Below are 138,997 nucleotides of genomic sequence, written 5' to 3'. Positions count from 1 at the left end.
AACATTTTATTGTTTGGTAATGCTCATGCCGTATCCGAATAATGAGTTTCTTTCTTTAAAAACCTAACTTTCTTTCAGCACTTTAGGTAATTTCTGTGCCATAATCACTTACCTGGGAATTAACTTTCTTTTTAAATTATCATAGTTTTCTATCAAACAAAGAAGAAACAGTAAAAAATACCAAAACAAAGTACTCCCTTCTAAATAAAACCACTCTTTTGGCATTATCAGAATATAGAATCACTTTGACCAATAACTCTATTTGCAAAAATTATACTTTTGACCTGAACCATCTTTAAAATTAAAACTTGAGGGTTTTTTTTTGTCTCATATTAATTTTAGTGGTTTTACTGCATCAGAATCTTTTTACTTTAAATGACTGTTAGAATCATGCAAAATACATTATTTTATACATCACATTCTTTTGGGTAATATTTTTCATATAAATCTCACCGACACCATTGACGCTTCAGATTTTTAAATGTTAGAACCACTCGCCTGCCGTCGTGCAGGATATGTCAAGTACACGTATGCAACTGAAACTCACCTTTCACTGCTAAAACCGCCGCTGTCCTTCTTGCCGTCGGCAGCTTAGCCCTGCGTCCGGGCAAGGGGACCCGGACGCCGCGGGGCCCGTCAGCGGAGCCGACGTAGTGCGGATTAAAGAGGAGGGCGGCGAGGACGACACGTGGAAGAGCGACCTGGAGGAGAAGCTGGGTGAGGAACAGCGTGCACACCCTCTCCAGCTACACAAGCTTATAGACAGGGTGCAATATCACTATTTATGAAATCCATGAAGATCCAGAGGGGGGGGTGACTCAGTGAGGGATGAAGAAGGTTGAGAAGTTTAAGTACCGAGTCGAGAGGGTGGAGGAACCTGGGGAAGCAAGGTTGGAACGGTTGGAGAAAAGAGGATCAGCCAGAATGAAAGGCAGAGGTAGACATGTGGAGTCCATCGGACGGACAGCGCATGTTAGATGTTCTGGAGATAAAAGTGAGATGGTTTAGACATGGAGGACGAGAGGAGGTTAATGGATGGAGGGTAGGACAGGCAGCAGCCCGGACCACAATGGAAATACTTTTGTGATTTCTTCTAGTGTTTGGATCTGAGCCGCCGCACCTGGACGCCTCTGCTGAGAGCTTCTCGGGGGTGTTCTCCTCGGAGGGGCCCCCGACCGACCCCGGCTGTCCCGGTTACAAGCCGTTCGCGGAGCGGCGGGCGGATCGGGGCGAGGCGGAGCTCGTGGTGAAAACCGAAGCGGAAGACAAAGACGCCGGGCGGATCCAACCGGGCTTCGGGTTCGAGGACGGCGCCGGCCAGGCGTGGTCTCCTGGAGCCGGGTGCTTCCTTTACGAGCAGACCGCCCCCACGCTTGTGACACCGGGCGGCAAGCACGCGGGAGACGCGGAGCCGCCGCCGCCGCCGCCACCCGGCAGATCCCATCTCGCCGTCGTGAGCGCGGCTCGGGTGAAACGACGAGCGAGGACCTTCGGATTCAGGAGGCCTCACCCGGACGAAGGACACGACCCTTCGCCTTCAAACTCTGCTCAAACCTCAGAGGACCCGACCGACCAGCACCAGGGCCGCGGCGCCTTCGGCCTCGCCCGCGGGATGAGGACGCCGTGGAGATCCGGCGTCGGGGAGAAGAGGTTCAAATGCACCTACTGCGACAAGAGCTTCATTAGGTTCAGCCAGTTGAAGGAGCACCTGAGGAGCCACACGGGGGAGAAACCCTTCAGCTGCATGCAGTGCGGCCGCAGCTTCACCAAACAGTGCAACCTGATCCGCCACGCCGTGGTGCACAGCGGCGAGAAGCCCCACCATTGCTCGCTGTGCGGGAAGTGCTTCACCCAGAGGTCCAGCCTCAAGTCGCACCAGAAGACGGCCCACTGACGCCTCGCCCCGCTCCCAACCAGATCCGGGAGATGAAGACTTTTTCTTCGGACGCGCGATTCCTTCTTTTCTAGAGTGGCTGGTTATCTCCGCCTCGGACAGAACCGGACAACCATTCCTACCGGAGCCTCCATTGTGGTTTTTTTTTACCTCCTTGTTGTCGTCACTCTTTCCCCTTTGTGTCGCGAGAACAAATAAAATCTACACTTTTTAATCCGTTTAAAAGGCGACTTTGTTTAACAACCCCGATTCTTTGGACGTGAGGCGAGCGCGAACCGTCAGGCAAGGATGGCAAGGTCACAATTTTAAATTTTAGGAGCGGCGTGTCTGAATGAATCAATGAACCACAGCGTTCTTGCGCCCCCTTGTGGCCTAAAATAGCATTACAACAACAACAACAACAACAACGCCTCAAGACCTAAAATCACGTCCCCGTTGATTTACATACCGGATCATCTTTACAAATACAGGGGGTTTTATTACGCCGCCACCGCCGGCGGCGAGAAGCTCAAGAAAGGGGCGGAGCCAAGTCCAGTGGGAGGAAGTTTTGTTATTCAGTCGGAGGGAAAAAAAAAAACGTCCTTTTCCGTGTTCATCAAAGCAGGTAACAAACACTGTACACAAAATGTACAAAGGTAAGACATCATTCATAAATATGAAATTAGATCCATGAATCCTGCAGAACAGTAGCACTAAAGATGCACTTGCTTTTACTGGATTTGGATTTTTTTTTTTTTTTTGCATAGAAAAGTCATTAAGAGGAGAATATCCACGGCTCCCGAATCACCCATTCTTCTCCCGTCACACACTCACACACACACACACACACACACACACACACACACACACACACACACACACACACACACACACACACACACACATACAGAAAGAGTGCTTACATTAAGATTCATGTTTTCATGTCAGGGAATATCACACTACCTCGTAACTATTAGGGAATTATTGCAGATTTTCTTTCTTACTTGATTTCAGGTTGTCGTTCTTATTGCCTTTAAGATAAGATTAAAAAAAAAAAAAAACGAAAAGATGGGAGTCGCCGAGGCAAAAGCTAAATAACTGAATTAAGAACAATTGGACAGAAACACATAGATGGAAATGATTCAGCTCAGCGTGCTCGATGTGGATGCAGATAAATAATGAATCCAGGATTTCAGTCAGATTATATCATGTGATATATGTTGATAGATTACGTTGCCCTTGGATTGAATGTGAAATGGAACATACCATCTTCACACGGGGGTGCGGGTGAGTCCATCTGGTTTCACAGGTTAAGACTAAACAGAAAACCGTTTAAAAGTCAAAAAGTCCACGCCTGCCGTTTTATTAGGTGCGCCTGCTACCGTGTGTGTGTGTGTGTGTGAGTGTGTGTGTGTCAGTGTGTGTGTGTGCTTCAGGCACAGAACAGCTTCTTCCTGGGTGTGAGTTAACAAAGTGGACGGGGAAAAGTGTCAAGTTTCGATTAAAACAGAAAATAAAGGAATAAAACACACACACGGACATCTAAGGTATGAAATCTTAGAAAGGGAGGAGGGAAAAAAAAACATTAAAATTATCCAACATAATTAAATATAAACAACCTTTTCCAAAAAAAAAAAAAAAAATAATCTCTGGTTCGGGCACGTGTTGCCTAGGTAACCGTAGAAGTTACATTCACTTGAAAGATAAAAACATCAAGTGCCTTTTCGCTCCGCTGCCGTTTCGTTATTCGCCAAAACCCCTCGACATGTGGGGTCAGAGTCAGGGGTCAGGGGTCAAGGGTCACACCCACCAGGCCTCCCGTCCACGTTTCAGTATGTGTGAGGATTTACAAGCCCGTTACACGTGCGGGGTTGTGTGTGTGTGGTGGTCTTCCTCCAGGCTGCTGGAGCAGTCCATGGCCTCACCTCCTTCCCTCTCCCTCGTGGGACGGCAGCTCTCACCGAAAACATCTTCGTCCTCGTCCTCCTCCTCCTCTCCTCTGTGCTGCCGGGAGAACGGCGGGATCTCCGCCACCACGTACTTCTTGGCCCAGCCGCTCAACGCCGCCCTCGGCCGGGGGTCGTTTCCCGTCTCGGACCAGGGGTTTGCTGCTTCACACACACACACACACACACATACAGATGTCAGGATTCTGCAACAACGTGCCTGGTTTCAACGTGAAGGTTGTTAAAGTGACAATAACTAGGGTGCGGTTCTATAAAGGCCATAAAAGTAAATGAATGCATGGATAAAATAAATGAATAATAAAATAACGAAAGTCACTTCAGATATTTTACATGATTCACACAGAACCCCAGAACCAATTTCCCCGCAAGGGATTAATAAAGGATACATTATTATCATTATTGTCATTGACACCATTATTATTATTATTATTATTATTATTACTATAATGTGCACTATTATTACTATTAATGTTATTATCATTACTATTGTTATTACTCTTCTTATTATTATTATTATCATTATCATTACTATAACTGTTTGTATTACTATTATTATTATTGTTTATTGTTATCATTATTATTACTACAACTATTATAATTATTATTACTATTGTTATCACCATTATTATTATTATCATTATTGCTATTGTTTTTATCACCATTATTATTATTATTATTATTACAATTATTGTCGATATGATCATTATTATTACTATAACTATTCTTAATACTATTATCATTATCACCATTATTATTATTATAGTTACTATTATAATCATTATTATCATTATTATTATTACTATTGTTACAACTATTATCATTGTTATTATTATTATCATTACTATAACTATTATTATAATTATTGTTACTATTATTATCGTTATCATTAATAATTACTATAACTACTTTTTATTACCATTATATCACCATTTTATTACCACATTTATTACAATTACAATTATAAACGTGATTATCATCATTGTTATTATTACTATTTTTATTATTATTACTATTGTAATAATAATAATTATTATTATTGTTAGTATAACTACTACGATTACTATTACTATTATTATTACTATTATTACATCTGGCTGAGCCGCAGCCATTATTATCATTATTTCTATTATAATTACTATTATAAATGTTATTTTCGTTATTGTTATTATTATCATTATTATTATTATTACTTTCGTTATTATAATACTGATTATTATTATTATTGTTATTATTACTACCACTATTACTATTACAATTACGATTACTATTACTATTGTTATTATGAAATAACACCGGCTTCTCTCCGTTCTCAGCGGGCCAGAAAACCGTCGAAACCTCGAACGCTTTGAGGTCAAACAAAAGATGGAAAATCGTACTCTGACTGTTCGTATCTGTAAATTCAGCGCCGTCATAAAACCTACAGACGTTGGCGTCCGACCTGTCAACCAAACGCGACGCGGATTGCTCACGCTAACATCGCGGATCCGGTACATTCAACCCGAATAATCCCTAAAATAAAGAAACGGACGTTGTTGTTTTGAGTGTGTGTGTGTGTGTGTGTGTGTGCGGTTCTGACCGGTGGCGGCGGGGGCCGGCTGGCCCGGGCTGCCGCTGTTGTTGTTGTTGTTGTGGTGGTGGTGGTGGTTTTGGAGGAAGCGCGGTCGGGGGAGCCGCGGGGACACGGGCAGGGAGTGACACTGTCGCCCCGGCAACCGCTGCCAGGAGAAAGACGCCTCCCTCTGGGAGCTGAAGACGCTCCCCGGCGGCGAGTGCAGGTCGAACACCAGCGAGAACACCGACTTGCTGGGGACGTCGTAGAACTTGATCTTGCCGCCGCACAGGTCCTCCCGAGCCGTGAAGGGGTTGACCTTGCGGACTTTTGGCGCCCGCTGGAAGGCGGGCGGGGTGTAGTACGGGTCCTGGACGTTGATCTTCCTCCCCGGCTTGCAGGAGAAGATGTCCGACTGGCTGCGGCTCAGCCAGATGTTCCGCCGCGGACGGGGGGATTTCGGCGGGATCTTCTCGTCCTGGAATCCGAGGGGGTTCAGCCTTTTGAACCCCTGGACTTTCTCACCTTGAAAAGAGGAGACTTAGCTTAGCTTTTAAACGCCGCCGGTCAAATCTAGTAGATGCCACTAGAGGGCAGCATTAAGCCTCTGCACTCCCGACGTGCTATTTGTAAGCACTTTTACAGCTTTTTGGGCGCTGGCGAGGAAATATCTTTGGTAGGATCGCTTTTAAAATCGCTAAACAAGCAAAACAAAAACCCTGGCGTCTCTCCTGGCTGGAGGTCGCTCTGCACGCCGGACGGGATCTAAAAAAAGAAACACGACCAAAACAAATATTTTGTCGTTACGCAACGCCCCGGCTCCGTCCAGCTACGAGGGCGGCGGCGCTCCCGGTGGGCGTCATGGCGACGGACGGGAGAGCACGGGATAGTTAGGTAGAAGAACGTGGACGTGCGGAACATTTCAGGCCTCCCGTCCTTCTCACACACTTCACCAAACAGCGGTGACCCTCCTTACCTTTGGGCGCCGCCTTCTTCTCGCCGTCGCCGGCGGCGGGGGCGCCGCCTTGCTCCGCGCCTTCGGCCTTCAGCCTGGCCAGGATGTCCTCCAGGTGATGGACGATGTCTGGGAAGGACGGGCGGAGCGACGGGTCCATCTGGAGAAGGAGAGCACAGGTGAAGGCCGCCTCTTCTCCAGCTCCTTCAGACCCTCTGAAGATTCACAAACTCGTCTGCCGCCGGCCTTCGGGAAGGCCACGGAGCGGCGAAGGGGATGTGAACGTCGTGGACTCACGTTGCAGCAGTTGAAGGCCAGCTGGAGGAAGTCGGGAGGACAATCTCCCACCATGTGCTGGAACAGGTGATAGTCCAGGCCGAAGTTCTGTGCAAAGCCAAAGACACGCGTGTGTCAAACATCTATGTCATTTGTTTCACAGCGATCTATCAGGTGAAGGTCAAAGGTGGGAGTAGAACACACACACACACACACACACACACACACACACACACACTGCGAGCATGCTGTGAGCTTTATAAATATGGGATGGTGCGGGAGGATTAAGGTGTGTGTATTAAAAACAAATCACACGTGCTGAGGGGGCTGATGTGCGAACACGTTAAGGCCGCGCAGATCACACACACACACACACACACACACACACACACACACACACACGCACAAACACACACACACACACATTGTATTACAAATAAATCAGGTTGATGTGCGAACAAGGGTGCGCACACACACACACACGCACACACTAACCATAACTACACCATTAGCCATAGCTAGTAAATGCCAGCTATGCTAATTAGCACACCGTGAGTCCAGTTATGCGTCATTTAGCGCATCGACATCAACATGTCGGGAAGTTGCGCTATGGTTAGCATTAGCATCTTTCGCTACATTAGTCTGCGAAGCAACAACTCGTCCATGAAGATGCCTAATTGGACGTTACGATGTAAAAACACATTTATATCGCAAAAACACGTTTTTCATTTTCCTAAATGATGGCTGCGTCATCACATTTATTTTATTGACATCGGCGCGCATTGATCACATGATCAGGACCGGTGCGGCGGCCCTCACCTCCGTGCGGGGGAGAAAGTCGGGGTCGGCCTGGATCCGCGCGATGATTTCACACAGGATTATCCCATAGGAGAACACATCGGCCTGAAAGACGGGAAGCGGTTAGCGGTTAGCGGTTAGCGGTTAGCATACGCGCAGAGGTGCAGCCTGATCTGATGGTAAACAAAAGCGTCCCGTCTCACCTTTTCATTGTAAGGCTCATCTCTTAGAACCTCCGGGGCCATCCAGAAGGGGGAACCCACCACCGACAACTTCTCCCTCTCAGCACTGTGACACACACACACACACACACACACACACACACACAGAGGAAGAAATGCCTAAACAGAAGCTACATCTCTCGGCAACGGTCATGGAAGACATGTCTCACTGAATGAACATCAGCGCTAAGCTAATTCCAGCTAACTGCGGGGGCAAACCCAACGCTGCGCCATCTGGTATCGCGGTCATTGACAGAAAATGACGACTCCTTACATCGTGGTGGGGATCTTCTCTGCCAAGCCAAAGTCTCCCACCACAGCAGTGTAGCAGTTGTCGTCACATTTGATCAGGCAGTTCTGCGGAAAAACGGGGGAGAAAGACATAAATCGTCCTCGCTCACGCGTGTTCGGCTCAGGAAGTCGCCACACCGAGGGATTACGGGCGAAAAAGAAAACAACTGGCGCTGCCGGGGACGGACGCGGGAGAATCCTCGAGTGTCAGCAAGCATTTGTTTTGCTTTTAGACCCACAAACACACACATGTATGCAAGCATATTGACTTCTGACAGCTGAGCATTAACACCTCGAGACCTTATGTAACTGCGGGAGCAAAACCAGCATTTTTCTTCTCCAACAACTGAAAGTCTTGTGCCAGTAGGAGGAGGTATGGAGCCGCCGTCCCGGTCTGAGGAACCGTTGCACCTTGCTGTTTGGGCTGTATGCTCCGTCAACATTCACACGCCGCCGCAAACTGCGGGTGTGCTAGCTAATTGCTGCTAGCAAGTGGTTTTCCCGGAACTCGGAACTCACCGTTGGATAGTCTTAACTTAAAGTCCATATCAACTATCTGGATTTTTGGCAGATTAAAACTGTCACCCATGACTTTGGTGCCTTTCAGTGACGGGTCGAGCTGGGACTTACCCCGATGTGTATTTCACCATCTGGGTCTAGCTTGGTTTGTCGGCGTTAGCGTGCGTTGTCTAGCTTGCGAGCATTGGCGTTTATTCTGGCAAATATTTTAACTATCGTGTTTCCCTTCAACTTTGTTAAGAAGGACTTTTGAACCCCGGACCGTCCAGCCGCTCAAACCCGTCACCTGATGGATCTGATGGAGGTAAGTATACTGCTCAAAAAAGATAAAGGGAACACTTGAACAACACAATGTAACTCCAAGTCAATCACACTTGTGTGAAATCATAGTGTCCACTCAGGAAGCAACACAGATTCATTTTGACTTGTTTTAAGGACATTACATCAAAGTTGGATCAGCCTGGAGTTTGTTTTTACACTTTAATTTTGAGTGTGATTCCTAATCCAGACCTCCATGGGTTGATACAATTGATTTCCATTGATCATTTTTGTGTGATTTTGTTGTCAGCACATTCAACTGTGTAAAGAGCAAAGTATTTTATAAGAATATTTCATTCATTTAGATCTAGGATGTGTTTTTTAAGTGTTCCCTTTATTTTTTTGAGCAGTGTATGTTGACCAGACACAATGGGCGCATTCACATTTTTCGCAGTTCCCCGAGCCTTTAACGTCAGAACCAGAGCCCTCCGTTCCTCGAACCGGGCTCTTTTTCCGGTTCCGCAGGAACTCGTGCGACGAAGGTGCTTAGTGACTGGTGGAACTGTGACGAGCTTGCGAAGGTACAGCAACGTTTTGAACCAAAAACAAGTCTGGTGTTAGCTAACGGCGGCGCAGGGTGAAGATGAAGACGCTTCAACACGGCTACGGCGGGACCAACCTTGGAGGTGAGGTCCCGGTGGAAGATGCCTTTGGAGTGCAGGTAAGCCAGACCGCCGGCGATCTCGCAGGCCAGCTTCACCCGGGCGGACCAGCTCAGGTGTTTGTCGCTATCGAGAAGCTGCTCCAGGTTTCCGCCGTTGATGTACTGCGGGGAGAGAAACCGACCATCAGCCGGCGAAGGGAGCTCGTTTCGGAAACTGGACGCGCGACGTGGCCTTGACATGTCAACGCCGATGCCGCAACACGTGGGATAATAAGTAATAACTTGCCGGATGGCTGCAGAGCAAATGGTTTAGCTTGTCTAATTTAGCCTGAGACCTTGTACAAGCTAACGCGCGCGCCTCGGTGCAACGCGCGGTGCAGACGTCAGCGTTTCCGCCCCAAAGTCAAAAAGCTCCAGGTTGGATTCCCACAGGAGGGCTTTTTGTGAGGTTCATCGGAGCCTCGGCCGCACCGACGTGTGAATGAGAGGGTGAATCGGTCGAAAAGCGACGGGCCGGCGAACCCCCGCCTCTCGCCCGATGCGCCCGAGCGACCCTGACCCCGAAGCGGGACAGATTATGAATGAATGGATGGATTTAGTTCCTTTCCTCGAGTCGTTTCTACCAGATTGCGTCCCGGCGCTGTCTTCTGACCGAGGCGTAACTGAAGGAGCCAAATCAGCTCAGCGGACCGTGTCAGCTCTGATCCGGGAAAACCTCGTCTGATCCGGCCGCTCGCATGCAAACACGCTAATCCCGCGTCACGTATCACGGACGCCATGAGTTAACTGGAAGAAGCGGCGATGAGATGAATGGTTGGTCCGGTTTAGCCGCGGTTATCGTGCCGAGTGACAGAATCAGGGCGTACGCGGTGGAGGGGAGGCGCGCTCTTCATCTTCACACGGGGGAATAAACCGCGCTCCGCGTATACGATAGCGCTGTTTCTACTTTTTCACCATTACTGGTGAATAAGTCATCAAAATTCAACTTAAAAATCACGCGGCATTGTGAATAAATGAGCGGCGGTGAGCCGGGTGAGGCGGTGTCGGGATCCGTCTGGCCAGGCATTTCAGTCATTTCGGCTATTAGCATAGCACTGTTAGCGCTACTGTCCTTATTAGCATGAGATTAGCATGAAACTGCCTGATTTGGTGCCAAGTATGAATGCACTTGTGGCTGCCACTTTGAAGAACGATAAAAAGAAGTGGTCGCCCGGGCAACCGGAGGGTGCAGAAGCGCCAGGCTAGTCCATCCCCAGCCAGGTCTGAGATTTGTGCGGTCTTATGCGCACGTGAGCGCGCACCCGCCGACACGCACGCAGCAAGATGCCAGGGGATTACAGCATTTGTCCTGCAAAGTCCTTCGTAGACGCAGAGCTCAACATCTGCTGTTAAAACTCCAAACTAATCCAACGTCCTCCCTCTATTTTCCGATTTGACATTTTTTTTTTTTTTCTATTTGCCAGGAAGAGCCGTAAAGTGTGTCGTTGAAAACAAAAAAAAACATTTTAGCACGCAGTGTTTGCTGATATCAACGCCAAGTCACAAACAAACCTTAGTACAATAGAAGCGGCGGTGTTGGAGGGGGTGACACCTGCCGCCGGCGCTAAAAGTAAAGTAAAATTCCGAAAATCCTCTTACGTGGGGCCGTGGAATTTATGTCCGCTCCGACAAACGGTCGTAATCTCTACCACAATCGAGACGTCCGGATCGCGAGCGCGAGGAAACGAGAAACATACGGCTTGGTCAGACAGGGACCGCCACAAACGCATGTGTTTCAGAGTTTATAAGAAAATATATATTAAAAAAAAAAAAAAACAGAAAAGACTAGAACAAAGAATCCTTGTTTTCTCCGGGGATCGGCTTCAAACGGAGGTATAATCCTGCCATGGGTCCTGACTTAACCATTAGCCTAGATTATGATTGCGGTAGCATTTCCTCTGAGGCTTTTGCGTTCTAGATCATTCTGGATTCCGGGAGGAGGAGGGGGAGTTGCTTTCCTAGGAAAACGAGTCCATGTGTGATGCACTAGGGTTGTGTCATAGACGTCCTGTTATTACAATTAAAGTGACTGACTATGACTATGACTGTGACGATGACTTTTGTTGTATTCAGAGGATAATCCATTGAGGGAATACGTCTCCTTCAGCGGTATTCGACAACACACACACACACACACACACACACACACACACACACAGGTGGCACCCATGAAAGTAGCGACTTCACATTGCAACTTCAACACTCGACTCCCTCTGGATATTCTTTAGTGAAAATGCAAAAAAAATACCCCCCCAACACACACACACACACACACACACACACACACACACACACACACACACACACACACACACACACACACACACACACACCTGGCTGCAGATTTCACATCCATGCAAGCAGGTTCACACCTTGTACTCAAACTTGGCCTCGGCTCCACACCTGGATGTAAATCCCCAAGAAGTGTGTGTGTGTGTGTGTGTGTCACAGTTCCTTAGAGGTGGGCGGGGGTCAGGCGGTGACTTCATTCTCCCTTTCCAGAGAATGTGGCCTTGCGTTGGGGGATGGGAGGTGGTGGTGGTGGTGGTGGGGGTCGGATAACAAGCACGGCGAGTCGTTCTGTTTGCGGATCTGTTTACCCGGCGGCGGGAAAGCGGGACCCACCGCGGCGCGACCGTACGCACGTTCATATCGGCGTCCAACAATACGCGCATTCTCCGTGGAGCTTCTCTGTTCGGATGTGCTCCCAATTACAGGGCGCTGGGGTCTGTCTTTGCCGGTGTGTGTGTGTGTGTTGGGGGGGGGGAGGTTACAATAAGCGCATTCATGTTAGCGGCGTAATCGCGCACACATGTGTCCCTGCAGCGTCTTCAACAAAGCGGGGTTTATTCAAAGTGCGGCTGCGCCTCGTACCATCGGCTCACATTTACATGGATTTGCCTGGTGCAAGCATTTTTACATATATATATATATATATATATATATATACTGCTCAAAAAAAATAAAGGGAACACTTGAACAACACAATGTAACTCCAAGTCAATCACACTTGTGTGAAATCATAGTGTCCACTCAGGAAGCAACACAGATTCATTTTGACTTGTTTTAAGGACATTACATCAAAGTTGGATCAGCCTGGAGTTTGTTTTTACACTTTAATTTTGAGTGTGATTCCTAATCCAGACCTCCATGGGTTGATACATTTGATTTCCATTGATCATTTTTGTGTGATTTTGTTGTCAGCACATTCAACTGTGTAAAGAGCAAAGTATTTCATAAGAATATTTCATTCATTTAGATCTAGGATGTGTTTTTTAAGTGTTCCCTTTATTTTTTTTTAGCAGTGTATATATGTGTGTGTGGATGGCGCAGCATAACGGGGAGTGCTTCTACCTCACGAATATTGGAAGTCCAGGGCTCTGAGGGTTGCCGGCGTGCACGTTCCCCGAGTTCGAAATCGTGCAAGGTTAACTTCTCCGGAAGTCTGGTGGTTTATTAGATTAGCGTCGGCCCGCCTGAACGGACTGACGTTCATTGATTGACGTCCACGCCGTGGCCAGAGTCGCTTATGAAGTGTCTGCCGAGACTAATTGGCCTCCATCACAACAAGTCTCAGATTCGCAGGTTAAATATAGGATGTGTGCAGCCGGGGAATATGGCACGCTGTCGCTTAAACCACGCCTGGAAAATGTCATTAGCCGCCAGTGTCCGGCCGCCTCGCGCACAAACACGCGGCGTTCGGTCATCTGCGACGCCGCGTTCTTTCGTTTATCCACAGTTGGGAGGCTACCGTGCGGCCGGGTGACGTCGCGCTCACCTGGGGGACAGCGGAAAGCGAGAGCGATGGCGTTCTTACCTCTGTCAAGGCGTGAAGCTGGCCTTCGTGAACACAAACTCCTTTGAACCTGCAAAACACCGCAAGCGGGAGACGTTCAGGGCCATACGGTTAGCGTGTTAGCGGCGAAGTTGAGAATAAACAGACGCTAAAAGTTGCTCCTTCAGGAGATTCCTTGTATTCAACAGCTTTTAAGCTAATGCTAATTTCTTTTTTTCAATTGCCCTCCTCAAGTGGAGGAGTTGAAGTATCTCAGCGGGTCTCGTTAGATGATAAGGTGGCTCCTACTGGTCAGGACGCCTCCTGGAGGCCTCCCTGGTGAGATCTTCCAGGGGACGTCCGAGCAGGAGAAGAGCCAGGACAGGCTGGAGGTGCGAAGTCCCTCGGCTCAGGATTGCTCAGAAAAAAAAAACATCTCGCGGGCTTTTCGGACCAAAGCGGTTTGCGGATCACAATATCTAAACCGAAGAAGACGTGTCTGACCGGGACACGCAAAAATATGGAGATTCCAGGAGGCAAGACAGGACAAGTGAGCGAGAGCGAAGAAGATGCTCCGCTTGCATTCCTTCCATTTTCCCTCAGCCTTTATCTCCGACGTCCAAAACAAACAAAACCCATCTTCTTCCCCCCTCGCGGTGCGCTTAGAGGCGCTGGGGAACGGCTTCGACCCCCGGAGGTGGAGGTGCGGCCTCGGAACTCCAGGGGGAAGGAGGAAGGTCAACTGCCAGGGTCCTTGGTGGGAGCTGCAGCTAACAAAGACCCCTTCAGTGTGGCCCTGCTAACACACACACCAGCTAACGAACGAGCTCAACAAAGATGTCATTGTAAAAGACACCGCATGTACACAAACACACTCCGTCGTGCATGTATGGGCACCCCAAGATTGTAGAACAGCGTTCTCCTGGAGACGCCCCGGGATTCTTTGTTGTTTTTTTTTTTTCGAGCACACAAATGTGCAGGTGTTTCATGTCTCATATCGCATCTTTCTGTGTGGAGGCTCCATATTTGCTCATGTCCGGAAACATGCGGGAGGTTTTGAACGGAAGGGGTTCAATGGCTGCATCTCTCCATACGTTGTGGTGAAGTGTAAAATTTGTCCATATGTGGCCCCGCGACCGTAACGAATAAATCAATTTCCAATCCGGCCAGAGCCCACTGCGGTTCGCCAGGTTGTTCGGCGCATAAAAGGGACATTTTTAATGGGGTGGGTGTGGCGTGAGCGCTAATGCGATACTCCGGGTCACTTGCAGGTGAGATATAAACAACAGGCACGTGAAAAGCACAGTTTCCTCTTCTTTTAACCATGCGGCCCCTGGAAAACAATCTGTGGTAAATGGGCTCCGCGGCTGACGCGCTTCCGACGCCGGCCCGCCGGAAACGGGGTCACGACGACCGAGCGACGTCGATATTTCGCCACGGACGGTAGCGTACCTGAGTATGTTGGGATGGCAGAGCCGGTTCATGAGCTGCACCTCCCGCAGCATGTTTGCTCTGTTGCTGCTCAGCTTGTTCATCTTCAGGGCCATCACTTGGTCCGACGCCCGGTGGCACACCTGCAAAACAATCAGACGGCTGTTTAATAATAACAACAATAATAATAATGAACTCTTTTCACTCTGTTCGGTTCTTGGTTGAGTCCCGTCTGTTAGCCTTAGCTTGTATCCGTTAGCTTGTGTGTGTGACACAGGTGGCGTGACCCCGTTCCACCCTGATGGCAAACAATCAATACATGTATTTATTTATTTTCTAAAGCGCTATCTACTTCCTGTCCGTCCTTCACACTTCAGCGCCCGCCCGTTTGTTGATCAGATAACGTCCGCATTATGAGTTGTGACCCAGAGGCTAAAAAGTAGCAGAGTCGGTTTAGCGGCCAGAAATATCCAGACGATAACGACACTATGGAGCCGTACGTGATGTCATTTATTCCTTATAAACACCCGAAATTGTCATTTTTCAAAGAAAAATGAGACGTGCAATTATTTGTTTTTACATTAACACCAGGCGCCGGGGAAAAAGAAAAAAAAAAAAAAACAGGCGTGATGAAGTCGACCTGCAGGGCGTCGACGCGCGGCTGCACAATCGATGCCCAGCGCGGCGTTTTCCATCCGGCGGGAGCGCGTGAGGCCCGCATAGGAGCCTGAGCCGGCACGCCTCGGGTAAACAGCCCCAGACAGGCCCGGGCGTGAAAACACACAAAACCGCCATGATGGCGTCTGATACTGACAATGTGGGGAATCGCCGCAGAATGTGTGTGCAGGTCTACAACCAGCTGGGATTTCTCTTCTCTTTTTCGTGGGTCTTACAGTAACGCTATTTCAATGCTCCGTATGTGTGAACGTATGGCGGTATTGACAATAAAGTTGACTTTTTTTTGATAATCATCACTGAAATTTACCAATCCAAATACAAACCTTGAAGATGAATATATGAATATTGTAATGACTAAAATGCTGACTTGCAGCATGGCGGGGGGTCATGGATGCTCAATAACAATAAGTAGCTATCAACAATTACTTGATTACTTTTGACATTTTTTATCGACCTCCTTCTGGTGGCACCTTTAACTTCCTGCAATAGCGTGATATTACATGAGTCCATATCCATCCATCCATTCATATCAGTGAAAACATGTTATGTTCATTTTATACATATACACACACACATGCACACGTTTACATACATACATACAAATACATACACACATATACACATGTCTATACATATATACACATACATGTATATATGCACACATATATGTATGCACACACATATATACATGTCTATACATATATACAGGACTGTCTCAGAAAATTAGAATATTGTGATAAAGTTCTTCTGTAATGCAATTAAAAAAACAAAAATGACTTTTTCATGATATTCTAATATTTTGAGATCGTATTTTTGAGTTTTCTTAAGATGTAAGCCATAATCAGCAATACTAAAATAATAAAAGTCTTGCAATATTTCAGTTGATTTGCACTGAATCCAGAATGTACGACATATTTGTTTTTGTAATTGCATTACAGAAGATAAAGAACTTTATCACAATATTCTAATTTTCTGAGACAGTCCTGTACACACAAATATACATGCACACATATATGTATGCACACAAATATATATAGACATATATATACACACATATATATACACACATACATACATATATACACACACATATATTTATACACATATGTACATACATATATACACTATCATATTACCGTAATTTCCGGGCGATAAGCCGTGACTTTTTTCACATAAACAATGATGCGGCTAATATATGGACTTTTTTGGGAGGGGGACGCTAACAAGCTTCACACCGCTAAAACGTTTATCCTCGTCACATCCGACCGATAAAATGACCGGGAAATTCTGAGTCCGTTCAACTCCGACACCGGAGAAGACGACTTGGACGGTTTTAGCGCGCAGGAGGAAGCCCGAGATAGCGACCGGCTAGCAGGTGCGGCTCACAGTGAGGTGCGCTCAATAGTCCGGAAATTACGGTATTTATTAATCATATCTGTATTATCTCTATCTATACATTAATACATATATTGTTTGAGGTGCAACGCTCGCCAGCTAGCCTGATGGATGGATGGATGGATGAATAGGGAGCTCTGATTAATAAAGGAAAGGTGTAATTGTCAGGAATGTATTAAAGGAGGAAACCTCAGGCAGAATACCGCGGGGCTGCAGTGTGTTCAAGTCCGGAAAGCTCTAGAAGCCTCCGGTTGCAGGACACCAGAAACAACAGATGGCCACTCCTCTGTGGGACTCCTCCCCCCCCCCTTCCTCTCCACAGTGGCCTCCAGAAAATCCTCAGCTCCCCCCCCCGGCACTCGAACACATCATTATGTCTTTGCACGCCGCCTTCCTGGCACGCAGACCAGTCCGCTCACGTCTTAGCCATTCATTTTATTTTTTATCTTTTTGCCGGAAAGAATCCCTGCACCCCCCCCCCCCCCCCCCCCAGCTTAAGGTCAAACATATAAATCACCTTCATTTAAACCTCACACGCAAAAACAAAACACAACCAAAGTCCCTTCAGCCAAAAAGTATCTGGCATGTCCTTATACTGTGTGCATCATTAGATCAATATTAATAATAATAAAACATTTTATTGAAGGCGCCTTTATCAACTCCAGACAGAATCTGAATTAAAAGAAACAATGAAACAGTAAAATAAAGTGAGTGCTAAAAAAAAAAAAAAAAAAATACGAAGACTCCGCACCGTCTCCTCTCACACCAACTGACTCCAGACAACCTTAAACTCCAGTTTGACGGCAGCGCCGTCCACGAAGATGCTGTCGCCCCGTTCCGAAACACCCGGCCGATGAGAAGCGATCGCTCACCTTGTAGACGTCGGAGAAGAACCCGGAGCCGATCCACTCGCAGGTGAAGTCGTCGAGGCGGGTCAGGCAGGAGAAGGCGCTGATGAGGGCCCTGTAGGAGGACGGCCACAGCGGACCCGCCTGGAAGGGAGAAGGGAAAACATGGCTGCGGAGACTCGGACTAAGACTTGCTAAGGCGATGGCGTTCCGCGCACGCGTGTCAGAAATAAACGCACTCAAATAAGAAATGAACCCGAGTTCAGCCCGTTCTAATCTTAATTTAGCACGCAAAGATTACTTTTGAGAATGTTTTCAAAACAGTGTTTGAGTCATGTTAAGACTAGCACTGCAGGTACTACAAACAGCACAGGGAGCATGGGAGTTGTAGTTTTTCCACAAACCACCAGTTGTAGTTCATATCCCTTCTTGCGCGACCGAGACAAAGAGCTTTTGCACCTCACGGTGATGTTGACATTTGACCCTCTGCGTCGCTAATGGTCACCTTTTTAGCCTATTAGCTTAGCGTTTACCGCCCCCGGTAGCATCGGATGCTAGCATAAAGCCTGACCTGCGAGGGCGGGCCCATGCCGTTGTCGCCGACCCCTACACCCCCGACACCCTCTCGGTCCTGGTCGAGGCGGTCGGGTCTTGTGGGGAACCCGGCGATGGAGTTCCGTTTGTTGCGGTCCATGTCGACGTGACGGGTGGTGATACCAGGGAGGCTGACGCGGGTCTTCTCCTGTGACGTACCCACATGACAAGAGCACTAGATCCGTGTGACGGCGCCCAGGTTTTCTTCGGCAGCGGGGCGGAGGGGACGACCACTCAGTCGCGTTCCTCGCCGATCATATCCGCTTTCACATGTTGGACTGATGTAAGGAGCCCTGAAGACCTGCAGAGGGAAAAAGGATTTAAAAAAAAAAAGTACATTAGGGGGATTTCAGCCTCACATTTTATTTGGGAATCTTATTTTCCCCGAAGGCTGCGAAGGGCGTTTTGTCCCATTTTGATCATGCCAGCCTTTTAGGGAGAAGCGCAAAGCGTAGGTTGCCATCGGGAAAGCTGAAACCAGCCACCGGTGCTCGACGGGCCCAAATATAATGGCTGTAATTGGGGCCGACCGTCGAATTAAGGGAGATTAGCCAAAAAGCAGCTCAGGTCCAGAGCCTCCCCGCCATCCAAAAAAATTATCAGGGTATCAAGACCACACGGGGGGAGGAATTCAGCCTTTTTTTTTTTCGTTGTTTTTTCTTTTGATCATCAACTTCATCGTCCTCCCGCGGTCCTTAACTAGCCTCACGCCAAGACAGGACCGGCAAATGTCAACATGTCGACTCGAACGTCTCCACAGCTCCCCTTGCTGTCTGCTAGCTAGCTGTTTCTGTTAGCGATGCAACAACCTGGCTTTATTCAACATCTCGAAATTCACACAAACTCGCTCGAAAGCTGCACCAACCACGTACAAGATCCTATGGAACTGTAAAACGAACCCGGACGAAGACGGCTGTCGGTCCTGAAGGTTTCTCTGATGCACCGACGCACAACCCGAAGGGTTCCAGGACGGTGCTAATAACTACCGAACGTACGAACAGGCGACCGTTGACTTCTACTGATTGAAGAGCGATGACTTTTGGCCGAGCGGAACTGTGGCGTCTTGGCCATCAAGCTGGAATGTGCTGTGTAATTATCCCACGGGTAAAGTGCTTCCTCAGTGATCTAGCACAGAGACGTGGAGATACGTAGATGATTCACACGCTCTTCCTGACTCACATGGAACTTGTGTCCAAAAGGTAATAAACCCCTGGATGCCAGGCTCTCCATCCGCGGTCGATATTCGTTTCAGGAAGTAGACCCAACCCCTTCCATTTGGATATTGATCCCAGCCCGTGTCAATATATTATTTTCCAGCGACGTCTGATCTGCCGTCGGACAGAATTTACCGTCTGATTTCCGACCTCCAGCCGACCGCCGGTGACCTTCGTAGCTGGTTGCTACGGACGACACAGAACGGCCATTTTGACATTAGCTCAGGCGTGACCAAAAACGTTAGCGGATCTATCCATTAAATGATACATCCAAACAACTTGGGGTCTCTTCTTTTGTAAATAAAGGGATGAAAACCAGAGGAAATTGTTGTTGTTGTTTTTTTTTTTTTTTTTTTTTTACACGCCGCGATTAACTATTCCTTGTTATCACCGGTTACATCTTCAAACGAGGTGTTTCGCAGCCGTACTTTGTTCCCGATGCATCGTCGCCTGGACTATTTCTCACCGGCGGTAGGAACCAGAAGTTGAAGAGCTTGAAAAAAAAAAAATAAAGCAGACATAAAGCTGACGTGAGCGGAGATTCGTCCGTGGCCCGGATGAAGCCCTAAGATCAGGGCCTAAAAACAGCAACGGGATGACACAAGTCTCCGTTTCGGTCCGTTGACATTACGTCACGGACTCTCCGAGAGTTTCCGCGGGATCGCTGGGCAAACTCTGAGCTCATCCAACCCCCCCGTCCCAGGCCACATCCTTAAAAGGCTTTTTGTCCTCCTCTTTCTCTTTCCCTCTCCGTGACACTTCATTTTATGCCATGTTGAAATAGTACCGCGGAGACAAAACATCCCGGCCAACACACATAAAAAAACCACGAGTCCCCGCGGACGCTTCTCGCGTCACTTCGGCAGCTGTCGGATTCCGAGGGAACGGCCAAAAGATCGTCTCCAACCCCAAAAAAATCAAACAAATACGGAGTTCAAGTTATGACTTTCCAAACGCTAATAAATACCAAACTCATTAATTTCTATGTCACTCATACAAATACATATTTCATTGTTTGTTTGACTGTTTTATGATTAAAACTCAACCACTCGCAAGTAAAGATCCACAAAGCATTTATGAGGCTCAGTAAAGAGTTTAATGAGCTCGACGGGATGCTAAGCAAATAAAATGTCGCTCTCCGCGCAGCGTTTGATTGACACGCCGACGACAGCTGATGTCGGTATCGAGTTGTTTCCGTCGCGATCCGGCGCCCTCACAGTTTTCTACGTTGCGCTTCAAGCAGATTTAATGTCTGTATTTTTTTAAATAAAGAGCTCGATTTCACCTGCTGCTGCAATTCAGACATCAAGTCGGCCTTTTTTTTCCTGACGCAATGTAACGTTTTAATAACACGTCGAAATGTTTACGGGCAGCGAGTCCACTCACGTCCCGAAAAAGGACACGCTGGTGTCGCAAACGGACGATCGTTTTCCCAACTGTTAACCTCGTGTTCATTTTTTACGCCATCGAAATGCAAATGTTGCGAGAGAAAGAACGGGCAAGACGCTCTGGGGCCCGCTGCTATATTTGTGCCTCCAAACTACACCCTGGAGACGCGTCCAAAGATCACGCAGGAGAACACCGCAGCAAAGGGACTATTTGAAGAAAAGAGGGGTTGGCATTTCAAAAGGCGGGCTGTCTTTGGTCTGAGTTGTGTGGCCTGTTGTTACTCCGAAACAGATGGGGACATCCTCGCAGCGGCCTCGGGCCCAGCGTCTCCACGGTAGCTCCGGGCCTCGAATACTACCGCCGCGCGTCTCGCCGGATTACAGACTAGCAGGAACTGTCGACGATAAATCACAAGATAATTGATGTCGTGGCACGGGTTTACTGGCTGTTCAACTGAAGCGTGGAGCTCCAGCAGAGCTTCATCTGAGCTTAATTTGTGTAGCCCCTGCAAGCAATGCAATTGCAAATTGCCGCAAGACCGGTTTGAGCTTCTCCAAAACAAATGTCTGCATTTCAGTCGACCTGCAGCCCAGGGTGTCATCTCCTATGAGGAAGTGGGAAACTCCTCTTCTAACTTTGGTTTTGTTCATTTTCAGGTGTTTTTTTTTTTTACGAGGAAGGGCACAGGTCACATTGTTATTCCCAGCTGAGTCAGGAGGCTGGGAGAAAATATAACTTTATCCGGATCCCGGGGAAGGTTAATGAATGTGTAAAATATAATAACACCACCTCGTGTGGAGCAGATTTGGGGAATAAACACTGGTCGGAGGATCATCCGGACGGGGGGGGACGTCAACAAACCGACCCCCTGTGACGTACCTGCTTCGATCGGACGCGGTGGAGAACCGTTCCCGGAGGGCTTCCATGTCCTTCCCGGGAACCGTGGGTCGGTAAAAAAGGAGGAAAAGGCAGGAGGAGCGGGGGAGACCCCCGGTTGCTGCGGACTGGCTAGCGGTGGCTCTTGGCTAGTTTGTCAACAAAACTCTCGCGGAGCGGGAAGCTAACAGACGTTAGCCCGGGACCAGACACACGCCGAGGGGGAAGTTTTCCACCGCCGCCACCGAGTACGTCCTTGTTCCCCGGGGTGAGAATGTCCGGTGAGGACTCCACGTCCACTCCCGAAGTTGTCTTCGACACAAACGTAGGATTCGCGGTGTGTTTCACCGGCCGAGGTGACTCTTCGGGCGACTGTTGCTGTTTGACAGCTCCGTCATTTCTTCTCCGCTCTCTCCAGTTACTCCCACCGCTTCCGCCCACTTTTTGATTGACGGCGGGTTCTGGCCAATCAAACGGGCGGACAGCGAAGCGCGCCTGTGGATCTGGCCAATGGGAGCCAGTTGCGCCCCCTCCCCCTCAAGGGAGGGAGGGGGAGGGCCGGGCCGTGTCTTTAAGCGGTCGTCGTGACGTCACAAAGGGGAAACTTTATTATCACAATAAATGTGTGCGTGCGTGTGTGTGTGTGTGTGTGGTGATGACATAAAGGTGAAAAGCTGTAAAGTCATGTAATTCATCCCTTCAACCATCCATCTTTTGCCCTCAGGGTCGCGGGGGATGCTGGAGGACATCCCAGCTGTCATGGTCACCCTGGACCGGTCGCCGGTCGAAAACAAGGCCACATGTAGAAAAAAAATTCACCCTCTTATTCACATGTCACATAGAGACCCAAAACCATTCACTTATTTGTTCATATGTCATACAAAGATACGGGCCCATTACATGTATCTTTTCCACAGTCACACGTGCCACTTTAGATTACGACTTGAGGACATTTGCACAGTTCTATTATTGTGTAACATATCTTTCTGGACTTGTTCCTGTTGTAAAGACCTGGAGCTCTTATCTGCTTTCCTTAACAAAAAGCAGAAGTGTGAGGGTTGCTGGGAAGTGACGGTGTGGTAACGGAAAAAAATTAAGATGGGAACGTTACCCGTGAGAAACTGGAGTGTCTGCATTTGTTATTTTTCTGTATAACTCGGTATAAGCCACTTTCACAAACCCTCGATTACAATTGTATGACGTGCGCGTGAACAAACGTGGCCAATCAAGCTGAAAAGCAATTATACTCCAAGAGGTGCACAAGGACGAACTCTATAAAGTTATTTACATATCACATAAGACGCATTTATTGTCCTCTGACATAAAGCAACACCAGTGTTTACCGACTCTTACATGTCATGTGGCTGCTTTGAAAATGTCTATTTTTTTCACTGGTCTGGTGCAAACCTTCTCTCCAAAGGAGTCCGAGCCATAAAACATGGCCACGAACACCACATTTGTAGGGCCCGCCGTCGTCACTGGCTCTCACAGCGCCTTGATGTGCATCAAATTGGAAACAAGAGATGACAAGGAAAACTCGACAAGCATTGTCTCTTTTATCATCGCCCATTATGTCTGTGCAAGAAAATGACATTAACAGATGGTAGCCGATTAAAAGAAAACCTGCAACATTTATGAGGAACTACAAAGACCCAGGGATTAAATGGATCAAGTAGGCTTTCCCCTGCCAGGGGAGTTTACTTGCAATCATAAACTTAGAGCCTCATCTAGTGGATAAATATAGAAAATACTGCAAGACTCAAAGATTTCTTCCCACAGGGCAGAAATAATAAGGGCAAAATCTATATTTAAATTGCAATGACTTATTGAATCAAAAAAAAAAAACACTTCCAGTATTTCTGTGAGCTAATTGTGCTTATTATTTCAATTAGTTGTCATTAAATTTCAAAAGAAAGCTTATTTTATGTGCAAATATACATTTTCTAGTCATTTCATAGTCTTTTTAAATCTGCTCTTGATATAAAAAATCTTTTCCAACACTTAAACAGCTGATTCTTACTCATGTAAAGTCTTCTGCCACTTAAATTGCACTCATCCTTGCACCCGCACTTAAACTGCCACTGTTCTATTGCAATGTTCTCATTCATATTAATAATCATATTTTTAATAATGTTTACACTCTTTCTATCAGCACATATCCAAATGCACTGCGGACAGCAAAGTATGAATTTCACTGTAAAGGGAAAATCTTGAACCTCCTGAAAATCTTGACCAAGCAAAATTATTTTGCACTTTCAAATTAGTAAATAAAAACAAAGCAGCATCCATGAATAGATAACGTGCATACAAATGACCAAAATATGGCTAAAAAAACAACTTCTCAGTGGACTTGAATACACTAAAGCACGCAGCCTAAAATGCTTGTTTTGTTTTGGTTGTGAGGGGGAAAATAAAGATGTTTCCACACCTTTTTTTCTCTAAGAACAATCAGTTATTTGATTCAAAATAAGTCACATTTCAGCACCTTTTTCATCATCCGGTGGAAAACGCGTTGCGTTTTTGATGAATTTTGTCCCAACGCGGATGCCGTAGTTTAATCACGTGACACAGTGTATTTCCTGTTGCTATTGTGTCCGTCCATGTTTTTCTGGGACAAACTGCCACTGTTATGTGAAGCTCTCCGGGGAAATTACACGTCCTGCTCTGCCAGCTCCGCGTTTAAAGTCCTCAACTTGGTTGTGTTTATCATTGCTTTCGTTGTTGGCTTTTTTTTTTAAGACGCTAAGCGTGCGGGCGACATGGCTAACTGCGTCGCTTTCCAGAGCAAACTAGCATCCATCATGGAGATGCTAGCTAAAGCAGCCGTGTTGGAAATCAGCAAGCTGTGGGAGGACGGTTTCACTCTGGTCCAGTGTGAGCTTCGGCGGAGGGAGAAAGAAATCGAAGCCCTCAACAGGAAGGTGTTGCTGCTGGAAAGCGAACGGTTGGCGGCCCTGAATCTACCCTCGTCCTCCAGGAAGGAGCGACCCGAAAACCCGTCGCCGCCCGATGGCGAAGGTAAACACCGGGAGTGTAAAAGTGAACGATTGGATTTTCGAGCCGGTGATTCAGTTCGGGATTCGAAACCAAAGCGTTAACGATTGCTCGAGGTTTCTTGTCCTCTTAACAACTTGTCAAATCCCCATCAGGGGAGATTCAAATGGGATTCTTCTTTTCCGATCACAGAATGCGTTTTGCTTAAAAGGATCTCCTTCGGGCTGCTCCCATCAGGGCTCTCCACAGCCATCAAACCCTCTTCTCTAACACCAACTAACTTCTTTTTCTTACCGCTCTCCATAAACCCTCTCCTGCATGGCAACTCCAACCTTGGCATCCTTCTACCCAGATCCTCACCGTCCCTCCTCTGTCCACATCCAAACCCTCTCAATCCGGCTTATATCCCCAGAACACGCACCGCCCTTCCTGATGGACTCGCTGCTCCTCAGACCCCCAACATCTCCATTTTCTCCTCCGGATGTCCAGATTCCTGTGATTTTTGAGTTAACGTCCGCTTCTTCACATTGCAGGTCCAGTTATCGACTCGGTGCAGACGTTGGCGACCGAGCACAGCGCCGGGGAAAGGGTGGACTCCGCCGTCGGCCGCAGAACGCCAACTCCTCCGATGGAAGAGAGAGTGTCGGACCACTGCGACAGCGACAGCAGGTGCGGCGAAGACCTGATTGTCAAACTGGAGGACGAGGACGACGTTCAGATCGTGGAGCAGATAATGGACACGGAATACGTCGGGAATGACGGAGCGGCTCGTCACGGCGTGGCTCTGCGCCGCGACGCCGCAGAGGAAACGGGGAGCCACCGCTGGTCGTCCGTCTCCCTGGGCGACAGCGACACCGACGACGACGAGTGCACGTTCGAGCCGAAGCGGCTGTCGCAGACCCTGGACTCGGAAATCCTCCTCATCCAAAACGCCCTAGACATTCTGGATCATTCCGCCGAGCCGGCGTTCCCAGACGGGTTCGCGAGGAGCAACGGGCAAGGGACGCCGGGCCAAGCGAGGGCGCCCGTGTCTTTCGGGGAAGCTCACCCGACTCCGCCGCCCCGGGCGACAAACGACGTCTCTGAGAGAGGAGTCTCCATCAGGATCCTCTCGGACAAACGGCTGCAGACCAAGAGCGCGTCGCCGTTCGACCCGGACAACGGGATCTTCCTCCTGAACGACCCCGAGCTGCACAAAGCCATCGCCGGCCGCCGCATCAGGGAGAAGTGGTACATCTGCCCGTTCTGCGGCAAGAGCTTCGACCGCATCAGCCACCTGGAGATACACCAGCGGATCCACACCGGCGAGAAGCCGTACACCTGCGAGACGTGCGGCAAGTGCTTCTCGCAGCGCAGCAACCTCCGCACCCACCAGCGGACTCACAGGGAGGGCTTGGCGCAGAGCTCCGGCTGACCGCCGTGTCCGTCTCCTCGGGCGAGCCGAGGGGGAAGATTCCGCTACCACGGTCAAACCACGGCTGTTTGTGCTGAAATGTAGCTGACTGATTGTACTGTGCTTTTCTTGTTGTTTTCTCCTAAAGCGTCCGGCGTAGACGGCGGGATCGGCGATCACCGTCACACCCAGACATCGGAAGAATTTTCCAAAACCGCGACGCGTCCGACTTAACGGGGCTTATCGTCGGGAGCGCGGTAACTGTCGGGACCCGAACGTCGGGAGAAAAGACCTTTTTTTTGTCTCTTCTCGCAAATCCTGCCGGTTCGAGGAGAACGTTCGTGAACACGGAAACACAAAAAGAAGATGAAAATTGGCAAGCGGGGAACCTAGAAGGCCCGAGCCAACGCCTTAACCCAGGAGGAGACCCGAGACGATCTTGCTGCACCCCAAACCCCGGGGACGGAGACGTTGAAGGATGGACATATAAAGCTATGCAACATCCGTCTGTAAGCTCCTCGCCGCCATCCATATTCGGATCTGTTTTTTTTTTTTTGTTTTTTTTTTGCATCATTCAACTCTACTTTTCCGAGAAACCCTAACTGTTTTGTCTTCTAGACGCGTCTCCATCCATTACTTTGAACGAAAAGGCGCACAGGAAATGTATGTGTTTTTAAAAAAAAAAAAAAACAAGAATAATCAATACGTATTGATCGATCGGTCTCCGGGTCTGTGAGTCACGGTTGCGGAGATGGATTTTCCTCTCAGATTTGCGATGAGGTTTCACGTCATGCCGATTCCCAGCTACCTTCCACCAGTGGAAATCGTGGTTTTTCCACATGTTGTCGTCAGGACAGAACGTCCCTAAAAGTGATAGCAGAAACGCGAAGGGAAAAGTAAAACATTTCCCAGTTTTTCTTTTTTTTTTTTTCCCACCCTGAACTCATCCGGGGCATTTCCATCAAGAGAACGCTGAACGGGCCGGGGGGACGCAGGAAGTAACTTTTTTTTTTTTTTTTTTTTTTTTTTACATGTAACTGAATATGTTCTTTTATGTAATAAAAACAAAACTTTAAAATGCGTTTGAACGGTTTCATTGATAAAACCGAAGAGACACACACAAACAGGTGTGTGCGGTGGCGGCGCCATCACGCCCGCCTTCCGCTCGAGTCACCGCGGCGACCGTTTTCACGAAAAGCCCCGCCTCTTCCTGACTCTGGCGCCCCCTGGTGGCCGAGACGACAGGAAATAGCGGGAATATCTGGTCCTCCAGGGAAGCGGCATGTCCGGCTTCCCCTTTTGTTTATCGTCCCGCCAGACAATCGGCAGCCCGAGGAAGGTTTTTGTGACGAACACGTCCGCGCCGGGGCTCCGTGGTCTAGACGATTTGTCCCTGGGGGTGCAGCAGGATGGCGTTGGAGTGCGGCCGGGGCCTCAGGAGCCCGTTGCTGTAGTAGAAGTGGTTGGTCAGGGCCTCCGAGAGCCGGTACGAACTGTTGTCGTCGTCTTCTTCGCCTTCAGGCGGCGGCGGCGGCGGCGGCTCTCGTCCCGCTCGGATCTCTAACGCGCCGTCCGACTCCGGCGCTTCGGGTCCGTCCCGCTCGTCCGGCTGGACCTTCAGGGGAACCAGGGATGAAGGGAGACCTGAGTCCTGATGGACGGCGAGAAATCAGTCCACCTCCCATCAGAAAAGATTACTAAGACAAGAACGGCGAGCTTCACCCTTCATCATCAGACATGCGACCATTCACTCGTTTCCGCGCCACATAGAGACGCACGGTCGGCCTCCTTGCACTGATGGCCTCTTACTCCTACGCCGTCTCCCGCGGCAACGCTCACCATTGACATGCTGCTGCTCTCCAGGTAGGATTCCACTTTCCTCCTGGCGTCCTCCTTGTGGGCGCCGTCCGCGACGTGGGTCCAGATGACGGGGCGCCCCAGCTCGTCCAGCTCCGTCCCCGCTAGCTGACCCCATTTCTCGCACAGCGTGGACTGGCTGCCCCTGAACGCCGGCCGCTCCTGCCGGCCAAAGTGGGGGCGCAACCGTCACACCCTTCCGACCAACAAGGAAGGGGTTCGAATCCCGCCTCTTTCGGGGGAACGCGGGAAACAGCGCGCGGAAGCTCCGTTGCCGTCTAGTTTAAGCGCTATATAACTCAACTTTGACTTACGAGCGCGGCGTCTTTAGAAGGCGGGACATATTTGGGGGATTCGGTGCAGCCGGCGGCGGGAACGTGGACGGGCGAGAGGTCGGAAGATTTGTGGAAAGCCGGTTTTAAAAAGTCGCTAAATTAAGCCGCGAAGTAGCAAGTAGTGGACGCTACATTTAGCAACACATTGTAGCATTGAGTGTGTAGCCGTTAGCTAGTGAGTGCAGTTTGTTTCCTCCCCCGCCATTTTTGTTGTTGTCTGACCCTGAACTTTGACCCCTGATGGACGCCGTCATCGAGGAGCTCACCAGCGACACCTGGCTGTTCTTCATGCGGCTGTCCAGCCTCAGCAGGGACGAGTTCTCCGTCTGCAACGGGAAAGGGGAAATACACAAATACTGTGTGTATTTGAGGTGAGTGTGTGTGTCTGTGTGTGTGTGTGTGTGTGCAGGTGCGTGTCCGTGTGTATCTGTGTGTACACGTGGGTGGGGGTGTGTGTGTGTGTGTGTGTGTGTGTGTGTGTGTGTGTGTGTCCATGTGCGTGCGTGTGTGCACGCGCGTATGTGTATGTGAATTTGTGTCTGTGTGTGCATGTGTGTGTAGGTGTGTGTATGTGTGCTTGTCTGTCTGAGTGTGTATGCGTTACATTACATTGCATTTGGCAGACACTTTTATCCAAAGCGACTCACAATAGAGAAATTGCATGAGTGTGTGTGTGCGCGTGTGTGAGCATGTGTGTGTTTGTGTGTCTTTGTGCAGACGTGTGTGTGTGTGCGCACGCATGTGTGTGTATGTGTGCAGTTGTGTGTGTGTGTGCATGTGAGCGTGCCCACAAATGTGTATGCCTGTGTGTGTTCGTGTCTGTGTGTGCACGTGTGTCCATGCGCACATGTGTGCATGTCTGTGTGTGCGCTTACATGTGCGTGTGTGTGTTCATGTGCGCATATGTGTGTGTGTGTGTGTGCTTCTGTGTATGCGTGTGTGTGTTTGTGTCTGTGTGCATGTGTGTGTACGTGTGTGTGTGCATGTGTGGGTGTCTGTGTGTGCGTACACGTCCATGTGTGTGTGCACATGCATGTGTTTGTGCACCTGTGTGTCCATGTGTGCGTGTGTGTGCATGCATACATGTGCGCACATGTGTGTGTGTGTGTATGCGTGTGTGTGCTTATGTGTTTGCATGTGTGTGTTTGTGTGTGTGTATGTGCATGTGTGCGTGTTTGTATGCATGTGTGTGCACACGAGTGTGTGTGCATACACGCATGTGTATGTGTGTGTGTGCATGCATATGTGTGTGTGTGTGTGTGTGTGTGTGTCTGCATGTGTGCGTGTGTGTGCATGCATACATGTGCCACATGTGACTGTGTGCTTGTGTGTATGCATGTGTGTGTTTATGTGCATGCCTGTTTGTGTGTGTGTGTGTGCATGTGTGCGTGTGTGTGCATGCTTACATGTGCGCACATGTTTGTGCATGCATGTGTGTGTGTGTGTGTGTGTGCGTGTGTGTGTCTGCATGTGTGTGCATGCATACATGTGCCACATGTGTGTGTGTATGTGTGTGTGTGCTTGTGTGTATGCATGTGTGTGTTTATGTGCATGCCTGTTTGTGTGTGTGTGTGCATGTGTGTGTGCGTGTGTGTGCGTGTGTGTGCATGCATACATGTGCACACATGTGTGTGTGTGCTTGTGTGTATGCATGTGTGTGTTTATGTGCATGCCTGTTTGTGTGTGTGTGTGTTTGCATGTCTGCGTGTGTGTGCATGCTTACATGTGCGCACATGTTTGTGTGTGTGTGTGTGTGTGTGTGTGTGTGTGTGTGTGTGTGTGTGTGTGTGTGCTTACCGGTCCTCTGGGGTCTGTGCTGACCGAGTTGAGCCTCCTAAAGGAAGCCTGTCTGGACAAGGTGTCGATCTCCTCCCTTCCAGAGGAAAGCGCGGGTGTGAAACTGTGAAACCCCGATCGTTTCCCGGGCAACGAACCCCCCCCCCTTCCGCGCAACTCCGCTCCGCTCACCTCTTCTCGCTGAGCTGCATCTCCAGCTTCCTGTTCTTCCGCCGGTGGTGGCGGTTGACCAGCAGGATGATGACGACCAGGATCAGGACGGCGGCGGCGGCGGCGGACGCGCAGATGATGATCAGCAGGCGGTCGTTCAACTGGATGTTTTGCGTGGACCTCTCTACGTGGATCACACACACACACACACACACACAGTTATCCTAGCTGCTCGCCCACAGGGGGGCAGCACCGCCCAGAAGTATTTCTGACATTCCTGAACTTCCTCTATAAAATACTTGCACGCTGACGTCGCTTCAGATAAAATAATCCCTTTCTCCACCTGCGATGTTGAGCTGGTAATCCGTCCTGGCCGCTCCCACGCCGTTGCGCGCCAGGCATTGGTAGACGCCGCTGTCGTTGGAGTTGAGGGCCCGCCCGAAGGTGAGCTTCCCGCCGGCGGCCCGGGCGCCATCCGGCAGAGCCCCGCCCCTCCTGGGAGGGAAGATTCCAGAAAAAAAAGGGGGTCTGGTGAGACGTGTGTGTGTGTGTGTGTTACCCTCCACGCCCCTGGTTTCTTGCTTGGCATGAATAGATGTTTCTAATGAGCTCCGCTGAGAGGGGTCATGTTCCCCCTCCGCCCCCCCCCGCCCTCGGTTTCACTCGGGGGGGTCGGCTCAGATTTCACCCCCCCCCCCCCCAAAAAAAAAAAAAAAAAAAAAAATCCTCTCAGCCTCTCAGGAACAGGACAAAGTGAAGAATAAAACTACAAACATGGCGGATTGTAGTTTTTTTTTTTTTTTAGCTTAACCTTCCCTAAAAGACAGGGGTCAAGTTGTCACTTGTTCTGCGGTTTAGATCAAATTAGAGGGTGGAATTAATAAGCACGTGTGTGTGTTTGTGTGTGTGTGTGTGGAAGTAGTCCATTCCCCTCCGACGACGGCACTGATCTTCTGATCATATCTGATAATCTCAGCGTGCCGTCGCTCCTCTTGTCCCGTTTTACTGAGTAAACACTATGATTGATACAATAATAATAATATTAAAAATCAGCTCCTGAATATAAAATCGGGTTTTGAAAAACACTTGTATCAATTTCGTTTGCTCCGAGAATTAGCCGGTTCGGCGCCTCTCGGCCGGTGTTTTTTTTTTCGTCCACGAGGCGTCTCTAATTATCGCACACACACCCTGTGTTTTAGCGGGCGCTGCGCCGCCATTAAGAGCTTAGCATGAGTCTCCTGCTCTTCCTCCTCCTTCCCTCCCTCGTGTGAAAAGGCTTCGCTTCTCCCTCGTGTGGAAGTCGACACCGGGACACCAGGCACATCTTTGTGTGTGTGTGTGTGTGTGTGTGTGTGTGTGTGTGTGTGTGTGTGTGTGTGTGTGTGTGTCAGGCAGTGGTGGTGGCTGTACCACATCCAGGTGATGTTCTGAGGCTTGGGGTTTCCTCCACGTGTGTGTATGTGGATGTGCATGCATGTGTGTGAGTGTGTGTGTGCATATTTGTGCATGTGTATGCGCATCTGTGTGCGCGGATTCTTATCTGCGTGTGTGTGTGTGCATGTGGGCATGCATGTGTGTGTACAGGTCTGTGTGTGTGTGTATCTGCATAAGTGTGCACTTTTGTGCATGTGTGTGTGTGTGCAAGCATGTGTATCTCATGGATGTGTATGTGCAAGTGTGTGCCTGTGCTTGGGTTTGTGTGTGTGTGCTTGTGTGTGAATGTGCGTGTGTGTGCATGCATGTGTGTGTGTGTGTGCGTATATGTGCGTTGTGTGTGTGTGTGTGTTGCCTTACCACGTCCAGGTGATGTTCTGAGGCTTGGGGTTTCCTCCACCGTCACACATCATCTCAGCCCCCTCCAGGCCCACGAACCACTCCTTGGCAGAGGTGGAGATGGTGGCATCTGGGGGGTCTGACACACACACACACACACACACACACACACACACACACACACACACACACACACACACTTAAATCCAGTCTAATGCAGAACTCCATTGAGAAACTGCACAATTTAAGGACATTCTCATCATCTGCTAGGCATGAAACCCATATGGGCTGAGGGTTGCCATGGCGATAAGAGCCATTCCCTTCTGTTTTGTCGACACCCTGGACCTGTGTGTATGTGTGTGTGTGTGTGTGTGTGTGAGATCCTCCAGATAACACCATCTCCACCTCTGAAGGTCAATGGAGAGGATAGAGAAGAGGTGGAGAAAATTGTCAGGTGCCATGAAAGAGTGTGAACGTGAAGGTGTGGAGGACCAAGCAGGGAGCAGCCATGGTGGAGATGGAACCTTGAAAACCAGCTAGAAGGTTTATGGACGGAGGGACAGAAGATAAGGGGTTAGACGAAGGCAGATGATTGGCTGCGAGCCCGTCGCCGTCCTCCACTGAATGGACAAAAGCTGTATGTTGACCCGATTACTCACACCTGACAGGAACCTGCCGATAGCGGCTAATGTTTAGCTTCGTTCCCGTCACTTCACCCAAGAGAGCGATAAGCCGTGTTGATGATGAATGGATGAAATATATATGTGTGTGTGTGTGTGTGTGTGTGTGCTTGCGCAGTGATCCCTAACTATAACGCGGTTTACTTTTCACGGTTTCGCTACTTTACGGATTTGCATGGTGCGTTGTGTTCTGCATTCTGATTGGCTAAAAAGTCACTCCGCTTCTTCTCTACCTGTGCGTCAATAACATGGCAGTTTAATATGTACACGTACGTAAAATGGCTTGACAAATTTACATGACGTACGTGCAAATGCTCTTGCGATTTCGAGTTTCTCTAAAACCCATAATGTTGACAAAACGCTCTGGAGCGACAAAAGGGCCCAAAAGTTAGCGGAAGATGCTATCTATGGCAGATAAAGTTAAACTTCTGGACATGCTAAGGGAAGCTAAAAGCTATGCGGCTGTAGGTCGGCATTACGGAATGAATGAATCTTCCGTTCGTTCCATAAAGAAGGAAGAAAAAAACATAAGGACGACAGCAGCGATAAGTTTTAATAAGGATGCAAAAAGGGTTGCAACTGTCCGCAATTTTTTTCATGATCATTTTTAATTTTCTCACGTTTAATCCAATTAATCGGTTCGCGGTGGGCGGTGCTAATCTCCGCAATTTGAAGCCTTCTGTTCACATTGATGATTAAAATTATTATTTGACAGTCCAGTACAGAAGTTATTTGTCAAAAAAACGTTTTTAAAGTACAGTACTTTTATTTCTGAAACAAATGATTGAGCCCGTCAAATGGTTTGTTCTTTCTTTTCAATGTAAAATAGAGTATTTAATCGTATGATAACTGTAAATAACAAAATAAAGGTTTCTACTTCACGGATTTTGCCTATCACGGGTTCTTTTCGGAACGTAACCCCCGCGAAAAACAAGGGTTATACTGTATTTTTAACACAAAACCCGACGGGTTAGCCGACCTCCGATTATCGGCGCTCTTATTGGACGAAAACACAATAACCGGAAACGTTCACAAGACGGTGGTATTTCACGTCATTCCTGCCTTGAACAAGCGGATTAGCTTATGGGAATGTGATTTAACCGCCACCCAAAATGACATCGTGCAAACAAATTACAATGTATAATAGAGTATTGAATCGTATGATGATTGTAAAACAAAAAGAAAGGTTTCTACTTCACGGATTTTGCCTATCACGGGTTCTTTTTGGAACGTAACCCCCCTGAAAAAAACAAGTGTATACCGTACTCACAGTGCACCTCCAGCAGGTTCCGGATCCTCCTCGGCTGGTCCAGTCCAGGGTGCCACACCAGGCAGTCCAGACGCTTCCCGTCCATGCTGCGCAGCGGGTGCAGGGAGAAGGAGCTGGACACCGAGCCGCCTTCGCCGGAGCGGTTGCGGCTTTGGCCCGGGAGGTCGGTGTCCCAGGAGAGGCGGGGGGGCGGCCGGCCCACGGCGCGGCAGGTGGCGGCCACCCGGAAGGACTGCCCCTCCGCCAGGACCTCGGGGTCCAGGGAGGAAATGGGCAAACCTGGAAAAAAAAAAAAAAAAAAAAAAGAACAGGATCACAGGGAAGTCACGGAAACTTCCAGGACGATCGGCAACCTTGGCTCCTCTTCAGTGAATCGTTGAGTTTTATATTCTTAAACTGTCACTATTCCGTTTTAAATATGCGACGTTATGAACCCGCCAGCTTTAAACACGGTCTTTGTGACGTTCCCAGAAGAAGCGCAACCTTTTGCCCCGATCTCAACCTTTGACCGAATCTCTGAACGAATCACTTTGTGATTCACTAAACAGGAAGGAGTTAGAAAATAAAAACACACACGCACATCCGCTGCCCAGTTAGCGATGGGAGATATTTGTTAACAAATATGTTATTTTTAAAGAGAAGAGAATGATCATGTGATTGATTCCACCTCTTGTTGGATATATAATGTTCTTTCAACATTTTAACATTCTTTTCACTACTCTTCATAAACCGACACGAACATTCTCGAAAAGCAGCCAAGAGAATGTTATTATGTTGACATGTTGAAAGGATATCATATATCCAACAAGAGGTGCAAGAAAAAAAATATCTTTTTTGACTCCTTCCTCTTCAGTGAATCACAAAGTGATTCGTTCGGAGATTCGTATCAATAGGCAATAGGTTGAGCTTCTGCTGGGTACGTTACAATGAACGAGTTTAAATCTGGCGGGTTGATAACGTGGCATATTTAAAATATAACAATGGCAGTTTAGTAATATGATATTATAGATACGTGTAAAACGCTGAAATACTGCAAGCGCGACAACGAACAGACATTTCGGCGGGCGAACGGAGCCGTTAATTCCCAGCGCACGCAGAGATAGAAAAGCCCTCGGGGCTTAGCGGTGGAAGACGCGCTTTCTAATTCTGGGTTATTATCGCAATTATCACGCAAACTAGTGCTTTGGGCTGAAAACACGCCCGTCTCCACCACGTGGCGCGAATCGAGCGGCGAGCAGCCTTGCTCGCCATTAACCCGGCATTAAGTTAAAAAAAAACCCAAACAAGGGTTGTCTTTGGGAAGCCCCGATTTACGATTGCAAGCGAAAGCGTCACCCCCAAAAATGCTCAACCGCTCCTCGGGGTCAAATATGCTTAAAAAGCATGTAATAAGCATGTAATAAGCATGTAATAAGCATATATCACTCAGGAGGATAAACACGTCGGATTTTGGCTGCGACATCAAAAGGCGAGTCCGTGTTTGCAGAAGTGCTTTACATGTAAATTTCAAGGGAAAACGGCGCTTTCGGTTTCTTGATTTCATTTTATCAGCAAATGGAGTCTCACAAATAGGTGAAAAAAAAGCAAGCCGATACCCGGATCAATCAACATATCAATACTTTCCGACGCTGACAGCTCTCACTGACCAAGTCGTCATGTATATTGGCGGATCGGAGAAGGTGTTTTTCCACATTGGACTGAAACGCCGCCCGATTACGGCGTTATTACACTGTTATTACAGCGTTATTACACTGTTATTACAGCGTTATTACATATGAATTACACCTTCACAAGCAAAAACAGAGTTGATAATAAAAAAATAAAATAAAAATGGGAGGATGAAGAAGAGCCTCACTCCAGACGGTGAGAGCGATTTTCCGCTCGAAGACGCCGTTGGGGAAGGTGGAGATGCGGCAGAGGTAGGCGCCCTCGTCCCGCAGCTCGGTGCTGGAGATGACCAGCGCCGAGTTCTCCGTCGGACGGCCGCTTTCGAAGGCCATCCGCCCCGAATAACGCCCGAACTCTGCGGGGAGGAAAGGACAACGTTCGCAAAGATGCGGTTCACCTTCAACATCTGGACACGAGACAGGTGAGGAATAACGGCCAATCGCAGCTGACATTGGGGAGGGAGGCGGAGTCTAACGTCCGTCACCTGTTTGTCCGCTCTCGAAGTGGGCGGTGATGATCTGATCTTTCCCGCCGTCCTGCAACATCTTGAACCAGGTGACCTGCACCACCTTCTCGCCGTCCTCCTCCTGGTAGTGGCACGGCAGCCGCGTGAGGCGCTCGGCCAGCGAGCGAACGGCGGCGCCGGGCTGCCGGGGCTCGATGAAGATGGAGCGCGCCGACGCTGTGGAGACGGAACAACACACTGAGAAGATGGAGGAACCTTCTTCTACCAGATGTGACCTCATGGGGACGACGCGAGGGTTCAGACAGTGATCGTGGGACCGCAGTGAAGAATTCACTGCTCAAACAGGAAAAAAACAAACATTTGTTTGCTGATATTGGACACACACACACACACACACACACACACACACTGCTGTTACTGATTAATGAGCTCCATTAATGATTAGACCCATCGGGATCGGGAGGAACTGATTGGAGGAGATTCCGGATGGATTTTTTTTTTTTTTTTTTTTTTTTTTACAAAAAACAAAAAAATAGATATTTTTCAGTATTTACTTTAAATAATAGTTATAATGATAATAAAAGTTATTATCATTATTATTATTATTAAGAATAAGAACAACTTTATTTATCCCGAAGGAAATTGTTGTGTCAGAGTTTCAAGTAAAACATAACAATATTAGATAATAGTAGGGAGGAGGGAGAATAAGAAATACAAATAAAACCATCAAGTGTCAAAAGTCAAGGCTATAAAGTGTTTTAAGGTCTTAAACAGCACAAAGATTTGAATATTCCCTTCAGCTGAAGGAAGAGGAATTAAAAAGTCTAATAGCCTCAGGTAGGAAAGAGCTCCTTGGTGGTATCAATCTACGACTGAATATTATTATTATTATTATTATTATTTCTATCATTATTATTGTTATTGTCATTATTATTATTATAATTTATTTTGTGTTTTTATTGCACACAAATAGCACAAACAAATATACATATGTTCAGATAAATATGGCAAGATAGAACTGAATGTCAATGAAACAACTGTGGATAAGGAAGAAAAGGACATAAAGACAGTCTTTCTGTATGTAATCAAAAGTTAACAGTGTTGAAGGTCTGTGAGAAATGTTTAATGCTAGATGAAAAAGAAAGTAAAAGAATATAATTAAATGAATAGATAGATAAATAAAATTAAAAAGAAAGAGAGACAAAAAAAAAACTTGGAAGGGGAATATGACATGTATTTAACTTGGTGCTTCACAAGGAATCTCAGACATCAAACTGTATATTTTTTGTTTTTCGGATTTTTCCATAAGTTTTAAGGATTTTTTTATCTAATTCTAAATCATTTATAACGAACATAAAATTTGGGGAACATTTTTGCATTCTGTTTTTGCGAATGAAGAACTTGGCCAGGCCTAAAATAAGGAGATCCGGGCTGGAACACAAAGGAAATTTGAACAAAATGGATTTTAGCGTCAAGAGACGAGGCGTTCACTTACACGTCTGTCCGCACGTTCATTCATTCATTCATTCATTCATTCATTCATTCATTCATTCTCAGGGTCAGCGGAGCCTATCTGCGCTGTGATTGGACGAGAGGAGCCTATCTGCGCTGTGATTGGACGATTCGCCCTTCCGTTACGGACATTGATCCGATGCCCCTGATATCCAAACAGAGTAAAGCCTCGCTTCCATGAATGGATGAATGCTTGCGGGCTGACGGGGGAAGCCTCAGCAGGAAGCAGCGGGTTGGGAAATCAGCCGTGATTCATTGGTTCTCGGGGTGGGAATGCGACCGGGCCGCATTCTGCTCCGCCTCTCTCTCCTCACACCAGCGTGCCAACATATTTGGACGCCGCCGTCGCCGCCGCCGTGACGCACCCGGACCGGACGGCGGCCATCGATCCCCAATTCAAGTTTCTCTGGTGAGGCCTTCCCCCTGCCCAGATGTGCAGCGGGATTCTGTGGTTTCACTTCCAGTGCAGAAAAGGCGACCTCTGACACCCCACACACACACACACACACACACAGATGGTGCTAGTAATCAGATTACAGGGAAGTAACCCTGAGTTTCTCAACTAAGGGAAGCTATTTTTAATTTGATCCCCATGACTATGTGGTTGATGGTTTCGATTGCGGAACGTGTGTCACTGTTGCGTTCGACCAGTTTAAATCTGGCTCCATGCCGAGAAGGTGTGTGTGTGTGTGTGTGTGTTTGTTCACCAGAAAAGCATGCATGTGTGACTAGCTTAGCATTGGGTTTCGATGCGAACAACAACAACATGTCAATCCAAGGCTTGACATTGGGCGTTGTCATGGCAACGCACCCCCCCCCCCACCTCCTCCTTTGTGCATAAACATTTTACCTCCATTTTCAAAAAAAAAAGCCCCAAAACTGCGCATTTACGTTCATCAGTTACACAAGTACTCTTGTGTGTAATCTGATTACTTGCAAATCGCAGGGTATAGTGAGGTGCCCGCTTTTTAAAAAAAAGAAAAAAAAAAAAACAATCACAACCGGATATACTGCATGCCATTGAGGAGGTGCACCTCACTTCCGGTTTAGAAAAAAAAAGGTTTTGCAATGTCACATTTTAAAAAGAATTAAAAAAAAAAAAATTACTTTTACTAGAGTAACTTATTACTTGAAACCTCTGATTCGTACTTAGTGAAAGTAGATGTTTATTTCAAAACAACCTGTACTTCGATCAGTGAAGGTACCACGACACACACACACACGCACACGCACATGCACACACACACACACACACTCACCGGCGAGGCAGAGTAGAGCCAGAGTCTCCGTCACCTTCATCCTCGCTGGAGAAATAACGAAATAAAAAATAAAAAAAGGAAAATAAAACAACAATAATCCCGCTTAGACGTACATTTCCGGGAAACTCGAACCGGAAACAGGCGACAGGTGCTCGCGCCTCGGGTCGGGTAAAAGTAAAAAAAAAAAAAAAAAAAACAATTAAATCAAATACAATAAAAAAACAGGAAATGGCGTTAAGGTGTGGAAACGTATCCACGTAGAAAAGAAAGAGTGAAATAAAAACAACCCATATCCCACGGACGGGAGAGACGGTTCACGTCCGTGGAGTCCCCGCGAGGGTCCGTGAACCACTCACGGCCGCGCACCGGCCTTGCCCACGCCCCCTCCACGGAAGGACACGCCCACCGAAAGAGGTGGTCACGTGTTCTTTCGTAAAACAAAAAGCCCTGCGTTATAATGATAATAATAATAATTATATATATAAAAAAATCCTTAAAACTTATTCAAAAAACAAATATACACAGTTTGATGTCTGGAATTTCTTGTTAACCACCAAGTTAAATATATGTTATATTCCCCTTGCAAGTTTTTTTTTTTTAAATTTATTTATTCATTTTTTATTTTATTTATCTATCTGTTTATCTATTTATTTTCTTTTACTGTCTTTTTCATCAAGCATTAAACATTTATCACAAACCTTTAATTTAACACTGTTAACTTCTGATTACATACAGAACGAATGTCCTTATGTCCTTATTCTCCCTCATCCCCGATTGTTTCATTGACATTTGATTCAACCTTGCTATGTTGATTTGTACAAATGTATGTTTGTTTATACTGTTTATTTTCAATAAAAATACAAAATAAATAATAATAATAATAATAATAATAATGAATAAATAAATAAAAATAAAAATAAAAATAAAAATAAAAATAAAAATAAAAATAAAAATAAAAATAAAAATAAAAATTACTTTTATTATCATTATGCCTATTATTTAATGTAAAAACTCAATAATATCTATTTTTTTTCTCATTTGGTGTACTTACTTACTGGAAATATGTGTTTTACAAATATGATATTATGGAGCCATTTTTAAAGAGAAGAAATACCTTTTTTAACATTTCTGTTGTAGAAATGTAAAAAAAATTAATTAACATCTCAGTACTTTTCTACTTGTGCTGTTTGTACTTATATGTAGAAATGTAAAAAAGTATCAATGTGTCAGGTCGGTTCCCGAAAAGAAGTGAAGATAATGTTATGATATAATAAAATGTTAAAAGGACATCATATATCCAAAAAAAAAAAAGCAATTATTAATCACATGATCGTTCTGTTTCTCTCCTTCGCCATTATTAAAGGTGCCATTCTAAATTGTATTATTATTACATTGTCTGAAATATGTTATACACATATATCTGGTATTTTTTTGCTCGAAACGTCATGCATGCGAGAATGTGTTTGGTGTTATATGTAAAATAAATCATATATTTTCATTATGTCTAATCCCAGTTGGGGTGAATGAATGTTGGTTAAATGAACACTGGATATTTATTCATGAAGTCTTTCCCGGGAAAAAGATGCTTTTTGTTTGTTTTTCAAAATCAACGATTTAAATGTTTGCATCGGACGGGAAGCTAAGGGTGTTAGCACACCTGCTAACAGTCGGAGACACTGACAGGATCTCCTCCTGGTGCGATGATTTAACCTTTCCAAGAAAATCCCCTGGATTTTAATTTGTTATCGCTTTTAAATATATGAACACAAGTTAGAAATAATCTTATTTAGCTACTCATTGTCTGAATTTTTTTTTTCACCCCAATAATGAGACCTTCCTGGTCCAGTGATTGGTTGCCATTGATCCCGGAAGCGCCAGGATCTCTGCACCTTAAGTGACGCCGTCAAATGTTTTGAACACAACGCCGCTCCTGTTTGCGTGTAAACACTCAGACTGGAGGCGGGGCTTCCTTCGCCCAACACGCGTGACAATCCGTGTTCTCGCCTCAGGTCCCTGACCTTCATTGCAGAACGATTGCTCAAATGATCAGGTGGTTTGTAAAATGACCCGACCGTAAACTTTCAGACCGGACTACTTCTGCAACCTCATTTTTATGCAACATTATAGAAAAGGAAGTTCGAACATAGCGTCCTCGCCGCCCGCCATGTTGGATCGGTTACAACCTGTCCCACGCCGACGACGACAACAGTGTTATCACACAATCCTCTGAGTAACAGAGCAAGGCAGTTGCGCGGTAAAAACGCTGAAAATCTTCCGACTTGACCTTCACGCGGGGCCCGTGTTACAATCAGGTAATTTCCGTATTTTTCGGATCATAAGTTTCACCAGACAAAAATGCATAATATAGAACGGAAAAAACATATATAAGTCGCACTGGGGTATAAGTTGCATTTTTGGGGGGAAATTTATTTGATAAAATCCAACTCCAAGAACAGACATTTCATCTTGAAAGGAAATAAAAAATAAAAATAGAATAGAGAACAACATGCTGAACAAGTATAGCCTATATGACGTATAAACAACGAACTGAGAACGTGCTTGCTAGGCTATGCTAACGTAACATATTACGGTAAGAGTCATTCAAATAACGATAGCATATAGCACATGCTACAACCAAACAATCGGTGTCACTCTTAATCACTAATTCCAACGAAATCTTCCTCTTCGGTGTCACTTTTGAGCAACTCTGCCAACTCAGAAGGTAGATAATAAGCCGCTTCCTCTTCAACCAGTACATCAATTACGTCAGAGTCGTCACTCGCAGTTCCAATTATTCAAGCCTTTCTGGATCCCGACAGGACGGCGTCCTCGCTCTGATAGAGAGGCGATTGCGTTGCATGAAGCGCTAACACCAGGAAGGTTTTCCCGCAAACTCATTTATATTCATCGTTGTTCAAGCACCCAAGTGAACTCGTTCCTTTAGCCGTGGCCAGCTAGCTTTTAGCCCGCAATTAGCTTTTTTAGCTTTCTTTTCAGTAAGAGTAACCTCCGCTTTTCGCCAGTCCCTTACAAGTTTCTCACTCACTTCAAACTTTCTTTCTGCTGCTCGATCGCCGTTTTCGGCTGCATATTTCGCTACTTCCGGCTTGTAACCTGCAGAATAGGATTTTCTTCTCAGTTGTTTTTATAAGTTAGCGCTAATGTTGAAATGATCAATTTTCATAAGTACAGAAGTAGCATGTAGCATCTTTCTTCCACAACGCACTTCTGCCATGACCCGCCCCCGCTGAATTTTGATTGGTTGGCGCGTGTGTGTGTGTGTGTGTGTGTGTGATGATCGCTGATATATTAACGACACACACATAAGAGCAAGAGAGCTCAATAATTTCACACATAAGTCGCCCCAGAGTAAAAGTCGCACCGCCGGCCAAACTATAAAAGAAAATGTGACTTATAATCCGAAAAAAACGGCACTACAGGATGACGCGCCTCCCCAAGAAAGAGCTGGTACGCCTCATTTTACAGGTTGTTTATTACATCTGGAGGAGGTAGAGGAGAAAGAGGCCTGGAGTTGGGTTCCTCTTCACTCACACAATGGGACCCTTGATGGTCTCGTAGGTCTCTGTGTGCGGAAACTGGAGACCCTGCACACACACACACACACACACACACATTTTGTTATCACCTGGAGTTACGAGGCCGGGCTTCCTGTGATTTCTAGCCATTTCTGAAGGTAAGTTTTTAAAACGTAATCCTAGAAATCGGTTGATTTGTCCTCGCTGAAGGGCAGCCTGGTGTCGAGTGGAGGTGAAAAGAATTTCAGATAGACTTACGAGTCTGAAACTAGAAATTGAAGGTTTGATGCTTCATGTTGTTAGGAGTTATACCCCGCAGGTGGGATGTGAGTTTGAGGAGAAGTTCTGGAATGAGCTACATGAAGCGACGCAGAATATCCCCAGAGATGACAGAGTGGTCACTGGTGCAGACCTCGATGGACATGTAGGCGCAGGAAATACAAGGGATGAAGAAGAGATGGTGTACAGGATGGAAATGCAAAGGCACAGATGGTGGTAGACTTTTCAAAAATGGCTGTAGTGAACACCTTTTTCCAGAAAAGACAGGAACATAGGGGAACTTATAAGAGCGGAGGTAGGAGCACGCAGGTAGACTACATCTTGTATAGATGAGGTAACCTGAGAGAGATCGGTGAAGGCAAAGTAGATGTAGGCGAGAGTGTAGCCAGACAGCATCGCTGGTCTCCCCACTGTCTTGTACACCTTTCATTCTATCTCTTTGTACCCCTGACATTTTTCTCCACCCGTTCCAACCCGTCTCTTCACTTCTTTTCCTCACTCTCTGTTGGTCTGGACTGTTGACCCCGAGTACCTTCTTGATCTCCACTCCCTGTAGCCTCACCGTACCAACCCGGCTCCTCTCATTCACACACATATACTCTGTCTTGCCCAAATAAAAGCACAGTCAAGAAAAAAATGGTGTAAAAAATGCACCAAAACCAGATACGTGAATTGAATCTCATACCGGAATCGGTCAGGGCCCAAGTTAGCAACGACCGCCATCAGTGCCGATAGCCTACAGGGTACCAGTGGATGTTAGGCTACCTTGGGTTGAAGATGGAGAGGAGGAAGGCGTGGAAATGAAGAAAATAAAATAGGGAAGGGTAGAAGAGGTGACTATTCTGGACCGCAAAGTAACAGAGTAGTAAAGGTGATGTGAGGAGGGCATTGAAGAGGATGAAGAGTGGAAAGGTAGTTGGTCCTGATGATATACCTGTGGAGGTGTGGAAGTGTCTAGGAGAGGCAGTGGTGGAGTTTCTGGCTCGATTATTCAACAGGATCTTGGAGAGTGAGAAGGTGCCTGAAGAATGGACAAGTGTGATGGTGCCCATCTTCAAGAATAAGGGGGATGTGCATAATTAAAGTTGATGAGCCATACACCAGAGTTATGGGAAAGAGTAGTGGAAAGTAGCAGAAGTCAGCATTTGTGAACAGCAGTATGGCTTCATGCCTAGAAAGAGTACTCCAGATGCAGTATTTGCTTTGAGATTGCTAATAGAGAAGTACAGAGAAGGCAAGAGGGAGTGCCACTGGGCCTTTGTAGACCTAGAAAAAGCCCATGACAGGGTGCCAAGAGAGGAACTCTGGTATGTAAGAGGAAATCTGGAGTGGCAGAGAGGTATGTTGACTGGTGCAGGACATGTATGCTAGCTGTGAGACAGTGGCGAGATGTGCTGTAGGGGTAACAGAGAAGTTCAAGATGGAGGTGGGACTCCATCAGGGATCATCTAAGTCCCTTCTTGTTTACAGAGTCAGGGGTACTATGAGACAGAAGGCTATCAGCCAGAATGAAAGTAAAGGTGGAGGAGAGAGAGGTGAGACCAGTGACAATGACCAAAATACAGGAGGCTGAGCTGGAGGTCGCGGAGATGAAGATGTTGAGGTTCTCAGAGAAGGTCAGAGAAGCCAGACTGAGAATGTTTGGTCAAATGATGCTGGAGTTGGAGCTGCCAGACAGGAGACCAAAGGAAGACCAAAGTGAAGATTTAGGAATGCAGTAAAAGACGACATGACGTTGGTGTGAGGATACAGAGAACAGGGTTAGAAGGAGGGGGCTGATCGGCAGTAGCGCCCCCTGAAGGGAAAAGCCCACAAGAAAAGGAGATTTATTCCCACTCACCGTGTAGACGCTCTTCTCGGGGAGCTGCTTCTGCGGGGAAAAGACGAACCATGAGCGAGTCGGGAAGCCACCGCTCGCAGGAAATGTCAGAGAGCAGAAGTGCGGGGTGTAATAACACTGTAATAATGCAGTAATAACACAGTAATAGACAGAAGGGGTCATTTTTTTCAACCTTTTCATCCATGGAAGGCGGTTTGGCAACTGGATTCATCTGTGGGGAGCAAATGAAGAACATTCAAAACTCTAGGAGCGGGAAAAAAAGGACCTCCATCCAGAATTCAGGCAGTACATTTACGCGTTTGCCGCACAAACACAATTACACATAAAACATCCATGTATGAGTCTATATTTTTTACTCATGGAGTCGCTCACCTTTGGCTTCCTCGTCCTGACGCTCACATTCAGCCTCACGAACAAGATGGTCAGGATCACGGAGTAGAGGAGGACCAGCCCGTCCAGGACGTAGCAAACGATCATGGCTCTAAAAGCAGAAGGTCTACAGCTGGTCGGGTTCTGAAGACGTCGCTGCCGCAGGCGGTAAACAAGAAGTCCAACTGCCAGCATGAGAAAACACACTGTCATCCACTGTGCAACACACTTCTGCTTTTGGTGACGGTCACCATGCTTGCGCAACACGCACATACAGGGAAAAATGGCGATTTTAAAAAAAAAAAAGCAAAGAAGCGTGTAAAACCCCTTCCACATGGCGACGGTTCGAACGAGTTGCACGTGGAAGCCAAGGTGGGCGCTTTCACATTAAGACGAGGTCGCCGAAATCTCGTGTTGTTGTTATTGCCAGGTAATTACTATGTAATGATGCCCAGGGAAGTGTTATTACACAACATAGTGGATAACTGTCTTCAAAAGTTCGTCCAGCCTTCCAAAGAATGCGACCACGAGCGGAAATAGTTGAATAATGGTTTAATAGTGGAAAAAAAGACGCCTAACACTCTATACAAGCTACGGTTTGCAAAAAAAGAAGGAAAATACAAGACGAAATCTACATTAATTCCTTTTTTTTTTCTTTTCTTTTTTTTTTTTTTTACAAGTCACTTGTTTTTTTTTCTTTCTTTTTTTTTTTCAAAAGTAAAAACATTCAGAAAAATTTGCATCGTCATAACTTAGGCACCGTTAAAAAAAAAAAAAGATAGAAAAGGAGTTTGTTATAAAAAAAAAAAAAAAAAAAAAAAAGATGCTTTGGAGCCCAAAATAACTCTAGCATGCATTCAAAAAAAATCTGCATTGATCACTGGGAGGAGATGTCTTCTTCTGTACTTTAAAAAAAATTTTTTTTTTTTTTATTTAAGAAAGCGGCTCCAGATCCTGACATCCTGCAGGGTCGTGTGAGAAGTCCGTAAGGCCGCTTCAGTCCCATCATCCCACCGTGACGACCACAATACAATCTGAGACATGTCGATCCCACCTGGAGAGTGTAAAAAAAAAAAAAAACAAGAAGCCGCAACATCCAAACCACCGTCGTTGATTTCTGACCCTTCCGGCGATAAGACCCTTTCCCGGACTCGTACCTTTGACGCCTGATCAGCTCGGGGTTTAGCGTTAGCTTTAGCGTTAGCGTCGATCAGTCTGGGGTGGCGGGTGTGTTTGCTCACAACAACAAAACAAAACAAAAAAAACAAAACAACGGCATATTTGGAGGAGTGCCGAGTGGGAATGTTCCCCTCTTCTTTTAACAGTCAGTTAAAAAAAAAACGTGTTAAAATCGACGCGCATGATGCTACATTCTGTGAGTTAAGAGAATAAAAAACAAAACAGTCACAGCCTCTAACATATATAATATATATACACGCATATATTTATATGCATATATATAAAATTTTAAAAAAAATCAGTCAGTGACCAGGACTGGACTTTTTTTTTTTTTTTCTTTTTTTTTTTTTTAAGACAAAGAGGAAGTGGCGGTTGTGACGCGGGGCGCCTCCTCTGGTGTTCGTGTGCATCCGCGCGGTAAAGTAGTCCAGTGGTTACGGCGAGAGAAAAAGGCCTCCAGGAAAAAAAAAAAAAAAAAAAAAAATTGGAAAAAAAAAGGTTAATCGTCCCCCTTAAAAAAAAAAAAAAAAATTTTTTTACAGCGCACTGTTAGGACTTAACAACGCGAGGAGGAACGAAGAGAGAAGATCAAGGCATCCGCTTGTACTGGACAATCATGGAGCTGTTGGTTGTCGGAGCTTCTGCGGGTCCTCGCCCAGGAGGCGGAGGAGGTGGAAGAAGAAGGGAGGAGGAGGAGGAGGTGGAAGCGTCACACCGACGTCTCCGACTGCAGCCTCATGACGAATTTGTGGCTCTTGGGGTCGATGAACTCCTCGCCGAGGCGCAGGAAGGGCAGCGGCGTCACGGTGACCACCAGGGAGAAGTCCAGGCGGCGCAGCGAGAAGACCAGACCCTGGCGCAGCGCCGAGGTCACCGGCTCCTCGCTCACCAGGGTCCACTGGCGCCCCCTCCCGTTCTGCTGCTGGTACTGCATGGTGGGACCGGGGCTGAGGTACCGCTCCAGGAAAGCCTGGCAGGGAGGAAGTACCCGCTTAGTACTTGAGTACCTCTACTGCAAGTCTGACTTTACCTCCAGAACATCTAACATGCACCCTCCCCCTGATGGACACCTGATCCTCTCCATCCCCCTGAATTCTCCACGTATTTATCCCTCTTGTCTCCAGGAGCATACTTCCACCTGCTTCAAGCTCTCTCCACAGTCCATGGAGATACCTGTCTGACCTCATGTACGCGGCAAACAAGAAGGTGCTCGGAGCCGATCCCTGATGCACTCCCACCTCCATCGCACCTGAGGTACAAGTCCTGCGCCACTCTACCGTCACTCGGCGGGTCCAGACGTCGACACCCACCTTGGGCGTCATGTTGTGCGTGATGCAGAACTGCAGGTGTGTGAGGATGCTCTCCATGCTGTGGAAGGCCTGCTGCCGGGTGGTCCTGAGGTACTTCTGCATGGCGCGGGCCATCGGGGCGAAGATGGCCTGGGCGGCCTCGCGGGGGTCCATCACCTCCCGTGGGTGCTTGGGGGACGAGGCGGCCTCGTCCTCGTGGAGACGCTTGATGTGTGTGAAGGCCTCCTCCACCGCCACCACCAGCCTGCAGGGGGAGGAAGGAGAGCTTCTGAACAGGGGAGCTGGTTCTGCGGTGGGTTCCAAAGGGGATGCCGGGGCTCTGGTCGGGAGCGGGGAGATGAAGCAACAACCAGGAGTTGCTCTATGGGTTGCATAAATGCTGGCTAAGATCCAGACTTCTTCTTCTTCTAGAGAAACCTGAAGGAACCAATCACAACGTAAGGAAAGGAAAGGGAGGCATGTTCAGCACCTCCTCTGGAGAAGGGAACAGCTGACACTGGAGCAAGAGGCTCCAAAGACTTGTTAATGGACTGTGGGGGGAATATGGAGAACCTGATGAGAACCAGGCAGGAGAACATGAAGACAACCCAGGTAGGAGAACCTGTGGAGAACCCAAGGAGGATAGCATGGGGAGAAACCAGTCAGGAGAACATGGAGTGAACCAAGTGAAGGGAACTTGGTGATAACCAATGCAGGAGAACACGGAGAGAATCCAGGCAGGAGAACCTGGAGGTAACCCAGGGAGGAGACCATAGGGAGAACCATGGGAGTGGAGCATGGAGACAACCCAAGGAGAAGAACACGGAGAACCCACAGGGAGAACGACCACTTCAGAACCCGTCGGTCTCGAAGCGCACATTTTTCAGAACAATATTTGTTTTATATAAGAGATGTTGGCGAGCCTCTACCTGGCCTTGCGCTTGCGGACGCGGCGGTCCATCTCCGCCTCCTCGTAGTAGTACTCATTGTGGGAGTTGTCCCTCCTCCGGGCGGCGGCGGCGATCATGGCGCGGGACTGGCCCGTGGAGTTATTGGTGGTGTTTTCTGGGGTCGGGGGAAAGGGGAGTGTTAGCATTTCTGCTGTTGGTGCACAAGGTGGCGCTCCAGAGGTCTGTGGAGGTCTTTACCATCCAGGGAGTACACCTTGAAGCCCGTCATCTTCTTGGACAGAATAGACTTTGGCAGGTTGAGCAGCGCCGGGTTGTAGACTGGGAAGTCGTTGTAGTAGCGGTCAAGCACCCACACAGCCGCCCGCTGGATGCTAACACACACATTTCAAGTCACCAGTGTGACACACACTGTGATTAAGGTGTGTGTGTGTGTGAGCAGACCCACCTGAGGTGACCCACGTTGTAGAACCTGCTGGCGCCGTCGGTGCTTCGGACTACCTTGAGGCAGAAGGCGGGCTGCAGGTGTCGGACCTCCAGCAGCACCAGGGCAAGGTACTGGATGAAGAGCAGGGCGTCCACCAGGGAGGCGGCGTACTCCACGATGCCCCGGTAGTCGCGCTCGCGGGGCTCCAGCACCCGCACGCCGTAGAAGAGCCAGTAGGACGCCACGAATAGGAACACCAACACCATCAGAAGACAGCGGAAGACGAAGAAGCGCGGCAGGGTGGCGCGAGGCGGGCGCAGGAACAGCGCCCAGGAGGAGATGAGCAGCACCAGAAGCTTGAAGGCCAGCGAGACGTAGAGGCCCTCGCACGGCGTGCCGCAAGGCTCGAGGGCGTCCCGCCAGAGTACCTGCGGGAGGATCAGGAAGGCCAGCGGCGTCAGCAGGGCGAAGAAGCTCAGGCAGCCTCCTAGCGCCGGGCCCACAAAGCGCTTGCACTCCAGGGGCGTGGACTCCTCCAAGTCTTTGGTGACACGGGTGAGGTCCTCATTGGAGATGCTGTGTTCGGACGTGCCGGTGACCACGGTGGTCGTCTCGCCCCAGTTGTCATCCTGTTCAAAAACGGAGCGACTAGTGAGTGGCCAAAGTACAGATGTTCTTGCTGGTGGTGGACACTGACCGACTTCATGGTTCTCAAAGCTATCTGTGGCGAGTCCTTTCTAAAACCGATGTTAATATCGCTCATCCTGCCAGGAAGGGTAGTGGACGGGTGCCGGAGCAAATACAAGCCCACGCTGGCGCAAGAGGAGGAGCTTAACCTGGGCGCATCGTCCGCCAATCACGATGTCGACAGCATCGACTTGATATCGTCGACAACCAGTACTGAAATGATCCATATGATCCACTGACCCGGTCGTCTCCGCGGGTGGACTCCGCGTCCAGAAGAGGCTCTCCGGGCGTCTGGATGGTGACCGACTTGTCTCCGCGGCTGCTGCTGTCCCTGCTCTTGGAACGATGGCGGTCCCTCCGCTCCCTGGGAGATCGGAAACATCGAAAATAAGCCGTGAGCGTTTCCCGGATCGTACCCGGCGACTCTCTTTTACGCCTCGTAAAATCGTGCGGCCCACCTGTGCTTGCGCGAGCTCCGGGAGTGGGAGGACTTGTACGAGTAGCCCGAGTACTGGGACTCGTTGTCCATGTCTCGGGTCGGCGGTGAGCGGGCTTTATAAGCCCCGCCTCCTCCCCCCGCGCCGCACGGCTTGCCCACTCCCCCCAGCTGGCTCTTGCGCTCCGATATGGACTTGGCGGAGAGGGTCAGGGGCAGCTTGAGAAGGTCAACTTTGCTCCTGAGGGAATCTATCTTGGAGGCCGACGGGCGGGGGGGCCGGAGAAGGGGGTCCGGGGAACGGGGGGGGCTGCGGAGAGGAGGAGGGACGGGAGAGGACGGCGGGCGGGACGGTCAACCAGGACGTGATCTGAAAGAGACGGGAGAAGCTGCTCAGCGAACGCCTCTCTGGTCCAGAACCCCCAAAATGATGGCATGAGACCCGAGGACCCAGATAATTCACCCTATGCTAAGCCACGCCCTTCGGTAAGTCCGACATAACCTCAGATCAGGGTTGGATCCTGAGCGACACTTTGAGATCCTCTTCAGCTTCCTGGTCTAGAAGCTAACTGCTAGCGTAGACGTGGTCAAATGATCCTTGCAATAGTTACACCCGCTACAACTTTTCCAGAATCAAAAACCAACCCTCTGCTGCGGCTTCGGATGAAGCTACGTGGACGTCCTCACGCCTGACTGGACCCTCGGAAGATCCACAAGCACGACCGTGTTTTCTCCGAGGCAACTTAGGACCACAAAGTTACCCGACGCTGTTGTTAGCACGTTAGCCGCTTAGCCCGGACTATCATTTGGCTCTATGGCCGTTAATGTTAGTAGCTGTGCACGGTGGTAGGAAGCTAACCTGCTAAGCTAACATGGCTAGGGGTCTGGATAAACAATTCTAGGCAACATTAGTATCCTTGAAAGGCTCATGTAAACCAGGGGTGGGCGATTATTTTAGCAGGAATGGCACATTTCTTGCACGAGCCAACTAGGTATCATGTAAATTTGACAAAATGAAAATGGCAACTTCCATTTTTGAGCATTTTATTTCAACTTCAAAATCATAAATGATCATATACGTGCACCGACATTATTTTGTATGTAATCATCCGTACAAAATGAAACGAAAGGAAAAATTAAGGAGTTTCGAAATTAAATATTAATTGAATAATATTCAAAGAAAATAATTTGGCGGGACAGATAAAAAGCAAAACGGGCCGCATGATATAAACCTGAAAACATTTTTTGTGTTCCTAAATATATATTTCTCCGAGGGCTTCCACGGCAGCCAGAGCGCCATGCTAGCCCCGATAGCTTAGCAGCAATAACTAAGGCAAGGGAGGGGCAACAGGAAGTTCAGCCGAAAGGTGAGCTTCGGAGATGCTAGCTGCTAACCTTAGCTGCTCTTCAGCTAAATTGGGGAGGGGGAGGCGTTCAACCCATTCCTGAGACAATCGCCGCAGCGGAAGGGTCGGAGGGTGGAACCCGACAATTTACCGGCTTTTGTGTGGTTGTAACATTTACACAGAGGCCGCGACAAAAGACCGCGAACCGCAGTCACGCCTCGTTTCCACAGCGCCGCGGCGGCCGACGGACGCATTTATTCACTAGCCGCTCGCGAGCGGTTCTTAATGTTGGGAGTGAAATGGAAGAGGCCGTTCAAGGTGGATTCAAACAACCTGGCGTGTCTAATTACCCCCCTCCCCACAAAAAAAACAAAACAATTCAACCTCCCCTTGACTTGGATCGATGCTAACGCGGTCAATACCGTGGAGCCGCTCTTGTGGATTTGTTTTCAAACGGCATATTAATAACACGTGGAATCCATTACGTGGGTTTGAGTCATACATGCGATTGTCGGACTCCCGCTTTCTGGCTTACTGCCGCTTCAGGAAGCGTTCTCTGTCCAGAACAAATCCAGAACAGAACTGCCGAGTGAAGTGAACTCTAATGCGCCGGTCAGTTGCCTAAAAGTCAAGCTTACGCAAGGCACAATAAGTTTTGTGACGTCACAAATACCACCCCGAGGCCTCCTCGGATTGACCGTTGTAAAACGAAACTACCCGTCCGAGGGACAGCAGATGTTAGATGGTCTGGAGATAATGCCAGACCGTGATTGGTTCGGACATGTACAGAGGAGGGTTAGGATGCTGACGTTGGAAGTGGCGATTGGATGGGGGGGGGTGACCGGTTGCGGTGACCCCAGAAAGGAGTGGCCCGAAGGGGAAGAAGACCCTGGGATTCAGGGTATGTTTCTTCAGAGCGGGCCTTGACCCTGTTCTTACACTGGACATCGTAGTCTACATCTTTGGGATACGTCCTCAAGACGTATAACTATCTGGAAAGGCGGGATTAATCTTCCTCCAATCGGCCGCTGCGCTTGCGTCGCGTCTTCCGGGCGAGTCCGGCTTTTAGCTCGGTTAGCTCCCGCACAATGGCGGCCATATTGGATTACAGTGTTTTCACAAAACTTGTTTGCCCTTCCCCTCCCTCTAATCGTCTCACATTCCCTCCCGAGCTGCCCTCGTCCCCTTGGAAACGGGGCCTCTCCGCTGCCATGGCGATGAAAGAGGGTGTTCAGCTGGAGGGGGATCGGAGGTTGACAGTTGCTGTGGAAACCTGACCTTACGACGCCCTCCTCCACTCAGCTTCCCGCACCGGCCCGAAAAAAAAAACAACACCAAAATAGAAGCGGCGGCGTGACGGATGTCGGACCGTCATACGCGGATTAATTGATAAATGGGAGGCGTGGCCCCCAGCTTTGATGGGCCCTCTGTGGGAAATGAGGGGGGACACTAGCTGCCATTGCTGTCGCGCTAAGTCCCGATTAACTCAATGTGGCCTTTATGCTGCGACACCGCCATTGTTTCCAAAATCCACCTCCTGTCAAGCCAGATACTGTAGGACATCCAACATATCCGTGGCATCTCTGAGGTCTTGTTGTCCTCCTATTAAGCAGCATGATGCTTTGTTTTATTGCCCCTAATCTGGTTTTGTGCCTTGGCCTTGTAGGACCGTTTAGGTTCACCGCACATTTCTGACTCCGCGGAACTAAAATGGCTCGGAGCTTCTTCCTGCCGCGCCGTCGTGAGCGCTTAGCTTTAGTGACGGCTGCTCGGACACAGTCTGGGCTTTCCGACGCTGAGTGGGGCGAAGTGATGTTTCACGCTGACCGCATGAACATGTACTCGTGAACTAGAAGACGGTCTGCAGTCGGAAAGGGGCGCTGCAGGCCAAGACCGGTTCCGCACTTGGAATGCCGGCACTTTGGTTTAGCAGGCGAGTGCAGAAACGCCACCTTGTCGTCCAAACGTCGGGAGGCCCTCGACTTATGTTGGGAGTTCCGTCCCTGACGTGATTTTCGGTGCGAGTCGGGGTACAAATCCATTGCTGTGTGAAGAGTGCAAAAGAGGGCAAAAAGTTCCCCCAAAAAAACAGACAAAAGTACAACCGATGAATGTAAACAAAGCAGGTTTCCTTGTACAACGTATTGTATTCAACCGCTGGCCCACTAGCTTCTGTCTCCATAAATTTACGGGACAGGGAGATCGTAAATCGAGTTCCTGGTATTTTCCCATCCGCCTTGATCGGCCCAGACCTGAAGAGAAGCACCGGAGAACCTCGGCACAGGTCAAACCCTTCCACCGAATGCCGGGGAGTCCACGCAGGCCACCCATTTAACCACGGAGAAGCAAAAACGAGCAGAGGAGGAGACACTTCAAATTCCCTTAAGAGTTACGCTGAGCTCCATGACATAGCATTGACTTAAAGAGCTAATTTTGTAAGCAGAACCTAATTGATGTGTCAAAGCATTTCCACAGCTGAGGGATCGTTGCGGATTCAAATGGAGGAGATTCGTGGCCACTTAAGCAAATAAAAGAAAGAGAATATGCTAATGGGGAACGTTGGAGAGGCCGAGGAGAACCGCATACGAGCCGGCAGGTTTAGCCACTCTCAGGGAAAAACACCGTCCCTTTCAACTGGGCGCACTGAGTTTATATATATATATATTTATGATCATCTCAAAGCTTAATCTAAGCTAAACAAACACCGTAAGCGGATTCCAGCTGTTGGGATTTTATCTGTCTGGCTTCTCCGCGACACTAAACGTAGTTTTTTGTTTTTTTTCCGAAGCGCAGACTCCCTCATTATCCCCGGCCCCGCAGAGTCCGAAGGTATCCGTGGCGCTTTGAGAGCAATTAAAAGGAACAAAAATAGGATGTTTAAATCCCGACACCCACCCTCAGTGACGGCTGTATGTATGGTGTTAATCACGCTCTATTCAAAAGTGTTAGATGACTGGGAAGGTGTTTGCCAAGTTTAACACCTGGGTGACAGGTGATGGAAAAGATGACTGCGACATGTTGAGGGCTTAGCCGTCGTCCTGTTAAAATGTTATCGGTACTTTTGAAAGCCCGGGGTCAGTGTGTACAATCGGGAGGCCTGGAAGGGATAAGAAGGGTTAACCCAGTGAGGAGCGTGATTTCAAACTCAGGCACCCCGAGTATTTTTTTTTTTTTGGCTAGGAGAAGGTCAAGGGCAATTTGACTGGATTTTGGCATTTGGAAGGTCATGAACCGTGAATGTCTGCTTGGGCAAAGCTCACATGGTACAACTTTGAGACGTCTGGATGGGGACAAATTAAGTTGCACGACTTGGATCTTAAACCAAACTCATTATGATTGTCACGCATGACTCCAATTATTGGCCGGGAGCAGCCCAGGACTTGCCCCTCAGGCCTCCGAGCTATGCTTCTTTTGTGAAAACAAACGCGCATTCACCGATCGGCAAGCGGTGCCAAACGACGCACAAGATGGGGACGAGCTTGATTAGGATTTGTCGGACATCAAGTCACCGCCCTGCTGGAGTACCGCCAATGCAAGCCAATGATCCGGTGTCCAGCGTCCACTGACCCCGGCGGTAATACCCATCGGGGGCAAAGTGGGAGCTCCGGTACATGTATCTTCATGCACCACCAACAGGAAATAGGGTCATTACATCGGAAGCCATATTAGAGCTGACTGTATCCTACCTTCTCAAAGCAAAGCAGGCTCATTTATGCCTACATGTACATTAAGGTTGCCATGGTTGTTAAGCAATTCATCCACTGGAGAGCAGAGCAAAGTTCACTTCAATGTTCCACGATGTGTTTCAGACCAGAATTGTTTTCCCTTGTTATGCCAATGCCATGTTCCTTTTGCTGGTGGCACTTGAGCATACCATGCAACATTGCCCCCCCCACAACTTCTGCTGATGCTGGATTTGGCTACGCATCCTCAAGCTCCCCAAAAACGACACAGATTACGCAGGAAACTAATGCGTCCGTGTTTGAAAAACATTGCAAACAGAAACCCAATCGAACCTCAATCTGCGAAGCTTCTCTGGCATACCGCTGCTGCGCCAGAAGCTCCACGAGGCCCAACGCACGGATGCATGAGTTTGCTGATACATACATAAGCAAACGCTGATCGGCATCTCATTGACCCCCCCCACCCCGATAGGACCCTCGAAAACATCCGGAACATTCCGGATTTCACTCATGAGAGCTTGTGCGGTTATAATAAGCCTCAACATTTTGACTTTTTGACCCCGTGAGTGGGGATTTTGACTGTGCGATGCTACCACCACACCGCTGACACAGTAAATCCCGTATTTGGATATTTTCCAGCACGGGACTTCCGATAAAACCTCCGGCCAAGCGTGGCCACCAATCACCGATACTCTTCCATTCCCATGAGGAGGCGCTTTTTACTTGATGCTATCAAGTAAAAAGTACTTTGTCTGATGAATGGGTGCGTGAGTGATCACAATTTAGTTTCTACAACTTAATATAAGAGAAGAGTTTTGCAGATTCACCCAGAAATAACCCAGTCACAGCACTGCTGACTTTCTGCATGTTACCGTTTCAATCCAGGAGGGCACCTCTTAACGCCGACCTTTTTCGAGTGGGGGGCATATTTCTGGGATTGTGTCAGCGTGATGTCACAGCGCCGACATAACGAGAAGCATATGTCAAGAAGAGCAAGTCTTTTCAAGCCGGGCCGAAGAAACCCAAGAACACCGGCTCGGGAATCCCGCCTCTCTTGTGATTCACGGTGATGAAGAGGCGAGTGGAGACTCGGACCAAGACGTTAAAAACTGGATGTGTACACTCAGCGGTCAAGTGTGTTTAAATTGAGATAAGATTTACAATGGAAGGCTTTTAAACATCCACGGTAGACAAGCCCACAGCGTCGCACGCTAGCGTTAGCACGACTAGTCTGGTGTATGACAGGATAAATGACCGTACAGTTTGAAAATTTGGGATCCAAATGTCGCAAAAGCACGACGACGACGCGTTTGGGACTCAAGTGTCACAACAAGAAGCTCCCTGGTTGGACTCTGACAAGGAGCCTTTCGGCACAAAAGCCTCCAGGAGGAAACCCTACAGTGTCCAGATGAACAAGAGGACGAATAGCTGCGTGCCAGATAAGCAATATAGATCATGGATCGATGGACGATCCTTGTGAATTTGTAAACGATAAACCCCTCCGCTAACCGACTAGCGACATCAGGATGAAAGACGAGAGGCCGCGACTCGGAGCCGATGCTGCCGGGGTTCGACTCGAGGCGCTGACGAATTGCCGGTCGACAGCTTGACAATTTCAACATTTAAACCAAATATGGAACTTCTAGTTAATGGCTTAACAGAGGTTTGGTATGTAGCACAAAGCATGTAGCACAGAAGGTGTTTCGCAGACCTTGGACCTCGATGACAGACGTCGCATTCAGAGGAAACGGGTGCCGGTTTTGAGACTCGAGTGCGGAATTTTCAGGCAAAATCCGGTGTTTTATCTGCTGTTGCTCGGCGTTGACGGACCGGCTAGCGTCTCCAGACCAGACCTGACCCTGCCTCCTTCCCGTCTGTCGGCCACACTTGATCTTGTGAAGGTGCGGCGCCGGCGTGGGGGACGGATCGGGTTCCCCGTTCACCCACGGTGTCCTGTGTCGCGGCTAATCAGCCACGCCGGGACGGGCCGTAACCATTTTACCCGGCACCGCTAATCTTGGATTAATTAGCCGAGCGATTCCGGCGGGGAGGAAGTCTGTTTAAACACAAGCTACGTTTATTTTGCCTCTTTTCCAATTCTTTTCACATCATCATCATCGTCCAAAAGGACACACCTTCATTTGTTTCCACGGGACGCCGCTATTGTTCCCCGCTAGCTATTGTTATCCAGAACACCGGCTCCAATTTTCCATATTTTCCTTCCTTTCTGGCTCGGTTCCTGTTCCGGCATTTTCAGAGCGAGTCTTGTCCGCCACGCCGCCCCTCCCCCTCCCCGCTCGTCCGGTTCCGATCCGGAGCGAACGGCCTCCAATCGCACGGCTTGTCTAGCTTGCGTGTGACCTGAGACCAATAACGCTCATGATCTTGGCCTTGTTCCACAGAGTTGGGGAGGAGGGGGGGGAGGGGTCCGCTTAGCGATAGCGACATGCTCTCTTGCACAAGGCTGACGTGATGCCGCCTCATCTTCGGGGAAAGCCGGTCGCCTCGACCCCTCGCCAAAAGGAGCGAGCCGTTTCCGAGGTCGTGACCTCCACCAAGCCTCCGAGGGGAATTGGGGCCGTTAGCGCCGAACGCGGAGTCAGAACGGGGATCGAATGGAGAGCTTTGCCCGCAAGCCGGCGGGAGAAAGCCGAGACTTTGGCCGCGAAAACACCAAAAACCTCGATCGCAAACGTGGTGGACCTTTGTGGATCACTGGAGGACAATGGAAATTTCGTACCATCAAGGAACGCGTTGGTCTAACGCCGTATAGAATACTAGAATGAATGAACTCAGGCAGATTTCTAGATCATCTGAAGCTGATCTGCGGATCTTTCGACCAGCTCACCACCATTTCAGAATGGAAGTACGTTCTCGGGGAGCAAAGCGCTGCCAAAGCTGTAATCCGAGACTTTGGCCACATCAAGATGCGGCATTCCGAACCATTCCTGATGGCAATTTTCAGATTGGCCCCTTTCAGGGTTCGGTTGCCGGCGTCGGGGCGCGCTCACTAAACACGCATTCCTTGCTGGAGGAGGCCGACCCTCGGACGGGATCGCGATCCGGTGACTCCCACGCGACGGATTTCACACCCGGGGTTGCCGGTGACCTCTCGCGCACCTCCGACTGCAGGTTCCCGCCCCCGTTTATCCGCTCATTTGGGCTGAATTTACGGGCATACCTCGCTGCGATTCACAAAGAATGGCACTTGGACAAAAATGGCGGCTTTCTTCTTCGCCAGGAAAGCTGTCTTTTGTTTAGAAGCCATACATCCTGACGATTCTGGCCCTGTTCAACTGTAAAATGGATACCGCCGCTTCAAGGCATCGCCGACATTCCCCCCCCCCGTGTTGCTCAGCGTCTGGCTCGGTGTCCCGGGACGACTCGCCTCCGCTCTACTCTTGCGCTGCTTTCATTGAAAAGGACTCAGCGCAAAGGACTCCCATCAAGTCCTCCCGACCACCCCGACTGTGCGGATCTTAAAAGTCTGCCGTCTATTATCTTGCAAATATTCCCGCAGGAAACGACCTCTTGGCTGAACGAAAACAACCTGTTAGGAAAAGAGGTACTGACTCGTAGGTCTCACGCAACTCCCGAATCATACATCTCAAGCACGACTTCAACCAATCTTTAAATAAATGGAACTGCTAGCAAGCATAGATCATACCTCCATATGTTACACGTTTGACAGTGTGTTCCTGCTTCCACCCGTCGGCCCAGATTTGTGTACTTTGCGCAGTACATGTACACAACTTTGACTTGGCTTGAAAAGCAGCAGATGATATCCGGCCACTCCTCTCTGGGAGTAAATACTTCGGGTCTTAAAAAAAAAAAAAAAAAAAACTTCATAAATCACTTACGCAACTCCAATCAGCCGGAACGAGCAGAACCAAGAGAACCGGAGAGATAAAAAAAAAAAAAAAAAAAGAAGCGTAAGAAAAAAACGGGACGGCTGTGCGACTTGGAGGAAGCAAAGGAGGGACGGGAGGCAAAAACACCCGGAACTGCTGGCGCTGAGGCGGCAGCTGTCGCCCGGGAAAAGCAATCTGGGCCATTTCTGAGAGGGCCAGCTCCATCTGAGGCCTGATAGGCCAACTGTGAAAATAAGCACACACACACACACACACACACACAGCTCCAGCAGAGGGGAAAAAAAAGGGCCATGGCTGTAACAAGGCCACACACACACACACATACACACTCCGGCTGAGATGACATCAGTAAAACCAGTAAAAACAACTGCTACTGTAAGCGCATACATGACGACCAGCAAACCAAAGCAGGTGTGTGTGTGTGTGTGTGAGTGTATGTGTGTGTGTGTGGTGTGTGTGTGTGTGCGCATGCCTGTTTGAATCCCATAGGTCCACCTATGCCATGCTCAAGCAGAGTTCTGCAAAAAAAAATCAAATCCTTGGATCGGATCACCAACGTGGATTTCCACCCCCTTCGGACCAGAGTTCACACACACACACACACACACACACACTGCTTCAGCCAATGAGAGCAGCGGCTCCGCCCAGAGGTGCAGTTTGAACTTCTAGGAGTTTGTAAGAAAAAAAAAAGGTCCCTTGAGGAATATTAGTAATAGACGGGCCAGACATACGTATGCTGGCTTTCCCAGACCAGGTGAGCAGAAAGCTCACCAAGCTGGGCTCTGCACGACCTGCGAGTTCAAATACCATTTAAACCCCAAACTCTTCCTATCTAGAACCTTGAAGCGCAGATGACGTCCCGCAGCGCCGCAGGGGACGGATCTACTTCTATCTTCGGGGATTGGAGAGCACGTTTGAGGGACTCCTCTGAACGTCAACCTCCCCGAGAAGGACGTTTTGGTGCACCCGGAGTGGGTCACCTGACGCGAGAATCTCCGGACAGCCGCGGACTTGTCAGCTGACGCTGATGGAGGGATTCAATGATTGTATTGTTGGCGCAGGAGAAAGACGGCCGTGTGTCGCCGGTTGGGTGTAACTCAACGCGGGACACGTCATGTAGCTTTCCTGCAAACGTCAACAGCTACTTTCGGACAGGACCGTCTAGCGCCCGTGTTGTTCCAAGAAGTAGCCTCCTCTAGGGGAACCGTGTAGCTTTGTCTTGGCAACTGGACTTGAATTTCTTCACTTTGAGATGTTTCACCCAAGTCCGGTTGCCAAGACGAGAAGATTTCGACAAGAATTCACCATGACCTGAGGGACCGCGTAACTTAAGCTCCACAATCAAAAACAAACCGCGGAAGAAGACCACATGGACAACTTGGAAGAGGAAACAATCACCATGGGGTGTTGTGAAGAACCCTGTTAGCCGTTAGCTAACTCCGAAATGTAGATGTTCCTCTGGGAAGACTCTCTGAGTTCCCATGGGTAATTTAAAAGACCTTGCCTCGGAGTCGGTTCTAGGAGCCGAGGTCCACCGTCCTCGTCCCCGAAAAGGTCCTCGGAGGTGCGAAAAGTCCCCGCAACTGCCGCTCCGAACGTTTTGCCAGCATTTTCAAAACAAACGCAAAGGCCCGAGCATACCGTCGGGCGCAACCTGGGGGAGTCTTGCCAAAGGAGACGGGAATTGAACTACCAACGTTCCGATCGAACGGACATCGCTTTCCACCAAATGAACCGCAGTCAGATCAACACACGACTTCACGAAGTATCACGACTAGACGAGCATACATTCACCGACCGAGAACATCAGTGTAGAGCTGAGATATGAAATTAGGGTTCTCTGGTTTCCCCTTGTACATTACGCTCGCCGGCCCGGACCCGATGGGGGAGAGGAAAAAAAAAATTAAGCAACGCCGTGGCGACGGGCCAGTATTTGGATATGGACGACCACGGCCGCCCGGGAAGGGAAATCACATGTCAGATGTGCAGCAGTGACAGATGAGCTGGATGTTCCCAGAAGAAGCACGACTTTGAGTCACCGTCTATTACATTCAAAATCAGATATTTGGAGGGGGGGGGGGGGGGGGGGCAGGTTCTCCATTCCTTTCCACTGTTTGTCTGGATTATAATTTCCAAGATTTAATCTCAAACATGGATTACTTCTGCGGTCATGCCTGTTTTTTTATTTTTAACTTGAAATTCTCGGTTATTCCGGCTGATTCCCTCATCATTTTGGGGCCTTTTTTTTATTAAGCAAGATTATTATAATTTTGTTCCTTACTTATTTACTGTGTTAAATGTATTTAAACATTAATTTTGTGATTATTGTGCTAAATTCTGTAGTTTTCTCTCGCATTCTGACAGATCTTTAAATCCATTCAGTTTGATTTCTCGATTATTTTCAGCGCCCTTTCTTGAGATATTCTGAGCAAACCCCTTTAACATTTTTCATTCAATTATTTTAAATTTAATTTCGTGTCTTGCTGCTTCCTGGTTATTTTCTGCAGCCATTTTTATCCCCCACATTTTTCAGTCTTGAGCTGTTTCCTTGGTTATTTACAGCAGCAGAAAATCTTCTTTTATCCTTTTTTTTTATCAATTTTTGGGGGGAAAATGGGTGGATTTCCCATCAGAATATTGAGTAGAATATTAACTGTAAAATAATGAACCAATAATTCAGGATTCGTTCTAAAGCACTTTAGACTTCGGGGTTCCAAAGGTGTAATATTTGGATGTGTAAATGGGGATTATATTTGTGAATAGAAGAGTAGGATGATATGCAACAGTTTGAACTGGAACCGTGCGGGTTTTGACGGCGAGCCGCAAACAATGCGGCCGCCGCTTCGGCGTTCATTCAACTTGATGTTCGGGGATTCGGTTCGGGGATTCGGTTCGACTCAACACGTAGCTCCGGGAGAGGAGGGGGGGGGAAGCGGACGGGTAACTTACCGGGGGGGCGACGAGCGAAGCCGGCGGGGGAGAGGGAGAGGAGGGCGCCGCGGTGAAGGCAGGACAATGGGAGACTCCCAGGCCCCGCCGGTGGCGTCCCGAGGCCGAATAAATCCGGAGGTTCGCCGCCTTTCTTCACCCCACCCCCCGCTCCGTCTCCGACCGGGACGCCCCTCGCGGTGAAATGAATGAACCCTCCCTTCCTTCCTCCGGGACCGGGACCGAGGCTAGCTCGAAGCCGCCGGCCTGCGGAGCCGCGGCGGGGGTCACCACCTCCGTCCCGGAGGCGACGGCGGCGGTTACGGTTCTTCCGTCCTCCCCCCCCCCCCTCCGAGGAGCTACGTGGCCGCGGAGGAGACAACAATGGAGCCGGCGAGGGTCCTCAACTTCCCGGGGAAAAAAGAACAGGGCGCCCGTCGCGTCCTCCCGACTATTGTTTGGGGGAAGCGGCGGCGGTTCCTCGGCTCGTCCTCCCGCCCCGGACCGGACTCCCCTCCCCGCTCCTCCTCGCTTCCTCCCCGGCATTCCCAGACGGTTATCCCGCTCCGTCCCGCTCCACGGATCGACTACTTACTTATTTCCAGAGAGTCCATTCACGTTATTTCTCCCACTTTCCACTTTTCTGCTTCCCACTCAGCCGTAGCGCCTGGAGGCCCCGCCTCCTCCTGGGTTAGGCCACGCCTCCTCTGGGGTTAGGCCACGCCCATCGGGAGGTCGGCGTTAGGCCACGCCCCCGCCCCGGGGGGAGGGAGGGAATACATTTTTCAACAGTATTATTATTTAAGAATAAGAATAAGAATACGAACAACTTCATTTATCCCGAAGAAAATTGTTGTGCCAGAGATTCATATAAAATATAACAATTATAAATTATAGTACGTATAATTTAATTAATAATATATAATTTAATTTAATTTAGTATAAACAGTATAAAAAAAAGGGGGGAAGACATAGTAATGGGGGAAAACATAGTAAAACATAACAATAATAATAATAATAGTAGGACATTGTATAAACAGTATAAAAAAGGGGGTAGAATAAGAAATACATTTCTTTAATTTATTTTTAGGGATTCAACCGTGTGATATTCTTTTACTTTGATGCAGAGTACTACTTTTTTTTTCTATACATCCAATAAAATAATAAATACGTCACCAGCCATTCATGCATTATCAACAGATTCATGTAATTAATCAAATCTTTATTCTTTTTAAGACCTTAAAACACTTTATAGCCTTGACTTTGACACTTTATGTTTTTATTTGTATTTCTTTTTCTCCCTCCTTCCTACTATTATTCATTATTGTTATGTTTCACTTGAACCTCTGGCACAACAATTTCCTTTGGCATAAATAAAGTTGTTCTTATTCTTAATCTTATATATCTATAATGCATACATACACACATACAGATGCATACCTCAAAAATGCGTGTGTATATCCTGCAACTTTCAAAAAAATCCATATATATCTGATACAGGCATTTTATGGCCCGTTTTGCGTTTTTATCCAGCCTGCCAAACTGTTTTCTTTAAAATATTTTAATAAGTATTTTCAATCAATATTGAATTTAGAATCAACTTACTTTTAGCTCATGTTTAATTATGTTAAATTTTATGTCAGTTATTTGTCAGTTATTATCCATTTATGTGTTCATTAATTATTTTAAAGTTTAAATAAAATGCCAAAAATTTAAATATTGAAATAGCAATTTTCATTTTGTTCAGTTTACATGATACCAAGTTGGCCCGCACATAAAAATTAAATGAGAAATGTGACCCGCCAGTTAAAATCATTGCGATAAAACATTGCGATAAAGTTCTTTATCTTCTGTAATGCAATTAAAAAAAACAAAAAATACTTTTTCATGAGATTCTAATATTTTGAGATAGGATTTTTGAGTTTTCTTCAGATGTAAGCCATAATCAGCAATAATAAAATAATAAAAGACTTGCAATATTTCAGTTGATTTGTAATGAATCCAGAATGTATGACCTTTTTGTTAATTTTTGTGATTGCATTACATAAGATAAAGAACTGTATCACAATATACTAATTTTCTGAGGCAGTTCTGTATGTTTATGTGTGTCAAAAAAATAAAGGGAACACTAAAATAACACATCCTAGATCTGAATGAAAGAAATATTAAATACTTTACATAGTTGAATGTGCTGATAACAAAATCACACAAAAATTATAGATGGAAATCAAATGTATTAATCCATGGAGGTCTGGATTTGAAGTGTAAAAACACACTCCAGTCTGATCGGAAGTTAATGTAATACCCTTAAAAATGAATTCCTAAGCAGACAGTTTGACGTCACACAAGTGGAATTAACTTGGAGTTACGTTGTGTTGTTTAACAATTCCCTTTATTTTTTGGAGCTGTATAAATACAGTTTTGCTGTGCAAAGTAGGTTTCTATCAGTGGAAAACACCCAAACTGAAGAAAACCCAAAATACAGAAAGATTTAATTTTTTTGGAAACAAATTAAACAAGTCACTACACTTTTACATAAATGGACATAAACCCATATTATTGCAGTTTAATGAAAGGTGCGGCTTTATACGCTAATAGCAATGTTGTGATTAGCGCTGATAGGCGGTTGCGATAAAACCCCTGCACGCAAAAGAACCTGTTTTATCATTGTTTGCTCATGGAAGTGGTTAAACAGTAACAGCGGAGGAATAACGTCGTACTTTAAGACGGCGTGTGAGGAGTCTCCATGTTCTGATCGTGTCTGCGTGGGTCCTCCGGGTTCCTCCCACCGTCCAAACACATGCAGGAGGTTCATTGGAAACCCAGATGTGGGAAAGAGATGTTGGATGTGTCGCTGTGTGTATCACGATAAGCCTTAAAGATCATAAAAGGATGAATGTAACGCCGAAACAAATAACGGAGTCGACCCTCCTGTTTGTTTCTTACTGGGTGAATTTAATTTCTCCCTTTGTGAGACATTTTGCTTCATGGAGTTCAGCCGCTGGGAACAAAATGTTTTCTTCTTCACTGTGAAAAAAAAAGTCAAATAACAAAAAAAAAAAAAAAGGCTAGTGTCGCCCCCTTTTTGGCCCCTCCTTCTGACAAATTGAATTTTCAGCGAGATCATGGTGAGTCAGCGTCTGGATAAACAATTCTGAGAGCGCTCGCCGACCGCGTGGAACTCCACGCCGTGGAATCCCACCGACTCGAACCTTCTAAAAAGGCGACGGCGCCTTCACCGATTGGACTTGTTGTGAAGCAGTAGCTAGGAAAAACATCTCAGAGGGGTTTCTGGCAAGAAAGAAAGTCAGATGGACGACGGGTGTTTCTTTTTTCAGGCAGCGGTTTATTGGTCAACTCTCGTTCGAATCGGGATTCATTTTGTGTAAAATTCAAAACCGTTGTGGGGAAAAAAAAAAAAAAAAGAGTGTCGTGACGGTTAACCGATTCCACGCTCGAAGTGAACGCTCATCTGCAACCGAACCTCCCGTGTTTACATCTTTTTATTTTCTTTTCTTTTTTTAGATGTGTCCATTGGTGGTTTCCTCGGTAACCTAGAGCGTCGAACACGGGCCTTCGATCGGTACAGCTCGCTGACACGAAGCGAGACGTCAGAAAATTCGTGAGCAGCTCCTTCTATTTGTGAAATCCCGAAGGGTCCGAAGCCGTTCGGAATCGGACCATTCGGACCCTCGCCGCTTGTTCATCGACGACAATAGCGCGGTTGCTAACGGGCGCTAACGTAAACATCCGCCTACGGTATTGCACAATCGCTGCCATCCCACCAGAAATAACTGGATAAAATAAAAGAGCGTGGCTTGAAGCCGAAATGAGCGAACCGCGCCGAGGCCGGGACTCCTCCTGCGTTATTGGATCTATAATCAGTCCAAAATCGAGGAGTGACGGTAATGCTTTTGCGTATTTATTTATTTATCGGTAGTGTTGCGGGGGGGCGTTCCCGGCGCGCCGGACGTCGCGGTGACACTCGGCCGGTTTGCCGGTTTTAATCCGCGCGTGTCGACGTGTCCCTGGAACGTTTTGATAGCTGGTGTGCGGCCGTTTTTTTTTTTTTTTTTGAAAATGCAGAAGCCCTGAAAGTCGCGGGGAATCGAGACCGGTGAAGTTTCCGGGCGGCTGTTTTCGACAGTCTGTGGGTTCACGTCCAGAGAGCGTCCCGACACACTCTTCACATTTTCATTTCAACACATTCACTCACACACGCACGCACGCATACACACATTTAGTGCCTATGACATATTAACAAAACATTCCTTGACAATATAAAGGAAAAAAAAAAAATAAGAGGAAAAATATGAACATCTTGTGGAGACCCGGTTCGGGTCCACACCTCACTGGACCAGCGAGTCCGTGTACCTACTCGGGGTTTGTAGCGCGAGAAGAAGAACCTGGTCCGTGTTTTGCCTTGTGGGTGTGGACGTAGTTTCGGGAGTCGTAGTGGTCGTGGGGCTTTTTTTTTTTTTCTTCCTTCCTTTTTTTTCGCGATCAGTAGGTGGCGCTGGTGGGCTCCCGCCCCGAGCTGAAGAGTATGTCGGCCTTGGAGCTGACGACGTAGGTCAGGACGAGGGACGTCAGCAGCACGGCCACGCCCACGCCCAGCGTCAGCATCTGGGGGAGGCGAGAGAAAGGGGCGTCGGTGAGGGCGGCGGATATTTCCTCGACGTAAAAACAGCGGGCGGGAGTACCTCCAGCTCCTGGCTGGCCACCAGGAAGATCCGGCCTTCGATCTTCTTCCAGCGGGACTCCGTCCACGTGGAGAACTCGGTGGAGGAGTAATCCTTCAGCAGGTCCAGCGCCGGGGACACGGCTCTGGAGATTCGAGCGGTGGAGCGCACGCAGAAGCCCTGGCGCTCCGTGGCGTTGGGCGGCGCCGCGCCTTGGACCCAAATATAAGTATACATCTGCGGGAGGGGGCGGGGAAAGTAAGCGTCTGGCGAGAAAACGTCCGTCCGTCGGCGGATCGGGTACGTACGTGTTTGTTATGGGTGTCGTCCTCGTCCTCCCGCTGGCTCTGGCAGTTCTCCTTGGTGACGTTGACCACGCTGCCCGTCAGGTTGGCCATCAGGTGCTGCACCAGCATGGTGAGCTCGCTGTTTTGCTGCACGGCGCCGATGTAGAGGTTGGTCGGCTGCTCCTCTGGGGGAACGGGAACAACGGGGGGGGGGGGTTTGGATCGCCTTTGCGGAGGGTCTAGCCCGGAACTGGACCGTGCATAAGAGGTAGCGGAGGAAGGGCCTACAACCACTTTAGCTTTAGCATTAACGCACTTTAGCTTTAACGCTTCCGTAAGGGGAACCCGTAACAACGCCAGCTAACAGAAACTTATTAGTGAGCGCCGAGTGTCACAAAAGTAGCAAGAAACGGGAGCGGCGAAGACGTGCGGCCTCTTCTGGCTTGCTATGCCGCACAGGGCTAGCTTTGGAGTTAGCTAACGGCTAACACGATTCTTCACTATCCGGCTATCAGACTTTTTAATTCCTCTTCCCAGGGAATCTTTGTAGTCAAGACCTTAAAACAGTTAAGACAATTTATATTTCATAGTATTTCTTATTCTTCCTCCTTCCTACTGTTATCTATTACTGTTATGTTTTTGCTTGAAACCCTGGCACAACAATTTCCTTCGGGATAAATAAAGTTGTAAAGTGGAAGAGGCTACTTCCTGGAACGGGATTCACACGTTACATTCAACTCACTCAGGAAGTTCGCGAAGTCCGACGGGATGATCTGCTGGAACCAGGCGTTCTTGGAGCGGACGAGGAAGCCGTAGAGCATCTTGCTGACCTGGGGGAGGAGGGGGTCACCGTTTCAGATCTTCTCAAGGCGGCGGCGAGAAGGACCGGACGGGTCGACGGCTTACTATCTGCTCGTCGGCGTTGATGTCGGGCAGCCTGGCTTCCTCGCCGCCGGCCTGCAGGTACAGAGCCCGAGCGACGGCGGTGGCCACCAGGGCCAGAGCCTGCGGGAGGGGAAAACGGGAAAGTCGGCGGCGCCTAAAACGGCAGCGGGCGGTCACGTGACCCCTGGCGTCCTGGTTACCTTCGCTTTATCCGTGACGAACTCGAACTGCTCGTCCGGCGTCATCCCCGGCGGGTAAGAGACGTTCAGGTACGCCGCGTTGTCGTAGATGCTCTGGTAGAACCTGCGACGGGGAAGCGGGAGTGGCGTTTAGCCGGTGCGGCGGGCGGCTGGCGGCGGTTTGAGTTTCACCTGCTGGTGAAGGCCGCTCGGTGGTCCTGGATGACCACGCCGGGGAAGGGCCGGTCTCGCAGGAAGCGCTGGAAGGACGAGGGCGGGAGCGGCTGGGAGACGTCGGGCTCTTCCGCCGAGATGTTTAATCCTCTCACGGCCGTCTGCAGGCCGTCGATGAGCCTCCTCACCTGGAACGGGACGCTAGGTGAGACGCGGGAGGGCGGGCGGCGCGAGGGGAGCACGAGGACGCACCTCGGCGTTGACGCTGCCGTTCCTCCTCGACACGGGGTCCGAGTGCAGCCACAGCTTGTTGTCGACGCCGAGCCCCACCTGCAGGGCGGGAATGCGGCAGAACATCAGCAAAACCTCACTTCAGAGCGGGATCTTCACAGGACTAGCGTGCTAGTTTCGTGGCTAATCTTGTTGCGGTGCGTGAAACACACACACACACACACACACACACCTGTCCGACCTCCAGCACCGAGTGGATGTTGTCCAGGTCCAGGGCGAACTTGTTGTGCTTCATGTCGTACACCATCCTGGAGCTGCCGATGTAGTCGAAGGTCTCCTGGGGAGCGCCAGGAGAAGCGGGTTAGCTGGGAGGCGTCGGCGCCGGGGGGCCGAGGCCGCGCGTGGAGACCCACCCCTTGGAAGAAGGTGTAGAGGATGGTGCGGTTGGGCGGGGCGTTATGGGTGACGTCCCGCAGGGCGTGGGCGGCCGCCACCAGGCTCACGAAGCCCGAGACGCCGCTCTGCGCCCCGGGCGCCAGGTTGAAGAAGAAAGACCTGCCGTCCAGCTGGAGGGGAGACGAGAAGAGAGGAGGCGACGGTCAACATCTCCGGTCCTCCCACCGTCCAGATCTTCGCCGCCCCTCCCTTGGCCACGTCCGAATTTCCAGCCCATCCTCCTGCTGGCTAGCTTAGCTTAGCACCGACGCCATCGAACGCGCGCCGTTGCGAACTCTTTACTGCGGGCGGAGGTAGGCTACCGAACCCATAGGCACCTATTCATTGTGCTAAGCTAACTAGCGGGAGGACGAGAGGAGTAATGGGATCTGGTCGCCGGTACCTTTTGCTCGCTCTAAGCGATCTCAGGCAAAACTGTTCTCAGTTCTACTACCTCAGTGGTGGAACAAACTTCCGGAAGCAACAAGACTAGAATCATCTCTCTCAACCTTCAAGAAACAGGTAAAAACTTTTCACTTTCAGGACTTTTTACTGCGCTGATGCCCCAGATCAAGTTAGGCACCAAGTTAGGCTATGCAGTGTGTGTGTGTGTGTGTATGTTTGTGTACGTCTTTGTCAAAAAAAAAACAACTCACTAACCCAAGCTTACTGTTCTGTATATTTCCTGTGCATCTTGTATTTGCAAGTGTTATTCGCAGTCCTTATGTCCTCTATTGTACGTCGCTTTGGATAAAAGAAATGTAATGTAATAAACATTTAAATAAATGTCCGGACATCTTTGTTTGATTCTGGCGACGGACGAAGGCTCGCTCCCTGCAAGACCCCCTCGTCTTACCCTGGCCGCCGCGATGACCACGCTCTCCCCATCCTTGTGGCCCTTCGCCGTGCTGTTGATGGGCCGCGACGAGGCCCAGACGTTGTTGTCGCCCAGCGGGTCGCAGACGAACTCTGCAGCGACACACGGGGGGGACGGGACGGTATTACAACAAGCACAAACGCACACAGGAGCCGCTTTAAAGAATTTGCTAAAAATGAGTTTAATGCTCCATGAATGACCTCGTGTATCAATTTTTTTTTTTTTTTCTTCAATAAATGGAAACACTGTCAATCCTTCCCATTCCCCCTGGTTTGTTACGGGTATTTAAATAAGACGAAATAACAAATAATGCATCAACAAAACATCATAAAAAGAGAATGTTTGATTAAGTGTATTTGCCTTGACTATCGAATGAAGATGAAGAGACCTGAGGTTTTTTTTTTTCCATTTGGTCCTCTTTCGCTTAACATCCTGTCTATACACTTAATGCTACAATGCTATGCTAAATGCTAATTTTTTCTTATCTTTGTACTTAAGACCTTAAAACACTTTAAAGCCTTGACACTTTATAGCTGTATTTGTATTTCTTATTCTCCCCCCTTTTTTTTACTGTTTATACAATTTCCTACTATTATTTATTATTGTTATGTTTTACTTGAAACTCTGGCACAACAATTTCCTTCGGGATAAATAAAGTTGTTCTTATTCTTTGATGTAACGCGCACATTGTTGCACTAAATGTCGTGGCCAAGATATCTCACCCGGGCCAATATGAGCGAGGTGTGTGTCGTGGACACGGATGAGTCCGCGACACACACCTCGCTCACGTTTTCTCATTGTTTACACTGTTTTTAATGCGACTTCACGGACAGCGTCAAACGCTCCTTACCCGGATCTCGGCTCTGTTCAAAAAGTGAAAAATCCAGTTACCGGTATCTCGGGAAACTCCTAAATCGAATCCTGGTCAAAATAAATTATAAATATTTAACTGAAGTGTATTTCATTTGTGTTAATTCCTTTTTTTTTTTTACTTTTAGTTCTAAGTTGGAAGATTATTGTGATCTTGAAATATTAAATAAAATTATATTTATTATTTTTCGCCGCTCAAAATAACGTCACACTCGCGGAAGCCGGTAAAGTCCCGATTTGAAGTTCAGGAGCAGAAGTCCCATAAACTGGGTAAAATAAATATTTATGAAGATATTTTGCAAATATCTATTTTTTATTGTTTACTGACACAGTGATTTTTTTTCCTGATTAATTTTTCAAATTCAGGCCAAGGCTCCGCTACACACTCAAAGCTCAAAGCTCAAAATGAGTTCATTACATAAAAAAAATATATTTTTTTCCATAATACTTTGCGAATTTCAGAAGCAACACACTTCACACTTGTTTATGCAAAGTGTAAAGGTAATAAATAGCAACATATACAGTGGTACCTTTATTTTAGACGTCAAAAAGTAATCGCGGCTACCGGTGTTTTCTTTTCCGAGGAAACCGGGTCCAAATGGCTCTTTGGGTGTTAAAGGTTGCCGACCCCTGGTCTAGACGTTTGTTACGCTGACCTCCGATAAAGTCACAAATTAGTGTAATACTTATTTGAAAAAAAAAAAAAAAAAAAAAAAAAAAACATAAAAAAAAATAAATAAAATTAAAAATAAATAAATAAATAAATAAATAAATAAATAAAGTTTTTTAAAAAAAAAAAATTCTCATGCAGCGGGATTGTCGCGGTTATGGTCTTGCGTTATGGTCCGCAAAGTAATCGCGGCTCCCGGTGTTTTCTTTTCCGAGGAAACCGGGTCCAAATGGCTCTTTGGGTGTTACGGGTTGCCGACCCCTGGGCTAGTATATAGCGGTCGCCCCCGGAAGTGAATCTGATGTGTGTGTGTGTGTGTGTGTGTGTGTGTGTGACGTGTTCGGGTACCGGAGCTGAGGCTCAGGCTGATCTCGTTCCTCCTCATGCAGGTGGCCGTGTCGGTGACGGCCGACATGTGGGAGGAGAGCTGCATGGCGCACAGCGGGTACTGGGGGGCGCTGCCGTTCAACGCTCGGTTGTGGTCCAGGTAGCACTGCGCACACAGGAGATAACACCATATGTGTGTGTGTGTGTGAGTGTGTGAGAGAGAGAAAGATGTGGAAAACATGTGGAAAACACAGCCGAAACAGCATTAAGAAGCGTGGGTGTGTGTTGTTATTGTCGTCTGCTTTCAGGTGAGTGGGCAAGCCCAGGCAAGTGAATACACACACACACACACACACACACGCAGCCTACCAATTGATCTCCCGAGGATGAGCGGCGCAGCAAAATACTGAGGGGGAGCGGCTAATGGTTATTTTTGCAGGCTTTCCCCGCCGGCCGCTGCGTCTCACCTGGCGGATGACGGCGGTGTCGTTGTCGTCCTTCAGGGAGAAGATGGGGAAGTCGAACTCCTCGTAGGACAGGCCGTTGCCCAGCGGGTTCCACATGGTGACGTTGCAGTTGGCCAGGGCCGAATCGTAGCTCTCCGTGTAGACGCCTGGACAGGGAGGAGAGGGGGTCATTTATTTGGATTATTTATGTTTTTTTTAGCGGCGGTTAGCGCTAATGTCTCGCGGCGAGAAGGTCCCTGGTTGGATTCCCTTCCTGTGTGGAGCCTCCATGTTCTCCCCGCGGCTGCGTTGGGTTCCTACGGGTTGTCCAGGCTCCTCTAAACGGTCATATGTCTCTTTTTACGGCCCCGGGATCGATCCAGGGTGAACCCCGCCTCTCGTCTACGGACGAGCGGTACATGGCGAATGAACGGATGTCGTGGACGGCTAAAACGAAGGGCGGGAGGCTCCGTAGAAACTGCTTTCAGCCCGAGCGGAAGACGGTTAAGGGACCAGGAATCGGGAAGGAGTCCTTTCCTTTTATTCCTTAGAGGTGGAATTATAAGACACTTAATTAGACACTTTATAGTTTCACTGAGACACTTTATAGTTTATTTCTAATTCTACCTTTTTCTTTTTATTATCTATTACTGTTATATTTTCTGTAACTCTGGCACAACAATTTCCTTCGGGATTAATAAAGTTGTTCTTATCTTATCTTATCTTATCTTACACTGGAAGACGGGCTTATACATGCTCCGCTTTACATCCACATACGTAGCTTTCAGTTAGTCCACTTGTTTGACTTCCTGCGCAGTTCAATATGTCTAAACGCACCTGAACTCCTTGTACGCTCAAGTGAAAGGAAACAAGAAGACGTCACGGCGTCGGTATCGCGGCCGCTGTGTCGGACGTCTGAAATGGAACTCTGATGTGAACTTTGCGCTTCCCTCTGGTGGATGCATTGCTCAACAACCGTAAAAGCGGGTTACCTGTTGACGCGCATAACCTGAGCATACATGAGCCTTAAGCCTGAAAAGACTTGCCGACGCAAGTCCCGGTATGCCCCGCCCTCCCCTCGCGCACCTGAGTTCTGGTTGGGGCAGGTGGTGTGCGGAGAGAAGCCCTCGGCCGGGTTCGAGTCGGGCATCACCACGGCGACTCCTGCGACCCTGCCGGGGTCGCTCTTCAGCTTCATCATGGCGGATCTGCCGGGACAGGAGACGAGGGGTCGGCGGACGGTGGGAGGCACCACAGCTCTTGGGCGATTTCTTTAGTCGTCGACGGAAATTCGTTTACGGCTGAATCAGGATCCGCGTCGCGTTCATGATTCGTTTGTTTAATCCTTAACCAACATAATAGTACTTAACATTAAGGTGTGTACAGGAAGTCCCCGCTTTTACGTTTCCTGGTTACTCATACATTATCAGGATAGTGCTTTGTTTAAAACCCGCCAGTTGTACTTTTGTTTTCGTCGTTTTTTTGGTAAATCGTGCTACGTCCCGTTGAAGGAACGGAACTGCGACGCGCAGTCGTAGGGTTTTTCTCAAGGTCGGACGGCGGTACCTGGTGAAGAGGTGGGACTCCAGGATCACCATGTAAGGCGGGTTGGGGCCGGTGCTCAGGACCCAGTCCAGGTCGGCCTCCGACTCGGGCACGTGGAGCACGCCGACGTTACCGGAGAGGGAGGCTGGACGGGAGGAAATGAGGAAAAAAAAAAAAAACGCAACACAAATATCATCCCCTGCGCTCTTAAGACGATTTTAAAGAGTAAAAGTTAACAGCGTGGCGGTCGAACTCACACTGGCAGCCGATCTGGTGCGTGGCGTTCAGCAGCCGGACGCAGGGATTCGCGGTGTGATTCAGTCGCACGTAGATCTTCTTCTCCACCGAGTTGCAGCCGACACCTGCGGGAGGGAGCGGCGCCGATGACGGCCGACGATAAAAACAACGATCCGCGGCGTGAGCCGGGAACACCGAGGAGACCCGGGGTTTACACACGTAATCCACGGTAGCTGAATCAATATTTCCCACTGAAATCAATGTGGACCCCATTGATCCGTGTTTCAGCCTTCTAACACATACGGCGCTATTTTGAAAGAAAGGAATTAAAGTTAACCGGATCGGTGAGCAGAGCAACGATTTTTCTTTTTCCACCCAATCAGAAAAGCTTGCCCCGTCACTTCTGACTGAAAAGTGTCTGACGTTAAGGCGCATGAGGTGTTTTCCTGTTTCGAAATCGTCCATTTCCTCACTGAAGCCGCGACGACGGGGTGAAATCGAGCAACCGACGCTGTAAAAGATGGACGTCTGTTTGAGAACTTGAGGAAACTGCTGAGGGCGGACGCGCGAGATGAATTTATGTTGGTAGGCTTGTGCAGTCTGGAGGGATTTAACTCCTACGATACACCAGAAGCAAATTCCTCAACGTGCAGGTGATAACATCTTAGACGCTGGGCCACTATTTTGATTTGAAACACGCACAGGCAGAGGTGAAGATATGGCGGTTCTCTTTGGGAGAGAGGACGACTGACTGGATCAGGAATTAATCCAGACGTGTACAGAGGAAGGACGGTGAAGATCTGAGTAGAAGGATGCTGAGGTTGGAGCTGCCGGGCAGGAGGACCAGAGGGGGTTTTTGGATGGAGGGAAAGAGGGGATGGAGTTGGTGTGACAGGAGAGGGTTATGCTGGGCTTACACCTAAAGATTTTCTGAAAACTCAAAGTTTGATTTTTTTTTTTTAGGAGTTTTGCTGCCGTTGCAATCCGCTCTCACCATCTCGGCCGTCGGGTACAAGATGGTCATCTCAGCTGTCTTCGATCCTAGTCTTGGTCTGACCACATTATCAAAGGTGTTTGATATCATCTCAAGACTTTAAGTTTTTATAGTGACAGAACACAAACAACAGGAAACCTGGTGGACAAACAATCACCAGAGCGGTGTTGGATGAACGGGAAGAACGCGAGGGATGGTGGAGCTGTGGGCAGAACAGCCGGCTTGAACCGCATCAAGAGAAGGAGAAGCTATGGAGTGAAAATAGCAGAGGTTCTGCAGATACCCGGGGAAAACACTGCACAGTGGGAACAAACTGCTGAACTCATCTAGTTGTTGTCTGTAAATAGTGACCCTGTCAGAAATCTCAGGCTGACACTAAAAACTCCAAACACTTGATGTGAGATGATAGTTTTCCACCAAAGTCTTCTGATGTATGGGTGGCTTTTGACGGAGGCTGTGGAGACTCCTGAAGGGCGAACCCAAAGGAAAAGAAGAAGCCAAACACAAGATCTTCAATCAATATTATGTGTGTATTAAAACAAGCTTGACGTTCACATGTTTTCCCGTTCAAAAAATCCAAAACTGATGGATTAGGTGACTGACATACCATAGTTATCAACTTGTTAAGTTCCCAGAGGAACCGATGGGGCTTTATTTCATTTTTGACACCAAAAAAAGGAGGGATTTCTGGGGTTTTCTCGAGGAAAAGGTTTAATCCTTAGCTCCGGGCGACTGGAAAAAATCACGAGCAGTCACGCTGAGATCACGGAGCCGGTTCTGAAAGGAAGTCACACCGACCACTTCCTCACATTTTTAATTTCATTTTCGGAACTACTTAACACACATCATGTCGTGCTGAAACACATATCGATGTAAAGTAATTCGGCAATACATATATTTTTAACAAGGATGACATATCGGGGTTTAGTCTGAAACTGGGTAGCTCCGGTCGTTAGCCTAGCATCGGCTAGCCTCGAGCACAAAAGAAGCTAGCTGTCCGGTCCCCGGTTCAGGCGGGTAACACACACACACACACAGACGGGGGGGGGGGGGGGGGGGGGTCCAATTCGACGACGGCAAGGGGACTCACCGGCGAGAAACACGCAAAAAAGCAGCATAAGGGTCCATTCGTTCGACCGTGGATCCATCTTCCTGGTTTGGTGAAGCCCAGTAGCACAACAGGAAGTGTTGATATGGGAAAAACTTCCGGCTTCCGGTGAGTACTTCCGCTCTTGGAGGCAGGCCTGAGGGGGAGCTAAACTCTGCAGGTGTCCCGACGCCTTCCACTTATACTTTAAATCGATTCAATCAATCGACTCTTCCCACCTATGTAAAACACTTTGACCACAGCCAGGATTTTCTTTTTATTTAGTTTATTTACTTTCATACACAGAGCAGTGTCATTACTATTATTCATCCGTCTGAATCAGAAGTGGAGAAACAAAACCTACGCATACAGAGAAGACAGCAGCACAAAATTTTAGCAAGATAGTTTGTTATATTATGCGCCTGAAAGGATTTACAACATCAATGTGAGGAGACCAGCTTTAAGTTTGCAATTTATGATCGGGCACGTCGTTTGGGTTTAAGTGTGCCTCGTTTATTTGCAAACTGCTGCACGTCTCAACCTAATTTCGATGACCATTTCTGTAGCGGGTGTGGGTCGTGTTTAAGCCGAAGACGTTCTTCCACGTTGCATCTCCTCAGCGGAACTGAAGCGGGCTCACGCGCAGGCCGATGACGTCCTTGCCGATCTCCGTCACCTGGGGGAAGCGCCGAAGCGATTCACGGGATTGGTTGTTTGAGAGTTTGAATAAACAAAGCTTGGTGTTGTAAAAGATGGCCGACTTACCTGGGTGACCCTGCAGATCTGGCCTTTGTAAGTGGGGCAGTAGCAGGCCCCCGACAGCGGGCACTTCTCAACGGGCCGTCCGCGGTACAGGGGGACGAAGGAGGCGGCGCACAGGTCAAACGGATTGTGGGGGTCGTAGTTCAACTGGTGGGCGTCCGTCAGGGTCTTCTCGCAGGCCGCCAAAATCTTGCGGGTCTACGGAGGGGAAAATGCAGATGTGAGTGAATTGGTTAACACGGTCAAGATAATGAATGAATTAGAAGCTTGTTATCTTTACTGTGCTTGACAAGCAACCAATGTGTGTCGGCAAATTATTTTTACAATCAAAAGGATCCAGATTCTGAGTGTTTGCTGGGTGAATGATGGCGTCGGCGTGCCGCAACCCACCTGCTGTGCGACGTCGGGCTTGGGCCCGAGCTCCAGCAGGCGCCGCGCGAACCCGGCGGCGGTCTTGAAGTTGCGCAGCTTGAAGAAGAGGTTGAGAGCCGTGCGCAGCACCAGCACCATGTGCACGGGCTGCAGGTTGCAGTGGGTGAAGTACGCAGCCATCTGCCAGGGGTCGGGAGACAACGTGTGAGATTTCCGCTGAAGAATGAGACGGGTTTGGTAGGACTGAGGAGAGCTTCACCTCGCACAGCCGCTTCTGCTGCTCCAGAGTGTCTTTGGGCAGCTTCTTCCTCTCGGTCTCCATGGTCAGACCCACTATGTACTCCTTGCAGATGGTGATCAGCTGCTGGGCCTGTCGGGGAATCACAGAGGTCACGCGTGGGCCGTGATGTGACGCTAGCTAGTGCCGCGGGGCTAAAGCGGTGCGGCGCCGACCTCCGCAATCTCCTGCTTGTTGTCCACGACCAGCAGCGGCACGGACAGCAGGATGGCCCGGAAGCGCTCGATGGCCTCCTCGAACCTGCCGGCGGTGGTCAGCTGGTAGCACTGCTGCAGGCGGGCGATGAGGTCGGCGAGGCGGAGCCCCACGGCAGGCAGCCCCTGCTTCGCTCCGCAGTCCTGAGGACAACAGACGCGTGAATCCCTGGTAAGTTTGTATATTTATTTTTCCCCCCCTGACGGAGTAGACGCGTACCTTCCAGTTCCTCTGGGGATTACCGCGCAGGCAAGGCAGTGAGGGGAGGCCCAGGTAGCAGGTGCGGCCTCTGGACAGGGTCTGCATGAAGAGCGCCTTGTAGGGGGCGAAGCTCACGACCCCGACCTGGTCGTGGAGCAGCTGGAAGGGAGGCGGGACTCACGGTTAGCCGGGCACAAATCGACCTTTCCTCACAAAACCGTTTTTTCTGTCCTCGTACCCTCATGGCGGTCTCGAAGGAACCCGCCAGGACGTGGTCCACCGGCAGCTGGGAGTTGTTGCACCACATCTGGGTGGGACTCAACCCCTTGGTGGGCGGGACGAAAAAGCCCTCCTCCGCTCCTCCTCCCGCTCCAGCTGGCAGGTCCTGTGGTCACCATTGGAAGAGAGGTGTTCACTTTCACACACCGCCTTTAGGACAGATCCACACCGTTTAAACACCTTTCGATAAATCCATCGAAACCAAGCTCTCACCAGCTCTGGAGGAAGATCCAGGTCCTCCTCCACCTCCCAGCCACCTCCTTCATCTTTCCCGACGCCTCCTTCTTCTCCCAGTCCTTCCTGGGCATCCATGAAGCCATCTGAGCAGGTACAAAAAAAAAAATGGGAAATTTACAACACATCTGCAAACATCACCTCAGGAGAAACAGCGGCTGATTTACCTTCATCCAGCTGCAGCTCGGCATCGTCCCCCCAGCCCTCGCCTCCGGACGCGTCCATATCCAGGTCGGCGGCCATCTGGCCCGCTTTGCCTGCGATCAAACCATCGAGAACATTGCGAAGTGTTGACGCCGGTGAGCAGAAGGAGCCGGGAATTGTATTTCCCGTCACTGCGGGGGAAAAGCTACGCTAGCTCTTTGCCGCACGCGACTCACCCTTCGCCGCGATGGCTCCCTCGAAGAAACCCTTGGACACGGTGAGCAGGGGCCAGTTGGTGTCCAGCGGGTTGATGGGAGGAGGGGGCTGCAGCAGCTGGGCGTTGGGGTCCACCTCCGGCACCTGGAAGACGCGACATCTCGACCGTCACGAAAGGTTTCTATTCGATCTGAAGAGGCGCGTGATGTTTTTCGGCTCATTCGAAGCCGCCGGCGAATGTCCCGGCTTTTTTAAAAACGCACCGTCTCCTTCTCGGGGTCGAAGGTCTCTTTCAGGGCCTCGGCCTCCTCGTCCAGCCCATGGGTGGCTGCGGTCAGGTACGCCAGGGACTCTGCAGAACACACCGAAAAAGCGCTCGAACACTTTGTCTCGCTGCTGTGAAGCGCAGCTCTGCACGTAGCTCACCTTTGCTAGCGTGCAAATCGAGAAATAAATCCACGATTAAATCAAGTGGAAGGGATTATTTGAAATTTACATCAATATTTTTTTTGAAGCAACCCTGCAAATTCCACATTGGAATACCAGCCCCCCCAGCTCATGATATATTTATTATATAAATATTATATAAATATATTATGTAAATAAATGTATCTTCTTTCTTCCCTCAGGGAATCTTCAATCTTTGTAGTTACAGTTAAGACAATTCATATTGCATTGTATTTCTTATTCTTCCTCCTTTCCACTATTATCTATTACTGTTCTGTTTTTTACTTGAAATTGGCACAACAATTTCCTTCGGGATAAATAAAGTTGTTCTCATCTTCTCTCTCATCTCATAAATGTAGAATGCTGCTAACTTACAATTTGCACAATTCTGTTCAGTAATTTACTTATCTGTATATATTCATATATTTTTTTTAAATTTTATTCTATGATGCTGCTACCCCATGTGCCCCGCAATTACCCTTCAAGGACAAAGTTTTTTTTCTGATTTTGAATTAGCGAGCGTTTATGTGACACGATGCTAACATCGCGGGGGAAAAAAAAAAAAAAACAAAACAACAAAACACAATGACGAGGCGATGAAGGCGTCTCACTTTGGCCGCAGTTCTTCAGGATGCGGACGCGCTCGCTGACGTCTCCCAGGTAGAGCGCGGCCTGGTAGTGGCCGCTCATGTCCTTCCTGATCTCAGCTAAACACAGGAAGTGGACGTTAAGTCAAGAGCGGAGACACTAATCCGACCGGGTGTTCGGGCGGCGCGTCTTTCTCTTACCGATCTTCATCATCTTGCGCAGCTTGGCCAGGTTGCCGGTGATGAGGTAGAGGAAGGTGAGCTTGTCAAAGTTCTTGGTCCTCTGGTAGCACATCTCCACCACTTGGTGGTGACCCTGCAGCAGCGCCGCCTCGCCCAGACGCTCCCAGCAGCTGCGCTCATCCAGCGCCTTGGCGGCCTCCAGCGCCACCTGGGGAGGACGCCGGCGTTAGCGGCTTCTCAAGCGGCGGGGGACCGCGGCGACCCAAAACCAACCTCGATGTTGCCGCACTCAAGCGCCAGGCTGAAGCGGGTCTTCTCATCTTTGACGAAGTGCAGCGCCACCTCGGGGTAGCCCTTCTTCTGCAGGTAGGCAATGATGGATTGACCCACTAGCTTAGCGTTGCGCACCATGTGGAGCACCTGGGAGAGGAGAATAGGGTTTTTACGCCAATACGTCCCGAGCGAGATCTTCCGGCGGCGGCTCTGGCGGCGCTCACCTCGTCGTACTTGCGGTTGACCAGGGCGAGTTTGAAGCGATATTCCGTGGGGTCGATGGTGAGCACGCGCGGACGGCACTCCCGGTCCAGGCAGTAAACGCTGTTGCCGCGCACGCGGGTGACGTAGATGGGCAGGTCCAGGGTGCGGATGATACCGTGGTCGCTGCGAGGGGAAAACCCAGCAAAACAAACGTTTGCTAATGCTAACGGACATGGCGGGGCCTTACGCTAACGTGTTAGCGGCCCGCTTACCCGGAGGTGAGGGCGTATTTGATGTGGTTGGAGGTGGTGTAGATGAAGACGCCGCTCTCGTCCCAGGCGCCGCTCTTCACCCGGATGTTCTCGTGGATGTTGCAGAGGCTCTCCAGCTTGCGGTTGCAAATCATAATAGCTGAGGGAGGACGGGGGAGCGGGAGGGGTTAACACGTCGCAGGACGTCGGACGGCACGTCTCAGAAGATGGAGGTTGCCCCCTCACCGTGTTTGGCCAGCAGGGCCACGTGGCTGGTGTCGGCGCTCCACACCACGTACTTGACCTTGGCGATCTTGACGGTGGCCAGCGAGCGCTTCTGCTGCACGTCGAACAGCGTGACGCCGTCGGCGTCGCGGAGCAGCAGCGAGCCCGTGCCGGCGTAGAAGATCTCCTCGCAGCTCGGCACCTGCACCTTCTTCACGATCTCGTTCTTCAGGTTCTTGATGAGCAGCTGAGGCCAGAAACGACATGGACGCCGTCAGCTTTCAGACATCCCTCGGGTTTAACGAAGGATAGAAAATGAGATTCCTTACCGAGTGCATGCGGTCCAGGACGGCGAACCTGTTGCGGGCCACCCACACCGCCGTCAGCCCCGATGACCTCTTTCCCTCGGGCGCTATGGCAACAGGAGAGACGTTAGTATGGCCGTCAAACGCAGCCAATCCATGGAGACTCCAATTTGAAAGAGTCTCAGTGGAAATATTTCCAGTAGTACTTGATGTTTACTACTATAGGTTATGTTTGGGAGCCACGTTTGGAGGAGGACGAATCACAAAATAAAACACACGACAGTGAGAGAGCGGATGTAAACAAAGTATGCGGTACTTGAGGAACGGCACGTTTTTTTTTTTTTTTTAAATAATTCATGGGATAATTAGAGTAAAAACTGAAAAGGCCGCTAGTTGAGGACCTCCGCAATCAGGATTTGAGCGTCTCAGTACCGTCTGGATTCTGCGAGTCGCTCTCCTTGGGGATGGAGTAGAGGTCGTAGGTGCTGTTCTCCAGGTTGGTGGCCCTCTGCGGAGGACGGCGGCGTTAAATATCGTCCGGAAGAACGTGAATCTAACAGTTTGCGCCGCCAAGATACTCACAGTGCAGAGCAGGACGGCGTTCTCGGCGGGGTTGTAGGACATGCTGAACACCGGGAACTTGGACCCGCTGCAAAGCGAGGGGAGCGCGTCAAGACGACGAGCCGGCGTCTGAACGCTCGGGGCCCAAAGAGGGGGCTCCTACCTGCGGAGCTGCATGACGGCCGTGTCCTTGCTGCTGTTGAAGTCCAGCTGGCGGAGGAAGCGGTCCTTGACGTAGTAGAGCATGCTGCCGTGCACGGCGTACGCCGGGCGCTCGCGCTCCAGCTTGAACACGATCATGCCGCTGTCGTGGCCTGGAAAAAGGGGCGGCGAATGTGAGACCCGTCTCGTGGACGCGTCGGCGCCGGGTTCGGCCGTCCCTTTCCCCCCGCGTCTCACCGGCGGCGAAGAGGTTGAGGTTGGGATGAGCGCCCAGCACCCAGAAGCGGTCGTGGTCGCGGCGGAAGGTCTGCACGCCGGTCCTCTTGGACATGTCCCACACGCGGATGCTCTTGTCCTCCGAGTTGGAGAGGATGAGCTCCTGGCGCGGGTGGAAGACGGCGCAGGAGACGTTGTTGTAGTGGCCGCGGCAGGTGTCCAGCTCCCAGGCCTTGGATTCTGGACGGGAAGGCGGGGAAGACGCATCGTTACAGCTTATGTTCTGTCATTATGCTGCAGGAACTAGCATTAGCTAAAGAGACTTAAACTACATACCGTCATTTCCGAACTAATGAGCGCACCTCAATATAAGCCGCACCGGCTGGCCGGTCGCTATCTCGGGCTTCCTCCTGCGCGCTAAAACCGTCAAAGTCGTCTTCTTCGGAGCCCGAGTTGATCGGACTCAGAATTTCCCGGTCATTTCATTAATCCGATGTGACGAGGATAAATGTTTTAGCGGCGTGAAGCTCGTTAGCCCCCCCTCAAAAAGTCCATATATCAGCCGCATCGTTGTTTACGTGAAAAAAGTCGTGGCTTATCGTCCGGAACCTTCACTTACGCGGGCTTGCGTAATAACAGTAATAACAGAATAACAGTGCATTTTGTTTTAAACGTCCAAAATGTAATAACTTTTTCATTTCATTTTGTAATAAAGCCGCATTTCGTAATTAACTGCTGCATTCTGTAATACATTTTTCTGCATTATGTAATAAGTTATAACATATTGAGAAGATTATTACAAAATGCACTTGCAACTTTTTTATTCTCTAGGAAACGTAATAACATGGTGGATTATGTAATAACAATTCTAAAGTTTATTTGTTTGTTAATTGTATTTTATTTTACTTTAAAGTATTTGTAAAAGCTAGGCCTATTATTAATATCACTGTATTAGCCTAGTAGCGGTACTTAGCAATTACTATCAATACACTATTCAAAGGTTGCATTAACAGAGAATATTCTATAAATTCCATGTTATTACATTTCCTAGAGACTAAAAAAGTTGCAAGTGCATTTTATAATAATCTTTCAAAATGTAATAACTTATAACATAATGCAACAAAATTTATCACAAAATGCATGGGGCAGTTTATTGCAAAATAAAATGAAAAAGTTATTACATTTTGGACGTTTCTTACAAAATGCACCGTTATTACAAAATGCGGCTCAACAGGGCATCGACTTTACTGACATATATTTTTCGCGATACGAGCCGCCGCACAGTGGACTTTTATTCACCGCCGTGATACGAGACTAGATGCGAGGTCGAAGCGGGCGGGTTGAGCGTTTTCCGCCGTTCGAAAACAGTTGGACGTGCCGCCTGCCACTAGGTAGCCCAGAGAACATCGTCATCGGAAATGGAGACATTTTCGGTGAAATACGGTGACGAGGCGGGAAACATTTAGAGGGATTTGGTGGGAACATCGACGGACAAGGCGTCGGAAGTCATTCAAACCCGGTTTGATGGTTTTGAAAAACAGAGGAGCAGCTTCACTTTTCCCCGAAATGAAGTTTAGACATCAAGTGTATTGTGGATTATCATTTTTAGTACCTTTTTTCTTATTTTTTTTTTTTTTCCCTGAAACATTTATTTATTTATTTTTAAACTTATTTTTTCGTCTTTCCTACCTGAGGCTATCAGACTTTTTAATTCCTCTTCCCTCAGCCGCAGGGAATCTTCAAATCTTTGTAGTTACAGTTAACAGTTGGGACAATTTATATTTCATTGTATTTCTTATTCTTCCTCCTTTCTACTATTATCTATTACTGTTATGTTTTACTTGAAACTCTGGCCCAACAATTTCCTTCGGGATGAATAAAGTTGTTCTCATCTCGTCTCATTTGAAAACACGAAACGGATAAATAGGGTTTAAATTCAGTTCGAGGAAATGGGAGTTACGAGCTTGATCGCTGAGTCGAGGTATCAACGGCCTCACCGTTCATCCTCCAGATCTTGACCTGCCGGTCGTCTGCCCCGGAGACGATGAGGGGCATGCTGGGGTGGAAGGCGGCCCAGTTGACCCCCCGATCGTGACCCTGGATGAAGGTTGAATAAAAAAAAAAAGCAGGTTAAACTCCTGGGACTAGACAAAGAATTAATCGGATTTAAAAACAGCCATTTCTTTCCGGGAAGGAACTTTTTTTAGTTTTGCATTCCCGCAGGCTGCGAGGGACCACGGTATGACATGCACCTTTAGCTCCACAAAAAAAACGATGAAGACGACGACAACGGAGACACGAACAACGGGGCGGCGGAAGCAGCCGTCGCGTTTATGTTCTGCTAACCATGAACTATCAGATTTGTCAGATTGTTTTTATCATCTGGGTGAAGAACCCTGTTAGCAGCTAGCTAATTTCGGACTCATTCGTGCTAAACTGTTGATGTTAGTACGCAAGCCCTGGAAGCCCCCTGCGCCCAAAAGAAGGTCTTCCTCGCTCCAACAGCAAGAAGAATCTGCTAATGGCGAATGAGTTCCACAAAGTTCCACTGGGAGCCGCAATTACTTTTTGACGTCTAAAATAAAAGTACCGCTGTATATATAGCTTTTTATTACCTTTACACTTTGTATAAACAAGTGTGTAGTGTGTTGCTTCTGAAATTCACAAAGTATTACAGAGAAAATTAAATTTTATTCATGTAATGAACTCATTTTGGGTTTTCAATGCTTGTAGCAGAGCCTTGACCTGAATTTTAAAAATAAATCGGGAAAAAAAAATCAGTGTCAGTAAACAATGAAAAATAAATATTTGCAAAAATATCTTCATATATATATATATATCGTATACCGGCTTCTGTGAGTGTGACGTTATTTTGAGCGGCGAAAAATAATAAATATAATCTTACTTAATATTTCAAGATCACAATAATCTTCCAACTTAGAACTAAAAGTTAAAATAAAGGAATTAACACAAATGAAATACACTTCAATTAATATTTATAATTTATTTTCCCAAGATGAAAGAGCCGCGGGTTGCCGACCCCTGAAAATCACGACGAAATCACTCGCCTCTAGCACATGCTTGACGACGGCGTCGGAAGCGCCGAACAGGTCGACGCCGGAGATGCCGCGGACCTCCGTCTCCACGGCGCCGGGGGACAGGTTCTTCTTCCTCAGACCTGGAGGCGACATTCAGAGCGGCGGGTGCAAAGGGGGAGCCGTATGGGTGTTACACAGGGAGCACCAGCACAGTGGGGGAGAAAACAAAACAGAGGTTAACCAAGAATTAAGCATACAGACATTTCCACGGAGGTCGGAGGGAGCTCTTATGAAGGGGAGCTGACGGACCACTGGACACACACACACAGGACGGGAACACACACACCAACACAACCGCAGCTCTCTCAGCTCCCGCCCTCGCGGATCTGGAGGTAATCACCTCCACGGGCGGCGGGGTGGGTGATCGGGTTAATGGATTGGGTTAAAAGCGATTACTGACGGACTCAAATCAAGAGGGGGGTGCGGTTGCTATGGGCGACTCCCGCCTGTCGAAATGAGCGTGGTGAACATGTGGCCCGGCGGCACGTGGAAATGACATGGACGGGGCGGGGCGGGCGTGGATGTTTCCGGGGAGGGCGCCGGGTGGAGGTGCGTGAATTTGGCTGACGTGGGTGGGTGGCGTTGTGAAGACGTGCTCTGATGGGGCGCCGGATGTCATGAGTATGAGCAGGATTATTTCTTTTGTCGCTGATAGTCATGCATGGGCCTTTTGAGAGGCATGCGGTTAATAGCATCCCATAAGTGGCAGCTATAGATTAGCATGGAAGCTAACAATAAAAAAAAAATAAAAAAAATGGACCACTTTGGCCATCGAGAAACCAGAACGCCGCTATTTATTTCGCATTGTTATCACAGAAAAAATAGAACTGGCTGAGGAACTGAGTCTAGTAGCATGGGTTAGTGCGCATAAAAGTTTTAACTAAATAAAAATAGAATAAACTGTTTTCTGGAGGAGCATGCTGTAAACCATGCTCCTAAATACGTAATGTTAGGTGTGAAGGACAGGCCGGGCCGTATGAATGCCAGGAGCTCTGGAGATGTTTCGTGCACGTAGTTGATGGTGATGGGATGGAGAGAAGGAATGACTTGCGTTCATGGATGTTGGGTTAGTGACAGGGGGTGCGGAGAGGGAGAACAGACAGACTGAATCAAACATCATCATCACACCCATATTAGGAGCATGCAGAGTCACACAAAAACACCTGTCAGGAAGTACGACGGACACGGGGATGTTGCCGGAAGCATTATGGGCTGTCCATGAATGCTGTCACCATCCCCGCTGGGAGATGAACGGGGGCTCTTTTTTTTTTTTTTCTTAACAGCAGAATAAACAAGTCCCGTTCAAATCCCCGTCTGTCGTTCCTGACGCGAGGCGTTTTGCGAACGGCCCACAGAGATTTGTCCTGTACACACAGGGGAGGAAGAGGAGGTGCAGGACGCCGCATCGGCGCCGATCCAGCTTCCTCCTCCTCCTCCTCTGTACCACTCTACACCCACCCCTCCCAAAAACACATCTCCCGGCCTCGGGCCCTCTCACCGGAGATATCCCACACTCGCACGGTCTGGTCCAGACTGGCCGACACCACCAGGTCTTCAGAGGGATGGAACTGGGCGCACATCACGTAGTGGTTGTGGCCCGTCAGCACGCTGTGGACCGGGAGGAGAGGGAGACAGACTAGTTAGGACCGGTTGAGTCTTTCAACAGGGGGTTAAAGACTTCTAGCTTTGAAACCGAACTTCCAGTCCATTGATAAGCATTAAAACAGGGTTTGTTATGTAATACAAGGCACATAGGTTTTTCTTTTTCAGAGATTAATCAAGGGGATTATACATATTTTGAATATGTGAAGCAAAATTGACGCCAAGACAGCAACTTTTTCACATTTTCACATTTCATTTCAGAGAGCCTTTAGCTTACAATTCCATCCAGGAAATCAGAATTTATTGTAGCTTCGAGCTGTGGAGTTCTTCCTCTATCAGCTTAAATATTAGCATTAGCCTGCTTGCATGTTACCAGACACAAGTCCTGGACTGCCAGTTCCAAATCCGAATGGTCTGGTCGTCTGACGCGCTGAGGATCCAGGGGTATTCCTGCAGAGAGAGCGACGGGTTGATGTGGTGTGTTTATTGCTGTGAAAGTTAATATCTGCGGCTGCTGTTTCCCGACAGACAGGACATGGACTGACATGGTGGAAGAAGGTGGTTCTGATGTAGTCGAGGTGTCCGAGGAGGGTGAAGAGGCAACGTCGCAGCTTGTAGTTCCACACCTGATCGAAACACAACCAGCAGAGTATTTTGACCGAAGGGTGACATTTCTATCGTGGCTACTGCATCTTGATTGCGCATTGCAAACACACGCAACTTACGCATACAGAGGAACCAAACAAACACCAGTCTATTGAATACACACCATTACCAACACAATAAGTACACAAATGTGCATCCGTGTTTTCTTCCTTCCCAATCACTGCGGACTTACCTTGATTTTGTAGTCATCGCCTCCTGACACAAACAACGGCTGCTGCTTGTGGAAGTCAATTCCCCTGACAGGCCCTGAGAAAGACGAATATACGAATGGAGGACTTTGGATGTTTAAGGTGAATTAGTGATGATGCACAATTATGCACATCTCTTCTCACCGTCGTGCTCGTCAAACTTGTCAATCAACGTGCACATCCGGTAGTCCCACAGCTGGATGACTCCATTGTGCAGACTTGCGAGGACCCATGGCCTCTTCGGGTGGAAACTAAGGCCTGGAATGAGGTTTTTTTTTCATATTTAACGGTTATAACACTTCACAATCTATTTTTTAAATAACGCTTCTTTCTGGACGTCTAACAGTCAAAGAATTATGACAAGGCTAATAGTTAGCGCTAGCTTATCTATAGAGGTTCTGTAGCTAGCTTGTTTACCGTGGATATAAACGTTCACTTTTACCACACAAAACACTTCCCATTTATGCAAGACGAATACAAAAACGAACCAGTTGTTTCTTAATACGCAGTAATTGAACATAATAGCTGATAAACAGTTGAATAGGATATATATTAAGACCACTTCGCCGGGTAACGTCAACTGGCTAACGTTAGCATCTATGCTAATCGCAAATGGCCTTACCTTTAACACGAGCAGACTTGGTTTCAAATTTAGTCAACATTGTCACGAATGTCTTGTGCGAGCTCCTTTTATAATGTAAAAAGATGCGATTCTGCACAAACTTTTAATAGCAATCAAACAACGCAGACAAGTGGCGTTGAGCGGCCGTCGCCCATTTAGACTAGTCTCGTCTTTTCCTGACACGTATCCCGATCGTGACTTCCGGGTGTGAACAATAAAGTTTTGTTTTTTTTGTCTTCCCTCTGTGAACAATAAAGTTATACAGTGACGATGACGCAAAAAGCGCCACGGCAGCTGCAGATAGAAATATAACATCTAGAATAGAAACGCACAGAAAATACACTTCGTATTGTGGCGTTGTTGATCTATTTGGTATATTTCTATGGTCCATCGCTTTCTAATAAGCTTCGCTAAACTAAGCTAAGCTAAGCTAAGCTAGCTAAGCTAAGCTGAGATACAACCTCCACAGGCAGTGTTTAGAAGAATTTTTTTTAATTATTTGAAAGCAAGAACCCAACTCGTTCTCACAGCAATACAAATTCTCACAGAACAATAAGTAAATGGATAAATGAATGAATAACAAAAAATCAAAAGGAATATAATGAATGAGGTATAAATACTTTGAGAAGAAAAAAAACAGGCATCCATAATAATTTGCTAATAATAATAATAATAATGAAAATAAACTTTATCCCAGCAATTCCGATATTGGAAGTAGTAAGGAGCTGACTGCAAGAGAAAAACGGAAATTAACATGGAAAAGGAATAAAAATACGACAAACCAGCATTTATTTCAAAGTGGAACAATGAAAACAAACAAATAAAAAAAAAAATACTTATGTTGTGGCAACCAGCATATTTAACAGACATCAAATGAGAAAGTTGAATAATAAATATTCCCACCAATTTCACAAAGCGGGAGACTGCAAATAACTCAAGTAGGTCAGCAAAATTTCACTCAGAGCAGCTAAAGTCCAAAATAATAACAGAAATATCAAGCATAGGTCTCATATTTATTAAGTTCTTATTTTTTTTTCTTATTCTGTCGTGGGACTGAACCAGGACCATCTCCAATTGGTGGCGGTGGACACTTGTATTTATATTCAGATTTATTGTTGTTATTGTTACGCTGCTGTGACAAACGAATTTCCCGTTTTGGGATTAATGAAGTAATATCTTATCTTAAAAGACTGATCAAATTATCTCAGTGACCATCTTGAAAAAATTCTTCAGTATCTTGGGTATGGGGAAAGGAAATAGACATTAATGAAGAAGCTTCCGTTTACAAAAATCCATTGATATGTTGTAGTTGGAAAAAAAATGTATTAATGGACTACTGCGTAAGAGATAACCTGAGAAATCTTTAAGAAACTGTCGCTTACCAAATGTCAGATTTCAGTCATGGTCAAAGAATTTAAATTTTCCAGATAAAACACGGCAAAATCTGGAAGAAATTTCCCTCAGATTCTGTAAAATCTCTGAAGAAGCAACCCAGAAATCCAGAAAGCGATGCCAGTCGGTGGTGCAATTCTTACCGCAAGCTGAGGGTGCGGAGTCGCTGCGGTACCACTGACGGACTTTACATGGAAAAGACAAAGATTCGTTGATAAAGATGAGCCACTTTCATTATTTATTGTATTAATAGGAAAACCGGAATCATGAAGAAACATGGAACCATTCAAATTATACATACATCACACACACAGTAGAAAATACAAGTCAAAGCGTATCATTAAATGCACATTATTAAAGAAATACGCTTCAAACTGCAGGTTCGATTAAAAACAAGGCGACTAAGAAGTACCTGGCCTTTGAGAACTGAGACGCCTGTAGTAAAATAGCGTTGATTCCTACTTCATTCCCCTAAAACCCAGCTAGTTTGTAACACCTGAAATACAAGGCCTGTGTAAAATAACACGCCTTCTGTGTGTAAACATGTCAGAAATGCAGCGCAAAGAGTAGGACTTCCAGTGTTTGTAAAGGCCTTTGTCCGACCTGAGATATCTCTTTTTCCTGTGCTTAGAAAAAGGAACAGATCGGACAAAGCAGAAATATCAGTAGTAATAATTCACTATAAGACCGCAAGTAGTAAAAAAAAAAATTAAGAGTGGCTCCTGGCTCGCTCGGCCGGTCCAAGGAAATGTGCGGCAGACGGCGCTCATCGCGGTAAACTCGAGCTCGCCGGCGCCCCCTGGCGGCCAGAGATCGCCCCACGCCACGTGGACGCGGACGCTGGAAAAGTGACTTGTGTTGAGTGGAAGCAGCAGCAGCGGAGGGTTTAGTGCCAGAGCTCGTCTGTGGAAGGAAAACGTCACACCGGTCTTTAAAAATGAGAGATAGATGTCAAATATACAGGCCGTCCTCCCGCAGGACGCTGGAGCGGCGGCCGTGTTGGTGCTCGCGGTGACTTCCTGTCCTCTCCCTGTCTCTCCTCTGACTCTCTCCATCCCCTCCGCCCCGGCCCGCCTGCCTCTCCTGGCCTCTGTCTGCCTTAGTTCTGTCATGGTGGCTCCTCCTGGAGCTACCCTGGTCTCCACTCCTGGAGCTACCGTGGTCTTCTTTTCTGGAGCTCTCCTTGTCTCCACTCCAGGAGCTCCCCTGGTCTCCACTCCTGGAGCTTCCATGGTCTCCACTCCTGGAGCTACCCTGGTCTTCTTTTCTGGAGGTCTCCTTGTCTCCTCTTCTGGAGCTCCCCTGGTCTCCATTCCTGGAGCTCCCCTGGTCTCCACTCCTGAAGCTCTCCTTGTCTCCACTCCTGAAGCTCTCCTTGTCTCCTCTTCTGGAGCTCCCCTGGTCTCCATTCCTGGAGCTACCCTGGTCTCCACTCCTGAAGCTCTCCTTGTCTCCTCTTCTGGAGCTCCCCTTGTCTCCACTCCTGGAGCTACCCTGGTCTTCTTTTCTGGAGCTCTCCTTGTCTCCACTCCTGGAGCTCTCCTTCTCTCCTCTTCTGGAGCTCCCCTGGTCTTCTTTTCTGGAGCTCCCCTGGTCTTCACTCCTGGAGCTCTCCCTCCTCGGCGTCCCCTCTTCCTTGCCGTCTTTCCCCCTGCCGCTCTCTGTCACCTTGCTGTCCTTTCTGGAGACGCCGTCCAAGTTTCTGCCGCCTCCGTCCTTCCTGTCTTCTCTGCGCTCGTGTTTGCTCGCTCTGTCGCTCCCGCTTTCCCCCTCTTTCTTTTCCACCGTCGCCCCGCTCGTCTTTCTCCCCTCCCTCTGGTTCTGTGCTCTTTCGCTCGTCTCCCGCTCGGGGTTCGTCTTTCCCGCCGTGTCGTCTCTTTCGGGAGCCCCGCTTCTGCCCTTGACTTTCTCCTGCTCTTTCAAGAGCTCCTTCTTCTCCGTTTCCTCCTTCACCTTCTCTCGTTTGGTCCGGGCCTTTTCTTTCCCGGCTGTTATTCTGTTTTCGGCCTCCTTGTCCTTTTTGCTTCCGGGCGGAGGTTTTTCTTTGACGCCGTCTTTAGCTGGTTGAGGAGCTTCGTCCGTCTCTTCTCCGCGGATGTTCTCCTTACTCTCCACCTTTGCGCCGCTGTCTCCTTCGCCCGTTTTGTCCGGGTCTTCCTTCTCTTTCACGCTCTTCTGCTTCTCCTCCGTCTCCTTTTCGGCGTCTTTCATCTGCTTCTCCTCCTTGACTTTCTGGTCCAGCTTCTCCTCCAGCAGGTCGAGCTCCTGCTCCAGCTCGGCCAGCTTCTTCGGATCGGACTCGAACTCGTCGTCGACCTCCTCCTCCACCTCTTGGATCTCCTCGAACTCCTCCAGCTCGATGCCGTCCATGGTCTTCTGCAGCTGCGCCTTCACCTTGTTCAGCTCCAGGAGGCCGTCCTGAAGGTCTTTGCACACCTCCCTGATCTTGGCGGCGAACTTGGTCTTGGCGCCCTTGCGGAGCTTGTGGGAGTCTTTGGCGAGGAAGAAGACGTCGAGGGCGAGGAAGAGCGCCGACATGACCCCCGTGGTGACGCTGATGGCCTGGGCCGCCTTGGCGGCGCCGCCGGCCACGCCCAGAACCTGCACGGTGCTGATCAGCTTATCCGTGTTGATCATCAGGGCTTTTCCGGCTCGGCCGCCCTCCTTCATCACGTGCTTGATGTTGTGGTTGAGGGCCTTCCTGGCGGCGCTCTGCGAGTACTTCTCGAAGTCCCACTCCTGCAGGGTGTCCATCCCTTCCTGCAAGACAGGGACGGGACACGCGGGTGAAAAGAGCGTTCCGGTCGTCCCCGATCCAATCGGCCCCGATTCGGTACCTGAACGAACTCCAAACACTCTCTGATGTCCTTTATGTGATCCTGGTACTCCTGGATCATCTTCTCCACCTTTTTCCGGTCCATGTTGGAGTGGACCGTGTCCGTGATGTTGGCCGTGGCCGAGGTGATGCTTCCCGCCGTGGCCACGCTGATGCCCACCGCCGTGACTATGATGGAGGCTCCGAAGGTGAAGGGCGCCAGGACCAGCCCGGTGATGGTGGTCACGCTGCCGACCACGCTGGCCACCCCGCCGCCCACCGCCGCCGACACCGTCTTCTTGTGGAACTGGTCGGCGGCGTCGGCCAGAGCCAGGAGCTCCAGGATGCGCTGCTGTAGGGACGCCCCGTGCTGGTTGAAGAGGCGCACGAACAGGCGGGCGGCCATGTAGACGCGGTCGGCGGCCTGCTCCAAAGCCCTGAAGAAAGAGGACCACGCAGGAGCGTCACACGGCTCAGAACGTTAATATTGTCTACTCGGGCTGAGAATTTTCACATTTTCACTAGAAGACAATTCAGCTGTAAGACCTACATTTCCTCATCCTCCTCCTGGAAGTTGGAGGCCTCGTTCCACTCCTCCCACCCTGGAGAGCGGCGGCAGATGGACGGTGGTTAGAGGGCGCAGCACAGACAAGAGGTGAGAGCTTCATCTCCATTTTCTCCTTATTCCATCTACAACACCCCTACAGCAACCTCAGCTCCTCGTGTCCAATCGACAGCTTCATCCTTTTCCTCACCTTCCACGGTTTTCCACCACTCCAGCAAGCCATCGCTTTCCTAGGAGACGGGAAGCATCACACGGAGGGAGAGGGTGAATGCTGGGCTGTGATTGGCTGTTGGAAGCCATGTGATGAATGCGTAGCCACAAGCTAATGCGTCTGGTTGGACTTTCTGAAACCGTTTGTGTCTCGCTGACAGAGGCCTCGTATTTACAACCCAAAGCTGTTTTCCAATTTTTTTTATTTTTTTTTTTTTTGCTTGGCGACTGGTGTTTTTTTTTAATTTTTTTTTTTATTTTTTCATTTCAAAGTTTGTTTGTTTGTTTGTTTAGAAGTTTATTGGGACAGTGTGCAAATGCATTAAGCACAGAGGCAGAGATGTTTGAACCAGATTATAGCTCATAGCAAATTTCCATCTGATTGATGGAGGTATTTTAAAGTCTTTGCAAAGTTAAGGCAAATAAAAATAATAAAGACATAAACAAAAATAATAAAGACATAAAGTTTGTCTGCGTTAAGATTTTATATTTGTGCGGGGGTTATTTCTCCGCACTGTGCAACTTATATTATTTTATGTTAGTGAATTTTCTTTTCATTCTTTATAACTATCTCTCTAATTTTCAATTAATTATTCAGAGATTTCTTGCCCATTTTTCTTGATTTTCAGATTGTTTTTTAACCAAATGTGCTCAAATAATGATCCCAAATCATTAATTCACATTGAAATAAGGTCCAGTTGTAAAGCTTTTTCTTCAAGGTCTTCCTGTTGTTCTGTAAAGACGAACACACTGAAGGTACCATGTGTCCGTCATGAACTACAGGAAGGCCTGAAAGCAAATCGCTTGAGAGATTAAAAACTAATACGAAAAACAGCAAATGAAGAATGTATGTAATGTTGATTAAAATGAAATAATAATAATCCTGGCACCTCGTCTGTTTCCAGGGGGTTGCCCTCGGCGGGGTAGGCTGCCATCTCCACACGCTGGACCTCCACCGAGTCTTCCTGTAGAAAAGTTCAGCTATGAAACCACGCGCGATCCGTGCACGCACATGATCCTTCATAAAATGGTTTGTTTTCCACCGGTGTGGTCCTGCCGACCTGTTCGGGTGGAACTTCCTGCAGTTCCAAACTCTCCTCAATCAAAGGCAGTTCTTCTGAAGCCTGTTGATGGAAAAAAAAAAAAGAAAATTCTCTTATAACGCAAGTTAGAACACCTGAATGATGCAAAGTTCCTGCAATGCATTGAAAACCATATCGTGAGTTGTGATTTCCGTCGTACCTGGGACGATAACGTCAGTGTGGGCATCCTGGGAAGGGTGGTTTTGACCCGGAAAGAAACCACCTGATGGAATTTAGGCAGAAAGAAGAAAAGAGGAATGAGAAAAAGGGTGGTGTTTTGGATGGCAGGCCTAGAAGAGGAAACCACTTTGCATCGTAGCATTTTTATCCTCTGCATCCTCCATTTCCCAGAAGAGCAGGACTTTTCCAGTCCCCTTTCTTGGATTTGAATCTTCTCTTCTGTTGCCTCCTGGAGGAACTGAATTCAGTATAAACTGCTGGCTGCCGACATTATTAACAACATCCATTTATTCCTGCTTCTGTGATCTCAGCGACTTGGAAAAGTAGCCTGCAGTCACTTCCCTGAATGAAACGAAGCTCAGACTCTGCAGGAATGAGGCTTTCCCAGGTGTTTGTGTGCAGAGGAACTTAAAAACTCACCCGTTTCTTCCTTTTGATGGTTCTCCTTCGCCTCAAGCCGCCGCCGTCTAAAGGCCTCAGCTCCTCATTCTCCTGTCAGTTTAAAAACACAAACTAATCACTTTTTATATATATATATATATATATATATATATATATATATATATATACTGCTCAAAAAAATAAAGGGAACACTTGAACAACACAATGTAACTCCAAGTCAATCACACTTGTATGAAATCATAGTGTCCACTCAGGAAGCAACACAGATTCATTTTGACTTGTTTTAAGGACATTACATCAAAGTTGGATCAGCCTGGAGTTTGTTTTTACACTTTAATTTTGAGTGTGATTCCTAATCCAGACCTCCATGGGTTGATACAATTGATTTCCATTGATCATTTTTGTGTGATTTTGTTGTCAGAACATTCAACTGTGTAAAGAGCAAAGTATTTCATAAGAATATTTCATTCATTTAGATCTAGGATGTGTTTTTTAAGTGTTTCCTTTATTTTTTTGAGCAGTGTATATGCCTATACCACAGTAAATAGGTACCAATTTTCTATCAATAATTGACTCAATATTCACTGTAAGACATGCAGGTGTTTTCATTTTCTCTTTCACTATTATTTTTCTTCCAGATCTTTAAAAACTTCTCGCTAAGACCTTAAAACACTTGATAGCCTTAACTTTGACACTTTATATTTTATTGTATTTCTTATTCTCCCTCCTTCCTACTATTATCTATTATTGTTATGTTTTACTTGAAACTCTGGCACAACAATTTCCTTCGGGATGAATAAAGTTGTTCTTATCTTATCTTAATTCAATAACATTTTTCAGATTTTTTTTTTTTTTTTTTTCAAACGGTGAAACTTTTGCTGAAAAAATCATTTAAAAATCAACAATATGCGTATAAAATACAGGTGTTTTTCAAGTGTTTGTCCAGGTTGGAGCCATTTTGAATTTCTGAATTTTCAGTTTCGTTTTTCTGGCCGATCTGAAAACCACACCTGGTCAGATGTTCTGGGCGTCCGTTTGAACATCCCGGCAAACCCCGCTTTCTTGTCCTGTCGGAAACAACGCAAACACACATTAAGGTTGAAAACGTAGAGTCAGACGGGGATATCGAGTTGAATTCCCACCTTGGGGGTTTTTGCCGCCTCAGTCAGGTTTTCATTACTGGCTGAGATTTCATCTCCTGGAAAACGGTCCTTTATGAAGCAACAAAAACCAGAAGAAGCATTTGGTTTTCATGGGTTTGGTAAGTGAGAGACGGGATGTCAGACAGAGTCTGTCATGCTGCGTTCACCTGGTCGCTGTCCGCCAGGCTGTCGCAGCTGCCCGACATCTCCTTGGCGTCGCTGAGAGGATCCTGGAACGAGAGAGAACCTCAATCTGAGACGAACCAGAGTCAGTGGAGTCTCTCCCTTCAAGAGTTTGTCCTTAGAGACATTCAACCATTCAGAGGCTGCCATGATCCTCTGTGGGAGGAACCCGGAGAACCCGGAGAACCCGGAGAACCCGGGGGAACCCCACGCAAACGTGGAGGCTCCACACAGAAAGGCCCTGTGTTGGAACTGAACCGGGGATCTTCTTGCTGTGAGGCAGGGGTTTGACCCCTGCATTGCCCTGGTATTCTCTATTTTATTTAGGTAGTTTTATTTTCATTTTCAAAAATAAATTCAGAACTGTAATAATACTAACGATGATAATAATAATCGATAAAAAAGCAATAACTTTACACCTTTCCTCTGACCAAAATTACTACAGAAATTCCACTGGCTACCGTTCTGAAAAACTAAATTTTTAAGTGATATGGGTTTTATTTTCATTTTCAAAAATAAATTCAGAACTGTAATAATACTAATAATGATAATAATAATAAATAAAAAAAACAATAACTTTACACCTTTACTATGACTAAAATTACTACAGAAATTCCACAGGTTACCGTTCTAAAAAAATACATTTTCATGTGTGATATGAGTTTTATTTTCATTAAAAAAAATCCGAACTGTAATAATAATAATAATAATAATAGAATAAATGAAAAAACAATAACTTTACACCTTTACTAAGGATTAAAATTACTACAGAAATTTCACTGGCTACCGTTCTAAAAAAATCAAATTTTTATGTGTGATATGAGTTTCATTTTCATTTGCAAAAAAAAAAAAATCAGAACTGTAATAATAATATGGAACCCCTTTTTCTTTAATGTTTCTTTATGAGCACCAGCTGGTGTGTAGGTGTGGGCCCACAAGTTAACTTGTAATACAAAGGTTCATAATTTCATTTTTATTTTCTTCCGACGCATTCTCATTTCTGTTAATAAATTACAAGTTATTTTTGTAAAGTGCTTCGGCGATTGGTTTCTATAAATGGTATTTTTTTTTTCGATCTCTGAAGAAGGGGTGAATACATTTTACCACACACGGGAATAATTCTCGACCCAGGGCGTTGACCTTTGAACCGGGTTAGAGAAGCGATACAATGATAATGATAATAATAATATAATAAATGAAAAAAAAAAAAAAACTTTCCACCTTTACTTATGACCAAAATAACTACAGAAATTCTACTGGCTACTGCTCTAAAAAAAAAAACATTTTTGTGTGTGATATAATGGAATGGTCACCTTGGTAACGATGGAACGTGGAGCCGGTTTGGGCGACCTTCTGAACATTCCCGCCAAACCTCCTGACTTTTCCTGAAACACACCACGCCGTTTGATCAGCGAGCTCGGCGCTCCATCAGAGCCAAGCTCCTGCGGGACGTCCTCAAACCTTGGGTGCGTTTTCCACCAGCAGGTTCTCGCAGCTGCCCGACAGCTTCTGGTCCTCGCCGGCGTTCGCTTCCTTGACAATGACAACCATGTCAATAAGCAAACAGAAGTTCATTCCCATCAAATATGTGTTTGAAACGATGCCTGGTGACGGCCGCACCTCCTCCCCCTCGGCCGCTTTGGATTTCTTGAACATGTTGCTGAAGAAGCTCTTGTCCTGGGAACACACTCGTGTTAGCTGAGAGCCTTTTTTTTTTTCAAAAAGAACCCAAATGACGTCAAATGAAATGCATTTTGCTGCATTTGTGGCAAAATTCAGCTGTTTCTTTTTCCCCCCAAATTTGGGCTGATTTTTGAAATAATTTCTGTATGTGTTTCAGGTATTTTGCTAAAAAGAAAAGTTACAATTTCAAAACTGTCAAAAACAAACACAAAACAAACATACATTCTTTTAGAGAATATCAAAAATACATTATATCTCATTCTAAAGCCCGGGCTGCTACTTTATCTGACGTGATGCTCATATCAAGAACTAAAATTCAGATCTTACACTGTGTGTGTGTGTGTGTGTGTGTGTGTGTGTGTGTGCCGCTCCTTTCTGCAGTACCTTTGCGTTGCTGTTCTCAGACAAGCTGTCGCTGCTGGCTGACAACTCCCTCTGGGCGACTTTGAGCTGATGGTTGAGGAGTAAAATCAATGTTATATTTATTTTCAGATTCTGATCTTCCATAGGTTCTTCTCACCATGGCGGTCTCCTCCTCGCCAGACGCCTTGGGGGTTTTCTTTAGGAACCCGCTGAACAAGCCACCTTTCTCCTGACGAGTGAAAATGCAAATCCAGTCAGAGGGACGTTGATCCTTTAAGCTTTTCCACTCAAGACAGCGGAAAATAAAACCCGTGAGGGGTTTATTTACCTCATCGAACAAGTTGTCGATGCTGGCGGATCTTTTGAATATTCCGGCCAGGCCCGCCTTTTTCTCCTGAAACATACGTTGTAGTTATTTCTTACAAGCACAGAAAGAAAGGCGTCTGAGTGGGTGGTCAGATTCCTTGTTTTCAGTGCTTTGATACAAAAATTAAAAGAAAAAATAAACTTTTGTTAAAACATGAACTTCTACTTGTTCCTGTCCGCACAAGGCCAACATGACGTCGTAAATGTGCAGGTTTTTGGGTCTAATCTTAGTTTCGGGCGAAGGGGAGGCACCTTCGGGACGGCGTCGGACAGATTCTCGCAGCTGCTGGAGGCCACTTTGTCCGGGTTTGTCTCCAACTCCTGAATCCAAAGAGAAAACGGTTAAAAAAAAAAAAAATCACAGTTTACGAGGTGGGGTCAACTCCATCCGGTCGAGTCCAAGGACCTTTCCTGCTGGTTTCTGAGGCTTCTTGAACACGTAGCTGAAGATATTCTTGTCCTGCAACAAAAGGGAAAATGGGTGAACCTTCACGGCGGGAACCTGAGCCGGGGTTCAACCGCAGCGTGAAGACCTTGGAGGCGTCGCTCTTGGACAGATCCTCGCCGCTCGACGACTCTTCCCTCGGAGCCTCTGCTTCCTGAAACGCCTGGCGAGAGTTGCTCGGGATGAAGTCAGAGATGTGAAAAATTAAAAGACGCCGGTCCAGAATCCTCTCACTCACCGGTGACAGTTTTCTTTCCTCGGCGCCCGGGGCTCTGGGGACGGGTTTGAGGGTCACGCCGAAGAACCCCGCTTTCTCCTGGTGGAACCACACGGGAGGACACATGGAAAAAGAAGCTCTGGGAGCAGAACATTATTTGTCTCCTTTCTGAAATCCCACTGACCTGAATGTTGTGGGATAAATCCTCGCTGCTGGCAGAGAGCTCCTCGTCCTGCAACACGGGATAGTTTGAAAACTTTTCATAAAAGTCCATGCAAATGAAAAGGTGCATGAACGTTCAGTCATCTGTTCTTTGGGACAGTTTTGGAAGTGTAATGATTACCGATTTGTGAGAATGGGAGCAGTTGGCATCAGTAAAACAAGAGTTTTAGCATTTTTCATGTGCATAATGGACACAACACGTCCCTGCAGGAGAGGTTTTCTTTACCAAAGATGGATTTGAGTTGGAAACCAAACATCCGTTGGAGAAACCCAACCAAAACCAAGTCGTAATGGTCCAGGGATTTCTTTAACGACAGGAGACAAACCGAAACATCAGGATCTTGTCGGTTACCTCGTCTGATTCGGCCGCGGGTTTTGGAGCCTTCTTAAATATCCCGCTAAATAGCCCTCCTTTTTCCTGAAAAACAAATCAAGCTGGCAGTTTTGCCCTATCCATTCAGCGTCTGCAGAAACCCACGTCCCGGTAGGCTCACCTTGATTTCCTCAGAAACTCCCTCATCGCCGGCCGACGGATCCTCTTCTTTGGACTGTTTCCCCTGCGGAGAAGATGGGAGGAACAACCAGCGGTTCCACAGGAGATGCCTGAGTACTTCATTCTCCCGTTGCCACAGTCTGGAGCCATTTTTAAATCACTAATTCAGATGTTTAGAAGATGATTCTCACTTCCTCGTGCACCGAGGTTTCTTCAGGCCTGGGAGACTTCCTGAACATCCCGCCGAACGCCCCTCCTTTCTCCTGAAACACACATCCGATCTCCGGTTAGACCGTAACGACCACACGCTGCCGGCACTGAGCCGAAGAGGGTGTCTGGCCACCAAACTCGCCTTTTTCTTCACGGCGTCGGGGAGGCTGTCACTGCTCGCGGAGAGATCTTTCTTCTCGGACAGATTCTCCTGAAACAACAGTTAATCGGAAGGGTGAAACACGCGCCTCGGGGTTCTTTGTCCGACTGAAAACAGAGGCAGAGCTGAGAGGAAGACTGGATGTGGTTATTTTCAGCCCGGGGACGAGTTTTCTAGATAACGTGAAGTCAAATTGACTGGAAAACACCATCTTTGGAATCGTTTCGACGCGGAGAGAAACCCACGATGTCGTGGATGTACTGGGTTCAGGTGTTTGTACCTCGGGTGCTTTGGGCGTCTTCCTTAGGAGTCCACTGAACAGCCCCCCTTTCTCCTACAGACACCAAAACCAAACAGACACACCGCAAAATAAGCACCTTTTAGCACTGCATTTACACACTGAAAATATAATATAATACTTTATTGATCCCCATAGCATAATTCCGGACGATAAGCCGCGACTTTTTTCACGTAAACAACAATGCGGCTAATATATGGACTTTTTTGGGGGGGGGGACTAACGAGCTTCACGCCGCTAAAACATTTATCCTCGTCACATCAGACCGATGAAATAAACGGGAAATTCTGGGTCTGTTCAACTCTGACACCGAATAAGATGACTTTGACGGTTTTAGCGCGCAGGAGGAAGCCCGAGATAGCGACCGGCTAGCCGATGCGGCTTATATTGAGGTGCGCTCAATAGTCCGGAAATTACGGTAAATATTAATTAAAGAGACAATTAAAAGGACAAAGGCAACACCAAGCATAGAAATAGATGGGGGAATGCTGTGCACGTAGTTATGCAGGGACATGACGGTGACTTTCTTATTTTCACAGGAGACATTTCACTAATTGATTCAGATTTCTAAAAGAAAATCTACGTAACACCTAAAATATGAATTGAGTGTCTTTTAGGAATCTTTCAGTGAGTCACTTCCTCACACCATTCATTCACAGCCTCACCCGTTCACATGTTATGCCCTAACTCTGCGTTCTTTGTTGGTCCCAGCCCGCATTTGTTTATTCAGTCTATTCTTGTTATTGCTATTGTCACTCTGTTTAAATTGTTGTTTAGTTCTGGTTGTCTATTTTTCACCTTTACTGTTCCTTTATGTTGTCCATTCTTATCTCTGCTGTTATTGCTGTTTTTGTTGTTCTCCCTGCTGTCTATTTATTCGTGGATGTCTTTGCTATCTTCTGTCTTCTAACTGTCTCTCTATTTATTTCCATATTTATTTTTGACATTATAACTATTACGCTGCTGTGATAAAGGAATTTCCCCTCAGGGTATCAATAAAGAATATGTTATCTTATCTTATCAGACAATAGAAAAACCTCGGACAAAATAACAAAAATGTAAAAAAAAAAAGAATACAATAATCATTATTATCGTTATCCACAATGTTAGTTTTTCACTCTTTTGCTGATCATAGCAGCGGTGCTAACAGTTAAATGCTAACAAGGTGACATAACACAGTAGCTTTAATATTCCTAAAACTAAATGGTCGCCCTCTTGTGGATACGAGTGGGAATGCAAGACTCGTCCGCTCTGCACGTCACGGCGACTGGCGGTTTTTCCGGGGTTTTCGGTGACTCACCTTGTTTTCGGAGAGGCTGTCGGAGCTGGCGGAGAGCTCCCTGCTCAACAACTCTTCCCCCTGAAAACAGCAAGAGACGTGAGCCGACATGTTGGCGTGGCGTTAACTCCGAACGGGTTCGGGCAGAACACCGGAGGAATGTGTGAACACGTGCCGCCCGTTTCCCCTCGTCAGTTCTATAAATAACGACATTAAATGTGTTGTAAAACACCTGTTTGGTGATGACTGATGATTCACAACTGCCGGGTCTGATATCACCCTGCATTGTCTGGGTGTAAAATATAATAATAAGTTGTTATTGTTTTTAATTGATACAGGAACAAATCCCTTCCTTACATCGGGGAAATATAAAAGACTTTCCAAACTATACAGAAGTGGTTTACAGCCTATAATAGCTTTAATGCAATACAGTAATACCTTGACTTACCGGTTTAATTCATTTCAACTCAATGTGCTTGTTTATTATGTTAAAATGTTCCCATTAAAATGAGTTGAAATGCAATTAATCTATTGCAGCAGCCCGTTTTGCTTTAATAAGATTTTTTTTTTTATAAATAACAAATAATGTATAAAACATATTAATTGAGAATGTAAAATGGGTTATAGGAAAGTATATTTACTGATGGGTGAGTTTGTAATTTTGTGCTTTATTATTTAACTTCCTGTCTACACACGTCATGCTACAATGCTACGCTAAATGTCACATGCACAATTTGTTACACTTAACGTCTAAACTTCATTTAGCGACGGAGTGAAGCCGCTCCTCTCTTTAAAACCCGACCAACTTTGAGCGACTCTTCTGACGCCTCGCCCGCCGAATCAAATCCCCGTAAATGTCTCCTGCCTTCTGAAGCTGATGCTCTCCTTTATCTCACCCATAACAACTTCTCCATGTCTTCACGGACAAGTAAGTAAACAACACGCACACCTCACTCAGGATTTCCATGATTTTCTCTGGGCTACCAGGTGACGGGTGGCACATCCAACTATTTTTAAAGGCCACTTCATGGAGAGCGGTGGCCACGCGGGTTTTAAGCTCAGATATTGGCTCGTATCAGTAAATTCATTGATGGACTGAGCAAGGATGTTGTGTTGTGTTGTGAGTCTAATTGAGAAGGATAAAGTGGTGAGGCGACGAGGCTTCACACGTGGAAGAGTGAAACCGTCTACCTCCTCATTTTGGGGACCCTCGAGTTGTTTGGAAGACTTCTTGAACATCCCAGCGAACACACCACCTTTCTCCTGAAACACACAAAACAATATTCAAGTATTACAGAGAACGGAAATTTAAAAAAAAAGTGAATATATAAAAAAAAATACATACACACATATATATATAAACATACACATATACACACATATATATATACACACACAAATATATGTATATATATATATATATATATACACACACATGTACACACATATACAGTATATACACACACAGACTGTATATATGTATGTATATATATGTATATATACACACACACATGTATATGTATACTGTATATACACACACACATGCACATACACGTATACTGTGTATTATATACAGTATATATATATATATATATATATATATATACACACACACACATACACGTGTATACATACACATATATACTTACATAAACATGAGTAAATTTGACAAGCTTCTACTTAATCAATAATTTTATATTTTGAACACACACACACACACACACACACACACACACACACACACACACACACACACACACACACACACACACACACACACACAAGTACATTTGGCCAGCTTCTACTTAATCAATATTTGCCTGGGAAAAGCATTTTTATGAATATCAAGAACCGGGTGTTAGCTTAGCACAAGCGTAGTGGTCTCGGATCCCATCGTGAAACTTGGTTGAACGTCATGTAAAAGAAATAAGGATCTATCAACTGAAATACAAACCGAGTGAGTTTTACCTTTTTCCTGGTGCCGTCAGACAGGCTGTCGCTGCTGCCCGAAAGCTCTTTTTGCGCAGACAGATTCTCCTGGAAGTGAATTAAAAACAGGTGAACTGTAGCGTCTTAGCTTTTTTAAGACTACATATCACACAAATGCATCCTCTTTGCTCGCACCGGTGCGGGAAAAGACGTTTTAGCAAAAATAAAGGCAGATTCTTAGTGGTAGGAGTTGGAGCTCTCTGTTGGTAAGATCTTGGCGCAGTTCTTCTGCCGCAGCTACAAATTCCACGTGAGGGTTTGTTTCCCATGTTGACATACGAGGAGAGAAGTAATTGCTCATTATGCACAGCTAGTTGTGTGAAGGCTTTGCCCTGCAGTGAACGTACACAAGCCCTCAAAACCCGAGGAAAGACCGTGAAAGAGTAAAGCTGAAAAATAAACTCATGGCACCTTGGGGTCGTCTGTCAGATTCTCCTGGCCGCCCGCCGTATCCGTCTGCACACACACACAAACACACAAACAATGCACTCACAATCGTCTGTAGCTGGAAAACAGAGTATCAAATTAAAAAAAAAAAAAGTCAAATAAAAATGCGGAGAAGTTTGTGCGATGCCTTTAGGTTAGAAAACAGATAAGTCCTCTGTAAAGCTAAAGCGGTTTGAATTGAAGAATAATATCTGCATTGTTTGAAAAAGGCTTATCGCGCATTTGTGGAGCACGAAACCAAGGTCGCCTCACAAGATCCCATCAAGGGACTGAGAAGATACCGCAAAGCAAACTTCACCTCCGACGCTTACTTTTGTTCGCCGGTTTTCACTGTACGCACACTTTAAGAATAAAATGTAATAGCTGACATCGAACTTTTCAGCTTTTTTTTTCCAACGCGCGACAGATCTGTTGACGCTTTACCTCCTTAGCTGTCGTCTCGACGGGAATCTTGGGTGACTTTCGAAGGATGGCGCTGAAAAATCCTCCCTTTTCCTGGCAAAGTCGAACAAGTTCACTTGGATATCGGCCGCTGTTGTAAAACCAAACGACGGCCGCGGTTGTAATCCGCTCACCTTCTGGGACGGATCGTCGTTACTGTCGGAGAGGTCGCCGGATAGAGAGTGTCGGTCCTGGGAAACAAAATGAAGCGTTTGGAAACAGATGCTACCCGAAGTAAGAAGCGACGAGTTTCCGAAGAACACGTCACCTCCTCCGGCCGGGGCTGAGAACCTTCTGACGGCTTCTTCTTGAACATGGCGTTGAAGATCCCTCCTTTTTCCTGAAAGATGTAGGGATTAAAAGCACAGCGATCGCACGGGGGATGTTTGGCTCGGAGGGATGCCGCTCACCTTGGCGCTTTCGGGCACGCCGTCCTCTGGATGCTCCTGAAAAACAAGGTCAACACAAAAGATGCTCAAAAATGTGGCTTTTCCTGATGATTTGTGTTTTTCTACTCAGTCCAGATGTTTCTGGAGTGGTTTCTCACTCGGGTTTCTTCAGCCGGTTTGTGGGATTTTTTGAGCATGGCGTGGAAGAAACCTCCTTTTTCTTCTTTTTCCTGTAAAAACAAATGATGAGAAACGTTCAGGCGGAAAGCAAAACTTTCTGGCTGTTTCTACCAAAGAAACAGGAACATAACGTCCAGGTTAAAACTGAAATCTTGGTTTGAAAGTGCACCTACATGGGATTTCTCTTCTCCTGCGCGCTCATCGCCGCGGTCGTCTTCCTCGGAGTCGCTGTCGGCTTTACCGCCCTGCCAGTGAGGACAGCGCTGAGCTAAAAGGGGTCACCGCCATCGGTCACGCTTGCGGCGGGAGATCTGAGGTTACCTTTACCGCGGGAGACGACGACGAGTCTCTGGGCGTTTTCTTGAACATGCCGGTAAACAGATCTCCCAAATCCTGAGAGAGACGAGACAAAGACCGCGGTTTCCGAAGAGCTCCAGCGAGACACATCGCTGAATCTATGACTGCGAAACAACCGTATCCCTTTTTGTTTGGGAAGCCGATTTTTAACCTGTTTTGATTCTGCGTTCTTTTCCTGCTTGGGTTTTTCCGCAGACGGCTGTTTTTCTGACAGGGCCTCGTCCCCGCTTGGATCCGGGCCCGGTTCTGTGACGGCCTGAGCGAAAAACCAACATCCGTCAGCAAAGTAGGGTACTATTTACGGTTTCCTGCGCTGATCATTTCATTTCATTTCGTCTTCTCGATACATTCGTGATACATTGAGGAACGCTGGATCGCAGGCTTGCGCTCAATCCCACTGGCGAGAGGTACAGTTCACCTCTCACCCACCTGTCAATCACAGAGTCACACCCAGCGGACTCAAAGACTTTGTCAGGTTCAGTGTCACCGAAAACACAACACTGCAATGCATCGACAGCAGCAGCTTTGAGTTAGAGATATAAGAAATGAATAGATAAATATGTTGAAAGTGAAAAGTGGAAAACCCCAGTAGGAACGTGTGTTTAGCGCTGATCCCTCGGGGGTTAAAACTTTGTTTTGGAATTGACAGTCCTAAACCGCCTCCTTCGGATCGACTTCGGACTGCGGGAAGAAGCTGGAGAGCCGGTGAAGATGCAAACTCCTCAGAGCCCCCGCAACATCAGACTGCTGCAGGATTAGGCTGCCGCAAGGGACAATATATTGGGTGTGTTTTGCTAACCCCTGATCTCAAGTCACTCCCTAAACACTTATTACTCCACAAAACACAATTCTTTTATGGCCTTCCACTTCAATTGGCGGTGCTAAAGTTAACCAATGAGGTTTGTGGTCTTGAGAAGGTAGTTCTGCTGTCTCTGCTCCTGAGTAAAGTTCGTAAACGTGCTCCCCCTGGAGGAACGCTCCTGGGCTTGTTACCTTCAGGCATGTGCAAATAGGTACAACAGGTTTAGAACAGGAAAACTGGCATCTGTCTGCACAACAGCACTGAGGCGTTACTCAGGGGCTTATATTGGCGTAAGATAAATGCAAGGAATGTAGACGAAAGACCGAAGCCCATGTGTGGCTTCGTGTGTGACGGAACTCCGTGTGTGGTCAGAACAGAAGCAGGAAGAGCGGCGCAAAAGAAGGATGACGCCTCTCAACACCGTCTTGCGATGATTTTGTTAAAAATAAGTGGTTTTCCGGGTTCATCGGCGCACGTGACTCCCTTCAAAGAGTCGCAAATGAGGAACGAGCACAAGGCGAGACGAATATCACCTGCAAACACCGGAAAGCAAGCAGAACCTCCCTGCAAAGCTGAGGTTATGTGCACAGTCAGGGTTTGTGGGAGGAGTGGAAGCCCAGCAGCTGAGAAGACACACCAGCAGGAGACTCACCGGACCGCATACCTGAGGGGAAGACTTGAAATTTAAACTTTTCATCACGCCCTTCAGGCCGCCCTGCCAATCACAGGTACAGGTTATCAGCTAGCTGATAAAATCAACAATAGAAGGCGCGTTCAAACACACACACACACACACACACACACACACACACACACACACCGGTTTGCTGGTGGGAGTCTGTTTGGCCGGAGGGCGATCGGATTTTTCCTTGTCGTCACGGTCGGCGCTCACGTAACTCTGTGGACAGAACCGGCGCGTTCATGACGTCGACTGATAAAACACGTCTTGGTGTGAGAACGACTGACCGCAATCCCTTTCAACAGAATTAACGGCTGCTCACACACACACACGCACACACCTTTTACGGTGGACCTTCCATATCACATTATCTAACTTATTACCTCATTATTTACCTGGTAGCCGAGCAGCACCTAACTATTATTTCACTGCATGATACTTTTTTCTCCCTAGGGCTGGATGATGTTTTGAAGAATGAGCATCACCATGGTCAGAAGACAGATAGAAGAATATCAGATAATATCGTAACATTCATATCAATCAATACCTCAACGTTTCATTGACATGCAGCAGTGTTATAGCATCAGACTTCAAAAAGACTGGAAACTCCCTAATTTTATCTCACTAAATGCTTTTAAAACCAAACTGAGAACACGAGAGGTCAACTTGTCAAAACGTAATTGCTTCTTTTAACTGTTTGTAATATTGTTCTGTCTGTAACTTATTGCTGCCTCCTGGCCAGGGACTCTTTTCCTGGTTAAATAAAGGTTAAATAAAAAAATTTAAAAAAAAATCTTAAGAAATGACCATCTATATGTTCATATGTATGTTTGACGAATTAAAAAAAAAAAATAGATTCCTCTTCTCAGAGCTCCCAGCTGTGATGGAGGATGTGTCGGTTGCTTACGGTGAACGACGGTGTTTTCTCTTTTTGGCTCCGCTGAAAAATTGCAGTCGAGGCCGATTGACTCATCTAAAAAAAACAATGGAGAAAAAAAAAAAAAGAGGATGTGATATTGTTGAGAAACTACATTTTTCATTTTTTTTTTTTTTTTTCATTGCGGTACCTTTCTGAAGTCGGGTTCATCTTTGCGGGCCGCGCTCGGATCACTTCCTCTAGCCGTCTGAAAGAGGGAGATCCTGCTGAACTGGGAAACTTCCATGGAGGATTGGAAGAGCACTGAAGGTTTTGAGTTTTACCTTTGTGTCGTCAGCCGAGGGCTTCTTTAGTTGGTTGTGTCTGCCATTCATTTCCTACACACACACACACACACACCAAGAAACAGGAAACGTTAAATGCGTGTGTTTCCTCAGTGATTCTTTACGGCCCGACTCGTGTCACCTTTTCTGTGCGTCTGGGTGGAACCACCGGAGTTTCTCGCCGTTTCTCTTTTGTCTGTCCCTGCGTTACGTCTTCATTGTCCTGGGGAACCGAAGGGGGGAAACGTGAGAACTTTGTATTTGAATACTTTCTATTTGAAGGTTTATCTGTTAAGAACAGACAAAGTTGGACTTTGACAACATGTTCCTATTTTGTGAGACCACGGAAAAAAGAAACTTCCACAACGGTTGAGCGGAGGAAGCAGGTTTTAACAGAAGAGAAGAACCGATGCTAATATTCTACAAATATTCTGCTTAACATCCGCCTGATCATGTTACATTTTTGTTTACAAAAACCTGTAAAATAAAACTTACAAAAATGTGAAAGCGACCAATGATCCCGATTGAATTCTCTTTGTTATAGATAATAACAAAAAGGACTAATAACTATTTTGTTTTTTTTCAACATTTTAATTTAGTTGTCAGGTAACATCACTCGGAACTTTCCAGGGGAATTTCAGGCATATTTATATTTTTATTTGTATTTCTGGGGAACAGGCATACTGTGATTTTTTTTTTTTTTTTTTGAGGGGGTGAATCTTTTTATTTATCATGTCGTGCTCGGTCTGTCATAGAGGAAGAGATTTAAATCTAATTGGAGGAAAACAAAGAATGCTGCGAACAATGAGCTTTTATCCCAAGGTCACCCATGAAAACCACAAAATAAAGAAGTGCTGCGCTGGAGGCTTTTGTCTCTTCTCCAAATATTTAGCATCTGCTAAGAAAAATACTAAATACAGTGGAATCTTGACCTACGAGTGCATCAACTTCCAAGTTTTCCAAGATACAAGCCGTCACACTGTGTTTTTTTTTCTGTTTTTTTTATACGAGATCTGGGTTAGGAGTGAGCTGGATGAATGTTCGACGCCGACGTGGCCGCCGCTGTCCATGAAGTGGCGTTAAAAACAGTATAAACCATGGACATGGACAGCGAGGCGCGTGTGGACTCGTCCTTGAAGAGATGGAGAAGTTGGTCGAGGACGGTGTGATGGAGACATAAAGTGCAGCCAAGTGTGTGTGTTACATTTAGCAACACATTGTAGCATGAAGTGTATAGCGAGTAAAGCTTACACCTAAAGGCTTTTGGTGTCAGACTAAAACCTGACAGTCAGTTTTACTGAGTCAGTCTCAGTAAAACTGACTGAAATATGACTTCTCCTTCTGCAGATACCAGGGGAAAACACGGCACGGCGGGAACAAACTGCTGAACTCATCTAGTTGTTGTCTGTAAATAGTGACCCAGTCAGAAATCTCAGGCTGACACTAAAAACTCTAAACACTTGACTTATTTACATTCTCTTGAATTACATATTTCTTTTTATACATTGTTTGTTATTAATAAAGTACTTTTTTTCTGATTTAAAAAAAAAAAAACGACGGGGGCAGGAGCGAATAAATAGCTTTTTAATTCATATCAATGTGGAAATTTAATTTGATTTACAAGCAAATTGAGATAAGCATGTTAGACTCTCTGCTGAGGTACGACTGCATTTGGAGATGAAGGCCTGTGACATTCAAATATCTAATTGCTGACCCCTTCTTCCGGTTCTCCTGCACAAAAACAGCTCCAAACTCATCCGTCCTTTATTTCTTCTACCATTTGTTTTTGGTTCCCACGGCGATTCACCATGGTGCGCGATAGCCCGCCCCCTCCCACGGGCGTCATTATTCATCCCTCTCTCTCTTTGGCTGTTGTTTACCTATTTGTGTTTTCATTTGGGCACGATGCAAATACTCAGACAAGCTGGTGGAAATAGTATATTTACCCTTTGAATTGAGTCTCATTTATTCCCCATTCGCCGCAAAGGGAGAGGCGCTCAGAGATTTACAAGGCATTTGTGCTCAGGTGTGTTGAGACACTTATTGCTTTCTAATAACGTGACACATATTGTATTACAATGAAGTATTTTTCCCCCCGGTCAAATTATTAACCTTAAAACACGTTTTGTTTTTTCCCCAAGGTGAATTATCCAGGTTTGCCGTAACTGTTTTAGCAATTTGTTTTCAAATTTGAAAAAGGAATCTGTGCTTACAGCATCTGTAGGTCGGTGAAGCACAGCTGGAGTTGGTTTCTCCGGGTGATTCCTTCGAACCTGCGACCACAAGCGTGCAGTTAAACATCGCAAAGCTGCTTGCATATTGTGCAAAATATGATTGAAAAGCGTCTTGTTGCGATACCTCAACGGGCTTCGGAGGAGGTTTTGGCTGTGGAGGGAAAAACAAAACAAAGCGTGAATGTTTTTGTTACTGTGTTTATTTAGATTCTGATTATTCTCCTAGCAACTGTAGCACGTCTTCTCACCGGTTTGGGCTTCTTTTTGACCTCTGGCTTCATCATACAGGACTCCATTCTGTCTGCAGGGAAGAAATTAAAACAATAAATACGCGTTTTTCCAGTTTCCTCATCGTATCCACAGACGGTTTTATTACAGAGTCCAGTTTCTCTACCACATATATAAGCATCCACATACCTTGTGTTGCTGGCCGGGCAATATTTAAGTTTGCTGCCATGAATTGTTTTAACTTTCCACACAAATAAAACCAAAAACAATTTCCCCGTTGTGGGATCGATAAAGATTGCTTTGTTTTAAATACGACAAATTGGGTATTGATATTTCATGAACATAATCCTGAAATGAACAATGTGCCCGTAAACGCACCGTCACTGGCGTCCGTAGAAAATAATTCAAATTCAATTTACAGCGGAGAATAATTTAAAATTGTGAGGTTAAATATGCAAAAATAACCGCAAATATATGTACATATATTTTTTTCCGTAATGAATAAGTTTACGGACAATTAGCAAGAAAGAGGAAAAACACTTGGCTAGCTAGCATCTCCTAACTCGACGGCGCATTTTAAGCAGCTCGAGATGAAGAAGCTAAAAATGACGCTATCACCGAATAAAAAGTGCTCACCCGTTAAAGTTTGGGGTTTGTTTTTTTTAAGTGGAGGAGCGGGAGATAATTTCCCCCCGAAATTAAAAAATCCAGGCGTTGAAACAAAGCGAGGAAGAGACACTGAATGACAGTTCCGAGTTTCTCCCGATTTTTTTTTTTAAAGAACTTTTACCACACCCGCACATCTGCGCGCAGGAGGCGTTCAGGGACCCCCGGAAAAAGTCGGGAAAGTTCAGTTGCGCCGAGATGAGGCGGAAAATAAATATTTGAATGTTAGTAGCACAAAAATAATATTTTTGTTTGTTTTATCTTCATTGTAAGTTATTATTATTTTATTTATTTTTTCAAGACATTTCTTGAGCTAATATTTAGTTCACTTTTGTTTTTAGGGAGGAATGAGATTGTTTTTTGATTGATTTCCACATCATATATTACTTTACCTTACAAGAAAATATACAAAATTTAATGTCACATAACAGAAATACACTTAGATACACATCACAAAAATTATATTTTTGGTTGTTTTATCTTCATTGTAAGTTGTTGTTTTGTTTTTTTCTCTTTTTTCAACACATTTCTCGAGCTAATATTTAGTTCACTCTATTTTTAGGGAGGAATGAGATTGTTTTTTGATTGATTTCCACATCATATATTACTTTACCTTATAAGAAAACATACAAAATTTAATGTCACTTAGCAGAAATACACTAAAATACACATCACAAAATTATATTTTTGTTTGTTTTATCTTCATTGAAGGTTGTTATTTTGTTTTTGTTTTTTTCCTAATTTTTTCTGCTTCATTGTGCACATAGGAGTTTTGCCATGTGACATTTATGTCAAAAGAAAGGGCGAGGTTATCTTGCAGATAGATTGAAAATGTGGAGCCGTCCCATTTCTCACCATTCAATGCAAAAACCCCAAATCGAAAAATTTGCAGATAGGAGCTTTTCCAGCTATCGATAAAATGAAACTATTGGGTGTTTTTTTTGCCAAAATAATTTTCCTACATTCCTACATTTAATAAATTTTTTGCTAAAAAAAACAACAAAAAAATTCAAATATCTTACTGCTGGTTATGTCTTCTTCACTATATGAGACAAGACTCCAGCATATATCTAATGACAATAAAAATACAACATTAGCAGTATTCCACTGCCTTCTGACACTAAAAATGAGTGTCAACCAAAGATAAAGTCTTCTCGGGTTTGCAGTAGAGGTGTTTTTCGTAAAGCCAGAATCTCCGCCGTGGGAATCTGGGGAATAAACACTGCAGGAGGGCAATTCCTGCAGTTAAGGTGAGCAAATATCAGCCACTTTGTCGGCTAGTTGACGAGGTGTGTTTGCTCTCCTGAGTGCATGTTTAAGAACGGACGCAGAGCGGTTCTGTAAATCTTTCTTACTTTTATTACACAAGTAATTGGTATATTGCACATACAATCTTATCTGTGACGGAGCAGCTTCATCAAGACCAAGGGAAATAAATATTTCAAATATTTCATTAAAATGTGGCACAGATATACAGGCAGTCTGACAGAGATCTTAAAAACAGTAACAATGTAGTTTGTGAAAGGAAAAAAAACAAAACAAAACCAAAAAAATAGTGTTAACTGTTTAATTTCTCTTAAAAAAAACAACAAAAAACCTGATGCAAAACTCAGCTTGCAGGGTTTGCAGATTTCCTTCAGTCACAACTGAAAAAAAACGCACTAGAAAAATATCTGCATCCGCGTTCTCCTGCTTAGCCGCACTAGCAAACAAAGCTAACGCTAGCCACTAACGCTAACGTGCATGTGACCTTTCTTTGTTATGCTAGCATATATTATTCTCTTTCTGCATCTATTAAAATGTAATTTCTGCATTTACAAAAGATCTGGGGATAAAATTACACATCTTTCAGCCCAAACCCTGTAAATATTCAATGTTTAAAGGCCTCTGGGTTCAACATACCTCATTTGGTGGTTTTCTGCCTCATGATTTGGATTTTGATTATATTAGCTTGACTAAAATCTACTCGCGTAGCATGTTTTCTTTTACTGCCGTCAAACGTAAAAGACAAAAAAGGAAAAAAAAAAACGACCAGCCCACCAGGACCCAGGAAGCTGTTTAGCTTAGCAGCTCAGGATTTGTCTAAATGACCTGAAACTAATGATAAGACCCCTAATAAAATGCCATTATATTTAATTTCTAAGGCATTATATACGACAAAGGCACTCTATATTAGGCACAATAAAGATTAACGCTACACCGTCAGCTACGCCTGGATGGTACCAGGATTACGTGAAATACTTCGATGAAGCTCAGAACACCATCTTGGTCATCTTTGTAAGATTCAAATCGACCAGAAGGTTCCTATCCGGGTTAAAGTACCGTTACATTAAATATATTATTTTCCAGTTTGCTAAATGACACGTTTGGCCCGGAGGCGCTGCCAGTGACGATTCCAGAAGCCAGTTCCCGAGGAAGAAAAGGCCGTTTTCAAAGTTCCTTCCCGTTTCGGTCAAACGTATTCTCTGTTCTCGATGTCCTTCTTTATGGCCTTTTTGATTTGGTCGATTTCGTCTTCCTCCGAACCGTCGTCCTCCTCCGTCTTGCCCTTCACCTGGTCTGACGATTCGGCGTCTCCTTCCGTTTTGGTCTCGTCGGTGCACTGCAGCTCCTCTCGAATGGTGTTGAGCTCCACCAGGCCCTCGTGCAGCTGCGTGGCCACCTCCCTGATCTTGGCGGCGAACTCCGACTTGGCCCCTTTCTTTAGCTCTTTGGAGTCTTTGGCCACGAAATAGATGTCCATCCCCACGAAGAGTCCCGTGAGCACGCCTGTGGCCATACTGGCGATCTGGACCGCCCGGGCCGCCGTGCTGCCGGCCACGTTGGCGATCTGCACCACGCGCATGATCTCGTTGGCGTTGATGAGGATGGCTTTTCCCGCCATGGCGCCGTCCTCGTAGAAGTTGCTGTTGAGCACCGGGAAGTCCCGGTTGTACGCGTGGTTCTTCATCTTGATCAGGTCAAACTTGCGCAGGTTTTCGATCCCCTGCTTGATGAACTTCAGGCACTTGTTGAGGTCCGTTATCTTCTCCTGGTAGTCCTCCACGATCTTCTCCACCTTTTTGCGATCCATGGAGTTGTTGACCTGATTGGAGATGCCGGCGCCCGCCGAGGTCAGACCGCCGGCGGTGGCTACCCCGAGCCCCACCGCCGTGACGATTAGAGATGTTCCCATGGTGACGGGGGCCAGGGCCAGGCCGGCGATCGTGGCCACGCCGCCGATGGCGCTGGTGGAGCCGCCGGTGATCTGAGCGATCTTGGTATTCTTGTTGAACTTGTCCAGGCCTTCGGCGATGTCGTTGAGGTCGATGACGTGCTGCCAAAGACTCTCGGCGCGCTCCGAGAAGAGCTTGTTGAAGACACGGATTCCCTTCTGAACCTTCTCCGCCGTCACGGCAAAGGCCCTGAGGGGACAGAGTTATTAGCGGAGACACAAAATGACCTCAGAGATGCTTTTAACTGGGAAGATACCTTAGCTTTAGCTTTCTTTTTTAGCCATATTAGCTGTCGCTTCATCTCTAAAAGTGACTGTCAGTCACAGTAGTTTGAGGAAGAACCGGTTCAGGTTGGCCTCCTGACTGAGGGAACTAGTTTTTGGTTGTTTTTATCCCGAATGTCACCGTCCGTGTCCTCGCAGACTGGAGTTGAATTGTGTAGCAACAGCCAATTTCGGAGAAAAAAGTTCTAAGGATGCGGTTCCGAGAACTAGTCTACCCTGGGAGAACTTTTTGGTTTGGTGATCCGAAGGAAGTAAGGGACCAGAGCAGGAACGCAAGCGTCTATGACGCCATCTTAAGCACCTCACTCAAAGGTCAACCACCGCAGAAGAAGAAGAAGAAGACCACACGGACAGCATGGAAGACCATGTTCATTACAATAATAACAACCATGGACCATCAGAGGAGTTCAAAGTGTTTATCTTCTCCCCTGTTAGCCGTTAGCTAACTCTGGACATATTTTGGCCAAAATGTAGACGTGGAGTAGCAGGCCAGAAGATGCTGGACCTCTCGTCGGTCAATTTCTCGCCGCTTCTGTTCAGAGTAGGTTTTAAAAAAAACGGTACCCCTTGTGGGTTCCTCCAAGCATCTATGAGCTCCTACAGAACTGTAAAAGGACCCTGCCTCAGAAGAGGAGGCCCAAAAAAACTATCCCGTTCCTGAAAAAGGCTGTGGTTTTCTTCTTCGGACCCTTCACTTACTTGGCTTCCTCTTTCTCCGTCATGTCCTCATCCTGAGGTGTGTCCTCCCACGCTGAGAAACAGGACAGAAGAATAAAACGAATTAAAGCGTGAAAGGAATAAAAAGGCCTCCGTGAAGGTTTTCTATAATTCCTATAATCTTGTCATTTCTTTCTGTGGACTTTTTCCTTGAAAATTCTTGAAAATCTTCATCCGGCGATCTTGTTTACAGCTTCCCACGAAGAAGAGAATAAGGAAAATACGATTTAGTCGCATTTTGACGTGATCATTGGATCCTCAGAAGATGAACGTACGAGTCTGAATGCAGCATATATTGCAAACTAAAATAAATGAGAGTTTTCAAGGTGTTACAGCGGGGAGGGAGATGAGAATAAAAATATTTTTCTTACACTCCACATTCTGCCACCAGTCCATGAGGTCCACGTCCTGGAAGGGAATGTTACAGCTCTCATCAGTTTCAACGCTTAACATGAACGGTCTGAAATCCAGAGACGAGACCCACCTGGCCGTCTCCGGGGTCCGACGGGCCCATGCGGAGGTCCTCCAGCCGCTCGAACAGAGACCGGCTCCCACCTTCGTTCTTGAAACAAAGAAATAATGCGGTTTTGGGGGTTCGCGCTGGAGCCATCATTGGGTCGCACACGGAGACCAACATACAATTCACTCATCCGTTCACACGTCACGTGGGGACATATCGCGATTCACCCTGTCATTCACGTAAAACGTGCTCCGGCATGTTCTCCAGGGATCTCCTTGCTGTGAAGCGCTAAAACACAGCGCTACCAAGATTAGTATCATTTTTTATGTGCGTCATGAAGACGCCGAACGGCAAAAACGGTGCTTTATCTCTGTTTTTGGGTTCCACAAAAGGAGGAAGCGGTGGCAAAAGAGGTATTGTTTGCGCTCGCTTTTGGCACAGCTGGCTGAGGGAAGTAAACAAGAACAAAAGGACCAATCCACACTGGGGGAAGCAAAGCGGCCCGACGAGTCTGTTTCTGACTCACATCTGATATCACCTTGGGGTAGGTTTACTGTCAAGAATGCTGGGCGGGGAAAAACAGCTATAACTCTCAGCTGGGACTTTAGTGGGCGTTCTGGTCCTGGGTTCTGAGGAGGTCACGTGACTGAAACCCGAGACAAAAACAAAAAAAACAGCCGGAGCGGACCAAGACGCAGCGGGTGAAATGGTTTCAAGACGGATTGGAGTCGACGGTCTTCTTTCCTTACCTCAGCTGCGTCGCCAGACGCTCCGTCCTGAACCTTCTTCTGGACAACTTTGGCCTGGAAGACAACATCGGAAACGCACAGATTGAGAACAGAGCTGATGTAAATAAACAAAATTTCAACACGGCTACGATGGGGTTCTTTGGGAATACGTGAAGCAGGAAAACTAGCAAGACTACTAGCAAAAACTAGCAAACCAGCAAATTTTTGGATACATCCCTTTAAAGTTTAAAGGGATGTATCCAAAAATTAGCTGGCTGTTAGCCATGTGGTACCTTGGGTTTACATCGATGTAAAGTAAACGGGGTTACATTTGCAGGCCGATCTGTTGAAAGCCTCGTGAAGCTGGGGATTGAACCAAGATAACAGCAAGTCCGAAACCGGCTCAGGGGACCAAACGATGACAAAATGTATTCTGGATATAAAAAAAAGTTGTCCGCCGTACCGTCCGACAAGATAGCCGCTTTTGGACCAAAGAGTTCTGAGAACCTTACAGCTTCAACTAGCCTCCACCGTGGGAACACTTTTGTTTTGCATTCCAACAGGCAATAAGGGACCACAGGTAGACCACGGTGTGATGCTAGCGTCTGCGGTATGCACCTTAAGCTCCACACTCAAAAACAACCAAAGAAGAAGAGGAAGACCAGACGGACAAGATGGAGGTGGAAGCTGCCACGGAATGGACCATCGGATGGGGTGAAGTGTTTTTATCTTCTTCCTGCACTTTGAAGAACCCTGTTAGCCATAAGCTAACTCCAGACTTATTCATGCCAAAATGTAGATGTTCCTCTGCGAAACCCCTCTGAGGCCAGAAGAGCTCGGACCTCTTCGTCACATAATTTCTCGCACCTTCTGTCCGTTTGGTCCCGAGCAAACAGCTACCGGTGACAATGATAGTTTTTAAAATGTTGCTCCGCGGTCGGGACGAAGTTCAATTCCCCACAAAACGGCCAAGTTCTCGAAGAGCTTCAAGGAACTGCAAAATGTTCCTGCGGCGAGAAAGCGGCTGAATTCAAGGAAAACCTGAAGGTTGGTCTTGGTTAGTCGGTACTCTTCAGGAGATCTTCTACTTTTTCTTTTGCAAAACCATCACATATTTGAGCCAACCAGGCTGGAGCTGCCATGTAAGAGTGTGTGTGTGTGTGTGTGTGTGTGTGTGGTACCTTGACACGAGGCATGAAGGGATTGTGCCTCTTTGGCTTCTTCACTTTGGTCTGGAACAAGAAGTAACTCCTTGTAAGACGCCACAGAATAAAGATAAAATGTAGCCGTTTTTAAACACTATGTCGTGCACGGACCTCTTCGGCTTGGACCTTGGCCTCCTCCTCTTTCTTCTCCTCCTCCTCCTTGGGTGGCGCCTCGTCGTCGTCCTCCTCTTTGAGTCCCTCGTCGTCCGAAGCGGTCTGGCGACAACAAACACAATTTGGGTGACGGGCGATGCGAGCGCGCAGACAAGAATCCTGGCTGAATCGGACGGCATACCCTGGCAGCGGCGCGCGGCATGAAGGGATTATGGTGCTTGTGTTTCTTCTTTGTCTGTCAAAATAAAAGAGTGACAAAGAGAATCGGGTTATTTGCAATTTTGACTAACTCCAGACAGATCGCGGGGGGGGAAGACTACTGGGAGTCATGTGACTTGTAGACTAAAAATACTGCACCGTGGACTGCGGTTGACTGTCCTTTGCACCTTCTCTAGGTTATCTTAAAGGAGACGGGAGGCAGAGACAAAGATGCGGCGGTTCATCTTCTCTTTGAGAGCGAGGAGGACGGAGTGGATCGGAAATTAGTCCGTCAGAGGGACAGCACATGGTAGATGTTTCAGGGGACAGAGTGAAGATCTTGGTAGAAGGACGCTTTGGTTGGAACTGCCAGGCAGGAGGTCTTGAAGGCCAGCTCAGGGGTTTACGGATGGAGGGAAATAGGATGGGAAGAGTGAAAGAGGAGGGTTAGATGGAGATGTTTTGCTGTGGAGACCCCTGAAAGGTGCAGCCCAAAGCCAAAAGAAGAAGAGCGTTGGGTGTCTTTGGTGGTTAGGCATGCGGACACAAGGAGTTGGGAACTGAACCGCAAACTTTCTGATTGGAGGAGCATTTGGAACATCTCCAAAGATACCATGTTGTTCTTGAGCGTGAATGGACACGTGCAGGTGTACAAGTTCGTGCCTCCACAAGAAAAAGGGTCAGATGAGAAGACAACTAAATCTGCATGACTAGGCTACCTCGCAGGGAGGATCTCCTAAAGTCCGATTGAAACCTGCAGTGAATTCCAAACATTCTCAGCCACCTGCCGCCGCAGATGCAGTTTCTCGGCACTGGACGAGCCGGAAAGACTACGGTCGGACATCGAGCCCCGAGAGACAGCGTTAAGACCCGACGCAGAGGTCGAGGAATGTCACCAGGAGGAGGACTTAACTGTTTTGCTCTCGGCTGGATTCAGCTCATCTCCCTCTCGGCCGGCGTCCTCCGGCGGGGTCTCCTCGTTGGACCGGCTCTGCGGCAGCTTCAGCAGTTTGACATTTAATCGGCGCAATGCATAGAGCGAACGGGGGGAAAATGAAAAGAGAGGACACAAAACTGGACAGAGCAAGAATTGATCGTGCCGGTCACCACGAACATGACTTTCTATTTATCGTCTCCGTCCCCATATTCCGAAAAAACACCAACGTCTAATGTTACGCTGAAGACACCCTGCTCTATATCTGCTCCAAACCCAATTCCCTACAAACTCTCGCCTCCAGAATTCTTCAGCTGGGATCATAACTCAGACCCGGTCCTTCAACAGCTCCACTGGTTGCCCAAAAACAATCTAGGATGAACTTCAAAATTATGCTCCGCCATACCCAGCAGAGTGGCCACAAATAAAATGTCTCATTATTGTTAGTATACGAACAAGTGTACAACTTCACCTCTTCAGCTGATGGGTCTTAAAAAAAAAAACAAACACCCGACTGCACCTTGTTCTTCAAACTAAAAAAAAAAAACATTTATCCAAAAGTAAGACGAATACTTGTCGGTTGATGGAAACTTGCTTTAAGTCGTGTTTTGTGACGAGGCGTCACAGACGCTCGCACTGAGCAACGACCAATCAGGTGACCTGGAAGGGTCTGGAGGGGAAGCTTAGCCCCTGCTAACGTGAACCGAGGGGCCGAAACTCACCGAAATTCGATTCATGAGGTCAAATTGCGGTGGTTCTACAAAAAAAAAAAAAACATGCCTTACCTGCTTCTGCGCCCTGGGAGGAGGCAGCGGGGTTCCTGATGGTTTTTCTTTCCTCTGTCTGGAGGACACGTCCTTGTTTCCCTGCAGAGGACACCAGCAGACATGTCGCCCCCGGGTGTAAAATTTCCTCGTCATCGGAGTAAATCCGACAGATAACCGAAAGCAAGAACAAGTAAATAGCGTTAAGACTCGTAAGCGGCTGACGTTTGATAACGAAATGCTGATAAAGAGAATTAACACAGAGTTTTCACAGAGACCCTTCTGTAAAAACTGAGATGTTCGACGTTTACCCGTGAGTCCTCAGGTTCTTCGGGGTTCCGTTTGTCATTTGCAGAGGAGCGTTTCATTTCCTGGGGAAAAAAAATTGCACTTTTTTTTTTTTGTTTTTTTTAGCTGCAGAATTTGAGCGGAGGTCAAAGAGATGCTGCACTGAGCGGTCGCTCGCGTTCGGCTGCCCCGCTAACCTCCTCGGTCGGTCTGGCCGGAACAGGCGGTGTTTCGCCTTTTTCCTTCCTCTCCCTATCGATCGCGTTACTCTTGGCCTGGCAAGGACACACACACACACACACACACACGCAGTGAGGTGGGTTTTCTATGTAAGTGGTCACTTTATCACCCTCCATCGAAAAAAAACGCACCGATTTGGGATTCTCCTCCACCTTTTTCTCCGTCTCCTTGTGTGCCTCGGTGTCCTTGCTGTCCTTCTGGAAGAAGGAAATATTGGGGGCTGAACTTTAAATCAAACTATGACGGCAGTCGCGGTTAAAAAAAAAAAGCGTTCCAGCGTCCATGTTACTGAAAGGTTATTTCTACAGGCTGAGAAAACCAAGATGACGAACCACGCCGACACCAAGACACGTTTGCAAGTTCGGAAACACCCCCACCGTCACCCGCAAGCACAATGCTTCACCAAAATAACATATTTACTTTGTTAGCGGAGCGGAATGGGTTGAGTTTGGACATGGCTCCCACCATGGCATTCTGAACGGGGTGGACAAAGTACAGGATTTTAAACGTTTTCTGCTGAATTGTTAGCTGCTAGCCACATCCGACGCACGATAAATATCGTCGCTATGTGCCCTTGCACTCTTCGGTATGATTCTGGACCCTGCCACAGGGCCATTTTACTTTTGATAGCAACCGTTGGTTCCAGCTAGCTCGTTGTTAGCGCAGTTTATAGAAATGACTTGGCAAATTGAGACTATTATTGGCTACATACATGACATGATTAAAAGACATCATTGAAGGGCTAAATGATGCCAAATGTGATAACTTGCAGAAAACATGCTAAGAAACACAAACATTGGTTCATTAGCGGCCAATGAATGGCTAACAAGTGCGTAACTGATGCTAAAACAGGTTAAGACAATGGCCAACTTGATTTTTTATAATAAATAGTAAATCTATATTGATGCTCCAAAGTTGAAAAATCATGGCTTAATTAAGATTCTTCAGCATGTATGAAATATACCATTAGCTAGCGGAGACCAAGACTTGTATACAAACAACGCAGTGCTAAAAGATGCTAACATTTACTGAATATGTTTATCAATAGATTACATGCTAACTCTTACCGATAGCATCTGGTAGATGATGTACAGCGGCTAATGAGCTGAACATATCACCTAACAGGCTAATTTCCTGTCAAAAACATGTTAGCATGGCATCTTTTTGCTGCCATGTTACATGGAAATATAACATTAATGACATTACAACGTCACATTCCACCAACTACTAGCCACTAATGGCTAGTTTGGGACGCAGGTAAACAGAGCCAATTAGCAATAAGCAAAAAATAGTTCCAAAAAAATTTAGAAACTAATTCTAAGTCTTCAAATGTATGTTTATGTTCTAGTTAAGACCTGAGCAAAAATATAATTATCATGTCAACAACGGTAAAAAAAAATGACAATTCCTTGAGAGGCAAGTCTCTCGGGCCTTGACGGAGGCGAAACCTATGCTAATGTGAAACGGTTGAGTCACACTCCTGAGATGTTATCAGCCCACCTGTTTGTGGCCGGACTGCTTTTCGGTGTTTGCAGGCGGATCCTCCTCATCTGAACTGGGAGGCCTCTCGTACTGGGGAGCGAAAACACGATTGGTCGGTTTGTCGGCAGGAATTGAATAAATGAGATGACTTAGTTCCCGATTGTTATGACACCACCATTGTCCGTACTTTGTGTGCGGATCGAAAGGGATTCAGCTTTGTCATGGCTCCGGCCAGCTTACTCTGAATATGAGAAAAATAAAGATATATGAGAGGAGGAGCCGCCGGCCTTCTTTCTTTTTAACTTTTCAAGCAAAACCCCCCGAACCTGTTTGTGGCCGGCCTGATTCTCTTCATCATCCAATCTCCCTTCGCCCTCCGAGTCCGAACGCTCCTAAAGAGAGGGTTGATATCTGTTTTTCTTCGACACAAAAGGGCCGGAGGTCACGGTTTTGCCGCCTTTTTTTCCGGAAATAAATGTCTGCCCGTAGGCAGAGCACGATGGGGGATGTGAACAAACCTGCTTGTCGCCGTAGAACGTGCTCTTCATCATTGCGCTGAAGCCGTTCTGAAACCCGAGAACATGGTTATTGCAGCTCCCCTGCACCTTTCTCCTACACTCTTTTTTATCGTGACTTGTATGCTTCCACCGCTTTGGACGCACAAGCCACTGAGGCCAAATCTGAACAGACACTCCAGTAGAGATGACACCTCATGAGCCAAAAAAGTAATTGAAGATGAGATCATGAAGATGGTTGCCCGATCCAAGGTGATACAAGACTGTGTATTAATTTGGTGTATTGCCCAGACTACAGCAACTTCTGCTACTCTAGTTAGACAAGAGGACAGCTGAGCCTCCTGGTGGCTAGCTTGGTACAAAGAATGTCAATCGATGGAAACTGTAAAGGGTCTACAATGGATCTCACGTTCATCTGTGCATTCCAACACCTGTGGCGGCAGGGATGCCATACAAGGTAGCTAACCATCGGGACCAATAGGGGTTCAGTGTCTTTGTCCAAGGAGAGGAGCCAGGGATTGAACCCCCAACCCCCCAATTGGTGGGATCAAAAGTAGCCTAAGAAAGGCAAATGGCATTCATTCAATGCCTATTCATTTAGTGTACTCTAGTTTGCCGAGAGGATAGCTCAGCAGTAACCTCCTGGTAGCCAGGCTTGCCCCGAAAACAGCAGTCAATGGAAGCCATAAAAGGTCTCTACCTGTATGGCGCTTTCAACACCTTGGTGTTTCATTACACTGGATCTCACGTTCACCCTTGCACTCAAACACCTGTGGCAGCAGAGCTAACATGCAAGGTAGCTAACTATCGGGAGCAAAAGGGGTTCAGTGTCTTTGCCCGAGGACAGGGGCCCGAACCACCAAACCCTCAAATTGGTGGGACCGAAAGTAGCCTAACAAAGGCAAATGCCGTTCTTTGAATGCCTATTCATTTAGTGTACTTTGGAGACGACATCAACTTCTGCTACCTCCTGGTAGCCAAGTTTGCACCGAAAACAGCAGTCAATGGAAACCATAAAAGGTCTCCATCTGTGGCGGCAGAGCTGCCATGCAAGGTAGCTAACTATCGGGAGCAATAGGGAACCCTCCAATTGTTGGGACTGAAAGTAGCCTAACAAAGGCAAATGCCGTTCCAGCCCATCCTGCAAGCCTACCTGCTTGGTTTTGGACTTCTCTGTGGACGTGTTCTCATTTGCATCGGCGTGTTCTGCTTTTTCCTTGTCCTAACGAAGCACGCAAGAACCCGGTCAGTATTCAGACAGTCAGACTAGGACAACAGAGGACTTTGGGTGTGAGAAAATGACCTGGGCAGAGGAAACAAAGGGATTCTTCGGGAGCCTTGCTGCCGCCCCGCCCTGATGGGAGAAAATTCATTCAGCATGAGTCAATTGATCCCATCGTCCTCACCTGACAAGAACTCAAAGAGGTAAACCGCGCCCAACCTTCGAGGACTTTTCTGCGAGGCTGTCACTGCTGGCGGAGAGCTCGCTGTCTGCTGTCAAATCGTCCTTGGGGAGGAGACGGGACGGAAGGAAGTGGATGAAATGATCAAGTAAGAAAAAGCAAAGTGAGCTAAACCGGATTAAACCAAATGTCAATGTGAACAGACCCAAACACATACCCCTAGTTTCTATAAAATCCAGAACTGACACATCATTTTTCAGTATAAACTCATTTTTATTTGTTTTCTGATTCCTTCTTTGTCTAGTGTTTCTTTTAAGAAGGTTTTTTTTTTTTTTAATGTGTTGTTTTCTTTGTGGATCAAACCTTTCTGCTCATGGACTACAATATCTCACCTGAGATTTGGCAGTTTTGGGCTTTTTAAACACTCCGCTGAATAGTCCTCCTTTCTCCTGGTGGATGGAAGATACATGTCATGTGGTCAGCATCGGTAGATAGATAGATTGGAGTCCGTGCACATGTTAGATGTTCTGGAGATAAAAGTAAGACTGAAATGGTTTGGACATGGAAGGATGGGGAAGATCTGGGTGGAAAGGTTGGAGCCGCCAGGCTGAAGACCAGAGAGGAGGTTTATGGATGTAATTGCAAAAGGATAGGAAGTTTGTTGGTGGGACAGGAGAGGTTTAGATGGAGGAAGATGAGGAGCCGAGAAGATCTGGGTAGCCAGGCAGAAGGTTCTAGAAGAAGTTAGTTGGAAGATGGTTGGCTTTGGAGACCCTTGAGGGAAGCGGCCAAAAGAAAAGAAGAATATTGGTCGATTATGGACAAAAATCTGTCGGCTGAAAGTAGCTTTACCTTCGTGTTGCTCTCAGACACGTTTTCCGCGCTGCCCGATCTGTTAGCGGGTTCGGATAAATCGTCCTGGGTTCGTAGGAGAAACGAGGAAAACGGAAAAATGAATCCAAATCAAACAAAGTAAAACAGTTTGTCTTTTTCAAAACAGGAAGTGAGGAGCGGCACCTGTGACTGGGCTCTCTTCGGGGGTTTCTTAAAAATTCCACCGAACACCCCGCCTGGGTGTTGCTAGAAAAAGGTTGCTAATTGTTATTACATTTTCGTTTAAAAAAAGATCGGGATGATCGACCGTTGAAACGGTTGAAAAAAAATCACCGTTGCGTTGTGATTGGCGGAGAGGTTGTCGGTGCTGTTGGACAGCTGGTCGGGCTCAGACAAATTATCCTATTGTGAGAAAAAAAACAAAAAAAAAAAAAAAAGGAGATTATTCATTCATTCATTCTCCACACCGCCTATCCTGGAGACGTACAACCATTCACTCGTCACACAGAAAATCCAACTATTCACTCGCTCACATGGACATACAACCTTTTATGCTCTTGCGTAAGCTGGAAGTGTGAACCAAAACTGTTCAACATTGGAACTCGCCTGAGATTTCGTTCTGGCTCCGAAAGGCTTCGGGGATTTTCTGAACATACCGCTGAACATCCCTCCGGACTCCTGAGGGGACAGAAAGTACCTTCTGAGAAAGGTTTCCGCCGCGAGATTTTAAAAATGAAGGCGATACAGCCTCGTAGGTTCCTCCGAGGTTTTCCCGGCAACAGAAACATCTCAAGCTAGCTAGTGTGGCACCAAGGGGCAGCAGAAGAACCCAGCCCAACCCTCTATGATGGAGGAATGAACTTCAGCAAGCCATTCAAAAGTTGGCAAAGCAAGAACCTAGATTTCCCAAGAGTCTTCATAGCGGTGTTGGCCGCATTTTCACCACATTTATTAGAATTTAAAAATAATCAATAAATCGATCTGATGTTCCTCCGCCGCGTCAACAAGAAAGTAGTTCCGGCTGTATTAGCGTCGAAGCTTCATCTCATTTCATAGCCTAGCGTTTGGAGTCGTGAGTTAGGCTACCGGCCTAACCGGCCTAACTGAATGAAACTACCATTCATTATGCTAAGCTAACTTGCAAAACGTAGGTGCCGAGTCCAGAATGGCAGCAGCCTACGGTCTCAGCTGCAAGGATGGAAGGAAGTAGGCCGACGTACGAGAAAGGGGGCGTGTCCCTTGGCTCACCTTGGCGCCGTAATTGGCGGACAGGTTGTCGCTGCTGCCCGACAGCTCATTGGACGCAGACAGATCGTCCTGCGGGGGCAAAGAAAGGAAAACAGACGCGTTCACAGACAGGAAACTTCCTCTGGCGGGAGTGACGGCGACAGCACAGCTCTCACCTGGGACTGTGCTCTCGCTCCTAGGGGTTTGGGGGATCTCTTGAAAATCCCCCCCAACATCCCTCCGGACTCCTGGGAGAGGGAATTACGATAACGGTTTGAGCGATGCGTCCGACAGAGGTTTCTCGTTTTAGTATAAGATAATCACTTTTGTATTTGTGAGCTGAGGCAGCGGGGGGGGGGGGGGGGCTCACAACGCAACCGGGAACGGCCGATCGCAGCCTCCATCTGAGCGACGGCTTTGTAAATATGTTTGAGAAGACTTGGGAGTCTTTTAGCTTTTTGGTTGGTTTAAAGACACTGAGGAGAAGACAGGACGCAAGAGGTGAAGATGTGGAGGTTGTCTTTGGGAGTGAGGGGGACGAACAGGATCGGGAACGAAGCCATCGGGAGGGACGCCACATGTACTGGAGATCATATTAGACTGAGATGGTTTGATCAAGGACAGAGAAGATCAGGGTAGAAGGATACTGAGGTTGGAGTTGCAAGGTAGGAGGTCTTGAGGAAGACCAGAGAAGAGGTTTATGGATGAGGGGAAAGAGGAAAGGAAGTTGGGGGCGGGGGGTAGATGGAGGCAGATGACTGGCTGTGGTGCCTCCTTAAGGGAAGGAACGGAGAACATCATTGGTGGATTCTTTTTATATGGCCGACCCCAGAACGGAGCTGCCAAGAGAAAAAGACGAGGAAGTTGTATGCTCATCCAAGTGATCAACCCCTTGTTTTACTGTCAGCAAGACGAGGACAAAGGTGTATGTCAGAGTTAACCGATCTTGTTTATGATTATTGCAGGACTACTGCATCATAGCCATTAGCTATTAGCTATTAGCTATTGGCATGATTAACTTCATGCCGTTACAGTCCATATTAGTGGACCGCATACTGACCTTGTTGTTATCAGACAGGCTACTATCGCCAGCGGTCACGTCGATGTCCAAAAGATCCTGAAACATTGAAGACGTTCTATTAGCTTAGCATTACGCTATCACACTTTGTTTCACCGGGTCCTGGTCACCTGTGACGGCCTCCTGGCGTGTCCCGGTTTGGCCGGTCGTTTCAGGATCCCGCTCAGCACGCCGGCTTTGTCCTGCGGAGAGGAAGGCGGCGAGGGGCTCGTTTTATTCGTGGGCCGGGACGGTAACGAGTTCCAAAATAGAAAACAAACGTCCTACAAACCTTCGACGGCTTGTTGTCGGCGAGACTGTCATTGCTGGCGGACAGGTCAGGGTCCTGAAGGGAAATATTTTGAAATAACATCACCCGCCCCCACAAAAAAAAACCCAAAACACTCGACTTACATCTACTCGAATGCGCATTGGGCCGACAACCCGGACCGCAGGTGACATGCATCTACTAGCATGTTTAACGGGATAAAAACGTTACGGAGTCACATGGAAACCAGAGCCAATCCAAGGTGCGAATGGGATGAGAGGCGGAGCTTAATGTGAAGGGGTCAGCTGTCCATCACACATAAAGACATCCATTCACCTTCTCGTTCACACCCATGGATATTTTAGATGAAGATCCAGACTGCGGGCGGTTGTTTCCAACCCGCGAAGGGTCCTCCACGCCAGGTTTGGTCGTCTTCTTGAACATCCCTTTGAACACACCACCTTTCTCCTGTGGCGTACATCAGACAGTTAGTCAACGGAGACATCGCGTTTCAACCGAAGCCTCAAACCCGCCGTTGCTCACCTTTGCGCCGCCGTCCGTCGGGCCGTCGCCGCTCTTGGAAGGCTCGCCGCTGACGAACAGGCTGTCCTGAGAGGCGAGCAGATGGAGAGCCGGTTAGCGTCACCGCTGCGCCCGCCGGGGGTCGGATTGAGGCGCGGCGAGGTGCCGGGCTTCATCAAAAATGACAACAGTCACCTGCGTTTGGACAGACGGTTCCACCGCCGCCGCCTTGGAGGACCTTTTGAACATCCCCCCGAACAACGCCGCTTTTTGCTGGATGGAGAAGAAACCCCAAGTCAGCAAGAGAACTGTCTGCACAACAGCGTACCGCCACCCTGACCTTTGACCCCCGAGTAGCTTCACAGCGACCTTGACCTTTACGTCCAATTTCATCACATTGCCTTCCAACCAAGCTGAGGCACTAAATTTAGCTTGAGGCTAAGTTTTCTCTGATTGGTTTTCTATATAATTTTCTATAGAGGCCGGAGCAGGACTTACGTGCAGGAATATCATTTATTGTGTAATCAATACAAACAAAACATACCTGTTGACTTTGCAGCCTAATACTATATATTTAAATATCCATATCTATCAGAATAAGCATTCTTTATGTTCTGCTTTGGTTTTATTAGTGATCAATTCAAGCTGTTGACATCACACACACACACAAGATAGGTAAAATGTGCAACTGCAACTAAAAAAAATAAAAAAAAACACAATAAGAAAGTCGAATTTCACAAGCAACATTACGATTTGGAAAAACGATCTTGTGAATAAATTAAGAAGATAGTTTTCCACAAAGCAACTGGGGAAAACAAAAATGGGCCCGAATTACAGCTCGCCTGTCCGACATCTCAGATTGGATGGCAACTAACCATCTGAAGCTCAACCTAAACAAGACCGAGCTGCTCTTTAGCTCGACAACACCGTGGTAAGGCCGACCACAACTGCGACAAACCTGGGTGCGGTCCTAGACAACCAACTGTCGTTCTCAGCGAACGTCGCACGTTCCTGCAGATTCCTCCTTCACAACATCAGGAAGGTTCGCAGATTCCTCACGGAAGATACAGCGCAGATACTCATCCAGCGCTCTAGTCATCTCTTGTTTGGACGACTGCAACTCCCTCCTTGCTGGTGCCCGAGTGGTAACCATCAGGCCTCTGGAGCTTATCCAGGAAGCGGCAGCCCGCCTGGTGTTCAACCGTCCCAAATTCTCCCGCACAACTTCCCTTCTTATGTCCCTTCGCGTCGAGTTCAAGACCCTGGTGCTCGCCAGTGAATGGAACGGCCCCGTCTTATCTTCAGGATATGGTAGAGCTACATGTCCTGCCCCGTCCCCTCCGATCTGCCACCTCCGGGCGACCGTCCACCCCGTCGCTCCGAGCCCCCGGCCGCCGATCCAACCGGTCTCGGTTCTTCTCGGTCTCGGCTCTGGGTGGTGGAACGAACTCCCGGAAACGGTCAGAACGGCGGAGTCGCTGCACATCATTCGCCTAAGCTGAAAACATACCTCTTCACCAAGCACTACCCTACTAATCGCACTTAGTCCCCCCCAAAAAAAAAACCAAATGCATGTATGTATATGGTTTTGAGATGGCTATTTGGTAGAGTGGTGACTTCTGAATAACAACTACTGGTACTTTGGATCTTTTGTTATTGAATTGCAATTTTTGTGAGTCGCTTTGGATAAAAGCTTCTGCTAAATGACAGGAATGTAATGTAATGTAATGAGCTTTGAAATGATATAATGGCCCTGTTACAGTTGCTTTTCTGTCAATTTTTTTTTAGTTTTTTTTTTTAATTTATTTTGAACCGATGTAAAGTGCATTTTCGGTTACATTTTCTGTTATTAAATCAATTTCAACCCCTATGAGAGAGAGAGAGAGAGACGCCGGGGAAGCGTCGACACCGAGCGGCTACTCACCGCGACACCGCCCCCGTCACACTCCAGCTCCAGGTCCAGGCTCTCGTACCGCGCCTGTCGGAACACACACACACACACACACACACACACACACACACACACACACACACACACACACACACACACACACACACAAATAAACAAACAGACAAATAAACAAACAAACAAACGGTTCGAACAGCGTCAACCCCAAGTGCTCATTTCTCCCGTACGTTCCCGAACTCACCATCGAAAAATCGATCGAAACGACGCTTCCCTTTCGATGTGTGTGTGTGTCAGTGTGTATTTGTTCGGTCCACCGAAAAAATAAAAATTAAAAAAGGTTTTTCTAAACGGTTTTTCGGCTGACCGAGTGGAAAAACAGGCGGGTCCCCGTTCCCGGATTCCCCCGGGGAGGGAGGGGGTGAGGAGGGGGCGTGGCTTGACTCACCTGGAAGTGATGGTGCGTTCAGGTGCAGCCCGGAAATTCCAGTATCACCCCTGCGATAATACACATATGATAAGTACTTTATGCTTTTTGTTTACATTTGAATTTCCCATCAAATTGTTTGTAATTTGAATTGTTTTTATTGCTGTATTTTTGTTTATTTTATTGTTTTTTTCAGTGATGTGCTTTGTGTGCTACCAAGATTTTTTGTTGTAGGGTGAGGGAATCATTGCCTTCCATTTAATGTACTGCTCCGAAAAATAAAGGGAATATTTAAACAACAAAATTTAACTCTAAGTCAGTCACATTTGAGTAAAATTAAACTAGCCACTTAGGAATTCATTTTGACTTGTTTTAAGAATATTACTTTAATATTGGATCAGCCTGTCGTGTTTTTTTCCACTTTAAGAAAAGATAAACTTTATTGATCCCCATAGGGGAAATTCCTTTGTCACAGCAGCGTAACAGTTATAATGCCAAAAATGAAACAAATAAAATAAATATCAATATAAACATAAATAGAGAGACGGTAATGTTGAATGTTACTCCAAATCCAGACCTCCATGGGTTCATAAATTTGATTTCCATTGATAATTTTTTTTGTGATTTTGTTTTTCAGCACATTCAACTATGTAAAGATCAAAGTATTTCATAAGAATATTTCATTCATTCAGATCTAGGATGTGTTATTTTAGTGTTCCCTTTATATTTTTTATGAGTTTATCAACTCCGAGTTTATCCCCAAAACACTCATGTATCATAAGATGATAATATTAAAAGTGATAAAACATTTTATCTAATGCGGCTTACTTGACACCCAAGGACACCGCACAGACATGTACATATATACATTTAAAAACAAAACAATAAAAGTGACAAAGCAGTGAAAAAAAAAAAAAAGATTAAAAAATAATAAAAAAAAAGCATGACAAAAAACAGTCATAAACTATAAGTTGCAAGCAATTAAAAATACACTATAATGATAATAAAAGTAAATAACTGGTATGGTTGCAATTTCTTTCTGTGAATTGCATTATTTCTAATATAGGATTTTTTTTTTCTAAATTTTTGGCGGTGTCATTAACACCCCCCCACCCACACACACACACACACACACACACACACACACACACCCACCCACACACACACACACACACACACACACACTTCAAAGGGTATTCAAGATAAGCTGTGTCAATACAGAAACACATCTCGCACCTGATAGCGTTTTGGATAATGGCGTTGAAATCAGGTGCGGTGTTTACTCAAGCCGGGGCAATTGGGCCTGCAGAGGGCGGCTGTAAAAAAACAGGAGCAGCCGATAAGCCGTGTTTGCACATCAGTCTCAGACGTGCCGCCGGAGGGGTTCGAGTGATAGTGTCGGACATTTTTTAACAAAAATATCCCCGTGAGTGAGTTTTCTCTCTGTATGACGAGTGAAAGTTTGTTTGTCTCCATATGATGCATGAATGTGTGAGTAAAATGTTATGGAGCGGCACCTCGGACGATCAATATAACTCATTCTTTGACCCGTTTGTGAACCAAATTCATTTTTGAAAGAGGAGCTAATCAGCGATAGTCAGAACAAAGCGATAATAATAATTACCTCTACAAGCGTGTTTTTTTTTCTCACCTGCGGCTAGCCTTTCTGGTCCGGCAGATCAACACCGACATCTGGCAAATGGGACCCTAACGCGGCTATCGAGGGTGAAATGAATGTCAATATGATACATGAATGTATGATTGAGTGAATGGTTGTACAGGACTGTCTCAGAAAATTAGAATATTGTGATAAAGTTCTTCATCTTCTGTAATGCAATTACAAAAATGTCATACATTCTGGATTCATTCCAAATCAACTGAAATATCGCAAGCCTTTTATTATTTTAATATTGCTGATTATGGGTTACATCTTAAGAAAACTCAAAAAGTCCTATCTCAAAATATTAGAATATCATGAAAAAATATTTTTTGTTTTTGTAATTGCATTACAGAAGATAAAGAACTTTATCAGAATATTCTAATTTTCTGAGACACTCCTGTATACATATATATATATATATATATATATATACACACATATATATAAAAATAAGATTACTTTACAAAATTGTGCAAACTGTCGGTACCAAATTGCTCTGCGTAAATATAATAAATATTACATGAACATCAATTGCATTACAGAAGATAAAGAACTTCATCACAATATTCTAATTTTCTGAGACAGTCCTGTGTGTGTGTGTGTGTGTGTGTGTGTGTGTGTGTGTGTGTGTGTGTGTGTGTGTGTGTGTGTGTGTGTGTGTGTGTCTTCTTCTTCCTTCTTCTTTTGGCTTTTCCCGTTAGGTGTCGCCACAGCGAGTCAACTTTCTCCATCTAACCCTATTCTCTGTATCTTCCTCTCTCACTTCATCCATAAATCTTCTCTTTGGTCTTCCTCGAGACCTCTTGCCTGGCAGCTCCAATTCCAGCATCCGTCTACCAATATATTCACTATCCCTCCTCTGTCCATGACCCAACCATCTCAGTCTGGCTTCTCTGACCTTCTCTCCAAAACATTGAACATGTGCCGTCCCTCTGATAGACTCATTCCTGATCCTATCCATCCTGGTCACTCCCAAAGAGAACCTCAACATCTTTATCTCTGCAACCTCTAGTTCTGCCTGCTGTCTTTTGGTCATTGTAACAGTTTCTAGTCCAAACATCATTGCTGGTCTCACCACTGTCTTGTACACCTTTCCTTTTATTCTGGCCGATAGTCTTCTATCACATAGTACCCCTGACACTTTTCTCCACCCATTCCAACCTGCTTGGACCCGTCTCTTCACCTCTTTTCCGCACTCTCCGTTGCTCTGGACTGTTGACCCTAAGTACCTGAAATCCTCCAGCTTCTTGATCTCCACTCCCTGTAGCCTCACCGTTCCACCCGAGTTCCTCTCATTCACACACATATATTCTGTCTTGCTGCGACTAACTTTCATTCCTCTCCTTTCCAGAGCATACCTCCACCTCTCTAGATTTTCCTCTACCTGTTGTCTGCTCTCACTACAGCTCACAATGTCATCCGCAAACATCATGGTCCATGGTGATTCCTGTCTAACCTCATCTGTCAGCCTATCCATCAGCATTGCGAACAAGAAGGGGCTGAGAGCTGATCCCTGATGGAGTCCCACCTCCACCTTGAACTTCTCTGTCACCGTACCAGTGTCTCACAGCTAGCATACATGTCCTGCACCAGTCTAACATACTTCTCTGCCACTCCAGACTTCCTCATACAATACCAGAGCTCCTCTCTTGGCACCCTGTCATATGCTTTTTCTAGGTCTACAAAAACGCAATGCAACTCCCTCTGGCCTTCTCTGTACTTTTCTATTAGCATTCTCAATGCAAATACTGCATCTGTAGTACTCTTCCTAGGCATGAAGCCATACTGCTGTTCACAAATGCTGACATCTGCTCTCAGTCTAGTTTCCACTACTCTTTCCCATAACTTCATTGTATGGCTCATCAACTTTATCCCTCTGTAGTTGCCACAATTCTGCACATCCCCTTTATTCTTAAAAATAGGCACCATCACACTTTGTCTCCATTCTTCAGGCATCTTCTCACTCTCTAAGATCCTGTTGAATAATCTAGTCAGAAAATCTACCGCTGCCTCTCCTAGACACTTCCACACCGCCACAGGTATATCATCAGGACCAACTGCTTTTCCACTCTTCATCCTCTTCAATGCCTTCCTCACTTCACTTTTACTAAGTTTTGCTACTTTGTGGTCTACGATAATCACCTCTTCTACCCTTGCCTCGCTTTCATTTTCCACATTCATCAGTTCTCCAATATATAAATAAAATTACTTTACAAAATTGTGCAAACTGTCGTTACCAAATCGCTCAGCATAAACATAATAAATATTACATGAGCGGCATTAATTACATTCAGTAATTAATGGGGGGTGCTGGATAGTGATGAGGGGCTTGTAAAAAATAATTTCAAAATAGTTGAGAAAAATATATATAAAAAAAATAAATATGAAAAAATATATAAAACAGTTACAGACTTGTAACTGTTTTATATGATTTGTATGGCATTTTAATTTCATTTTAAATGTAATTGTATTCTTTTGCTGCCTCTTGGCCAGGATTCCCTTGAAAAAGAGGTTTTTAATCTCTTTAATGGGACATTCCTGGTTAAATAAAGGAGAAATAAAAAAAAGAAATAAAAAAAATAAAATAAGAAAGAAAGATGTGCTGTGTTAAGAGAAATATATAGATATATGAAAATGTTACACTGAAACCCTGGACATGCCACATAGCAACAGCAACCCAGATGAATCATTCACATCAACGTCATCAGACTGTGACTAGTGTGTGTGTGTGTGTGTGTGTGTGTGTGTGTGTGTGTGTGTGTGTGTGTGTGTGTGTGTGTCAACATAAAGAAATATTGACCCGTGTCAATTTTCAAATCATCTGGCCTGTGTTAAAAATCAGTGCATTGAGATGTAAATTAAACTTACTGACAATCACTGATAAAACATTGCCTTTGTGTTGTCAGCTTATTTTTCATGCAGTGATCTCCTAATATTTGGAATATTTGGAAGCAAATACACTGGAGACACTTCCTTGAAGAAAAAGTTCAATATTGAAGTAGATTCTTCCGGTAACATTGTGATTTTAAAAGGACAGAACCTGCATTACTGTGTATTACTGTGCCAGACACTCATTTCAATGCAAACCACCTGCAGAACTGAACAAAAACCTCTCTTGTAGCCCCTGAATCCACCAGAGGAGGAGCTCTCAGACCAATTTAGAACTGTTTCCTGATCAGCAAAATCTCTTTTTGAATGCAAAGATGGATTTGTCCCAACTTTACTCTATACTTGCTAAAAAAAAAGGATCATAAATCATTGGATTTACGTAACATATTTCGCATCGCATAGTGACGTTTTCCGTCACAGACAGGTTGAAAGTGGAGTAAAACCTGCACGATAATCATTTTTCAAAGATACAGGATATTCTTGTCTGAAAAATATGAATTCATCGTAATTAAATTATTTTTCTGGTACCCAGATTTAACATTCTGACAAGTAAATTCATATGAGCAAAAGTTCAAAACTCTTACAAAATACATATGATTGAATGTATATTTAAATGATTTGGAGATGTTGAAAATGATTTTAAAAATGTTTACATGATCAGTGATGCCGTCAAAGTTGTGAGAATCTCAAACTTTTCGTGTCCCGTTATAGAAAAAAAGAAATGAGATGGAAACCGTAACGTTTTCAGTTCCTCAACATCTGTCCGGGGTTTCAGTTCTGGTTGAACACTTGTTTCAAATTTGCATGACATAAACGGGAAACCAAATGCTGTCAATTCATAAATCTTTTAAATTCCTTCTCTGCAAAAAAAAAGAAAAAACAACAAAAAAACTAAACTGTCAGGCTAAAATAAAGACAAAAATGTCAGTTATAATGAGGTGCAGTTTGAGAGTCACATCAGTTCTCTGCAGCAACTGTGCAACTGGTTGGGTCAGACACTTATTCATTTAATTACTAACACCACTATTACGCTCTGGAGTAGTGGAAACTAGACTGAGAGCAGAAGTCAGAATTTGTGAACAGCAGTATGGCTTCATGCCTAGGAAGAGTACTACAGATGCAGTATTTGCGTTGAAAATGCTAATAGGAAGTACAGAAAAGGCCAGAGGGAGCTGCATTGCGTTTTTGTAGACCTAGAAAAAGCATAGGAAAGGGTGCCAAGAGAGGACCTCTGGTATTGTATGAGGAAGTCTGGAGTGGCAGAGAAGTATGTTAGACTGGTGCAGAACATGTATGCTCGCTGTGAGACACTGGTACGGTGTGCTGTAGGGGTAACAGAGAAGTTCAAGGTGGAGGTGGGACTCCATCAAGGATCAGCTCTGAGCCCCTTCTTGTTTGCGATAGTGATGGACAGGCGGACGGGTGAGGTTGGACAGGAATCTCCATGGACCATGATGTTTGCGGATGACATTGTGATCTGTAGTGAGAGCAGGGAAGAGATTAAGGAACATCTAGAGAGGTGGACATATGCTCTGGAAAGGAGAGGAATGAAAGTTAGTCGCAGCAAAACAGAATATATGTGTGTGAATGAGAGGAACTCGGGTTGAACGGTGAGGCTACAGGGAGTGGAGATCAAGAAGCTGGAGGATTTCAGAGGCGGATCTATCTATCTATCTATCTATCTATCTATCTATCTATCTATCTATCTATCTATCTATCTATCTATCTATCTATCTATCTATCTATCTATCTATCTATCTATCTATCTATCTATCTATCTATCTAGAGATAGATAGATAGATAGATAGATAGATAGATAGATCTGGAGTTCTATGGATCTGAAGTGTCCACTACAGCATGGATCTTCATGAAAGTGGTGAAGATAATGATTTAATGCATGAAATCATCCAATTATTATATACATGTGTGAGTTTTGGCTGCTTTGTTTGGATCCAGCATGTTTTGTTTGTATGCAAAATGTCCCTCCTTACTGGCCGATATAAACATGGGGCGTCTTGAAAAAGTCAGGAGAAAAGAAGTTCCCCTCAGGTCCTCTTCAGTAGCACCATGTTGTCTGTATCTCTGCTGGTGCTGCTGCTGCTGCTGACTGCTGGATCCTGTGAGTATCACTGAGGCAGAGACACTGACAGTACCATCACGGCACACTGACTCTTATTCCTTCTACATTCAACATGGTTTCCTCCACAGGTGTCAAGGGTGAACAGTTGATACAGCCAGCCTCTGTGACTGTGCAGCCTGGTCAACCTCTGACCATCACCTGTCAGGTCTCCTATTCCGTTGGCAGCTACTGGACAGCTTGGATCAGACAACCTGCAGGGAAAGGACTGGAGTGGATTGGAATGAGATACACTGGAGCCACTCACTTCAAGGACTCACTGAAGAACCAGTTCAGCATTGAATTAGATTCTTCCAGTAACATTGTGACTTTAAAAGGACAGAACCTGCAGCCTGCAGACAGTGCAGTGTATTACTGTGCCGGAGACTCACAATAACACAAACCACCTGCAGAGCTGAACAAAAACCCCTCTTGTAACATCTTAATCCACCAGAGGAGGAGCTCTCAGACCACGGCTGAGTCCAACTTCACTCTTTTGGTGAAGGAAAAGAAACTTTATTGATCCCCATAGGGGATATCCCTTTGTCACCACAGCAGCGTAACAGTCATAATGTCAGCAAAAAGGAGAAAAATAGGAATATAGATAGAAAGACTGAAGACAGCAAGACATCGACGAGTAAATAGACATCAGACAACAACAGCGACAACATCAAGGATAACAATGGGCAACATCAAGGAAAAAAGAGGCTGAAAAATACACAACCAGAACTAAACAATATAATTAGAGGGACAAAAATAAATAACAATGAATAAAATAAAGAAATAAAAATAGTCAGGATGTGTGCGGGCCGGACCAAAGACTGGTAGAAGTGTTGAGGAGCTACAGATGTCAAACGACCTCAGTCTCCCAAGGAAGAACATCCTGGTCTGACCCTTCCTGTCAGTGACGTGCGGTGAGGTTCAGTACATGCATACACACATACATACATACATACAAACATAGACAAAAACAAATAAACATACATACATAAATACATAAATATACATTAAATGTGTGTATATATATGTGTATTTATGCATGTATCATTGTACTTCTTTGTATACGTATGTATGTATATGTGCATCTATGTATGTATGTATGTGTGTGTGTGTGTATAAGTACGTTTGTATGTAAGTATGTGCATAAGTATGTATGTGTGTATGTATGTGTGAATATATGTAGGTGCATATGTACATATATGAATGTGTACATGTATGTATATATATATGCATTTATGTATGTATGTGTGTATGTCCTAGTTTATGTAAGTACATATGCGTGTATCTGTGTTTGTATGTGTGTGTGTGTATGTATATGTATAAGTACGTTTGTGTGTATGAATGTAAGTACATGCATAAGTATGTATATGTGTATTTATGAGTGTATATATGTATGCATGTATGTATGTAGAAATGTTTGTAAATATGTTTGAATGTGTGTAGAAATGTAAAAATAAGCATAAGTAGTTTCATAATTACCTATATGTATGTATACAGGTATATAGAGGTATATGTGTGTATGTATGTATTTGTGTTTGTGTGTTTATATGTACATTTGTATGTATGGATGTATGTATGTATTTAAGTGCCTATGTATGTTTGTATGTATATAGAACTGTAGTTCAATATGTATGTATAAATGTAAGTAGGTGTATAAATACTTAAATATGTATGTATACATGTATGTATTTATGTATGTAAGTATGTGCATAAGTATGTATGTGTGTAAGTATGTATGAATGTATGTAGGTGCATATATACATATATGAATGTGTACATGTATGTATGTATGTATGTATGTATGTATGTATGTATATATATATATATATATATATATTTGCATTTATGTATGTATGTGTGTATGTCTTAGGAAATGTATGTTACGTCCGCTGGTGGTGGCTGCTAGAGGCAATGTCTGTGTTTTCCCTGTTCCTCTCTATCTCCCTTCTCTGATTCCGGGTGGGCGTGTGCGGTGGTGTGACGGTGGTGTGACGGTGAGGCAGACAGGTGGCTGCATCTGATTGGCCACACCCTTCTGGTGCAGGTTAAAAGCCGCGCACACCGGATGAGTCATCGCCAGAACGTCACAGCCCACAACTAAGATCACCGGAATCCCCAGCCTCACTCACTGCCTTCCCACCGGTTGAGTACCGTAGATTAGTTTAGATTAGGAATCCTTATATTATTAGATTTGTTAGTTCGTTCGTTCGCCTTTTTGTTCGTGGCCCAGTCGATAATTGATAACGTTTGTTTGTATCGCCACTTAGGTCCGTCCACTAGCGTTAAAGCTAGTCGCCTCAGTTTGTTCGCCTGTTCGCTAGTTTAGCTAGTTGTCCTTTGTCCCTTATTCAGTTCTTGTTTGGCTCCATTTCTGTTGTATTTTGGCAACCATTAAATATTCATTACTAATTTCTGAGTCCTGGTCGTGTCTTGTTGCTCCGCACCTGAGTCTTTGAACCATCCTT

At 46.7% G+C, this 138,997-nt stretch overlaps 9 protein-coding genes and 1 long non-coding RNA gene across 18 annotated transcripts in view; 2 read left to right on the top strand and 8 right to left on the bottom strand.

Moving 5' to 3' along the window:
* LOC147230099 (uncharacterized) overlaps nt 1-2,108 on the top strand; it is a 2,886-nt gene extending 778 nt beyond the window's left edge. For both annotated transcript variants that reach the window (XM_086153248.1, XM_086153249.1), the window contains exons 3-4: nt 591-717; nt 1,098-2,108. In XM_086153248.1, coding sequence (XP_086009374.1) covers nt 591-717; nt 1,098-1,894 — 924 coding nt within the window. In that variant the 3' untranslated portion in view covers nt 1,895-2,108. The remainder of the gene's footprint in view (nt 1-590; nt 718-1,097) is intronic.
* Nucleotides 2,109-2,424: 316 nt separating this feature from the next.
* On the bottom strand, nt 2,425-22,045 carry tesk2 (testis associated actin remodelling kinase 2). 2 transcript variants are annotated; one of them, XM_086153242.1, is made up of 13 exons: nt 21,614-22,045; nt 18,109-18,432; nt 17,562-17,681; nt 14,638-14,759; nt 13,228-13,276; nt 9,387-9,533; nt 7,914-7,996; nt 7,622-7,706; nt 7,440-7,523; nt 6,642-6,728; nt 6,366-6,504; nt 5,417-5,914; nt 2,425-3,984 (listed from the first exon to the last, which is right to left on the bottom strand). In XM_086153242.1, the coding sequence occupies exons 2-13, from the start codon at nt 18,229-18,231 to the stop codon at nt 3,731-3,733; spliced, it is 1,791 nt and encodes a 596-aa protein (XP_086009368.1). In that variant the 5' UTR covers nt 18,232-18,432; nt 21,614-22,045; the 3' UTR covers nt 2,425-3,730. The 2 variants fall into 2 exon arrangements, with proteins under 2 accessions (XP_086009368.1, XP_086009369.1); XM_086153243.1 differs by having other exon boundaries at nt 2,425-3,981.
* A 2,185-nt stretch (nt 22,046-24,230) lies between these two features.
* On the top strand, nt 24,231-26,681 carry LOC147230097 (uncharacterized). The gene is made up of 2 exons (XM_086153251.1): nt 24,231-24,628; nt 25,138-26,681. Exons 1-2 carry the CDS (start codon nt 24,370-24,372, stop codon nt 26,016-26,018), a joined length of 1,140 nt encoding a protein of 379 aa, XP_086009377.1. The 5' UTR covers nt 24,231-24,369; the 3' UTR covers nt 26,019-26,681.
* A 394-nt stretch (nt 26,682-27,075) lies between these two features.
* nectin4b (nectin cell adhesion molecule 4b) lies at nt 27,076-39,109 on the bottom strand. Of its 4 annotated transcripts, none has more exons than XM_086153244.1 (11): nt 38,765-39,109; nt 36,012-36,209; nt 35,715-35,882; nt 33,860-34,138; nt 31,931-32,048; nt 30,480-30,631; nt 30,158-30,320; nt 29,987-30,062; nt 28,456-28,515; nt 27,837-28,016; nt 27,076-27,648 (listed from the first exon to the last, which is right to left on the bottom strand). In XM_086153244.1, the coding sequence occupies exons 1-11, from the start codon at nt 38,802-38,804 to the stop codon at nt 27,376-27,378; spliced, it is 1,707 nt and encodes a 568-aa protein (XP_086009370.1). In that variant the 5' UTR covers nt 38,805-39,109; the 3' UTR covers nt 27,076-27,375. The 4 variants fall into 4 exon arrangements, with proteins under 4 accessions (XP_086009370.1, XP_086009371.1, XP_086009372.1 ...); XM_086153245.1 differs by having other exon boundaries at nt 27,076-27,612; XM_086153246.1 differs by lacking the exon at nt 27,837-28,016.
* Nucleotides 39,110-41,175: 2,066 nt separating this feature from the next.
* LOC147230095 (uncharacterized) lies at nt 41,176-45,018 on the bottom strand. Its single transcript, XR_015106665.1, has 4 exons — nt 44,792-45,018; nt 44,592-44,630; nt 44,420-44,449; nt 41,176-42,369 (listed from the first exon to the last, which is right to left on the bottom strand). It is a non-coding gene; the product is annotated as an uncharacterized LOC147230095 (long non-coding RNA).
* A 1,006-nt stretch (nt 45,019-46,024) lies between these two features.
* vangl2 (VANGL planar cell polarity protein 2) lies at nt 46,025-50,084 on the bottom strand. Its single transcript, XM_086153241.1, has 7 exons — nt 49,737-50,084; nt 49,519-49,642; nt 48,613-49,220; nt 48,405-48,538; nt 48,186-48,321; nt 47,278-47,521; nt 46,025-46,937 (listed from the first exon to the last, which is right to left on the bottom strand). Exons 1-7 carry the CDS (start codon nt 49,805-49,807, stop codon nt 46,677-46,679), a joined length of 1,578 nt encoding a protein of 525 aa, XP_086009367.1. The 5' UTR covers nt 49,808-50,084; the 3' UTR covers nt 46,025-46,676.
* A 14,405-nt stretch (nt 50,085-64,489) lies between these two features.
* On the bottom strand, nt 64,490-75,567 carry ncstn (nicastrin). The gene is made up of 17 exons (XM_086153240.1): nt 75,473-75,567; nt 73,409-73,513; nt 73,173-73,296; nt 72,693-72,814; nt 71,628-71,773; nt 71,182-71,326; nt 69,273-69,385; nt 68,395-68,547; nt 68,214-68,318; nt 68,003-68,080; nt 67,769-67,938; nt 67,598-67,700; nt 67,419-67,517; nt 67,255-67,342; nt 66,534-66,697; nt 66,247-66,462; nt 64,490-66,169 (listed from the first exon to the last, which is right to left on the bottom strand). Exons 1-17 carry the CDS (start codon nt 75,528-75,530, stop codon nt 66,047-66,049), a joined length of 2,112 nt encoding a protein of 703 aa, XP_086009366.1. The 5' UTR covers nt 75,531-75,567; the 3' UTR covers nt 64,490-66,046.
* Nucleotides 75,568-75,738: 171 nt separating this feature from the next.
* On the bottom strand, nt 75,739-87,954 carry copa (COPI coat complex subunit alpha). Its single transcript, XM_086153239.1, has 30 exons — nt 87,761-87,954; nt 87,283-87,396; nt 87,123-87,196; nt 86,830-86,910; nt 86,658-86,734; nt 86,181-86,290; nt 84,653-84,762; nt 83,582-83,681; nt 81,606-81,824; nt 81,370-81,520; nt 81,228-81,294; nt 81,078-81,153; nt 80,670-80,752; nt 80,362-80,587; nt 80,137-80,275; nt 79,885-80,047; nt 79,661-79,807; nt 79,406-79,595; nt 79,229-79,324; nt 78,434-78,522; nt 78,191-78,314; nt 77,978-78,067; nt 77,790-77,896; nt 77,536-77,682; nt 77,316-77,456; nt 77,057-77,239; nt 76,863-76,973; nt 76,622-76,783; nt 76,235-76,429; nt 75,739-76,145 (listed from the first exon to the last, which is right to left on the bottom strand). The coding sequence occupies exons 1-30, from the start codon at nt 87,798-87,800 to the stop codon at nt 76,086-76,088; spliced, it is 3,672 nt and encodes a 1,223-aa protein (XP_086009365.1). The 5' UTR covers nt 87,801-87,954; the 3' UTR covers nt 75,739-76,085.
* Nucleotides 87,955-89,363: 1,409 nt separating this feature from the next.
* On the bottom strand, nt 89,364-111,163 carry LOC147230091 (uncharacterized). Of its 3 annotated transcripts, none has more exons than XM_086153235.1 (49): nt 111,050-111,163; nt 110,434-110,486; nt 110,310-110,336; nt 110,165-110,224; nt 108,094-108,174; nt 107,952-108,005; nt 107,819-107,875; nt 107,659-107,724; nt 106,893-106,970; nt 106,725-106,787; nt 105,422-105,526; nt 105,235-105,306; nt 105,087-105,158; nt 104,892-104,963; nt 104,755-104,790; nt 104,613-104,684; nt 104,479-104,535; nt 104,327-104,398; nt 103,868-103,912; nt 103,436-103,504; nt 102,659-102,730; nt 101,489-101,548; nt 100,171-100,224; nt 99,873-99,941; nt 99,712-99,783; nt 99,522-99,584; nt 99,380-99,445; nt 98,990-99,037; nt 98,827-98,904; nt 98,677-98,751; nt 98,550-98,603; nt 98,396-98,464; nt 98,106-98,171; nt 97,935-98,006; nt 97,799-97,864; nt 97,352-97,408; nt 97,193-97,264; nt 97,045-97,116; nt 95,716-95,778; nt 95,549-95,617; nt 95,417-95,473; nt 94,425-94,496; nt 93,985-94,047; nt 93,804-93,866; nt 93,633-93,707; nt 92,723-92,762; nt 92,518-92,569; nt 91,990-92,404; nt 89,364-91,912 (listed from the first exon to the last, which is right to left on the bottom strand). In XM_086153235.1, exons 2-49 carry the CDS (start codon nt 110,479-110,481, stop codon nt 90,104-90,106), a joined length of 5,169 nt encoding a protein of 1,722 aa, XP_086009361.1. In that variant the 5' UTR covers nt 110,482-110,486; nt 111,050-111,163; the 3' UTR covers nt 89,364-90,103. The 3 variants fall into 3 exon arrangements, with proteins under 3 accessions (XP_086009361.1, XP_086009362.1, XP_086009363.1); XM_086153236.1 differs by having other exon boundaries at nt 106,737-106,787; XM_086153237.1 differs by lacking the exon at nt 106,725-106,787.
* A 1,252-nt stretch (nt 111,164-112,415) lies between these two features.
* On the bottom strand, nt 112,416-129,848 carry LOC147230090 (uncharacterized). Of its 2 annotated transcripts, XM_086153233.1 has the most exons (36): nt 129,685-129,848; nt 129,459-129,512; nt 127,730-127,807; nt 127,556-127,621; nt 127,349-127,480; nt 127,037-127,090; nt 126,876-126,947; nt 126,748-126,804; nt 125,864-125,935; nt 125,709-125,777; nt 125,067-125,138; nt 124,794-124,862; nt 124,644-124,706; nt 124,479-124,544; nt 124,019-124,075; nt 123,665-123,730; nt 123,527-123,577; nt 123,377-123,445; nt 122,227-122,274; nt 122,035-122,100; nt 121,896-121,949; nt 121,727-121,798; nt 120,647-120,700; nt 120,358-120,423; nt 120,184-120,261; nt 120,010-120,069; nt 119,720-119,800; nt 118,914-119,000; nt 117,984-118,037; nt 117,800-117,904; nt 117,665-117,715; nt 116,505-116,558; nt 115,780-115,857; nt 115,667-115,703; nt 115,278-115,329; nt 112,416-114,483 (listed from the first exon to the last, which is right to left on the bottom strand). In XM_086153233.1, the coding sequence occupies exons 1-36, from the start codon at nt 129,685-129,687 to the stop codon at nt 113,532-113,534; spliced, it is 3,219 nt and encodes a 1,072-aa protein (XP_086009359.1). In that variant the 5' UTR covers nt 129,688-129,848; the 3' UTR covers nt 112,416-113,531. The 2 variants fall into 2 exon arrangements, with proteins under 2 accessions (XP_086009359.1, XP_086009360.1); XM_086153234.1 differs by lacking the exon at nt 120,647-120,700.
* Between the last annotated feature and the right edge of the window lie 9,149 nt (nt 129,849-138,997).

This window comes from Fistularia commersonii, chromosome 10 (genome assembly GCF_037954325.1).
Source record: "Fistularia commersonii isolate RoL2024-O1a breed Wild chromosome 10, RoL_Fcom_v1.0, whole genome shotgun sequence".
Lineage (NCBI taxonomy): Eukaryota > Metazoa > Chordata > Actinopteri > Syngnathiformes > Fistulariidae > Fistularia > Fistularia commersonii.
This window is presented reverse-complemented; position numbering and strand designations above follow the sequence as displayed.

Coding starts and splice junctions, on each gene's coding strand:
- LOC147230091 (XM_086153235.1), bottom strand. CDS start 110,481: ATGGAGTCCTGTATGATGAAGCCAGAGGTCAAAAAGAAGCCCAAACCG. Junction 108,175..110,164: donor TTCACCGACCTACAGATGCT/GTAAGCACAGAT, acceptor TCGGTTCCCCAG/GACAATGAAGACGTAACGCA. Junction 92,570..92,722: donor GTGGTGGAAAACCGTGGAAG/GTGAGGAAAAGG, acceptor GCCGCTCTCCAG/GGTGGGAGGAGTGGAACGAG.
- LOC147230090 (XM_086153233.1), bottom strand. Junction 124,076..124,478: donor TGTCTGAGAGCAACACGAAG/GTAAAGCTACTT, acceptor TCCATCCACCAG/GAGAAAGGAGGACTATTCAG. Junction 119,801..120,009: donor AAGAACCTGAGGACTCACGG/GTAAACGTCGAA, acceptor TGTCCTCTGCAG/GGAAACAAGGACGTGTCCTC.
- vangl2 (XM_086153241.1), bottom strand. CDS start 49,807: ATGGACAACGAGTCCCAGTACTCGGGCTACTCGTACAAGTCCTCCCAC. Junction 49,221..49,518: donor CCACCCGCGGAGACGACCGG/GTCAGTGGATCA, acceptor GTTTTTGAACAG/GATGACAACTGGGGCGAGAC. Junction 46,938..47,277: donor CGCACAACATGACGCCCAAG/GTGGGTGTCGAC, acceptor CCTCCCTGCCAG/GCTTTCCTGGAGCGGTACCT.
- LOC147230097 (XM_086153251.1), top strand. CDS start 24,370: ATGGCTAACTGCGTCGCTTTCCAGAGCAAACTAGCATCCATCATGGAG. Junction 24,629..25,137: donor GTCGCCGCCCGATGGCGAAG/GTAAACACCGGG, acceptor TTCACATTGCAG/GTCCAGTTATCGACTCGGTG.
- copa (XM_086153239.1), bottom strand. CDS start 87,800: ATGTTGACTAAATTTGAAACCAAGTCTGCTCGTGTTAAAG. Junction 80,588..80,669: donor TCCTGGACCGCATGCACTCG/GTAAGGAATCTC, acceptor TTCTGGCCTCAG/CTGCTCATCAAGAACCTGAA. Junction 80,276..80,361: donor GGCCCTGCTGGCCAAACACG/GTGAGGGGGCAA, acceptor GTCCTCCCTCAG/CTATTATGATTTGCAACCGC.
- tesk2 (XM_086153242.1), bottom strand. CDS start 18,231: ATGGACCGCAACAAACGGAACTCCATCGCCGGGTTCCCCACAAGACCC. Junction 13,277..14,637: donor TGCCATCCCAACATACTCAG/GTACGCTACCGT, acceptor GGTGTTTTGCAG/GTTCAAAGGAGTTTGTGTTC. Junction 7,707..7,913: donor GAGAAGATCCCCACCACGAT/GTAAGGAGTCGT, acceptor TGTGTGTCACAG/TGCTGAGAGGGAGAAGTTGT.
- ncstn (XM_086153240.1), bottom strand. CDS start 75,530: ATGGATCCACGGTCGAACGAATGGACCCTTATGCTGCTTTTTTGCGTG. Junction 66,698..67,254: donor GGACTTCGCGAACTTCCTGA/GTGAGTTGAATG, acceptor CCGTTCCCCCAG/AGGAGCAGCCGACCAACCTC. Junction 66,170..66,246: donor TGGCCAGCCAGGAGCTGGAG/GTACTCCCGCCC, acceptor CGCCTCCCCCAG/ATGCTGACGCTGGGCGTGGG.
- nectin4b (XM_086153244.1), bottom strand. CDS start 38,804: ATGAAGGTGACGGAGACTCTGGCTCTACTCTGCCTCGCCG. Junction 35,883..36,011: donor CTTCGAGAGCGGACAAACAG/GTGACGGACGTT, acceptor TCCTCCCCGCAG/AGTTCGGGCGTTATTCGGGG. Junction 30,632..31,930: donor CAGAACATCACCTGGACGTG/GTAAGGCAACAC, acceptor CTTCCCTCCCAG/GAGGGGCGGGGCTCTGCCGG.